Genomic DNA, 118,101 nt, shown 5'->3' with positions numbered 1-118,101 from the left:
CTTATCATCACACTGTACCATTAAAGAGCCTTCTTATCATCACACTGTACCATTAAAGAGCCTTCTTATCATCACGCTGTACCATTAAAGAGCCTTCTTATCATCACGCTGTACCATTAAAGAGCCTTCTTATCATCACGCTGTACCATTAAAGAGCCTTCTTATCATCATCACACTGTACCATTAAAGAGCCTTCTTAGCATCATCACGCTGTACCATTAAAGAGCCTTCTTAGCATCACACTGTACCATTAAAGAGCCTTCTTATCATCACACTGTACCATTAAAGAGCCTTCTTATCATCACACTGTACCATTAAAGAGCCTTCTTATCATCACACTGTACCATTAAAGAGCCTTCTTATCATCACACTGTACCATTAAAGAGCCTTCTTAGCATCATCACACTGTACCATTAAAGAGCCTTCTTATCATCATCACGCTGTACCATTAAAGAGCCTTCTTATCATCACACTGTACCATTAAAGAGCCTTCTTATCATCACACTGTACCATTAAAGAGCCTTCTTATCATCATCACGCTGTACCATTAAAGAGCCTTCTTATCATCACACTGTACCATTAAAGAGCCTTCTTATCATCACACTGTACCATTAAAGAGCCTTCTTATCATCACACTGTACCATTAAAGAGCCTTCTTAGCATCACGCTGTACCATTAAAGAGCCTTCTTATCATCACACTGTACCATTAAAGAGCCTTCTTATCATCACGCTGTACCATTAAAGAGCCTTCTTATCATCACACTGTACCATTAAAGAGCCTTCTTATCATCATCACGCTGTACCATTAAAGAGCCTTCTTATCATCACACTGTACCATTAAAGAGCCTTCTTATCATCACGCTGTACCATTAAAGAGCCTTCTTATCATCACACTGTACCATTAAAGAGCCTTCTTATCATCACACTGTACCATTAAAGAGCCTTCTTATCATCACACTGTACCATTAAAGAGCCTTCTTATCATCATCACGCTGTACCATTAAAGAGCCTTCTTATCATCACACTGTACCATTAAAGAGCCTTCTTATCATCACACTGTACCATTAAAGAGCCTTCTTATCATCACACTGTACCATTAAAGAGCCTTCTTATCATCACACTGTACCATTAAAGAGCCTTCTTATCATCATCACGCTGTACCATTAAAGAGCCTTCTTATCATCACACTGTACCATTAAAGAGCCTTCTTATCATCACACTGTACCATTAAAGAGCCTTCTTATCATCACACTGTACCATTAAAGAGCCTTCTTATCATCACACTGTACCATTAAAGAGCCTTCTTATCATCACACTGTACCATTAAAGAGCCTTCTTATCATCACACTGTACCATTAAAGAGCCTTCTTATCATCATCACGCTGTACCATTAAAGAGCCTTCTTATCATCACACTGTACCATTAAAGAGCCTTCTTATCATCACACTGTACCATTAAAGAGCCTTCTTATCATCATCACGCTGTACCATTAAAGAGCCTTCTTATCATCACACTGTACCATTAAAGAGCCTTCTTAGCATCACGCTGTACCATTAAAGAGCCTTCTTATCATCACACTGTACCATTAAAGAGCCTTCTTATCATCACACTGTACCATTAAAGAGCCTTCTTATCATCACACTGTACCATTAAAGAGCCTTCTTATCATCATCACGCTGTACCATTAAAGAGCCTTCTTATCATCATCACGCTGTACCATTAAAGAGCCTTCTTATCATCATCACGCTGTACCATTAAAGAGCCTTCTTATCATCATCACGCTGTACCATTAAAGAGCCTTCTTATCATCACACTGTACCATTAAAGAGCCTTCTTATCATCACACTGTACCATTAAAGAGCCTTCTTATCATCACACTGTACCATTAAAGAGCCTTCTTATCATCACACTGTACCATTAAAGAGCCTTCTTATCATCACACTGTACCATTAAAGAGCCTTCTTATCATCACTGTACCATTAAAGAGCCTTCTTATCATCACGCTGTACCATTAAAGAGCCTTCTTATCATCACACTGTACCATTAAAGAGCCTTCTTATCATCACGCTGTACCATTAAAGAGCCTTCTTATCATCACGCTGTACCATTAAAGAGCCTTCTTAGCATCATCACGCTGTACCATTAAAGAGCCTTCTTATCATCACGCTGTACCATTAAAGAGCCTTCTTATCATCACACTGTACCATTAAAGAGCCTTCTTATCATCACTGTACCATTAAAGAGCCTTCTTATCATCACGCTGTACCATTAAAGAGCCTTCTTATCATCATCACACTGTACCATTAAAGAGCCTTCTTATCATCACGCTGTACCATTAAAGAGCCTTCTTATCATCACGCTGTACCATTAAAGAGCCTTCTTAGCATCATCACACTGTACCATTAAAGAGCCTTCTTATCATCATCACGCTGTACCATTAAAGAGCCTTCTTATCATCATCACACTGTACCATTAAAGAGCCTTCTTATCATCATCACACTGTACCATTAAAGAGCCTTCTTATCATCACACTGTACCATTAAAGAGCCTTCTTATCATCACACTGTACCATTAAAGAGCCTTCTTATCATCACGCTGTACCATTAAAGAGCCTTCTTATCATCACGCTGTACCATTAAAGAGCCTTCTTATCATCACACTGTACCATTAAAGAGCCTTCTTATCATCACGCTGTACCATTAAAGAGCCTTCTTATCATCACGCTGTACCATTAAAGAGCCTTCTTATCATCACGCTGTACCATTAAAGAGCCTTCTTATCATCATCACGCTGTACCATTAAAGAGCCTTCTTATCATCACACTGTACCATTAAAGAGCCTTCTTATCATCATCACACTGTACCATTAAAGAGCCTTCTTAGCATCATCACTCTGTACCATTAAAGAGCCTTCTTAGCATCATCACACTGTACCATTAAAGAGCCTTCTTAGCATCATCACACTGTACCATTAAAGAGCCTTCTTAGCATCATCACACTGTGCCATTAAAGAGCCTTCTTATCATCACACTGTACCATTAAAGAGCCTTCTTATCATCACACTGTACCATTAAAGAGCCTTCTTATCATCACACTGTACCATTAAAGAGCCTTCTTATCATCACACTGTACCATTAAAGAGCCTTCTTATCATCACACTGTACCATTAAAGAGCCTTCTTATCATCATCACACTGTACCATTAAAGAGCCTTCTTATCATCACACTGTACCATTAAAGAGCCTTCTTATCATCACACTGTACCATTAAAGAGCCTTCTTATCATCACGCTGTACCATTAAAGAGCCTTCTTAGCATCATCACACTGTACCATTAAAGAGCCTTCTTAGCATCACACTGTACCATTAAAGAGCCTTCTTAGCATCATCACACTGTACCATTAAAGAGCCTTCTTAGCATCATCACACTGTACCATTAAAGAGCCTTCTTATCATCATCACGCTGTACCATTAAAGAGCCTTCTTAGCATCATCACTCTGTACCATTAAAGAGCCTTCTTAGCATCATCACACTGTACCATTAAAGAGCCTTCTTATCATCATCACACTGTACCATTAAAGAGCCTTCTTAGCATCATCACACTGTACCATTAAAGAGCCTTCTTAGCATCACACTGTACCATTAAAGAGCCTTCTTATCATCACGCTGTACCATTAAAGAGCCTTCTTATCATCACGCTGTACCATTAAAGAGCCTTCTTAGCATCATCACACTGTACCATTAAAGAGCCTTCTTATCATCACGCTGTACCATTAAAGAGCCTTCTTATCATCACGCTGTACCATTAAAGAGCCTTCTTATCATCACGCTGTACCATTAAAGAGCCTTCTTATCATCACACTGTACCATTAAAGAGCCTTCTTATCATCACGCTGTACCATTAAAGAGCCTTCTTATCATCACGCTGTACCATTAAAGAGCCTTCTTATCATCACACTGTACCATTAAAGAGCCTTCTTAGCATCACGCTGTACCATTAAAGAGCCTTCTTATCATCACGCTGTACCATTAAAGAGCCTTCTTATCATCACACTGTACCATTAAAGAGCCTTCTTATCATCACGCTGTACCATTAAAGAGCCTTCTTATCATCACGCTGTACCATTAAAGAGCCTTCTTATCATCACACTGTACCATTAAAGAGCCTTCTTAGCATCACGCTGTACCATTAAAGAGCCTTCTTATCATCACGCTGTACCATTAAAGAGCCTTCTTATCATCACGCTGTACCATTAAAGAGCCTTCTTATCATCACACTGTACCATTAAAGAGCCTTCTTATCATCACGCTGTACCATTAAAGAGCCTTCTTATCATCATCACGCTGTACCATTAAAGAGCCTTCTTAGCATCATCACACTGTACCATTAAAGAGCCTTCTTATCATCACACTGTACCATTAAAGAGCCTTCTTAGCATCACACTGTACCATTAAAGAGCCTTCTTATCATCATCACTCTGTACCATTAAAGAGCCTTCTTATCATCATCACGCTGTACCATTAAAGAGCCTTCTTATCATCATCACACTGTACCATTAAAGAGCCTTCTTATCATCATCACACTGTACCATTAAAGAGCCTTCTTATCATCATCACGCTGTACCATTAAAGAGCCTTCTTAGCATCATCACTCTGTACCATTAAAGAGCCTTCTTAGCATCATCACACTGTACCATTAAAGAGCCTTCTTAGCATCATCACACTGTACCATTAAAGAGCCTTCTTAGCATCATCACACTGTGCCATTAAAGAGCCTTCTTATCATCACACTGTACCATTAAAGAGCCTTCTTATCATCACGCTGTACCATTAAAGAGCCTTCTTAGCATCATCACACTGTACCATTAAAGAGCCTTCTTAGCATCACACTGTACCATTAAAGAGCCTTCTTAGCATCATCACACTGTACCATTAAAGAGCCTTCTTAGCATCATCACACTGTACCATTAAAGAGCCTTCTTATCATCATCACGCTGTACCATTAAAGAGCCTTCTTAGCATCATCACTCTGTACCATTAAAGAGCCTTCTTAGCATCATCACACTGTACCATTAAAGAGCCTTCTTATCATCATCACACTGTACCATTAAAGAGCCTTCTTAGCATCATCACACTGTACCATTAAAGAGCCTTCTTAGCATCACACTGTACCATTAAAGAGCCTTCTTATCATCACGCTGTACCATTAAAGAGCCTTCTTATCATCACGCTGTACCATTAAAGAGCCTTCTTAGCATCATCACACTGTACCATTAAAGAGCCTTCTTATCATCACGCTGTACCATTAAAGAGCCTTCTTATCATCATCACGCTGTACCATTAAAGAGCCTTCTTATCATCACGCTGTACCATTAAAGAGCCTTCTTATCATCACGCTGTACCATTAAAGAGCCTTCTTATCATCACGCTGTACCATTAAAGAGCCTTCTTATCATCACACTGTACCATTAAAGAGCCTTCTTATCATCACGCTGTACCATTAAAGAGCCTTCTTATCATCACGCTGTACCATTAAAGAGCCTTCTTAGCATCACGCTGTACCATTAAAGAGCCTTCTTATCATCACGCTGTACCATTAAAGAGCCTTCTTATCATCACGCTGTACCATTAAAGAGCCTTCTTATCATCACGCTGTACCATTAAAGAGCCTTCTTAGCATCATCACGCTGTACCATTAAAGAGCCTTCTTATCATCACGCTGTACCATTAAAGAGCCTTCTTAGCATCATCACGCTGTACCATTAAAGAGCCTTCTTATCATCACGCTGTACCATTAAAGTGCCTTCTTATCATCACACTGTACCATTAAAGAGCCTTCTTATCATCACACTGTACCATTAAAGAGCCTTCTTATCATCACGCTGTACCATTAAAGAGCCTTCTTATCATCACGCTGTACCATTAAAGAGCCTTCTTATCATCACGCTGTACCATTAAAGAGCCTTCTTATCATCACGCTGTACCATTAAAGAGCCTTCTTATCATCACACTGTACCATTAAAGAGCCTTCTTATCATCACGCTGTACCATTAAAGAGCCTTCTTATCATCACGCTGTACCATTAAAGAGCCTTCTTATCATCACACTGTACCATTAAAGAGCCTTCTTATCATCACGCTGTACCATTAAAGAGCCTTCTTATCATCACGCTGTACCATTAAAGAGCCTTCTTAGCATCATCACACTGTACCATTAAAGAGCCTTCTTATCATCACGCTGTACCATTAAAGAGCCTTCTTATCATCATCACACTGTACCATTAAAGAGCCTTCTTATCATCACGCTGTACCATTAAAGAGCCTTCTTATCATCACACTGTACCATTAAAGAGCCTTCTTATCATCACACTGTACCATTAAAGAGCCTTCTTATCATCATCACACTGTACCATTAAAGAGCCTTCTTATCATCACGCTGTACCATTAAAGAGCCTTCTTATCATCACGCTGTACCATTAAAGAGCCTTCTTATCATCATCACACTGTACCATTAAAGAGCCTTCTTATCATCACACTGTACCATTAAAGAGCCTTCTTATCATCATCACACTGTACCATTAAAGAGCCTTCTTATCATCACGCTGTACCATTAAAGAGCCTTCTTATCATCACACTGTACCATTAAAGAGCCTTCTTAGCATCATCACACTGTACCATTAAAGAGCCTTCTTAGCATCACTCTGTACCATTAAAGAGCCTTCTTATCATCACGCTGTACCATTAAAGAGCCTTCTTAGCATCACTCTGTACCATTAAAGAGCCTTCTTATCATCACACTGTACCATTAAAGAGCCTTCTTAGCATCACTCTGTACCATTAAAGAGCCTTCTTATCATCACGCTGTACCATTAAAGAGCCTTCTTATCATCATCACGCTGTACCATTAAAGAGCCTTCTTAGCATCATCACGCTGTACCATTAAAGAGCCTTCTTAGCATCATCACACTGTACCATTAAAGAGCCTTCTTAGCATCACGCTGTACCATTAAAGAGCCTTCTTAGCATCACACTGTACCATTAAAGAGCCTTCTTATCATCATCACACTGTACCATTAAAGAGCCTTCTTATCATCATCACTCTGTACCATTAAAGAGCCTTCTTAGCATCATGCTGTACCATTAAAGAGCCTTCTTATCATCACACTGTACCATTAAAGAGCCTTCTTATCATCATCACACTGTACCATTAAAGAGCCTTCTTATCATCATCACTCTGTACCATTAAAGAGCCTTCTTAGCATCATCACTCTGTACCATTAAAGAGCCTTCTTATCATCATCACTCTGTACCATTAAAGAGCCTTCTTATCATCACTCTGTGCCATTAAAGAGCCTTCTTATCATCACTCTGTACCATTAAAGAGCCTTCTTATCATCACTCTGTACCATTAAAGAGCCTTCTTATCATCACTCTGTACCATTAAAGAGCCTTCTTATCATCACTCTGTGCCATTAAAGAGCCTTCTTATCATCACTCTGTACCATTAAAGAGCCTTCTTATCATCACTCTGTACCATTAAAGAGCCTTCTTATCATCACTCTGTGCCATTAAAGAGCCTTCTTATCATCACTCTGTACCATTAAAGAGCCTTCTTATCATCACTCTGTGCCATTAAAGAGCCTTCTTATCATCACTCTGTACCATTAAAGAGCCTTCTTATCATCACTCTGTGCCATTAAAGAGCCTTCTTATCATCATCACACTGTACCATTAAAGAGCCTTCTTATCATCACTCTGTACCATTAAAGAGCCTTCTTATCATCACGCTGTACCATTAAAGAGCCTTCTTATCATCATCACACTGTACCATTAAAGAGCCTTCTTATCATCATCACACTGTACCATTAAAGAGCCTTCTTATCATCACTCTGTACCATTAAAGAGCCTTCTTATCATCACTCTGTACCATTAAAGAGCCTTCTTATCATCACGCTGTACCATTAAAGAGCCTTCTTAGCATCACTCTGTACCATTAAAGAGCCTTCTTATCATCACACTGTACCATTAAAGAGCCTTCTTATCATCACACTGTACCATTAAAGAGCCTTCTTATCATCATCACGCTGTACCATTAAAGAGCCTTCTTATCATCATCACGCTGTACCATTAAAGAGCCTTCTTATCATCATCACGCTGTACCATTAAAGAGCCTTCTTATCATCACTGTACCATTACAGAGCCTTCTTATCATCACACTGTACCATTAAAGAGCCTTCTTATCATCACTGTACCATTAAAGAGCCTTCTTATCATCACGCTGTACCATTAAAGAGCCTTCTTATCATCATCACGCTGTACCATTAAAGAGCCTTCTTATCATCACTGTACCATTAAAGAGCCTTCTTATCATCACACTGTACCATTAAAGAGCCTTCTTATCATCATCACGCTGTACCATTAAAGAGCCTTCTTATCATCACACTGTACCATTAAAGAGCCTTCTTATCATCACGCTGTACCATTAAAGAGCCTTCTTAGCATCATCACACTGTACCATTAAAGAGCCTTCTTATCATCACGCTGTACCATTAAAGAGCCTTCTTATCATCACACTGTACCATTAAAGAGCCTTCTTATCATCACACTGTACCATTAAAGAGCCTTCTCATCATCACGCTGTACCATTAAAGAGCCTTCTTATCATCACACTGTACCATTAAAGAGCCTTCTTAGCATCATCACACTGTACCATTAAAGAGCCTTCTTATCATCACACTGTACCATTAAAGAGCCTTCTTATCATCACACTGTACCATTAAAGAGCCTTCTTATCATCACGCTGTACCATTAAAGAGCCTTCTTATCATCACGCTGTACCATTAAAGAGCCTTCTTATCATCACACTGTACCATTAAAGAGCCTTCTTATCATCACGCTGTACCATTAAAGAGCCTTCTTATCATCACACTGTACCATTAAAGAGCCTTCTTATCATCACACTGTACCATTAAAGAGCCTTCTTATCATCACGCTGTACCATTAAAGAGCCTTCTTATCATCATCACACTGTACCATTAAAGAGCCTTCTTATCATCACGCTGTACCATTAAAGAGCCTTCTTATCATCACACTGTACCATTAAAGAGCCTTCTTATCATCACACTGTACCATTAAAGAGCCTTCTTATCATCACACTGTACCATTAAAGAGCCTTCTTATCATCACGCTGTACCATTAAAGAGCCTTCTTATCATCATCACACTGTACCATTAAAGAGCCTTCTTATCATCACTCTGTACCATTAAAGAGCCTTCTTATCATCATCACACTGTACCATTAAAGAGCCTTCTTATCATCATCACACTGTACCATTAAAGAGCCTTCTTATCATCATCACGCTGTACCATTAAAGAGCCTTCTTATCATCACACTGTACCATTAAAGAGCCTTCTTATCATCATCACACTGTACCATTAAAGAGCCTTCTTATCATCACACTGTACCATTAAAGAGCCTTCTTATCATCATCACGCTGTACCATTAAAGAGCCTTCTTATCATCACGCTGTACCATTAAAGAGCCTTCTTATCATCACACTGTACCATTAAAGAGCCTTCTTATCATCATCACGCTGTACCATTAAAGAGCCTTCTTATCATCACGCTGTACCATTAAAGAGCCTTCTTATCATCACGCTGTACCATTAAAGAGCCTTCTTATCATCACACTGTACCATTAAAGAGCCTTCTTATCATCACGCTGTACCATTAAAGAGCCTTCTTATCATCATCACGCTGTACCATTAAAGAGCCTTCTTATCATCACTCTGTACCATTAAAGAGCCTTCTTATCATCACACTGTACCATTAAAGAGCCTTCTTATCATCACACTGTACCATTAAAGAGCCTTCTTATCATCACACTGTACCATTAAAGAGCCTTCTTATCATCATCACACTGTACCATTAAAGAGCCTTCTTATCATCATCACTCTGTACCATTAAAGAGCCTTCTTATCATCACTCTGTGCCATTAAAGAGCCTTCTTATCATCACACTGTACCATTAAAGAGCCTTCTTATCATCACACTGTACCATTAAAGAGCCTTCTTAGCATCACACTGTACCATTAAAGAGCCTTCTTATCATCACACTGTACCATTAAAGAGCCTTCTTATCATCATCACACTGTACCATTAAAGAGCCTTCTTATCATCATCACACTGTACCATTAAAGAGCCTTCTTAGCATCATCACGCTGTACCATTAAAGAGCCTTCTTATCATCATCACGCTGTACCATTAAAGAGCCTTCTTATCATCACTCTGTGCCATTAAAGAGCCTTCTTATCATCATCACACTGTACCATTAAAGAGCCTTATCATCATCACACTGTACCATTAAAGAGCCTTCTTATCATCACACTGTACCATTAAAGAGCCTTCTTATCATCATCACACTGTACCATTAAAGAGCCTTCTTATCATCACACTGTACCATTAAAGAGCCTTCTTATCATCATCACACTGTACCATTAAAGAGCCTTCTTATCATCATCACTCTGTACCATTAAAGAGCCTTCTTAGCATCATCACTCTGTACCATTAAAGAGCCTTCTTATCATCACTCTGTGCCATTAAAGAGCCTTCTTATCATCATCACACTGTACCATTAAAGAGCCTTCTTATCATCATCACACTGTACCATTAAAGAGCCTTCTTATCATCATCACACTGTACCATTAAAGAGCCTTCTTATCATCACTCTGTACCATTAAAGAGCCTTCTTATCATCACTCTGTACCATTAAAGAGCCTTCTTATCATCACTCTGTACCATTAAAGAGCCTTCTTATCATCACGCTGTACCATTAAAGAGCCTTCTTATCATCATCACACTGTACCATTAAAGAGCCTTCTTATCATCATCACACTGTACCATTAAAGAGCCTTCTTATCATCACTCTGTACCATTAAAGAGCCTTCTTATCATCACGCTGTACCATTAAAGAGCCTTCTTATCATCATCACACTGTACCATTAAAGAGCCTTCTTATCATCACGCTGTACCATTAAAGAGCCTTCTTATCATCACGCTGTACCATTAAAGAGCCTTCTTATCATCACGCTGTACCATTAAAGAGCCTTCTTATCATCATCACGCTGTACCATTAAAGAGCCTTCTTATCATCATCACGCTGTACCATTAAAGAGCCTTCTTATCATCATCACGCTGTACCATTAAAGAGCCTTCTTATCATCACTGTACCATTAAAGAGCCTTCTTATCATCACACTGTACCATTAAAGAGCCTTCTTATCATCACTGTACCATTAAAGAGCCTTCTTATCATCACACTGTACCATTAAAGAGCCTTCTTAGCATCACACTGTACCATTAAAGAGCCTTCTTATCATCACACTGTACCATTAAAGAGCCTTCTTAGCATCACACTGTACCATTAAAGAGCCTTCTTATCATCACACTGTACCATTAAAGAGCCTTCTTATCATCACACTGTACCATTAAAGAGCCTTCTTAGCATCACGCTGTACCATTAAAGAGCCTTCTTATCATCACACTGTACCATTAAAGAGCCTTCTTATCATCACACTGTACCATTAAAGAGCCTTCTTAGCATCACGCTGTACCATTAAAGAGCCTTCTTATCATCACACTGTACCATTAAAGAGCCTTCTTATCATCATCACACTGTACCATTAAAGAGCCTTCTTAGCATCATCACACTGTACCATTAAAGAGCCTTCTTATCATCATCACACTGTACCATTAAAGAGCCTTCTTATCATCACACTGTACCATTAAAGAGCCTTCTTAGCATCATCACACTGTACCATTAAAGAGCCTTCTTAGCATCATCACGCTGTACCATTAAAGAGCCTTCTTATCATCACGCTGTACCATTAAAGAGCCTTCTTATCATCATCACACTGTACCATTAAAGAGCCTTCTTATCATCATCACACTGTACCATTAAAGAGCCTTCTTATCATCACGCTGTACCATTAAAGAGCCTTCTTATCATCATCACACTGTACCATTAAAGAGCCTTCTTATCATCATCACGCTGTACCATTAAAGAGCCTTCTTATCATCATCACGCTGTACCATTAAAGAGCCTTCTTATCATCATCACACTGTACCATTAAAGAGCCTTCTTATCATCACGCTGTACCATTAAAGAGCCTTCTTATCATCACGCTGTACCATTAAAGGGCCTTCTTATCATCACGCTGTACCATTAAAGAGCCTTCTTATCATCACACTGTACCATTAAAGAGCCTTCTTATCATCATCACACTGTACCATTAAAGAGCCTTCTTATCATCATCACACTGTACCATTAAAGAGCCTTCTTATCATCATCACACTGTACCATTAAAGAGCCTTCTTATCATCACGCTGTACCATTAAAGAGCCTTCTTATCATCATCACACTGTACCATTAAAGAGCCTTCTTAGCATCATCACACTGTACCATTAAAGAGCCTTCTTATCATCACACTGTACCATTAAAGAGCCTTCTTAGCATCATCACACTGTACCATTAAAGAGCCTTCTTATCATCACACTGTACCATTAAAGAGCCTTCTTAGCATCATCACACTGTACCATTAAAGAGCCTTCTTAGCATCATCACGCTGTACCATTAAAGAGCCTTCTTAGCATCACACTGTACCATTAAAGAGCCTTCTTATCATCACGCTGTACCATTAAAGAGCCTTCTTATCATCATCACACTGTACCATTAAAGAGCCTTCTTATCATCATCACACTGTACCATTAAAGAGCCTTCTTATCATCACACTGTACCATTAAAGAGCCTTCTTATCATCACGCTGTACCATTAAAGAGCCTTCTTATCATCACGCTGTACCATTAAAGAGCCTTCTTATCATCATCACACTGTACCATTAAAGAGCCTTCTTATCATCATCACACTGTACCATTAAAGAGCCTTCTTATCATCACGCTGTACCATTAAAGAGCCTTCTTATCATCACGCTGTACCATTAAAGAGCCTTCTTATCATCATCACACTGTACCATTAAAGAGCCTTCTTATCATCACGCTGTACCATTAAAGAGCCTTCTTATCATCACGCTGTACCATTAAAGAGCCTTCTTATCATCACGCTGTACCATTAAAGAGCCTTCTTATCATCATCACACTGTACCATTAAAGAGCCTTCTTATCATCACGCTGTACCATTAAAGAGCCTTCTTATCATCATCACACTGTACCATTAAAGAGCCTTCTTAGCATCATCACACTGTACCATTAAAGAGCCTTCTTATCATCACACTGTACCATTAAAGAGCCTTCTTATCATCACACTGTACCATTAAAGAGCCTTCTTATCATCATCACACTGTACCATTAAAGAGCCTTCTTAGCATCATCACACTGTACCATTAAAGAGCCTTCTTAGCATCATCACGCTGTACCATTAAAGAGCCTTCTTATCATCACACTGTACCATTAAAGAGCCTTCTTATCATCATCACACTGTACCATTAAAGAGCCTTCTTAGCATCATCACACTGTACCATTAAAGAGCCTTCTTAGCATCATCACACTGTACCATTAAAGAGCCTTCTTATCATCACACTGTACCATTAAAGAGCCTTCTTATCATCACACTGTACCATTAAAGAGCCTTCTTATCATCACACTGTACCATTAAAGAGCCTTCTTATCATCACACTGTACCATTAAAGAGCCTTCTTAGCATCATCACGCTGTACCATTAAAGAGCCTTCTTAGCATCACACTGTACCATTAAAGAGCCTTCTTAGCATCATCACACTGTACCATTAAAGAGCCTTCTTAGCATCATCACGCTGTACCATTAAAGAGCCTTCTTAGCATCACACTGTACCATTAAAGAGCCTTCTTATCATCATCACACTGTACCATTAAAGAGCCTTCTTAGCATCATCACACTGTACCATTAAAGAGCCTTCTTAGCATCATCACGCTGTACCATTAAAGAGCCTTCTTAGCATCACACTGTACCATTAAAGAGCCTTCTTATCATCATCACACTGTACCATTAAAGAGCCTTCTTATCATCATCACACTGTACCATTAAAGAGCCTTCTTAGCATCATCACACTGTACCATTAAAGAGCCTTCTTAGCATCATCACGCTGTACCATTAAAGAGCCTTCTTATCATCACACTGTACCATTAAAGAGCCTTCTTAGCATCATCACACTGTACCATTAAAGAGCCTTCTTAGCATCATCACGCTGTACCATTAAAGAGCCTTCTTAGCATCACACTGTACCATTAAAGAGCCTTCTTATCATCATCACACTGTACCATTAAAGAGCCTTCTTATCATCATCACACTGTACCATTAAAGAGCCTTCTTAGCATCATCACACTGTACCATTAAAGAGCCTTCTTAGCATCATCACGCTGTACCATTAAAGAGCCTTCTTATCATCACACTGTACCATTAAAGAGCCTTCTTATCATCACGCTGTACCATTAAAGAGCCTTCTTAGCATCATCATGCTGTACCATTAAAGTACCATAAAGAGCCTTCTTAGCATCATCACGCTGTACCATTAAAGCCTTCAACTCGTCATTTAACCATGGAGCACTGTTGTGCTTTACACTACGTTTCCTCAAGGGGGCATGCTTATCAACCAGTCTGTTTAGTTTAGACATATTTAGAGCCATTTCAGGGTCTTGTAGTGTGCTGTTTACTTTCTATGTAGTTTACCTTTAAGCCTTATGTGTAATGGAGACCAATGTTCCTTTGCCTAATTAGTAATTCTCCTCACCTGGTCAGAGTCAGTTCAGTTCAAGCCAGCACACTAGTACAGGAAATCTATGGAAAATACAGGATCAACCTCTAACTAATTGCAAAAAAAAACGAACTCAGCTGATTTTGCATCTTCAATATATCCTGAATAACAGAAAAAAAGTTGCCTGGAATTGTCTGAGGGGAAAGTGTTGAAAATAGCCTGTACAGTGTGGCCACCATTGACATCCTATTATAAGGTAATATTTTCTAAATGTCCTTATGCTTTAAGTAGCATGTGACATATCAAACTAGGGGGTTTTCATGATGCTGAATCCATTCCAAGCATTAGTTTTGCATAAAAACTTTAGCTATGGCTAAATTTGGCCATAGCAACTTGCCCAAATGTGCTGACCTCATTACATTTTGGCAAGTTGCTATGGCCAAATTTAGACCAATGAGTGTTTTTATGCAAAACTAATGCTTGGAATGGCTTCAGCATCATGACAACAACCTAGTTTGATATGTCACATGCTACTTAAAGCACAAGGAAATTTAGAAAATATTGCCTTATAATATGATGTCAATGGTGGCCATACTGTACAGGCCATTTTCAACACTTTCCCCTCAGACAATTCCAGGCAACTTTCTTTCTGTTATTCAGGATATATTGAAGATGCAAAATCAGTTGAGTTTGTTTTTTTTGCAATTAGTTAGAGGTCAAATCACATTATTACTGGACTACACTGTCAAGAGCTCACTCACTGCATGTTGAGTTAACCCTTTCTCTCAGGCCTTGGACAGGATAAGTCTGTACGTTTGTGTTAATTGTTAAACTTTATGGCTCTTAAAGCATATCTTAGCTCTTAAAACAAAATGCTTGTAAGTTGGTTTGATCATTTCTAAAAGTGATGCATAAAAAGGACTAATGTTTTGGTTTATGATTGTACTGTATTTGACACAAATGTCTGTGTTTTCTGTTTTTCTGTATTGCAGTTTTACAAATTTAAGTTATCACCAGTAAAGAAGTTAAACCAAGTCACTGCTTTTTGGAGCTTTATTGGGAACTTTGTTAGCTGTCTGCCAAGCCATACAGACTGTACACCAAACGTATAGTAAGGGCAGAACATGTAGTGTATGTAGTCATAGCACTTCATAGTATATAATGTACAGCATAGCATAGCATATATGTATAGTTTATATGTATAGTGTCATTATATAGATATGTTCTAGTTACGTTATTAGCTTACGCATGTTTCTTGATAAATGCATTTTACATATGTGATGTATTCCCATGTTTTTGTTCTTGCTTAATGTAAGTCGCTCTGGATTAAGAGCGTCTGCTAAATGCCTAAATTGTAAATTGTCTTTTTCTAAGCATACTTCTGACCATTGCTCATTACCAAAATCCATCACAAATAGATCTTGATTAAACCTCTTAAAGGACTTCCGGCATACAACCTTATTTCCCGCCTTGGGTATATTAATTTGCCTTGTGATAGCAACCAAATTGTGGTCGCTACAACCTATCGTTAAAGATTTTGATTTTGAACAGTACTCAGGAACATTGGTAAATATGTGGTCTATGCAAGTTGATGACTTGCCACCATCTTTATTAACAAACACTCTAGTTGGTAGGTTGATCATTTGTGATAGATTGCAAGCATTTGTAACTGAGAGGAGCTTTTCTTAAATGTATCTATCATGTTGCACATACCTTCCAAATAGTTCATATCAGCACCTGGTGGCCTGTAACAGCAAGCAATTAGTATTGGCCTTGAGTAGTGTAATTATTTATTCTCACCACTTCATCCTCAAATGAGGAATCCAGATGAGTCACACAAAGCAAAATATTGTTTGATTGTACAATTTGATTAACCTCCTGAATTGTATTTCTAAGGCTGCTTACAGTATGTTCAAAAGGGCTATAGTCAAACCTACTGTATATAAAAAAACATGTACAAAATGCAAATACAAAAGCTAAAACCAAATGAAACGCCGAATGACCATTCAGCTATTCACCATCTGACTTCTTGGGCTTAGTCACCAGTTTGTCATATCTTAAACTAGCATATTCGCTAACTATCTGGGGGGGGCCCTAGGACAAATCTCCCGTTATGGGGGGGCCCGCTGGCCAAGTGGTCCAGGCGCATGCCACATATAGCCCTCCCCCATTGCTATGTTATTTTTAACTAATGCAATAGTTAATGCTTTAACTAAAACTTTTAGCATCAATAATAATCGTATAGTGTTCAACATTTGTAAACGGCAATGCTGCCAACTCTCACGCTTTGAGAGTGACAGTCACGCAATGTGGCCACGCCACACCTCCCATTTCTCACGCACGCACAATACGCACGGAGAGGGGGGGCATATAATGTGCCAAAAAAGCCAAGTCGGCTCTCAATGTTCTCCGCGGCTCCGCCGCGTAATAAAGCGCGCGCATATGTGCGTCCTCCCCAACGGCAAAGTAGCCGATCTGCATGAGATAATGCAGCGCTGTTATATGCAGGCAGCAGACTGCAGTAGTAGGGTAACTATAGTGAACCACCAAATCGTCAGCAGGTCCCTGACTGTGACGCATGGAAATGTTTATGGAAAACAATAGCCTCCACAACAAGTGAGTAGCCTAAGTGACTATCTCTCTGGCGTCTCTTGCGCGAGATGAGGAACGGTGCCAGTGCGCACACAAGTCCTCGTGTGTGTGTGTGTGTGTGTGTGTGTGTGTGTGTGTGTGTGTGTGTGTGTGTGTGTGTGTGTGTGTGTGTGTGTGTGTGTGTGTGTGTGTGTGTGTGTGTGTGTGTGTGTGTGTGTGTGTGTGTGTGTGTGTGGGGAGAGGGGCCGCATCGCGACTCGTCGTTAGTTCTGTTCAGAGAGAGAGAGAGAGAGAGAGAGAGAGAGAGAGGGAGGGAGAGAGAGATAGGGGGACTCTCTCTCTCTCTGGGGAGGCAGAGAGAGAGGCAGAGAGAGAGAGATAGGGGGACTCTCTCTCTCTGGGGAGGCAGAGAGAGAGAGAGAGAGTGCCCACAGGTGTGTGGGCATGGGGAAATCATGAAATAAGAAAATGTAAAAATAAGGCATTTTCCCAAATTTAGAATTTTTATTTCACAACATATTCCCCAATTTCCACTGAGGTTATGGGGTGAATGAATGTGGCAACACAGTGACATTGTCCTGCATCAGATCACATCAGAATACGTTTTTAAAAGTCTGACTTTTATATAAACCAATATGGATATTTAATAGGAGACATGCTGCAGGGCACACATGGACACATGGACAAAATGTGGGTTATTATTTAGCATCATATGCAGATATCATTTTCTTTTGCAGTTTATAATTAAGCAAAAAAAAGGAAAAAATATCCACAAATATGTATGATTTTTTGAGTGGTCCAACCACTCCCTTATGGAGCTATGTGTGTGGCTGGCATGGCTGGCTGGCTGGGTCTGAGCACATCATGGTTGTTTTTCACCACCTGTGCGCAACCTAACACACACACAAACACACATGCACATATTAACTGCATGTATTTATGATGATTTTGGGTGTGCCAGTACAGTACAGTGACAGTACAGAAGTGGGACCCCGACACGGTAGCTCTGTCATTTCTCAACCGTTTCTGACTCTGGGTGGCACACCGGAACTGCCCCGGTCCCCCGGGCACGTTCCTGGGGGTCTGGATGTTCCGGGGACCCCGGGGCCCCTAACATGCATGGTAACTCTGTCATTTCTCTCCCGGGGCGTCCGAAACTTCACATGGGTGTGATTTTATTTTCTAGGGTGGGATGTCTGTATTCCTCTAAATCAATGTTAAAAAAGGCCAAATCGACATTAAAAAAGGCATTTCTTTTTATAAATGTTTATAAATGCTTTATAACAGGTCGTTATTGTAAAGTGCTACCTTAAAATCTTATTCAGCTGTGAGCGGATAGATAGATAGATAGTGATGCTTCGTTATCGTGCGAGAATTATCTGATAGTCCAATAAACAGGCTGTAAACATAAGTCATGGAATTATAAGAACTGGCATATTTTAATGATTGCCCGGGATACTTTATTCACACATCACAAATTAGATTGGATCATATCAGTCCGTTGGTCCCCTTGAAGCAGGCCAGAGGGGTCGTCTGACCTGGAGAATTAGATTGGATCATATCAGTCCGTTGGTCGGGGCGCCCCTTGAAGCAGGCCAGAGAGGTCGTCTGACCTGGAGAACTCTGACGTGTCTCTACTTTTTCAGACACTATATAGAAATATTTCTGTCTCTCTGTGACCTTGCTAAGCACAGGGGTGCACACTCTTATAAGTAATGGTAACTGCTTAAAAGGTCTACTTTATCCCACCAACAGACAGACAGACAGACAGACAGACAGACAGACAGACTAATGCTAATATTAGCATTAGCATTAATAGTTAATGCTTTAACTTGTCACACACACACACACACACACACACACACACACACACACACACACACACACACACACACACACACACACACACACACACACACACTCTCTCTCTCTCTCTCTCTCTCTCTCTCTCTCTCTCTCTCTCTGCCTCCCCAGAGAGAGAGAGTCCCCCTATCTCTCTCTCTCTCTGCCTCTCTCTCTCTCTCTCTGCCTCCCCAGAGAGAGAGAGTCCCCCTATCTCTCTCTGCCTCCCTCCCTCCCTCTCTCTCTCTCTCTCTCTCTCTCTCTCTCTCTCTCTCTCTCTCTCTCTCTCTGAACAGAACTAACGACGAGTCGCGATGCGGCCCCTCTCCCCACACACACACACACACACACACACACACACACACACACACACACACACACACACACACACACACACACACACACACACACACACACACACTTCAATTTCTTGATTTGAGTCCACATTTATAATTATAAAAAACATTATCAAGGGCACAGATATTTTTCAGTTATACTACAGTTGCTTCTGATGTCCCACACTGATGAATGATGAATTGAAAAGGGTGGACCCTGTTGTAAACAAGTGTAACTAGAAAAAGTGCCCTTCCGGGCACAGGTCTCCACCAGTGTGTGTGATGTTTGGCAAAATGTGTAGGAGTAATATATAAACGTGTGTGTGTGTGTGTGTGTGTGTGTGTGTGTGTGTGTGTGTGTGTGTGTGTGTGTGTGTGTGTGTGTGTGTGTGTGTGTGTGTGTGTGTGTGTGTGTGTGTGTGTGTGTGTGAGACGCGGCTTGGCCTGTTGTAGCGCCACCATGAGGCTGATTCGAAAACTGTCAAGTGGCATTTCTTCCTCAGCCTAGTGGGAATATGCATGCACAGTTTCACCGCAATCGGACGCTGCGTTGAGTAGTTGTGGCGATTTGTACAAAACGGGTACAAAGCAGGCTACTCCTGAAAAGTTTAGAAGCCAATCGTAGCCAATGAGGGTGGATTATGATAAATCAAACAAACCCGTCTTGATCACATGACTATGGAGAACATGTGTACTGATTTGCGTGAAGTTTGGATAAAATCTGAAGGAGTAATATTAGAAAATGTGTTTTACATATGTCGGCCTCCTGGTGGCGCTATAAAGAGCAGATGTGAAAAATTCCAGGCAAAGGTTTTTCCTTGGCCTCTAGGGAGTTGGCATACAAAGTTATCCACAGATCCATGCAGTTAGAGGTAAAAACACTTTTCGGCCAGTTATAGCGCCACCATGAGGCTGAGTTGAAAATGTTCATGTGGCATTTCTTCCTCGGCCTAGTGGGAATGTGCGTGCACAATTTCACGGAAATCACATGATGTGTTCATGATTTGCAGCATTTTGTTTGAAACTGAGCACTCCTGCGAACTTTGGAAGGCAATCTTAGCCAATCAGGATGGAGTCTGAGAAATCTGAAAGACCTGTTTCGTTGAATGGTTCTAGAGAGACTGTGTACCAATTTGTGTGATGTTTGGACAAAATCTGTAGGTGTACTGTCCAAAAACTTGTTTTGCACAAAGCGGCCTCCTGGTGGCGCTATAACAGGCCGTTCTGGAAAATGTGGGGCAGAGGTTCATCGTTGGCATCCAGGGAGTGTGTGTGCAAAGTTTGGCATCGACCGGGTTAACGGTGCCGGAGATTAGCTGGTAACAGACGGACGGAAGGACACACACACGGACACACGCACACACACACGGACGGAGTGCAAAACATACTCTCTCCCCATGCCTTCGGCCTGGTGGAGACAATTATCAGTGTGTCGTCCTAACAGTCTTTGTATTGAGTTGTGCTTTCAGTGAAATGTACCCATTCTGCTAACTCTTAATACATACTTCATGTGCCTCTGTGCTTGAATGTTTATCCAAAAAAGTCCAGAATGTTTAGACTGTAAACAACGCATGCACAAATAAACTTAATCAGTCAAGGTCATACACTTGAGTCTGACATGTTGTTTTTTTATTTAGTGCCATTAATGTTGATATTACAGGCCTAATATGACTATCAAGTAAATAAAAACACATGCACTTCATCTCAAAATGGTTGCCTGTCCTATAGTCTAGGGCAGGCCTATGCATGGCTTTGTAGGCCCTGGTTGGAAAGCTTCCTCCAAACTTGAATAAAAAGCACACAAACTTTATAGGAAAACAAACCTCTGCTGTTCTGCTGATTTGTCAAATCACAATGACATCCTGTTTTGCCATTATATTTGCAAGCACATATACACAGTCAGTCACCTATTGCATTGAAACATTTCTGGTTTCACACATTTTTGTAAAACACAAGAGAGTAATCAAACGTGGGTGACACATCTTTGGTATAAGCCTAGCAGTTGAGACAAATAACAGTCTAAGAAGTAGATCATTTATTCTGACACCTCCCCGAAAAGGCATAGCTGTCCTGACCCCTAATCCATCATTTATTTATATATTATGGATAATTAGTGTGGGCTTAGACTAGTGTTATTCAGCTCAAGTAACTGCTTGTCATCTGTCATGCCTGGCTATATGCCTACAGTCTTTGTAAACATTAGGCCTACATCCTGATCTGATGCTGCTGCTGAACACAAGGTAGGCCTAGGCCTACACAGTGCGGCACTGCGCCTGATGTTCTGTCACCGCGGTACAGGAATATTGGCTATACGGCTATTTGCACACGCCTTGATTGACAGGTCAATGATAACTCGTCGTCCGATCCTTTCCACTTTTATTTTATAGATGTTTACAGATAAATAGCTTTAACAGATACATTGTTTTAAACACCGTCACCAGTCCTGGCAGTCCATTACATTACACAGACCGGTCAGAGTTCACGCCAATGGTTAGACCACTCAAAAAATCATACATATTTGTGGATATTTTTTCCTTTTTTTTGCTTAATTATAAACTGCAAAAGAAAATTACATCTGCATATGATGCTAAATAATAACCCACATTTTGTCCATGTGTCCATGTGTGCCCAGCATGTCTCCTATTAAATATCCATATCGGTTTATATAAAAGTCAGACTTTTAAAAACGTATTCTGATGTGATCTGATGCAGGACAATGTCACTGTGATGCCACATTCATTCACCCCATAACCTCAGTGGAAATTGGGGAATATGTTGTGAAATAAAAATTCTAAATTTGGGAAAATGCCTTATTTTTACATTTTCTTATTTCATGATTTCCCCATGCCCACACACCTGTGGGCACTCTCTCTCTCTCTCTCTCTCTCTCTCTCTCTGCCTCCCCAGAGAGAGAGAGTCCCCCTATCTCTCTCTCTCTCTGCCTCTCTCTCTCTCTCTCTGCCTCCCCAGAGAGAGAGAGAGTCCCCCTATCTCTCTCTCTCTCTCTCTCTGCCTCCCTCCCTCCCTCTCTCTCTCTCTCTCTCTCTCTCTCTCTCTCTCTCTCTCTGAACAGAACTAACGACGAGTCGCGATGCGGCCCCTCTCCCCAAACACACACACACACACACACACACACACACACACACACACACACACACACACACACACACACACACACACACACACACACACACACACACACACACACACACACACACACAAGGACTTGTGTGCGCACTGGCACCGTTCCTCATCTCGCGCAAGAGACGCCAGAGAGATAGTCACTTAGGCTACTCACTTGTTGTGGAGGCTATTGTTTTCCATAAACATTTCCATGCGTCACAGTCAGGGACCTGCTGACGATTTGGTGGTTCACTATAGTTACCCTACTACTGCAGTCTGCTGCCTGCATATAACAGCGCTGCATTATCTCATGCAGACTGGCTACTTTGCCGTTGGGGAGGACGCACATATGCGCGCGCGTTATTACGCGGCGGAGCCGCGGAGAACATTGAGAGCCGACTTGGCTTTTTTGGCACATTATATGCCCCCCCTCTCCGTGCGTATTGTGCGTGCGTGAGAAATGGGAGGTGTGGCGTGGCCACATTGCGTGACTGTCACTCTCAAAGCGTGAGAGTTGGCAGCATTGCCGTTTACAAATGTTGAACACTATACGATTATTATTGATGCTAAAAGTTGTAGTTAAAGCATTAACTATTGCATTAGTTAAAAATAGCATTTAATTGAACTGCAGTGACATGATTGACGTCTGTCTGTCTGTCTGTCTGTCTGTCTGTCTGTCTGTCTGTCTGTCTCTATCTATCTATCTATCTATCTATCTATCTATCTATCTATCTATCTATCTATCTATCTATCTATCTATCTATCTAACTATCTCTATCCACTCACAGCTGAATAAGATTTTAACAGGTGCAATCAAAAGTGTGCAAGGAAGCACATTTGGCTATCTATTATTATCATCATATAGGTTCATTACATATTCATATAGGCTATGAGGTTGTAGATCGGCTATCTGCACCCACACAGTGCGTAGCCATAACGCATCATTGAATAATGCGTTATTTTATCGATTAATTTAATTCTAAATTAATGATCTATTATCTTAGTGCTGAATCCGATTGCAATGTATGCAATGGCTATCATTGCATCACACCCACACACCCAGCACTATATAAAGATATCGCTTAGAAATGTATTGTAAATAAATAAATTAAAACAATAAATGAATGTATTGTCTCCTCCGGTGACATGCACACACAGGACTGAAAAAAGATAGGCGATATGGAAACAAGGATAAGAACAGATATGATCAGGCACAAAGCATTAATTGTCTTGATTGTGTTTTTGTTTCTGTATAATAAAGTAGGCCTAGGCTATTAAAAAAAGGGCGATCATCATAATCAATAATCATAAATGGGGCGCCCGGGGTGCACCGGGAGATCCACGGCCGCGTCCGAGGGACCCGTCCTGTTCCGACGGTCCGTCCCGCACGCAAGATTGCTGTAGGCTACTGTACAGTACAGTACTGTGCTAATCTGTTAGCCCTACAGTCGGCTAGCTAAAAACATATTGGAAGCTTCCGGATCGGTTCCGGGTGTGTTTCTACAAGCGGAAAGAGGACTTCATTTTCCATTCATGTAGACGAAAGACAGATATTGGAAATTGAAAAAGGGCATTTTTGGATTTTCGATTTTCGATTTCAGAATACTTGTTATCTTGGCAAGAAGTTGTGTTTAACAAAAAAGAAAAACGCGATTTTAGTCAATTTTCGTTTTCCATCCTTGTAGTTAAAAAGCTGATATTGAAAAACAATTTCAATTTTGGGACACCAGACAGAATATTGATTGAACACAAGATACACAGATTAAATTCCTATCCCACGGTTACCCTTATTCCATTCTCTGACTTTATCCAACCTTCCATTAAACTCAGGTTATCTGATATACTGTTAGAGCAGACAGATGATGACATGATTATTATGGGCACATTTCCTAATAATGATGACTCAACCAGGCAAGCTGGTACTATACACTTTTTCTGTGGAATTTTTAATCTCAGACTTCCTAGTAACTGATAACATTGACGCATTTCCACGGAACAGTGCACAAACCTTTAGTGCACTGTTCCGTGGAAAAAAGTACTGCCGAAGCAGACAACCCGCAGCACTCCAGGTTAGAACAAAATCCTTCTAGGTGCAAGGCCTGAAGATGCAAGTTGAATTGAAGAAAATGCCAGCACTCATTAAATGTCCTTGTGCACATGATTTTATTTACTTCTGACGAGAGTGATAAAATCATGTGAAAAGGACATATTTTCTTCAATTTAATGTACTTTAATGACAAGTTGCAGCAATAGTGTTGGCACTATAGCTATGCAAGGTGCAGCACTAGAAAGTGGGGTACAGGCCTTAATTGCAAGAAGTCTTACGTGCTTGTGAAATAGTCTAGTCGGACTAAGGATGTCTGTGATTGATGCAATTATTCTGCAACAGTCACGTGGAATGGTTTGCATGCAGACATCATGTCAAACATCATGTCATCACTGTTGTTTGAGTTTAATTACTCAGTGTAACTTCGAGAATGAATAAAACTTGAATAAAATGACACTCAGGTCGATGGTACGATAGTTAGATAGCCCCCGAGCACAGGGATCATAGTTATACTAACTGCTACAAGGACAAGCTCAACCATAACCGACAGGCTGTACCAAAAACAATATCTATCAGGCCTATAGCGGAGGCCAAATAGTATGTCATATCATAATGTATTTAACAGTAAGTATAAGTAAGTGGCCAGTTGTTATTGGGTGACCAGATATCTGGAAGATGCTGAATAAATATCCTGGCTCAGCTAAAGAAGTCTGTGTCATTCATACTTAATGTTCATAGTGTTACCATTCATACTTATTAATGTTCATAGTGCTACTATGGTGTCAGAAACGGTATGTATCACGGTAGCAAAGAGTCGGATGTATGACCCGTTCATGGTAACAGGAGAGAATTCACGTCAAATGATTTACTAGCAGTACGGGCGGGAGACCGTGCTAACAAGCGGATGTAGCACTTTAGCGGTTTCCTGTTTCCCCGCCGCCTACAAAGCCCATAGAGTATATAAAAGGATAGAGACTGAACTGGCGCGAAGCTCCGCCCCCCCAGCTATTCATGTCAGTGGAAGTTGCTCAGTGGCGTTTTGAAGCACCCGGAAGACTGCCGGAAGTACCGTCTCAGAACGTCTACTTCCGCATTTGACCACCAAATTTTGCAGAGTACTGTGAGTACGGAGCACTGCACAGTGAAATGATAAGGAACAGACTGGTCGTTGGACTCACAGACCAGATACTCTCTGGTCCAGAGACTAGTCCACAGACCAGATACTCTCTGGTCCAGAGACTGGTCCACAGACCAGATACTCTCTGGTCCAGAGACTGGTCCACAGACCAGATACTCTCTGGTCCAGAGACTGGTCCACAGACCAGATACTCTCTGGTCCAGAGACTGGTCCACAGACCAGATACTCTCTGGTCCAGAGACTGGTCCACAGACCAGATACTCTCTGGTCCAGAGACTGGTCCACAGACCAGATACTCTCTGGTCCAGAGACTAGTCCACAGACCAGTGACTCTCTGGTCTGTTGTTCATTGCAGATGGACCCAGAGTTGACTTTGGAGAAGGCAGTCACACATATCCGCCAGAGTGAGCTTGTAAAGAAGCAACAAGAACAACTCAATAATACATTTAAGTCAGATAGCCACCATTACAATGTTGATGCTGTTAATGATTGCTGTGATAGGAGAAGGATATCAAACGGAACACAACCACCCTAAAGACTAATCATTGTGTATATCCCTGCACTATACCTGCATCCAGTGATCTTGGTACAATATAGACATTGATCTATTGAAGATTCTGACGTTCAAATGTACATCTTTTTTGTTTTGATTGTATTGCTGTATTGTTGTATTGTGCTTTCTGCTTTGGCAATGTAAACGTATGTTTTCTCATGCCAATAAAGCCCTTTGAATTGAATTAATGCACAGGCTTTACCATTTAGACCCTCAAGGCAGATGCAGCAGGACCACAGAGAGGATACAATGAGAGAGATGACACCCCAACTCCCAAGCAAGCAACAGTGCCCAGCCAGAGAGGCCACTTGCAATCAATGCAGAAAGAAGTGGCATTTTGCGAGGGTGTGCAGGTCAGGGACCATAGGGGAATCTTGGCTTGGCTGAGGAAGAGGAGGAAGTTGCATTTTTATTTGAGATGACACCTTAATGCTTTGTTTGCCACAGTGAAAGTAAATGACCTTGACTGCCAGTTCAAAAATAGACACATGAGCAGATGTTACTGTCTTACCAGAAAGCCCACAGACTGGTGTGCTCCCATGGTCTCAGTATACCAAAACAGGACAAAGAGGTCTATGTGCGGCTGTGGCTCAGGAGGTAGAGCAGGTCATCCAATGATCCCTGGGTCGGCGGTTCGAATCCCGGCTCCTCCTGTCCACATGTCGAAGTGTCCTTGGGCAAGACACTGAACCCTACATTGCCTCCAATGAGTTGGTCGGTGTAAGCTTGCCACCATTGGTGTGTGAATGTGGGAAGTGAGGACGATGAATAGCGCTTTGAGCACTTGGAAAAGCGCTATAAAAAAGCAATTCATTATTATTATTATTATTATTATTATGTGTGGACCTGACTAAAGATGAACACAAAAGATAGGGACACATACTCCCTGCAATGGAGCACACCCTGGACCCATGGTGCAGTCCACCCATTATTCAGACCTCTCAATATTCAGACCTCCCATAATTCCCAAAAATACCTATAGTTCCTACATCCCAGAGGTCAGACATGCTGTTTTTACGACTATATTAAACCCATAAACCGGAAATGCCATTGTTCCGACCATTTGAAACCCATAATTCCGACCTACCAATATTCCGACCATGAAGCGCCTTGCGCACGGCAGCCAAGAGTCTCACGCACTGGGCGGCCGTGCACAAAGGTGCCGGGCATGAATGGAAACCGGAACGCAAGGACTTTTTGCTATCCCTTTTCGGCAAATACAAAACTGTACTCTGCTGCTGTTTTTACATTTCTGTCCAATAATAAACTATTCATTCAATCAATAAATCAATCAATCAATCAATCAATCAAAAGCACTTTGTGCACAATGCACTCTGTAGTGGCACTCCGTCTAAATGTTCTTAAAATGTACCCCTTGGTGGAGTAGACGGGAGGTTAGACATAGCATTGGTTAGACATAGCATTGGTCCGACTGGATTAAGGTTGGTGATGACAAGACAAAAATAACTTTTCTTAAAAAGGTTTTACTGAGAAAAAAGTAAAATCACAAAAAGTTACAGACTGGTCAGACTCAGGTCAGGTCAGCTAGACCTTTTTAGACACACATCACTCATGAAAAGCAATTAAATCACCAGCATAGCTTTTTAACCTTTTTTAGCCAAACTAAATCTTAATCTTTATCATGAATTTACTTAAACATAAAACATTGACAATTGGCTCCTACACACTCGATTTTTCATGGGGATATATGGGCTAATTATAGCCACCGAGTGGCGCGCTACGAGCTTGTAGGTCTGCTATTTTTGAAAAATCGAAGAACGACATAGAAATAGAAACAGAAAGACATAGAAACATAGCTTTTTCAGAAAACTGTCAGGATGTAGAAGACATTTTTAGAATCTGATCTCAGGTCAAAATGCGTTAAAATGTCTTCTTGTTGCCTGGGTCAACTAATGTCCCATGGCCCATGGGGTTCCTTTTTAACCCTTTCTTACACCTATCCCCAATCCCAACAATGGAGATAATCGAAAATACCACAATTTTCTATATAATTCGGACCAAGGAAACAGAACAGAAACAGCAAAAAATTACATCTATATTTTTTCTTTCCAAATTCCACTACATACTCAAAATTAATGTTTTAGCCACATGTTTTTAGGGCCCTAATGGTCTAGTTAAGATGTTCACTAATTCATTGTACGATACTACGTAAAAAAAATCAAGCCCAGACATTAGTTGACGGAAATATATGAAACTTTTTTTCTTTTCTTTTCTTTTCTTTTCTTTTCTTTTCTTTTCTTTTCTTTCAAATTCTATTGTAGTAATTAAAAGACATTTTAACGTTTGAGTATTATTAAGTGCAGGGGCTGTGCAGCATATAATTTATAGCATGCAGGGTGGGGCCACCCCCACAGAACTGGCATGCCTGCAGGCGAAATAAGGAAACCCTGTTTGCTTTGACCTACTGATCAGTTGACAGTGGGTATAAATTCAATTTCATCACACACGCTGCAGAAGGGCCTGCTTGTGCCTGCTATGCCTAGACCTGTTGCTGAATCATCGCCTGACGCCAATAAAAACATATTTGGGGAGATAAACACTTCCACAGAACCGTGCAGTAAACTGCACTGTTCCGTGGAAGGAAATACAATATCTTCAGTTTCCTACGTCCTACTAAACAGGTACTTTACTCACCTGTCACTGTCTTCAGGTCAAAGGGAGAGAAGGTGATTGACACCCCCCCCCCCCCCCCCCCCTTTATGTTTTATTAATGTATTTCTATTCCAACCTGTACATGTAGATTTAATGTGTTTGAGAAACTTATTGTTTTTGTCTCCACCAGGCCGAAGGCATGGGGAGAGAGTATGTTTTGCACTCCGTCCGTGTGTGTGTGTGTGTGTCCGTCCGTCCGTCCGTCCTTCCTTCCTTCCTTCCTTCCTTCCGTCCGTCCGTTACCAGCTAATCTCCGGCACCGTTAACCCGATATTCCATCCTAATTGGCTATAATTGGCTTTCACAGTTTGCAAGATTGCCCCGTTTTGAACAAAAGCCTCAAATCACAAACACAGTGTACAATTTCCGTGAAATTATACACGCACATTTCCACTAGGCCGAGGACGACATGCCACTATTTTTTTCCGCAAATCAGCCTCACGGTGGCGCTATAACAGGCCAATTCCTGTTTTTAGCTATAACTGCATCGATCTGTATACAACTTATGTATGCGCACTCCCTAGAGGCCATGGAAAAACATTGTCCCTGCATCCCTCCACATCTGCCGGTTATAGCGCCACCATGAGGCCGATTTCTGCAAAACATATTGCTTATGTTAGTCGCACAGATTTCATCCAAATGTCACGCAAATCGGTACACATCTCTGTAGTCATGTGATCAAGACGAGTCTGTTGGATTTCTCAGATTCTACACTGATTGGCTAACATTGCCAGTTTTCAGGAGTGGCCCGTTTTGTACAAAATGCTGCACATGTCCTGCTCATCCAGAATTCTATCCTCATGCTATGAGTGATCTGGCTCTGCATTTCCTCAACAAAATGAAGACAATTGTTGCAAAAAACAAAAAAACATGTTTATATTACTCCTAAACATTTGCCTAACATCTCACACAGTCCTATCCTCCTGGTGGAGACCTGTGCCCAGAAGGGCACTTTTTCTAGTTGTCACTGTTGTCATTGTGAATGAATGCATGGGACCCGAATGGAAACAAGACCGCAAGGTCTTTCTTCGGTGCTGTCCTTTTGGACCAATGCTGTGCTTGACTGTACCCTGTACTGTTTGCATCTTATTGTCTAATAAAATGATCAATCAATCAATCAATGGTAGGGAACCACATGCAATACCGTCACGGACCACCAGTTGTCTACGGAACACCTGTTGAAAACCCAGATTGATTATGTGAGGTATAATAAACAGGTAAAAATAAGAAAAGGCCGCACACACGTAGCCACGATGCTGTATATTTATTGAGAAGAAACCAACGTTTCAACCTTTCGGCCTTCTTCAGGGAATAAACAAGCCAGAGGACAAACACACACTTATATAGGAGCAAAAACAGGTGGACTCCATAGGGGGTGTGGTCGTCATCAGGAAAAACCAATCAGGATGATTGGGAAGCCATTTTGAGGCGAATAACAATGCATAAAAGACAGATATAACCAGAATAAATAAACATTCAATGCACAAGATGCGTTTACTGTTTGGCTGTGTGCAATAATAAATAAATTTTCAGTAATTGGTTAAATATTTGCAATAGCATTTTTATATTAATTTAAGAGATTTAAATATATTTGATAAATATTATAAATCATCTAGAAAAAGCTGGGGAGACAGAATATATTAGTTATACAAAGAAAACACTCAGAACACTATGAAAGGTAAATAAATTAAAGGGAACAGGGCAGTTCTTTGGTCAAACTCCTGAAAGAGAGAAGGCCGAATAGGTAGGGCACCTGAGGGTCTGTTATATTATAGACCATACTTATTACAATTCAAGTGGCAAAAAGATACATTTCAATATCATAAATATCATAAATATCATAAATAGAACCAATATTTTGTATAGAGTCGACAATAATTATATTTGCAGTGAACACTGGAGGACACAGGTAGAGGGGAATGGGTTTGAAAAGGGTTGCAAACATTAAGCTCTACCAACTGTCACAGGAAAACTCAATGTTAAGGCCATTAGGGGCAAGGGTGTTGAGGGTTGATATCCAGTAGGATTCTCTCTTCAGCAGTGCTTTGTCATGATCACCCCCTCTTCTGTTGGCAGGGACCTTTCCGATGCCTATATAACGGAGAGCAGAGATATGATGGCTAGCCTCTAAAAAGTGTGTAGCAATAGGAGAAGTAAGATTTTTACATCTAATGGCACTGCGGTGCTCACTAATACGGGTCTTAAGGGCACGTGTGGTTTTACCCACATAGTATTTGCCACAAGGACAATAGATTATGTATATCACCCCTTGAGTAGTACATGTGATAATACTTTTGATGGGAATGCTTTTACCTGACTGTGGGTGCTTGAAACTTGTGCATTTTACAGTGCTGTTGCACTGGGCACAGGCACCACATTTGTAGTTTCCCTGTGGGATGGGGGTCAAAGTGCGCTGAGACACTACTTTAGGAGGGGGGAGATCTGAGTGGACAAGTGAGTCCCTCAGATTTCTGCCTCGTTTGAACACAACTCGAGGGGGGTCAGTGAAAACATTACACAACTGTGGATCCGTTTGTAGAATGTGCCAATGCCTATAAAGGATAGGCTTAATTGATTCGGCAGTTCTGGAGTACTTAGTAATGAAAAGGGGGATCGAATTATTATTTGTATTTTTAGGGGCAGTTGTGAAGAGGTCAGCTCTAGATCTATTACTGATCTTGTCAATAGCCCAATTCAGTTTCCGTTCAGTATACCCACGCTCTTTGAACTTGTGGGTCATAGTTTTCACATGTTGCTTGAAATTAGTCTCATTTTTGCAAATGCGTTTCAGTCTGCAGAACTGGCTGTAAGGAAGACTGTTTTTAAGAGGAAGGGGGTGGTGGCTATCGGCTCTCAACAGACTGTTACGGTCTGTGGGTTTTGTATATAGATCTGTGTATAATATGTCATCCTGACGGATCTGTGTCTAGAAAGCTGACTCTATGGAGATCATAGTGCATGGTGAACTTCAAATGTTGGGAAGAAGAATTTAAGAACTGGCAAAAATAATTTAACAGGTCAACAGAACCCCTAAACAGGCAGAAAATATCATCGACATAACGTTTGTAAACCAATAAATTGGAAAAGAAAGGATTAACTGCATCATTAAGAATTTTCATTTTCTCTAAAAAGCCAACATATAGGCTTGCAAAATTGCACGACATATTGGAGCCCATGGCAACACCCTTGCATATTGGAGCCCATGGCAACACCCTTGCATATTGGAGCCCATGGCAACACCCTTGCATTGTACAAAGAAAGCATCCTGGAACATAAAATAATTATGGCTCAGTACCAGTTCAGCCAAAGTTGTGATACAATTGTTAGATAAACTTGAGTTTGTATTGCACAACTGTACAAAATGTTCTAGGGCTTGAATGCCCTCACCGTGGGGAACATTGGTATATAATGATTCAACATCAAAAGTGACTAAAATGCAATCGGGTGGGATTGGATCCAGGGACTCCAAAATGGTGATCATATGACCTGTATCTTTTACAAAAGACGGTAATCTTTCAGCTATAGGTCTAATAAAGAAATCAACAAAAGTGGAGATATTGGAGGTTAAAGAGCCTATGCCTGAGACAATGGGGCGTCCTGGTGGGTGAGAAGGGTTTTTGTGAACCTTTGGAATGGTGTAGAACACAGTTCTAAACAGGTCATTATCGAGAAATAAAATCCTGACAGGATGATTAAACACAGAGACGACATGTTTATCCCGCTCATCACACGGCTACTTAATATATAAATTAATACATTGACCCAAAAGTAACATCAAAATGAAGTATTTCCTTGCTTACGGTACTGAAAGTATTCCATAAGTGTTGTGCCCAGCGCAACACGGTTGATCAAATAAATTTTTGATTACTGCATCGTCTATTTCTCGCTTCAAAAAACATTCTTGAGAGCAACGTTTAGTTGTAAATGACAGTATGTGTTTGTTTACATCAGGGGTTTTCAACAGGTGGTCCGTGGACCACTGGTGGTCCGTCAAGAAGGTGTTGCATGTGGTCCCTGACCATGCATTTAGTATTGTAGCAAAGTGAAGATTTTGTATTTTCTTCCACGGAACAATGCACTACTTTTGGCAGACGTGGAAGTGCATAAATGTTATCAGTTATTGGGAAGTCTGAGGTTAAGAAATTCCACAGAAAAGGGAGTTCTCAAGAAGGGTGCAGTCTTCCAGCTTACCTGATTGAGTCATCATTATTATGAAAATGTGCCCATATGTCTGCTCTATCATTACTGTATCAGTGAACCTGAGTTTAATGGGAGGATGGATAAAGTAACCGTGGGATAGGAATAGATCAGTGGTCTTTTTGGCTCCGGACCACACTATATTTCAGTTAAATAATGACGTGGCTTGATATAATTTGTTGCACGTAGTATCGTGCAATGAATTAAATCAATCCCTTAACAGTCATGATTCTTTTTATTAGCTATCAATTCAAATATTTTCTTACATTTGATGGACTTTTGAAATACTGTATTATTTAAACATTATTTTAATACATAGATCTAACATTTTATTTATATTTTAAAACATTTTCTCATGGACCACCTGCAGGCCTATTATGCCATGGACCACTGTGTGGCAGCGGTGGCCGAACGGATAGCTGAGCGGTCTTGATACCGGAAGGTCGCCAGTTCGAATCAGCGGTCCGACACGTTAAAATTACCACCGCTGAAGTGCCCTTGAACAAGGCATTGAACCACTACGATGAAATGTGTTCTATGAGCAGGGCCTGGCTGGAAACAAGTTCTTGAGCTTAGCCCAGATACCCTGGGTAAATATAGTAATCATTTCATCATTTCAATCAGTCCGTGGACCACTAGTAGTCCGTGGACCACTAGTAGTCCGTGGACCACTAGTAGTCCGTGGACCACTAGTAGTCCATGGACCACTAGTAGTCCGTGGACCATCGGTTGAGAAACAGTGGTACAGTATGTAGGCCTATGTTATGTATATATTGCATAGCATTAGCAAGTGTTATGAAAGCGCTAAGCTTAGCCCATATACCCTCCCAACACAACAGTGGTCCCTAGCTTGATTCTTAGACAGGGTGGTGGTCCCTGGTTCACAATCAGTTGAAAACCCCTGGTTTACATGGCTGTCATGTTGAATCCAACAGCGCAGCAGGTGCTCTGGGCCTTTGATTAGGCAGCGGTCTATTATAGAGCTGATCGGTCACTATATAATTCACCGACAGGGTGATTAACCACCGACGCGACGCGAAGCGGAGGTGGTTAATCACCCTGTCTGTGAATTAACTCCCGACAATATCCCGTTTATTACACAGGTAACATGGCTACTTAAAGGACCACTTCACCACTTTTCAACCTATCTTCATATAATAGGTCCTCACTAATAATCATGATAAAATGGCACGATTTTTTTCTACTCAGTCTGTGTCTGTGTCTCATAGGAGGGCTGTGGGCAATTTAGAAACCGTCTTCCAGTGACATCATTAGGCAGATTTTTTTTTAAACAAGATTATTTTTACAAAAATGTTTAGATTTTCATTATCGTGAGAACGATGGCTTCCATTTTCGCATTGCAACTTTTCAGGACTAGAAAGCCTGCAGTTTCTATTAGCTTGTATTGCCCATCGATGATGTCACTGGAAGACGGTTTCTGAACTGCCCACAGCCCTCCTATGAGACACAGACTGAGTAGAACAAATCTGCGCCATTTTTTCATGATTATTAGTGAGGACCTATTATATGAAGATAGGTTGAAAAGTGGTGAAGTGGTCCTTTAATACATAAATTAATAAATGGACCCAAATCACAACAAAACGAGGTGTTTCCTTGCTTGCGGTAATGAAAGTATTCACGCTGCCCAGCGTCTGCCCAGCGTCTGCCCAGCTGCACCACAGTCGGAAAACAAGGAAGTGAGTTAATCAAATAGAATCCATTTTCGTCTATTTCTCGCTCAAATGTTTTCAATAACATTTTTGAGAGCAATGTTTAGCGGCAAATTACATTGTGTGTGTGACTGTGTGTTTACATGGCTGCCTGTCATGTTGGAAACAGCAGTAAATCAAGCGGGGCGCAGGCGCAGCAGGTGCTCCGACTCCGAGGCATTGATTTAATTGCCATATGTCTGTTATAGAGCGGACCAGGCTTTTATCGAGAAATAACAGACCGCTGAGTTCAGCGATTGACCAATCAGAATAAAGCATTCAACCAAGCCGTGTAAAACAATCCATTAGTTCTCTTTTGTTTGTTGTGTTTATTCGCCATCGAAGTTATCACCAATCTATCCTTTTTGAAATCCATATTGTTACTTATTCTAGTCATATAGTCATGTGATCAACACGGATCTGTCCGCTTCCCCATATTCCATCCCCATTGGCTAAAGTTTGCAGGATTGGTCTGTTTTTAACAAAATGCCTCAAATCTTAACACAGCGTGCGATTTCCGTGCAATTATGCATGCACATTCCCACTAGGCAGAGGAAGAACATTTTAAACATTTTCAAATCAGCCTAATGGTGGCGCTATAACAGGCCAATTCCTGTTTTACCTATAACTGCACCAATCTGTGTACAAGTTATGCGCACTCCCTAGAGGCCATAGGAAAAACCTTTGCTCTACATTTTGGCCAATTCTTGCAAAACACATATCTTTATATTAGCCTACTTGCACAGATTTTATCCATACATCACGCACATCGGTATACAGTATATTCACGTGTTCAACACAGATCTGTTAGATTTTTCATATATTTTTTCTTTTGTTTTTAGTAATTTATTGAAACATAATTTCTATCATTGTGGAAGACGTGCCCCTAGACTGGGGCATAACACCGTAGCCCAAGCTGGTATTGGCTAACAGGTAAACAATAGTGAAATAATGTTGCAAACATTCTGAGGGCTGGACTTGGCTACCGGCCTAGGGGGGCAGATTGGTCCCGACCACAAGTTACGCCCATGGTTGGCATCTATATAAAGACTAAAGAGCATCACTAAACAGCACAATCTCACCTCTTTGACATTCTTCAATCTTCACACTCAGCACCTGGGTAAGATTTTCAAACTTTACACATTGTGTGTTATTTTTGTGATGTATTAATATTTAACATGCTTTTAAATAGCTCCAGCCCAATTTCTGAAATTTAAGAGAGACGGAAATTGACACCTGCTAAATGGGCCTTTCTTTATTTTTATTTGTATTTTTTGTATGTATTAGCAGACACAGAAAGATGATCTCACTCGCAACGTTGCGCACATTTGGTAAGTGCAAACTAAAAATGTACTTGTAACAAAGTGGATTATCTTATTTTGCTCACGTTTGTTTCTGTTTTCATGTAATTACTTTTTTTTTTATAGCTCCCAGTAAAGCTCCCAGTAAAACGAAACATGAGCTACTGAGAGACAAGGACTATAAGGAGCTTCTAGACATCTTGAAAAACGGTCTAGACAAGACAAAGGAGAATCCTAAGAAGATTATTATAGTGGGAGCTGGAATGGCCGGCCTCACTGCAGCCAAGTTACTGGGTGATGCTGGACATACGGTAGGAGAATCTTGTGATATTATTGTATCATTGTCTTACATTGCGTTGCACAGTGGTGGAAAGTACATTTTCTTAAGTACAATTTTGAGGTATTTGTACTTATTTGTATGTATTTCTAATTTCCAATACTACTCACTACATCTAATGATCCAAATTTGTACTTTTACTCTATTACTCCATTTATTTGAATACTTTAGTTAATGGTTGCGTTGCGTGTAGATCCTGATTAGTATTACAAAACACACATTAACGGTAACCACTTCAACCCTATACACATTTTGGCCATTTGAAAATAGCCGATCCACAAGCTCACAATGCGCCACGATACAAAGCATTGTGAGCTTGTAGATCTGCTATTTTCAAAAGATTTTCATACATTTGAATACTTGAAATGGGACATACTGTATAATGAGTACTTTTACTTTAGGTAGGCTATTTTAAGTACATGTTGATGCCAATACGTTTGTACATTTAGAATTCTACTTGTAAAAGAGTATTTCTACATTGCAACATTTACTTTTATTTAAGTAAAAAAATGTGAGTAATTCTTTCACCATTGGAGTTGCATTGCGTAGGCCTACCATTGCGTTGGTAAAAGACCACTTCAGGTCCTCAATAATGCACATTATCCAAAGCGCTTCTTTACATTCACCCATTCACACACACACACTCATACTCCGATGGAGGAGGAAACCATGCAAGATCGAACTGGGAACCTTATGGTTTCCATCCGGCCACTCTACCCCTGATCCACTGTCGCCCCTTAAAGGGATAGTTCAGATTTTTTTAACTTAAGTTGTATGAAATACTTGCCATTAATATAGTGGTTGCAACTGTATTCATTGATTGCCCGAGTCCCATGGTGGGAGTTCTGCTCTGGTTTTGGTCAATATTAAGTAGTTCCGGTCATTTTGTGGGGGGCACTGGGGCCACGCAGTAAAAGTAAATTAATCCACAAAACGAACGTAATTTGTATTGTTGACCTATTTCTAAAATATTAGCGCGACTTTCATTCAACTTTGACCCCTCTATCACATGGAACTATTTTTTGGGCGTAGTGATATGGACACAAAAAACATAGTTCTGTGTGATAGAGGGGTAAAAAAAGAACGGAAGTTGCACTAATATTTTAGAAATAGGTCAACAATACAAATGACGTTAGTTTTGTGGATTAATTTACTTTTACTGCGTGGCCCCCAGTGCCCCCCACAAAATGACCGGAACTACTTGATATTTCACCAAAACCAGAGCAGAACTCCCACCACAGGACTGGGGCAATCAATTAATACAGTTGCAACCACTATATTAATGGCAAGTATTTCATACAACTTAAGTTAAAAAAATCTGAACTATCCCTTTAACAGACAACAATGATAACGTCTGTAAAGAGATATTAAAGATACATTGGAAATGGGTGAAGTTCTCCTTTAGTCGTGTTGCGCTGTGTTGTGTGCTTTGGAAGGGGTTGGTCACTGGTAAATGTAGACCCTGTAAACCTCATGTTCAGCTGTCCTCACTATCAATTGAAAGATGGGAGAGAATAATGGGAGAGAATATTATTATTATTATTATTATTATTATTATTATTATTATTATTATTATTATTATTATTATTATTATTATTATTATTATTATTATGGGAGAGAATGAAACGACAGAAGCAAAAAACAAATGAAAACAATGACAAATATGTTTTGTTTGTCTTCAAGGTAACAGTACTGGAGGCTAGTGATCGTGTTGGAGGACGTGTGCGCACTCACAGAAGTGAAGACGGCTGGTATGCAGATCTAGGACCAATGAGAATCCCCAGTTCCCAGGAGTAAGTTTCTTGGATAGCTAGAAGACTAGTCATGAAATGTGTAGTGTTCCAAAGTACCTACACAAATTCCATACAAATAATATTTGTATGGAATTTGTTTCCATATTATATTTCCATATTATGAGAAGCATAGTTGAAGCACACAACTCAATCATGACTCTCTCTCTCTCTCTCTCTCTCTCTCTCTCATATATATATATATATATATATATATATATATATATATATATATATATATATATATATAGTGCTTAACCTCATAGTCAGAATTATTTTATTGCCAGCTGTTTCACACAAGGAATAAGTCTTGGTAAAGTTGGTGTGCCGTGTGTGCGTTCATGAGAGAGTGAGAGAAAGAGAGAGCAGTCACTTACTTTGACACAGCCTTGACAGGCTGTGTCATTCTCAGTGGGTGGCAGTAACGTATAATTAAGCAATTAGCCACGAGAGGTCTCAGGTTACCGGGTATTTTACAATGGCTGGGAGGCGTAGGCATACCCCCCAGCCATTGTAAAATACCCGGTAAGCTGGGGCCTCGAGTGGCTTATTGCTTTTCTGAAACGGTTACAAACATATAGCAATATTAACCTAATACAACTATTAAATTCACAAAAGTAGCTGCGCTTTGCGCCACCAGAGCGAGCCACATCACTTCCTTGTTTTGCTCGGCAAGTAGGCTATGTGACGGGAGAATAGCGCTTGATGTCTTTACGGGGCTGCCTGGAGCCACACATTCACAGTCATATGAGTCGGCCGGTGGTTAGACACCCGCACGGCATGGGTTTGTAAGGTAATCAAGCGCTCCCCTTCCCCAGTACAGCTACAGAGATGCGGAATCAGGTGCGAATGATATAAAGTGATTGAAGGTGTGGGTTATCGGTGAAATTTACACCGGTCACGTGACGGTAACCAGCCAATCAGAATCAAGTATTGGGACTAACCGTTTTAGAATGTAAAGTAATGTTGTCCATACAAAGCCGCTTAGCTCAACCTTTAATGTTTGGCACTGGTTTTCGCCTAATTTATGAATAACAATGTTGTACACTCCCACATTTATCCAATACAGCAGTTGGCCCCTTGCATTTAGGGAGAATTAGTTTAATTAAAATAAAATAAAATAGATACAGTATATAACATTCATTGTTATAATAATCTTCTTCACCAGAATTCTCTGGGAGCTTATCAAGCAACTGGATGTGAAAACGAACACCTTTGACGAAACGGATGAAAACACATTCTACCTGGTTAATGGAGAGAAACACAAAACTTCCGATGTCAATAAAGACCCAAACATCCTGAAATACAATCTTGGGCCTGATGAGGGTGCAATGTCAGCTGAACAACTCCTTCAAAGGGCTCTGAAGAAGGTATGTAGAGACCTACTGTATAAAGAATCACATTATCAGCTAGTGCCACAAAATAAAGTAATTTCCACTACTTAAAATTGTTTGGGTTGTTGCAGGTTTGGGACGTAGTGTATAGTCATGGTGTCCAAGCCATGGTGAACAAGTATGGCCATTACTCTGTAAAGGTAAATATATATTCATGTATCCACAGTTTTCCACACCAGCTAATGATTACTAAGCTATCAACTAATCTAACAAATATTTAATTCATCAAAACATCTAATTGAATTCATCGTCAAAAGTGGTGTTAACCCTTTCTGAAGCGTTAACATCCTCTGTTAACATCCTGTGTTCCGCACCTATACGCTCTACGCTCTTTGCGCAGCGAAATCCTTACAAACAAATTGTAAGGATTGTAAGAATCAGAGTGAATGTGTGTGTGTGGATGGATGAAGTGCTTTGCATAAAGGCACTAATAAATGCAGCATTTACTATTTATCTCTTGAACAGCAATATCTTGTGACTGAAGGAGGGCTGAGTCCAGGTGCCATAAAGATGATTGGGGACATCCTGGATGAGGCTTCGCTCTTCTACGCATCGCTGACGGACATGATATATGAGCAAGCAAATATCAGTGACACGACTATGTAAGAATCTAGTTCAAAGTGTGTGCAGACAACAACTTTAACTGAACTTGACAAGTCACAAGATTACATAAGAGAAGACGAAGAGTAATAATTATTGGAACTTAGAACCAACTTAACAATGATTATCAATGACAATTTCATATTGTGGTACAGTTCTTTAAGTGCATATTGACAAGATTTTGTTAGGGATGGGGGGCACGGTGGCGCCCATACCCTAGTTGGGGTTGGCGAAAAGAAAGGCCTTTCTGTGTAGAGTTTGCATGTTCTCCCTGTGTCCCCTAGGGTAGGTACAGTAAGTAAAGTAAGTAGCCTTGCCGAGCCATGAGGCCCATAGGGAAGGAGCCTATCTCCTGTTTCTGTAGCGTGAGGCAGCTTGATGTACAAGTACACCCCCTGGACATGGCGCTAGTATGTCGCAGGGACTTACCCCCAATCCAACCCTTGATGCTGAGTGTCAAGCAGGGAGGCACTGGGTCCCATTTTTTAGAGTCTTTGGTATGACCCGGCACTACTCTCACCCGGAGAGTAGTGCCAAGGATTGCAGCTTAGGCAATTAGCTCCGGGTTGAAAAAGGCCAATAATAGTTATTTAAAGCTGCAGTATGTAACTATCCTGTTCTACCATATACTCGTTCTCCTAGGGCTGAAATACTGTATTAACCACTAAGTCTGAGCTATTAGAGCCTGCCTGCATGCAAAGGAACTGAATTTTGACTGTCAGTTCAAAATTCTTGGCAAACCATGCAGAAACAGGATTTGGTTGTGTCTAACCTAGACACACAAGATCTAGATGTTTCCAGTAGAAGTATAATTGAATTGTATAAGTTATATTGTATTAACATACATATTGGACAAAATAACATTTTATTCACAAAATAAATGACATAATAGAGTGGCTCATAGACAAACAATATATATATATCTGTCAGGGTGTTCATATACAGTAGGCCTGAGTAGATGCTGAAATGACCAAAAGATTTTATCTGTTTTGTTTTCCCTTTTACTAGTTACTCTGAAGTGACGGGAGGGTTCGACAAACTTCCAAAGGCCCTCTACGACGAAGTCATAAGAGGCGGAGCTAATGTTGTCTTCGACGCCATGGTCACGTGCATTGATCATTCGAAACCGTGCACAGTCACCGTAAAATACAATAAAAAAAATGAGAAACAGGAAAGTCTGCAGGCAGACTTTGTCCTGGTGACTGCCACTGCCAAGGCCACCCTCTTCATTGACTTCCAGCCTCCTTTGCCTCTCAAGAAGACGTACGCCATGCGTCAGGTTCACTATGACAGTGGCACCAAGATTTTCCTCACCTTCAGGGAGAAGTTCTGGGAGAAGGATGGAATCCACGGTGGAAGAAGCATCACTGACCTGCCTATTCGCTTCATCTACTACCCCAGTCATAGTTTTGAGAACAAGGAGATCGGTGTCCTCCTGGCTTCTTACACCTGGTCCGATGACTCCTACCTCTTCCTGGGGAAGAGTGACGACGAGCTGAAAGAAATGGCTCTGAGTTGTTTGATGAAGATCCATGGAGATGAAATCAAAGAGTTGTGCACAAGCGTGGTGGTGCAGAAGTGGAGTCAAGACAAACACAGCCTGGGTGCTTACGCTATCTTCACCCCCTTCCAGCACGACGAGTTTGCTGATGAGCTGTTCCGCACTGTGGGCAGGGTGCACTTTGCTGGAGAACACACAGCGCTGCCTCACGGCTGGATAGAAACAGCCATGAAATCAGCCATAAGAGCCGCCAGGAACATCCATATTCATATTCATCCTGAATAATGGGCTTAATGGTATATCGCAGGGGTCTTCAACAGTGGCCCCTGGGGTCCTCAGAGTTACTACAGGGGGTTTGATAGGATTGTTTATTAATGTTGTACTACTTTAACCCTAGCATCCCAATTATGATAAGAAAAAGTAGCAGATTTCAGCTATTTTCGGGAAAGTACAGAGCCAAATGTACTATTATTTAAAATGTTGATGGCTAGGTTAAATGTCAAAATAGAAATTAACATGAATCCAACTTTTACAGCCCGCCATATTATTATTTTTGTATTTGGTTATAATTTGGGATACTGGTTTTATAAGGAGTTGGAATGTATTATGATTTATGGCTTGTATCTTATTGTTTCCTTTTGTGTTCCTAATAAGGTAAAGGTAAATGATGCTGAATGCTGAGAGAATGACAGAGAGTTGGGTGTGTTGCTGATTGCTGTGTGAGAGTAAAGTCACTGATTGAACCCAGTCCGTGGTCCAGATTGACAGGTCCAGCCTCTGGACGTGCCCTTAACTCCTCATTCGATGTCGACGTCCATGCCCTAGCCGTGATTGGCCGTGCTCAGACTCCTCATCTACAAAACCTCATTCTGCCCTCAGAGCATCAGGGACAAACTGTTAAACTGCAGAGAATCACACCGTCTTGTCCTCCAGCCTTTGTAGCCCTCTTTTGTTTGCTACTTTGCTTAGTTTGGTAGTTTGTTATCTTCAGTTACTCAGCGCTTTACCCTTTTGATCTACAGTTTGAATTGTTCCTTATTACTTCTGTTACAGTTATTCAGAATCCTCATTATTTTGCCTATTAATTCTATATTGTTAACACTTTCTTTTTCACCATGTAGGAGTGTTTGGTATATTTTTGTTTGGTCCTTATTCTTGTATTTTTCTAGTTAGTTATAGTTAGGTTGGTATTTGTAATACTGTTTTCTTTTGGTTAGGGGTTTAGGTTATAGGGATAAACATTTTCTTTCTGAAAATTTTGAGACTGTAAACCAACACCCTAAAATCAATGGTTCTGCAAAGAAGAAGACAAAAATGAGAATTGAATCTCTGCTTAAAAAAATGAAAATAAAACAACCATCTTTTTGGAAAGCTGTTGTCCTTATTATGTTATCCACAATACCTAGAAGGAGGTTGTAACACCAACAAACAAGTCTATGAAGCCATGATAGCCATCTCAGCTAAGTGGTCCTTGGCCTGAAAAATGCTGAACACCCCTTGTGTATCATACATGTGCAACTACTTGTCTTGTCCCAATGTAATATTTTTGACTGCTTGGTAAACATGTTACAGAAAACTTGATGTGTTCATAAAACTTGATTTACTGAATAATCCGCTAACAGTAATTGAAAGATTCATATCTTGTGAATCCTCGCTAGTCGCACAACTCAAGCCTGATCTGCAGTTTCTCTAACACTAACCAGTGATCAAATAAACTGTAGCCTACACATACTGTCCTCAGTATTTAAAATGAAAACTAATTGCTTTTCAAGAATAATTTTTTTTTTTTAGAAGAAACAGTTCTATTGTTTCTAAATGGTTCTATTTGTTGATTCATACAACACCCCAAACGTAATAAATGGATCCAGTTTTGGGGTACCACATACTTTATATGTACAGTACTAGAATTTCGCGGGCCTTCGGCCCGCTCATCCCAGAGTTGCGTTGCCCCGCGTTGCGATACAGAAGTCCACAGATACAGAAGTCCACAGTGACACGCGTTTTATGCAGCTGTTTTGTGTTGCAGCGCGTGCGCGCGCGCGCGTGTAGTGTTGTTGTTGTTATCCATATATGCGCCTGGGTTGGTCCCGTTTGTTCCACGCCAGGTGTCGATGCAGTCGTTTGCGCAATTTGCGTGTTTGCATTATGTTAAGTGTGTAGGCATACCATATTCTGAATGAGCAAAAAGAGGACACATGCGCGCGTGCATGTGGATGTGGACATGCGCGTGCACGTCGTGCATGTGCATGTGTCGTGCGTGGGCGGTTCTGTTAAATTCAGATGTCAAAATAATCTGTAGCCTAACATTAAATTGATCAAATATGCTCTATATTAGTTATGTATTTTTTGAAAGCAGTGGCTCTCAAAGGTGTGATCCAGGGACCCTCATGGTTCCTTGAGGGGGTTCCAAATGGACCCATTATAGGTCTGTAACTCTGAGAGTGTACAAATGGATCCAAGTGGACCCTACAGGTGTGTAACTGTGAGAGTGTACAAATGGAACCAAATGGACTGTTTTATAACTTTTAACTCTGATACTGTACAAATGGAATCAAATGGGACTCTTATGGGTCCATTTGGTTTTACTGTCAGAGTTATGGGGGTCCTTGAAATTAAAAAGGTTGAGAACCTGTATGCAATGGCGTATGTCTTGTAAAAAGAGAGAGCAGCCTATTCTCCATCATATGTTATGCTTTGCTAGGTTGTACAAAATAATATTGGGTCAGTGTAATTTGCAGGAGTCACCGCGCGCACAGCTGCCTTGTCTGTGTTGACATGACATGGGCTTGCAGGACAGAACTTTTATTTGTGACAGACACATAGTTGCTTTGCAGACAATACAATCTGCTTGTCATTGGTCAGTCACAAAGCTAAGAAAACAATGTGAGAGAAAAGGTAAGGACTGGAAAGCGCTGTGTTTGTCTCTGTGTTCCTACGTGAAGACGTGTGTGCTCTGTCTCTCTCTCGCTCTGTTCTCTCTCCTCCCTCTCTGGGGTGTGTGTGTGTGTGTGTGTGTGGGGGGGGGGGGGGGGGGGAGTAGTTGCGCTGCCTTCGACAGTGCTATACTTGTCCAGCAGCGGTGCAGAACCGAGAGAGTGACACATTGTTGTGGATGTAAACGGCGCAACGTGTAGCTCTAAAGTAGTTTGGATTGTGTAGTCGCAGCGGTGCTACAAAGTGAATGTTACAATTCGCACGGTGATATTGTAAGTCGCAAATGCGAGTACGTAGTGGCACTGGCGAGCCCTGTGTAGTGTAGTGCCATTGTCGCGGCATCGCGAGGCGATCCAAATTCCCCCCCCCCCGCGCACGCACGCACGCACGCACACACACACTGTACGTAGCTGTTTGTTGTTGCAGCGCGCGCGTGTGCGTGTAGTGTTGTTGTTGGTATCCATATATGCGCCTGGGTTTGTCCCGCTTGTACCAGGCCAGGTGTCGACGCGGTCGTGTTAGCATTATGGTAAGTGTCCAAGTTAGAATCAGAGTGTGCGCTGTGTAGTTCTTCTTCTTCTAGTAAACAGAAGCCGTGTGTGTGTCACACCAAAAGTGGTGACCTATAGAATCCTGTACATAGAAGCATCACGCAATCGTCTCCCTCCCTGTGTGGGTCACGTGGTGGGCTGTGAGCCAATGGGAGAGGGAATGTAGTGTTGCCAGGTCCGCGTATTGTAAGCGAGTGGTAGTGTGTGTAAGTAGCGTGTTGAATGGCATTTTTTCTGTGCTTGTTTTCATAGACGTGGCAACAAATTAGGCGGGGGTGTCGGTGCTTGTGGCGTGTTTGTGTTTATTATTGATATTGATATTGTTTGCGAGTGTGGACGGGAGCCGGCTTTAGTGGCAGTGCGATGACAATTTTTACGCGGCTGGTGTCGAGTGTGGCCGTGCGGCGCGACATGAGGAGATAGCCGTGGATCGACGCGGAGGGTAAGGCTGTGTCGTGTTAGTGTGTTGTTGCAGTGTGTGTTGCAGCGTGTTGCAGCGTGTCAGTGACGTAGTAGCTGGTGCCTTTTGTTCCTGTGCGTGCTTTTGGGCACATGTTTTCAATTGTAATATAGGATATAAAGGGAAATATTGTCTGGGCTAAGTAGAAATGCGTACACTCACATCCAGGACATACCTGTATAGTTAAGAACAGGCATTCAGCTTTCTTGGATACCCTGCATGGAGTCCTGCTTGGGGCGCCGGTGGGGGATTCCATAGGGGGGACATCAATGCACACGTGGGCAATGACAGAGATACTTATGGGCTGGCGTGATTGGGAGGAACGGTCTCCTGGAGTGGTGGCTTGTTATTGGACTTCTCTGCTAGTCATGGACTGAGCATAACAAACACCATGGTCAAACATAAGGATGCTCACAAGTATACTTCTTGGTACCTGAACCAGAGTACCCTAGGCCAATGATCAATGATCGATTTTGCAATCGTATCAGTTGACGTGCGGCTGTATGTTCTGTACAGCTGCTGAACTGTCAACTGATCACCATCTGGTGGTGAGTTGGTTCAGATGGCGGGGGAAAACCCAAGCGCGTAGTGCGGGTGAACTGGGAACATTTGGAGGAGACCTCTGTCTGGAAGGAATTCAACTCCCATCTCCAGTGGGACTTCTCTGGCATCCCTGTGGAGGTTGGAGACATTGAACAGGAATGGGCAATGTTCAAATAGCCTATATAACTGAAGATGTGAGCTGTGGTCAGATGGTCTTAGGTGCCTCAATGGGCAGTAACCCTCGAACACCCTGGTTAGGTGGACAACTGTGGTCATGGAAGCCAATCATAAAATGTATATTGATATTTATGATATCAGTCATCTACATATTTGACAAATACATTTGAGTATATACACTCTACACAGAAGACGGATGCAAAAGTTATTTCTGGGTTTTTCAGCTACAAACTGTAAAATTAAATGTCCAAAATGTTCCAGCACAGCTGCTCATAAAACACAATAAAACTGGTAAAAGGTGCGAGTTTGTTTAAAGTGCCAGAGTGTGATGCAGAGGGTGTCTGTTAAATTTACATTGCACCCATAACATTGCAACATGTAACACCCTGGTATAAATAAATACAAATGAAATATCCACTACCTGATCATTTCAGATAACTTGTAATGTGAAGTACTTTCCAGCAGGTAGCAGTATGACTTTATAATGCATCTCATTGTTGACATGTATGCCACTGTTCCCATTTACCCTGCAGAGGGAGTAGGCCTACTCATCCTTAATATACTGTATTAGAAAATGTACATCAAACAGGCAATTGACTTGAAAAGTTATTCTTCTACAGGATAAAATGGGAAGGTAAAATACTGAACTTGAAATTAAAGAAAGAAAGAAAGAAAGAAAGACTTTGGCCCACCATGAGCCACCAGAACAGCTTCAAAATCTCTGGAATCCTACTGTAGGCATGGAACACCATTCTAACAAGAGATAGTGTTGTTTGGGAGCACTGTCTAACACCTAAAACTGTGTTCAATTGGGCTGAGATCTGGTGACTGTGAATGCCATAGCCTAGTGTACATATGATTCACTTTATTGTCGCCACCAGGCCGAAGGCATGGGATGAGTGTATGTTTTGCACTCCGTCCGTCCGTCCGTCCGTCTGTGGACAGCTAATCTCTGGCACCGTTGGCTTGCTCACAGCCAAACTCTGCACACACACTCCCTGGATGCCAGAGCTGAACCTCTGCCCCACATTTTCCACATGGGCCTATTATAGCGCCACCAGGAGGCCGCCTATTGCAAAACAATTTTTTTGACAGTACACCTACAGCAGAGCTGCCAAGTTTCAAGACAAGGCAAGAGTGAGACTTCAGTGTCCTGATGCGTTTTATATGATTAACATATTTGTGGATATATATATAGGCTATATAATATAATATTTTTCCTTAAACTGTAAAAGAAAATTATAGCTATAGCATATGATGCTGAATGATAACCCACCTTTTGAATATATAGCATTTAACAAAATGAGTAAAAGAGTTGCACCAGGTGAATAAGAGATGGCCAATCAGGATGGAGTCTGAAAATTCTGAAAGACCCGTTTCGTTTAATGGTTATAGAGAGACTGTGTACCAATTTGCGTGATGTTTGGACAAATCTGACTCATGGCCAATGACAGGCCAAGTTGCGTCACACACACACACACACACACACACACACACACACACACACACACACACACACACACACACACACACACACACACACACACACACACACACGTATACTATATTCCCACACGGAAAGGAAATATATTAAATATATTGAAGCTATGATTCCCTGCTTTCATATGACATGAAAAAACGAAAATTCAAAAAAATCCAATGGCAGTCCCTCAGTCAAATTTAGTCACATATATGCCAATATATGGCAAGTATATGCAGAATATATGCCGCATATATGCCATATTCAGGTTCATATATGTGCATATATGTGAATGTGTATCATATATAGCTTATATATGACCACATTGCTCTGACGTCACTCACTTTACCTCTGCGTTTTGAACCCAGCTTTTGATTGGAAAATGAATGGAAAATGCAACAACAATAGTGACAATAGCAAAGGTCTGTTTGCCTATATGCAAATTTTCACTGAGTTGGGTATGTCACCGGTGTATAGGCCTATTGTCCAATCAGATGAGGGCAAAGCACATAAAAGAGTTCCGAATTGCTGGCCAATCAGAGTGGAGAATAGAACGTTTTTTGCACGATTTAAACGTTTTTAAACGTTTTCAACGATTTAGGCAATTGAGGAGTGTAATACATAGTCTGCTTGCCTATCATTTCTCACTAATAAACTCAACTAATTATGTTAAAAACTGCAGCTGAATCTAATTTTAAAATAGCACTACTCAAATATTGTTTTACCTTTCTTTTTCATTGACAGTTGTGTGGCTGTGGTGTTGATCTACCACAGGGTGGCAGGGTTTCTTTGGTTCTGAGACAGCATCAGATCTAGTAAAATAATCAATACCACAATGTGGTAGACAACTCTGTTAGAAGCTAAAGTCTTGTATTCAAACTTTTCTTGAGTAAAAGTACTGGCATCAAAATATACTTTTAAAGTACCAAAAGTAAAAGTAGGCCTAGTCATTATAGCATCATGTGACATGTCCCAGTTCACAAGTTCAATATAAGCTCAGCGTTTGTAGAACTTTACAATAGGGTGTGTGTGTGTTAAGTAACTAAAGTTTTCAAATAATTGTCTTAATGCCCATGAGCATGCCCAACATATGGGTCAGTCGGATTGGTGGTTCACTCCCTCAGTGTCGTCAGCATACTGAGGAGGTAACCCGTCTGTGTCCCTTTTACTGCAATCTCTCTGCTGATCGATTCAGCAGTGTGGGAGTACTTTTTGTTTTAAAAAGGCCATTGACAATGAAGATAAATTAATGTTTGTTTTGTCCCTAACAAACATTTATCCCATTAACAATAAAGACAATTTAATGTTTGTTTTGACACCATTTGTTCTACATCATCATTACATCACCTAATCATAGCAACATGAGTTAGACTTTAATATATTAGAGTTAGATTAATAGAGGTAATTATATTGAAAAGGGCTTCTATCTCTTCATTAGACCACGTGTGTCCACAGGACATCTTTACGTGTATGTTACACACTTCAATGAATTAGTCCATATCAGTGTGGTTTGATTTTATGACCGTTTTACTAATAATAATAATAAAACTTTATTTGTACAGCACCTTTCATGACATGAAATGCAGCTCAAAGTGCTTTACAGAGCAATGAAGAGAGAAAAAAAAAGAAAAGAAAAGCAAGGCATAAACATTAAAAAACAAGAGCAGTAATGCAATACAGTGAGGACATGAATAACAAAAGAAATTAAAAACACAAATCAATTAAAAGCAAGGGTGTAGAAGTGGGTCTTGAGCTGTGCTTTAAAAATGTCTACAGAGGCTGCCTGTCGAAGGTACAGTGGGAGTTTGTTCCACGCCGTCGGCCCGTAGAAGCAAAAAGCTGCTTCCCTGTATTTTTTAGTTGCCATTTTTTTAGGCAAAGCGAGCAGGCCAGCAGTGGAAGACCTGTACTGGCTTCCTCATTGCCTGACTGGCAGAAACATGCTTGACTCACTGGACATAACAAAATACACTAACAGAAATAACATCACATTCAGTTTAAACAAAATAACAAAAATGCATGACACCAAATAGTTCTGTTATCATAATAGCATACCACTATCACAGTGAGTTGGAACGGACGGAAGGAAGGAAGGACACACGGACGGACTGCAAAACATACTCTCTCCCCATGCCTTCGGCCTGGTGGAGACAATAACATCAGACAGTCACACAGTAGCAGCTTGGGGCCTCCTGCAGTCATTATCACCAAGTTAGCATTAGCTGCTAGCTAAGCAGAACATGACTACAGTACACTAAACATTGTGGAGACACAAGGCTACCTTTTTTCATATGCTACTTTATGTGTCTAAATTAACCCACTCTCTTATATCTCACCTGCAACAAGACAGTTAAACACACACAAAATGAGTGAGACACATGTTGTCCAGCTTGTATCACATTCACCATATACAGGATATTGGCTTCCTCATTGCCTGAGTCCTGACTGGCAGAAACATGCTGACTCACTGGAGTATATTGCCCCCTTGTGGCTTAGAGGAGCTATAGCTCTGTTTTGTTCTTGGCAGGGACGAAACACAGTGACTATTTGTATTTGAGTTGAAAAGAGACTAACATTACATAGAACAATGACAAAATGAAATACAATTAGCATGAACTTTTTAACTATTTGACTTGTAATCCCATGAACTACATTATGAACTTGAGTAAGAATGAATTATAATGAAATAAACAACCAACAAATAGGGGGTGGCTTTGGCTTATCCTACATGTACAGTAGCTGCGTAATAATGTCTTCTCCTTCCTTCTTGTGTGCCAAATACCAACTTCTTCATCCCACAATGGTGCATTCACTCCCTATGTAACTGTTTAACTTTAATGGTGCATTCACTCCCTATGTAACTGTTTAACTTTAATGGTACATTCACTCCCTATGTAACTGTTTAACTTTAATGGTACATTCACTCCCTATGTAACTGTTTAACTTTAATGGTACATTCACTCCCTATGTAACTGTTTAACTTTAATGGTACATTCACTCCCTATGTAACTGTTTAACTTTAATGGTACATTCACTCCCTATGTAACTGTTTAACTTTAATGGTACATTCACTCCCTATGTAACTGTTTAACTTTAATGGTACATTCACTCCCTATGTAACTGTTTAACTTTAATGGTACATTCACTCCCTATGTAACTGTTTAACTTTAATGGTACATTCACTCCCTATGTAACTGTTTAACTTGCGATTGCATGCGATTGCATTCACACCTGCAGTGATCCGCACTCTGCTGCGTGTTTTGGCGGAGTAGAATGCGGTTCTTTGGTGCGCATTAGGATTCGATTGAGCCTTCACATCAAGGGGGCAGGCAGACTTTCCAACGTTTAAAGGATTGCTAAAATGACACATCAGGGTTTGAGACGGGATGTTATTAGAAAGTTACAGTTTCCGTGTTATTATATTCATTACTGTACTGGCCAGGGATGTGCTGGGCCCATAATTCAGCCCGGGAAGTGGAGGTGCGGAGGCAGCGAAACGAAACACAGACGAATCAAGGGCATCACTGCGTGAAAAGAGGAGATAACGGGCAATTACGGGACCGGTATTTTGCCTGTAAACCTCAAGTTTAGCAGCATATACAGTTAATATACGGTAATATACAGGTGTGATGGTACAATTCGGGAGTTTACGGGAGTTTGTTGGAAAGTTTAACGGGAGTTTCCTGTAATATACACATCCGTATTCCATGTTTTTTGCGCAGTGCATGTGGGCGCATTTTAGGTAACTTTAGGTCCTACAGTGACCTAAAATCATTGTCCATGGATGTCATGTTTATACCTGCCACAGAAGACAGTGCTGCATTGTTTTACACAAAAGTGATTTTTTTTTTAGTAGCTCAGGACACAAAGTCCAGAAATTCTAGCTTGATCAAACCAAGTGATGAGACAACCATGGGGAAATCACTAAGGCACACTCCATCTTTTTTATGATTTGTACTTTATTAAATTTCTTTTGTATATGAAACTGACATAGACATAGACAAAACACAACAAAATAAATGCATAACAAAACAAACACATAACAAAACAAAACAAAACAAAACAATATAACAGAGATGCACAGAGATATCCCGCAGTCCTCCCCAGCCCCAATTCCAGACATATTCCTTCAGTGTATTTTTCTAAAGTTGCAGCCCGTTCAGAGCTCACTCAGAGCCAGAAACGAATCAGAGTCCTGATACGTGCATATGGTAAAAGCCCCATTTTAAGTCATAGTCGTCCATCCTATTGAGCAGCCTGTATGACAGTCGCTCGTAAGCGGCCAATAGTCCCATCGATGCATCCCAGAGGGATGGAGCAGGTGCAGATGGAGCCTTCCAGTCCTTGACCAACAGCCTCCTACCTGACATAATGGCCGTTTGTATCCATTCAGCTAAAGGAGGAGCAACATGCCTCAATGTGGCAGGATCCCCCAGAATGAACAGACTGGGTGAAAAAGGAATGTGTATGCCCGTTATTCTCTCCAGTCTTTCATGTATAGCAGTCCAATATTCCTGAATTTTGGGACAGCCCCAAAGCATGTGTAAAAGTGTACCGTCTCTATCCTGACACCTCCAGCATTCAGGACCATCAAGGCACACTCCATCTTAAGGTGAAAACAAGTATGATTGGTTCAATCAAATATTGGTTATATTTCACTTTTTGCACAGTTCACACTCGGATACTGTACTGCAAGTAACATTCTAACACAATAACAAAAAGAAAGCAATATAATACAAATGCTGCACCGTTCTCCTCCTCATCCAAGACCACCTCCTCCTCCTCCAAGTCAACCACCTCCTCATAATAATGATAAAATGTATTTATTATAAACACTTACTTAAAACACAAACACACACACACACACACACACACACACACACACACACACACACACACACACACACACACACACACACACACACACACACACACACACACACACACACACACACACACACGTGTAATGTGATCTACTGTAATAACAAAGTCAAGTCATAGAGAAACAAAACACCGACGAATCAAGGGTGTGAGCGCATTTTAGGTAACTTTAGGTCCTACAGTGACCTTTCAAATTATTTTACTTGTTTATAAAGCTCTCAATGGTCTCGCACCTTCCTACCTACATGACTGCCTGCCGAAATATGTCCCAAACCGCCCCCTAAGGTCTTCCACTGCTGGCCTGCTCGCTTTGCCTAAAAAAATGGCAACTAAAAAATACGGGGAAGCAGCTTTTTGCTTCTACGGGCCGACGGCGTGGAACAAACTCCCACTGTACCTTCGACAGGCAGCCTCTGTAGACATTTTTAAAGCTCAGCTCAAGACCCACTTCTACACCCTTGCTTTTAATTGATTTATTTGTCTTTTAAAAAAAAATATATTCATGTCCTCACTGTATTGTTTATGCCCTGCCTTTCTTTTCTTTTTTGTGTAAAGCACTTTGAGCTGCATTTCATGTCATGAAAGGTGCTATACAAATAAAGTTTTATTATTATTATTATTATTAAAATCATTGTCCATGGATGTCATGTAATACCTGCCACAGAAGACAGTGCTGCATTTTTTTTTACACAAAAGAGATTTCTTTTGATCAAACCTAGTGATGAGACAACCATGAAAATCACTAGGGCAAACTTTATTTCTCCTGCTGCTGCCCCCCACCCCCCAGGCAGGCCAGCCCAGGTCATTGTGAGGTCAGCAAGCGCGCTGTCTCTCTGCATGTTCAAAGCTCAGCTGGACAACCTAAAAACCCAACGAAAATATTGTTACTGCCATGACCAAATCCGCCAAAAGAAACTTTATTAATGATAAAGCTGAGGAAAACAAAAACAATCCTCGAGAGCTCATGGAAGCTACTCAACAACCAGAAACTGAAAACCAGGTTTTCAAACATAAACATTAAAGCGAACGACACTCTCATCACTGACAAGCTTGATGTGGCCAACCACTTGAACATCTTCTTTACAAACATAGCAACAACGCTGGTTAACAATCTGCCCTCCCACTCTGGGCTCTTTGGTGTAGAGCACATTAAAACCTTCTACAGAAACCTAGGTGTTTGTAAAGACGATTTTAAACTAGTTATGGTAACAACTGATGAGGTACTTAAGAAACTGAGTGCCCTCCAACCCCACAAGGCCACTGGCAGTTCCAATCTGGTTTCAGAACATCCCACTCCACTGACACATGCTTTCTCTATTTGAGCGACCACATCAAACAAGAGGTGGATACTGGCAAATACTGCGGCATGGTCATGCTGGACCTCCAAAAGGCTTTTGACACCGTGAACCACTCCATACTGGTTAACAAGCTAAAAGCAATTGGTTTCGATAGCACATCAGTGAGCTGGATGCAATCCTACCTGGAGGGGAGAGAACAGATGGTGGAAGTGAACGGAACACTGTCCCCCTGTCCCCCCGTCCCAGTGAGCTGTGGCGTTCCACAAGGAAGCATACTAGGGCCTTTACTGTTCCTAATATATGTAAACGACATGACTTCAGCTTGTGACTGCAACTTGTTCCTGTTCGCAGATGACTCGGCACTGCTGGTCTCGGACAGGAACAAACTGCAGGTTGAAAAGGCCCTCAGCTCTGAACTCGGTAGAATCTACACCTGGCTCGCTGAAAAACTGAATCAATTTTCTTTGGATCTAATTAATGCTGTCAAAAATAACGCGTTAACGATGTTAATTAATTGCGTTAATTAATTGCGTTAAAATATTTAACGCAATTAACGCATGCGCAGTGTTCCCCCTAACCTTAGAGTATAAGCCCCTAACGCGAGGCTCAGGAACGTCCAGTGCATAACAAATCTGTCACTGTGTAGCGCACAATCATGATTGAACAACACCAGAGAGATACACTGTAGCTTGTGTATTGTAGTTGGGTTCAATGGGTTGCCAAGTGGTTTGATTCTGTAACTCTGTTGCGTTACTTTGTCTGCCTACAGTGCCTAGCAAAGCCCCTTTGGATCATCATTCATTAGGCTACACACAGTCACACACACACACACGCACACACACGCCTCCTCCAGTCTTCTTCCTCCGCACGCATGCACACACGCACACTACTAGTGCTGTGTAGCTATCGGGATCAGACGCAGCGCTCTGCAAGAATCCCTCACAACACTTTATAGTACCGTCGGGTCCGTCGCAACTTGTGGACAGTTTGAAAATGCGGGTCCTACGTGCATTAAGCCATTAACGTTGGTCCGCCTGGTTTCGTTTTGTCCAACGCGATTACGTGAATCAGCATGGCTGCGCCTGCAGTAGGCTATTACCAAAACAAACACATGGTACTTTTGTGTCGCACATGGAAAGCAACTGAAAACGACCATGGATATAAAGACAGTTCTCCTGTGCTGCTGTGCACAGCGCAGATAATGCACAACTCCAGGTACGAACCAAAACACTGACTGAAGCTGATCATTCACGACTAACTATCTCCAGAGTCCTGCAGTCCCGCAATGAAGGAGAGACAATCTCGTCTCTCACTATAGTCCACTTCTCTACAATGCCATTCTAGCCTTAACACCTACATTTATATGTTATTCAATATATTACTTTAGCTCAAAATATAGGCTTTTCTAAACCAAGCCCTGTTTCAAAAATGGTTATGTGCCATGTTATTGTATTTTGTGAATTAACTATAGTCTACAGTTTAACCCATTGATTCTCAGTCATTTTAATTTCAAGGACCCCCAAATGAAATTGATAGAAAGTAGCCTAGGCCATTTCATTATGATTTTTATCTCTGGACTGGGACCCCAGTCTCCATCCATCTATCCATCTTCAACCGCTTATCCGTGGTCGGGTCGCGGGGCAACAGCTCCACCAGTGTTCCAGACTTCCCTCTCCAGAGCAACATTAGTGACTTCCTCATGGGGGACCCCAGTCTACATGGCCAAAAGCCAGTGTTAATTTAACTCAAAGTGTAGGCTAGGCCTACAAATGCTCACATCATATATAAATGCATTAGAAAACAAAAAACGAATTTATATCCGCTTTCTGTCATTTATATTAACATTTCCACAACAATATACAGGAAAATATGGCATATTTTGGACATAGTTCGAATGGTGATTAATCATGATTAAATTAATTTTAAAGCTGTGATTAATCTGATTAAAATTTTTAATCATTTGACAGCCCTAGATCTAATAGTAATCTCAGCAAGGCAAATGGCTTCTTGGTTAGAGTGGGTGACAATGTTATCACACGTAAAGATGAAATGACCTACCTAGGTTCCATCCTGGAGGCTAATCTTTCCGGTGATAAAATGGCCACCAACGTAATCAAAAAAGTCAACCAAAGAACAAGATTCCTTTACAGGATCTCCTCACTGGTCAACAAAAACACCTTGAAGACCTTAACATGAGCCCTCGTACAAGGTTTCTTTGACTATGCATGCACCTCCTGGTACCACAGCACCTCAAAGGCCCTTAAAACTAGGCTCCAGACTTCCCAAAACAAACTGGTCAGGCTCCTACTTGGCCTCACCCCCCGAACCCACCTCACCCCTGCCCACTTTGACAGACTGGGATGGCTTAGGGTCAACGACAGAGTACAGCATCTTGCAATGGGTCTGGTCCACAAGATTCGATACTCCACCAAGATACCCATGTACTGTCTAGATACTTCCTTAATGTTAACGAAGTCCACACCCACAACACCAGAGGGAGTGCAACGAACCATGTACAACCCAGATTCGGCACAAACAAGGGACTAAATTATTTTCGCTCCTATGCCACCAAAATGTGGAACGCTCTACCAACAGTCATTAAGACATGCGAATCCCTTGACTCCTTCAAAACCGCTCTCAAAGGGCACCTACGGACGGCTGCAATTCGAAACTGGCCCCCGTAAAAATCTGAATCCCCCCCCCCCCTTTTTTTCCCCTCACTGTATATGTTTCTTTTCCCTTTTTACCTCTATGATGAATTCCTGTTCTGTTCTTTGACTATATAGAAGTGTCTATTTGTACGTCTCTAAATGTTTTGATGAATTGAACATGGTGGACCCTCTTGTAAACATTTAATAATAAAAATCCAAAAAATCAAAACAATGATTTTTCTTTTATACGTGGTGCCAAAGTTTGTGTTTTCGCCATTGAGAATGCATTTGGTGTTTAAATTAAATAACTCAGAAACTATAAAACATTTCAAAGTAAAAAGTTCCAGCATGTGTCTCCACAGTCAGCTGAATTTTAAAAAAAATTATGGATTTTCTAGGTGAAAGTGATTTTCACCCATTTTTGTGTGGGTGCACAAAGTGTTTGGGTCGTCCACTCACAGTTAACAGTCTTTGTATTGAGTTTGTGCTTGAAATGTACTGTAATTCTGCAAACTGTTAATAAATATTTCAATCAATCAATGTTGCGCGACACGTGACGTCACACGGCCAACACCACAGTACTATGAAGCCTTAACACGTGCATCTACCATACTCTAAGGCATCTACCCACAGCTGTAGGCCATAGCCTATAGTTAATTAGTCTGCCTCTTCCAGTGTGGAGTGTGTACAAAAGGACTGGTTTACACCTTGGACGTCATGTTGAAAAGTGGGCTGTTCCTCTTAAAGGTGGGTGAGTATAAAACGTCTGCACGCTGTGTGTAGTATTAGTATCACTAGTTACTGCCTGTCAGGATGAAGACCTGCAGCGGAGCTTTGCTGCTCTTCCTCTTCTGTGTGTGTGAGGCTGGGACCAACTTTGAGCTGAGCATTGACCACCATGAGAACCCAGAAGAACATGAGAACCCAGGACCAGTGAGGATCACCACTCCAGATCCACACGGTAGGGATGATCCAGGCACTTTAATATGCTTGTGCAAAACTCCATGTACCCACGTAACCCGCCCCATTGCTGTCTAACTGACCTACACGCTCACGAGAAGTTATTTTGGCAGAAACCATAAATCAAATGTGCGATGCATCAAATATAGCTCCCTTGCGTTCTTTGTAGAACAGGTCCTGCAGCTGGCTCCCCTTGGCTTGAACACAAAGGTGTACTGTATATTTGCATGTCTATGGGAGGGTCGCACCACGGAATGGACACGTCCGTGAATGGGCGAGGGGCCAATGGACGAGCAATATGCTCGTTTTTGTCAGTCTGTTTTCAAGGAGAGGTGAGATCGTCTTATTGTGAATACGCCTCTGGCTATAAGATGACTTGTTTTAAACACTGATGACAAGTGATACATACAAATATCAGCCTGTACAATTTCTGAGATGACTGCAAAAAAACTAACTTTTTTGGACAAGTAATTAATAAAAATCACGTCCATGTGAAGTGAGGGGCGCTCTTATCATACGTCATCATACATCATCTCATTTCGGCCAAACAATTTGCGTCCTCACCTTCGTCTTCGATGTTTGTGTTTACACAATGTTTGTGTTTACTGCCAAACTGTTAAAACGCCGGAATTGTTAATAATAATAATAATAACAAAGTGGATTATCTTATTTTGCTCATGTTTGTGTTTTGTAATTACTCTTTATTGACTGTCTTACTAGTCATTAAGGAGTCTGACAAAAAACTGCTCCTGAGAAACAAGGACTATGAGGAGCTTCTACAGATCTTGATAAATGGTCTTCCAAAGACAAAGGATCCTAAGAAGATTATTATAGTGGGAGCTGGAATGGCCGGCCTCACTGCAGCCAAGTTACTGGGTGATGCTGGGTATTCGGTAGGTGAACCTTGTTATGTTATTGTATCATTGTGTTACATTGCGTTGCACAGTGGTGGAAAGTAACTAAGTACATTTTCTTAAGTACAATTTTGAGGTATTTGTACTTTAATTGAATGTTAATTTCCAATATATTCCAATACAATACAATACAATTTCCCACTACATCTAATGATCCAAATTTGGACTTTTATTCTATTGCTTATTTGAATACTTTAGTTACTAGTTCCTTGTAGTTTTTGATTATTATTACAAAACATACATTAACCACTTAAACCCTATACACATTCGGCCATTTGAAAATAGCTGATCCACAAGCTCACAATGTGCCGCGATGTGACCTTGTAGATCTGCTATTTTCAAAAAGATTTTCATACATTTGAATACTTGAAATGGGACATTCTGCATAATGAGTACTTTTACTTTTGGTAGCCTACTTTTGAAGTATACATTTAGATGCAAATACTTTTGTACATTTTGAATTCCAAACTTTTACTTGTAAAAGAGTATTTCTATATTGCAGTATTGATACTTTTATAAATAAATATTAAGTAAAACATGTGATCAAGTTATTCACCACTTGCGTTGCATTGCGTACCGTTGCGTTGCTAAAAGACCACTTTAACACAGGTCCTCAATAATATATAATAATAATAATAATAATAACTAGAAAAGGATCGGATATTCAGTTCAGGGAAAGCAGTCTCTTTCTCCAATTTGGAGAACCAGATTACCACATTTGTGGGTGAAGGGGGGTTCAGAGTTCCGGGTCGGCTCGCCAGGTCTGGGTACCATCCGGTACCAGAACCATCCATGCAAGGGAATCCTTTCAGGACACAAAAAACCTGAACTGAAAGGCCAGGTGTCCAAATCAGTCTTTGTTTCAAAATCACTGTTGTACAACATAAAATAAATCTATCAATTCATGAGTAAATAACCTGATTTGATCAGGATCAAGTTCTTTATACATGTTTCCCACTAAACAAATCAGTTTCTAGCATTGTTACGGCCCTTTAAACTTGGCTCAACCAAGGGCTAACATAAAAGGACACAAAGTCAGATCAAAAGTTTACAAAAATATTACACATTTATTTAAAATCCTACATTGCAAAACAGGGACTGATGGACAAGAATACTTACGACCAGCCCATATGAAACTTAACTAATAACAGCAACAAAAAGGGAACACAACTGTTCAGTTTGGGTGTTTGGGAGACAATGAGCTGCTGGCCACAAGTCCTCTTATATAGCCTGCAACTAATCAAGAACAGCTGACACAAGGTGTGGCAGCCAGAACTATCAGGTGATTGACAGGTGAGGCACTTTAGACCAACAGAGATCAGCAAAGCCAAAGGCACTACAACAGAACAAAGTAAAGACAAAATTTCACAAAACGGCAATTTTCATTGGCTCATAAAACCTTCATTCTTTCACTTAAAAAAACGTACTATACTTTCCCATGTCCGTATAGGTCCAAAGTTCATGTGTAGAAGTTTTTGTGCATTCTGATCAAAGATCCTGGGAGGAGATGCATTTTAATTGATTTTCATATAATTCAAAATGGCGGGTGATCGAGAGGTCAGAGGTCAAAAGTAAGAGCACCGTTCTTGTTCGGCATGAGGAGACGCATATGTGTGTCGAGGTTGACGGTTGCTGACGGTCAAACGGTTCATGAGCTATGTGTGGTCAAAGTTTGCATTTTCAATATAGCGCCACCCTTTGGCCAATGGTTGTGGGCTTCGCATCCTCACCGTTTGGCATGGCCCTCTACCATATCTCCAAATTTCGCGAAAACCGACTGCACGGTCCAGCCAGAACTGCTATTTTTGGCGGAAGAAAAATAACTACAAATCCAATAAAGGACCAAGTCCTTTCAGGACTGCTTGGTCCTTTAATAATAATAATAATAATACGGTAATTTAATTGTATTATATTATCCAAAGCCCTTTACATAGATTGTGCTTTACATTCACCCATTCACACACACACACACACACACACACACACACACACACACACACACACACACACACATTCATACACAGATGGAAGATGAAACCATGCAAGTCACCAACCTGCACATCGGGAGCAATTAGGCGGGGTACAGAGTCTTGCTCAATAACCCTTCAACACTAACTCTGGGGGAGCCAGGATCGAACTGGAAACCTTGCGGTTTCCGTCCAGCCACTCTACCCCTGGTCCACTGCCACCTCATAATAGACAACAATGATAATGCCTGTGAAGAGATATTAAAGTGCTCCTTTAATTGCGTTGTGGCAGTCCTTTGGCAGGGGTTGGTCACTGGTAAATGTAGACCCTGTAAACCTCAAGGTCAGCTGTCCTCACTGTCAATTGAAAAGATGAAAGAGAACGAAACGACAGAAAAAAGAAAAAAAAATGAAAAATATGTTTTGCTGTGTTGTTTGGTCTTCAAGGTAACGGTACTGGAGGCTAGTGATCGTGTTGGAGGACGTGTGCTCACTCACAGAAGTGAAGACGGCTGGTATGCAGATCTAGGACCAATGAGAATCCCCAGTTTCCAGAAGTGAGTTTCTTGGATAGCTAGAAGACTAGTCATGAAATACAGTGTTCCAAAGTACCGTCCACAAATCCCATACAAATACTGTATGACAAACATATAGTTGAAGCACATTGACTCGCTCAATCATGAATCTCTCTCTCTGTCTCTCTCTCTCTCTCTCTCTCTAGAGATGAGCGAGCCTGTCATTCTCAGTGGTGGCAGTAATGTGGTGTTTATGTTCATGGCCTTTCTTATGCAGGCACAAAGCGTCTTAGCTCAACCTTTGATGTTTGGCAGTGTTAACCTTAATTTCACCAAATTTATGAACAACAATGTACACTCCTAATGTGTCCAAGACAAATACAGCAGTTGGCCCCTTGAATTAATGTATTTAAAATGAAATAATAATAATATAATAATATCTCAAACTTATATAGCGCTTTTCTGAGTACCCAAAGGCAAGGCAACTTTATTAGAAAAAAGGAAAAACACTAAAAGCTAAAAAAAACATTAAAAAGACAGTGAAAAGGGTTAGCTAGGGAAGGCAATATTGAAGAGGTGGGTCTTGCGGGCGGTTTTGAAGGTTTGGAGGGTGGGGACATCTCTGAGTGCCTTAGGGAGGGCATTCCACAGGTTTGAGGCAGCAAAGGCAAAAGCTCTGTCACCCCACGTACGGAGTTTGGTCTTGGGGACGTCGAGGAGGTTTGCATCACCAGACCTGAGGGAGCGGGAGTGTTTTGAAGTGGATTCTTTGTTTGACCAGTAGACGGTGAAGGTCACGGAGGACTGATGTAATATGATCTCTGGAACGGGTATTGGTAAGTAGACGGGCAGCTGAGTTCTGGACATATTGCAGTTTATTGAGCACTTTGGAGGTGGTGCCGTAGAGGATACTGTTGCAGTAATCAAGGCGGGATGTGATGAAGGCGTGGATGAGTGTTTCAGCTGCGGAAAATGACAGGGAGGGTCGGAGACGGGCAATGTTCTTGAGGTGGAAGAAGGCGGTTTTGGTGACTTGGTTAACATGGGGGAGGAATGAAAGGGTGGGGTCAAAAATGATGCCAATTAGGTTGCGGATGCGGGTGGAGGGTGTAACAGTGGATCCGTCAAAGTTTAATGAAAAATCTTAAATATAATAATCTTAAATACACAGATATAGGCTAATATTGTTATAATAATCTTCTTCACCAGAATTATGTTGGAGATTAACAACCAAATGGATGTGAAATTGAACACCTTTCATGAAACGAATAACAACACATTCTACCTGGTTAATGGAGAGAAACACAGAACTTCTGATGTCATTAAAGACCCAAACATCCTGAATTACACTCTTCTGCCTGATGAGAGAGGAAAGTCAGCTGATCAACTCCTTAAAAACGCTCTGAAGAAGGTCTGTAGAGAACTACTGTATAAAGAATCACATTATCAGCTAGTGCCACAAAATATAGTAATTTCCACTACTTAAAATGATTTGGGTTGTTGCAGGTTTGGGAAGAAGTGGAACTTTATGGTGTCCAAGCCATGCTGAAGAAGTATGACCAGTACTCTGTAAAGGTAAGGTAAATATAACTGTACTCAAGTATGCACACCAGCTAATGATTGATTACTAAGCTACAGTATCAACTAATCTAAAAATAATTTCATTAATCAAAATATCTAATATCTAATCCATTTAAGTTTATTGAGTAAAATAGTTTAGACAACCACTTTTGTACTTTTGCACTAAGTAATACTGATGAGTACTGTGCAGCCACTTCGATTAAGTTGAGAGATACAAGAAAGTTGATCTTTCTGTTTAAGTGTTAAAATTCAAATTCAAATACGAAAAGTCAATTGAAATGAGACAAAAGTAAATGTATTATGCAATAGCATTTGCCTTTAATCTATAGATGTGCTCATTCTATGACAATTAAAACAATAAATAAAATGTATTTTTCAGTACAGTCCCCATCTCCACCCTTGTTTAGTCGTTTGTCAATGTATTCTTGATAGCTGGGGGCGCACTTGTAAAGATTTGGCTTTTGGTTTTTTAATTTTGGCGTGGTGTTAGTAATGGGTATATGGTTTTCAAACGTGTTGGGTGCGCCCCAAAAAAACTAGTCTCCAAAAGCCAAATCTTGGTGTGTGTGTGTGTGTGTGTGTGTGTGTGTGTGTGTGTGTGTGTGTGTGTGTGTGTGTGTGTGTGTGTGTGTGTGTGTGTGTGTGTGTGTGTGTGTGTGTGGATGGAGTGATTTGCATAAAGGCACTAATAAATGCAGCATTTACTATTTATACCTTGAACAGGACTATCTTGTGACTGAAGGAGGGCTGAGTCCAGGTGCCATAAAGATGATTGGGGACATCCTGGATGTGGCTTCTCTCTTCTACACAGCGCTGACGGAAATTCTATATGATCAAAGCGATATCAATGACAAGACTACGTAAGAATCTAGTTCCAAATCCTAATCAGTCAGTCAACAACTGTAACTGAACTTGACAAGTCACAAGATTACATAAGAGAAGACGAAGATAGTATTGGTACTTGGAACCAACTTAACAATGATTCCAAGTCAAACTACCGGTACACTATATTAGCATTCTCATATTGTGGTATAGCTGCATGCAGTCGTCTGTATAGGGTCTGTAAGGTCCTAGGTTTTAATCCAGCTGGGGGCGCTGTGGGCGCTGGAGGCGTGTCTGTTCTCTCCTCCGCTTCATCAGCGCCCATATCCTAGGTGGAGTTAGCAAAACGGCATTACTGTGTGGAGTTTGCATGTTCTCCTCGTGTCCCCTATAGGGTAGGTACCCTACAATAAACATGAAATACGTCCTACTGGGGAAACTCCCCCCTGTCGGGTGATAAGAAGCAGCCTGCTCACTCCTCAATCATGCATTGAAGGAAGCATGAGCTCAGTTCGGGGCTCTCTCCAGGTTGGCAGAGATTAGGCAATTAGCCCTTGGCTAAACCCCACCCCAAAAGCGATTGTCCAATGCCAATCCAAATAGTTTAGCAACTGACACTGTTGCTAGGGTGGGCAAGCTTTTGTCACCTTAGCCACCATAGCTGTCAATGCAATTTTGGATGGCTGTGTTATTGAACACATACACAGCTTAATGTCGGGAAAGTTACACGACAATAATACACAATAATACTAATCAGTGAATCACCATAGTCTTACCGTACATTAGATGAAAACTCCTGTTGGACAGTCATTAAAGTTGAATGAGTTGGACTGGGCCCATAATTCAGCCCGGGAAGTGGGGAGGTCCTCTAGGCGTGCGGCCAAAGGCTGACCTAAAATCATTGTCCATGGATGTCACAGAAGACAGTGCTGCATTGTTTTACACAAAAGGGATTTTTTTTAGTAGCTCAGGACACAAAGTCCAGAAATTCTAGCTTGATCAAACCAAGTGATGAGACGACCATGGGAAAATCACTAAGGCACACTCCATCTTAAAGGACAACTTTAGTTTTTTTCAACCAAGGTTCATCTTTTAGGTTGTTGTTAGAGAAAGTAAAAGATGAGTGTTAATTTTCTTTCGTTTTAGCGATTTTAGCTATATTTGACAGGGGGGTGGGGGCATTCGAACATGGGGCTAAATATGTATTTCTTTACACAATTTTAAAGCAATTTATTTTTGAATTATTTATTATAGTCCTTACTAGACCCCAAGAAATTACATCTGACCACAAAAGATCTACTGAATGTGAAGGGGGTGACAAACTGACCTGTTGAGCCATACAACACAGTATGACAGCCCCTAGTACCCCCCTTCACATTCAGTAGATCCTGTGATCTTTTAGTGGTCAGATGAAATAGTTTTTTAAAGCTGCATTATGTGACGTTCCTGTTCTACCATACTCAATCTCCTAGGGCTGACATTTTAACCAATAAGTCTGTGCTATTACCCTGCCTAAATACGGAGGAACTGAATTTTGACCTTCAGTTAAAAATGATTGGCAAACCAGAGACAGGATTGTGCCAACAGCAATGCAGTATTACTTGTGACATTACCATGACTGGTGAAAGTAATAATATTACACAGACCTACAGGAGAGTTGAAGGAGAAGGAGGATGTCTAATCAAATTTATCTGAAAATCTTCGTAGTTAAACACAGATTTAGTATTCAAGTGCTTATCTTATTTAGCAAATAATGCCAAGAAATATAGTAAGGTTTAGTCATCCTTTACTAGCCTGTTTAACCAAATTAAAATAAGTTAACCATTACGTCATTATGATTCCCACAAAAATATTTGAATAACCATCTGTACGTTAGTTCATCATCATTATCATCACCTTTATTTATACTCTTATACAGTTGAGGGCAAGCCCTCATTTTCAAAAAAACAATACATCAAACTATTATAAATCAGGAAAAATTACAAAGGAACTTTATACAGAACAACCATCAGTAAAATAAATCAATTGAAGCAGGAGCAATCACGGTGAAAAATGTTCTGGAGCATTCCTTTGAACTGAACGAAGGATTGCAGGGAGCTCAGTTTTAAAGAATTTTGGAGTTCATTCCACGAAGTTGGGCCATTGACAGAAAAAGCTGTCTTTCCCAACTCTGTCTGGGTCAGAGGAACCTTGAGCCTTAAGAAATCACTAGAGCGGGTCTGATAGGTGCTATAGTTGATGCGTTCTGTCAACTATCACAGTTTTAAGTGTATTTTTGTACAAGATTGAAGAGGTTCACTAAGTGACTTTTTATCTGTTTTGTTTTCCTTTTTAACTAGATACTATGAAGTGACAGGAGGGTTCCACCTCCTTCCAAAGGCCCTACACGAAAAAGTCAACGCTTCTGTTCATCTCAACACCAAGGTCAAGTGCATTGATTATTCGAACGATGGCGTCCATGTGCACGCTGACAATGGCACGTGGCAAGCACACTTTGTCCTGGTAACTGCCACTGCCAAGGCCACCCGCTTCATTGACTTCCAGCCTCCTTTGCCTCTCAAGAAGACGTACGCCATGCGTCAGGTTCACTATGGCAGCTCCACCAAGATTATCCTCACCTTCAGTAAGAAGTTCTGGGAGAAGGATGGAATCCACGGTGGAAAGAGCATCACTGACCTGCCTATTCGCTTCATCTACTACCCCAGTCATAGTTTTGAGAACAAGAAGATCGGTGTCCTCCTGGCTTCTTACACCTGGTCCGATGACTCGACCCTCTTCCTGGGGATGAGTGACGAAGAGCTGAAAGAAATGGCTCTGAGTTCTTTGATGAAGATCCATGGAAATGAAATCAAAGATCTGTGTACAGGCGTGGTGGTGAAGAAGTGGAGTCAAGACCAATACAGCCTGGGTGCTTACGCTTTCTTCACCCCCTTCCAGCATGAAGAGTTTGCTGCTGAGCTGTTCGCCAACGTGGGCAGGGTGCACTTTGCTGGAGAACATACAGCGCTGCCTCACGCCTGGATAGAAACAGCCGTGAAATCAGCCATAAGAGCCGCCAGGAACATCAATAATGCAGTGGTAGGTTTAATGGTGTATTACAGGGGTCTTAAAAAGGGGTTCGGGTCTTCAGAGTTACTGCGGGCAAATCTTTGTTTGATAGGATTATACATAAAAATGTATAACTCAAAACAATGCAATTACTGAAGAAAATGCCAGTAGGCCTACTATATTCAGTCTCTGTTTGTTACAGGATACGTCAACTTATTATTATTATTATTATTATTATTATTATTATTATTATTATTATTATTATTATTATTATTATTATTATTATCCTGCCACCCTAATAGACAGCGCAACACCCTGTCCTTTGTCCGCCTTCTCCTACCAAACCACACCGTTTGCACACATCTCACCAACTGTACAAATATTACTTTTGTCAGACACACTGTTATTGCGCAACATTTCGCTGTGATGCAAATTACATCACAAAGGGGAGGTGCCGGGGAATGATGCCCGGCACCTACCCTTTTCACTGCACACACACACACATACACACACGCACGTGCGCGCACACACATACACAGGCCACAGCAGCACGGTACAGTACAGTACAGTACAGTACAGTACAGTACAGTACAGTACAGTACAGTACAGTACAGTAGAGTAGAGTGGAGTACAGTGGAGTACAGTACAGTGGAGTATAGTACAGCGGAGTACAGTACAGTACAGTAGAGTAGAGTGGAGTACAGTGGAGTACAGTACAGTACAGTACAGTACAGTACAGTACAGTACAGTACAGTACAGTACAGACGAGAGCAGTACAGTACAGTACAGTACAGTACAGAGCACAACAGAGGAGTACAGCACAGTACAGTACAGTACAGTACAGTACAGTACAGTACAGTAAAGTGGAATACAGTACAGTACAGTACAGTACAGTACAGTACAGTACAGTACAGTACAGTACAGTACAGTACAGTGGAGTACAGTACAGTACAGTACAGTACAGTACAGTACAGTACAGTACAGTACAGTACAGTACAGTACAGATGAGTACAACACAGTGGAGTACAGTACAGCGGAGTACAGTACAGTACAGCGGAGTACAGTACAGTAAAGTGGAGTACAGTACAGTAAAGTGGAGTACAGCACAGTAAAGTACAGTACAGTACAGTACAGTACAGTACAGTACAGTACAGTACAGTACAGTACAGTAAAGTGGAATACAGTACAGCACAGTGGAGTACAGTACAGTACAGTACAGTGGAGTAGAGTGGAGTAGAGTAGAGTGGAGTAGAGTGGAGTACAGTACAGTACAGTACAGTACAGTACAGTACAGTACAGTACAGTACAGTACAGTAGAGTAGAGTAGAGTAGAGTAGAGTAGAGTACAGTACAGTACAGTACAGACGAGAGCAGACCAGAGGAGCACAGCACAGTACAGTACAGTACAGTACAGTACAGTACAGTACAGTACAGTACAGTACAGTACAGTACAGTACAGTACAGTACAGTACAGTACAGTACAGTGGAGTACAGTACAGTAAAGTGGAGTACAGTACAGTACAGTACAGTACAGTACAGTACAGTACAGTACAGTACAGTACAGTACAGATGAGTACAACACAGTGGAGTACAGTACAGTGGAGTACAGTACAGCGGAGTACAGTACAGTACAGTGGAGTACAGTACAGTAAAGTGGAGTACAGCACAGTAAAGTGGAGTACAGCACAGTACAGTACAGTACAGTGGAGTACAGTACAGTACAGTGGAGTACAGTACAGTACAGTACAGCGGAGTACAGTACAGTACAGTGGCATACAGTCGAGTATAGTGGAGTACAGTACAGTACAGTACAGTACAGTACAGTACAGTACAGTCAGGGACGAAATGTTCTTATAATCGTCAAGCAAAACAAATTTGCCCTTTCCAACCAACTGGATATATGAAAACATCATGGGTTGCCATGTTTTCTTTTCCAAGTAAAAAAAAACCCAGTATCGACTATCGCCCTCTCGCTATTGTCTTCTTCCCATTTGCGACGCGTGGCGCTAGGATGAGCGGGCCGAAGGCCCGCAAAATGCTAGTTATTATTATTATTAAGGAGTGGACCAGAGCTATAGGTATAGCTATGAGTTTACTGTCAAACACAATCCACTGGCTGAGTCTGAGACGGTTTTTATGTTTTTTGTTGTCTGCTGTTGCATTAATCATCGCAATGGAGATTTGGCCTGGACCCCCTGGAGGCTGGTCGCAACCGTGGAATGCAGATCTAGCTGTTCAGAACATTTGCGACGTTGTGAGTATAGATATAATATGACAGGATCAACTGTTATTTCATTGTTAGAATGACATGATCGCCAAATGAGGCTAGGCTACAAAACAGTTTTTGACCAGGTGTATTGTTTAATCGCATAATGTACAGATGGAGTCGGATGTAGAGCGGAAAACGGGGAACAACTACATAGTTTTCCAAGCCATTTTCTACAGGACCCAGATTGTAGCTGGAACAAACTACCTCATCAAGGTAATGGACAATAGCCTCTTAAACTCAATACATTGGGGGGAAACTCAGAATCAGAGTAAATTCCAGTGGTGGAAAAAGTACTTACTAGTACTTACTATAGTTACTTAAAAGTATCAGTACTGCAATGTAAAAGTAACTTAAGTCAAAAGTAAACATTTTAGTAAACAACAGTATTGGCATTAAAATATACTTAAAGTACCAAAAGTAAAAGTATGCAGAATGTCCCATTTGGCATTTCACAAGGTATCATACAGTAGCCTATATATAAAATAAAATAGCAGATCTACAAGCTCACAATTCATTGATGCCTTGTGACTTGTAGATCATGCTATTTGTTTTTAAATCATTATTAAAGTAAAGCTAAACTAAATATTTGCCTCTGATAGTAGTAGTGGAGTAGAAGTAAACGTATTACATTGGAAACACTCAAGTACAATATTTAGATTTACTGAAGTAAAGTAATGGAGTAAATGTATGAAGAATATAATCTACAAAGGAGAGAGTGCTTTTCCTCTCCCCATAGAGCATAATCAGACCTTAAATACTTAGACTAGAAAATACTCAGGCAAAAATACGGAGAAGTTCTGCAGACAGATAGATAGATGAAGAAGCACAGGCAAGCAGATGAAGGTTCCGGAGTTCCATTTTATTTGCAGAGTTCAGTACAGCATCAAACAGCCATGGGGCCGGAGCCCCATGGATCCTTCCCTCAGCCCCTCGGCCTCCGGACTAACACACACTAAGATAGGCATTTACAGTAGACCTTTATACAACTGAAAGACAGAGACAAAGGTGGTCTCAGGTTACCCCACCCCCCTGTACAAATGGTCAAACATGCCTAAATAAGGTGATTGTCACCAGGAAGGACAGAGCTAGGAGGCACAGTAGGTGTCCTGGCCTACTATCAGCAAACCCCCCATTTGTTTGGTCAAGCCCTGTTCTGAAATTCCTAGCCTCTGTGTCCTGACTTGTTTTGCCCTGCTGAAAGACAATGTAATGTCACACTACACTAAACAGTTGTTTAAGCTATATTAGTGTTAATTGTGATTTCCATATACATCATAACCTCCCTTTGAGACAATCATGTCTCATAAAAACGAATATGGAACCACAATTATTGACCCTCGTCCTCCCTTTGGCACTGACTGGAACATCAAGATGACACAAAGAAATCAAACAATTACAGTAGAATTAAAAATGGCTTACAAACTTCCAGGCATTCAAATCACATAACTCGTTACCAGTGTTCTCATTCCATTACAGTATTATCATCGGTGTGCTTATAGAACTCCCTTCTGTGTTCTCTCTTACACACTAACAACTTCTCTGTACTGTAATCAACTTCACTTTTAACCTTTACATAACTCAAAACATGATCATTGACATAAATGATAACCCGTAAACATATATCTGACATTTAAACACAATACACCGTCGCTGAATCCAACCCTTTTTGCTTCACTCCAAAGCACCCAATTATTGAATACAAAGTGTGTTACGGTTCTTCAAACTTTACATCTGATGCTCTTAGCATCAGTTAATGTTAAGGATAAATTTTACCATAGTCATCCATAAAATGATTCATTTTTGTTTAGTTAACTCATTTTTTTAGGACATGCAGAAATCATCTATAATTATTTCAACACTCTAGATTCCCCAAGGCTCGTACAAATAACAGCACTGCGGCGACCATAAACCCTACCCCCTTCCCATTTAAAAGAGCTGTATGTTTTTCCAGATCTCGTGCATGCTACTATTACCTACTAACGTTAAAATCCTAGAGTAATTTATATAACTTCAGAATTTTCCCACATGTCATAGCAGAAATACCTTCGTTGACTTTTCCCATTCACAAATTTATTCGAACAAAAATAGGAACTTTATGCACAATTAGGACGATTAACACTTATGCGTACGACAGGAGCGCTGTCTTTCGCCTGACAAAGAAACATCTAACTAATTTTACTCCGGTCAATATTTCTATTCAGATCCAAATCTCCCTTAGGCATATTCATCCCCATTAAGTCAAATTATCTAATTAAATACCTGACACATAAGATCAACATACATGCCCATTATATGTTGAACTAGACAAACGTAGACATACATTTGGAATCAAATGGAACGATATCCATCTGATATAATAAAATCTTCTGTAACGTTTCTTCTCCTTTTGTCTCACCTTCGTCATCAGTCAGCGCACACGGGCCAAACGAGGTTTGTGATGCAGTACACTTATGCACCGCATGGCGTAGGCCGCTCTGTTGTCGAGAGTTGCCCTTTGTCCCGTCCGGAAACTTTCATTCTGAATTCTGATCTGAATTCACTTTATCACCTCCTCCCTTTCAGTCATGACAATACAACATGACTAAAAAAAAACGAGAAAGTGAACCAGTGTCATCACAGGAGCCTGTAGGCCTCTGCGAGGCGGAAACTTGTGATGTGCCGCGTTGCAAGCTTGTAGATCAGCTCTGTCGACGGAGCCGCTGAATGGAACGAAGCCACGACGCCTCGCCGCCTGTCGAGTCGAGACGCGCCGAGAAGAGCCAATGTGTAGAGTAGACTGTATGCCGCCTCCCTTCGATCGCCGCTCGACGCCGACTGTAGTCAGAGGTGACGCTGGAGACGCCGACTGTAGTCCCTCCGTCCTCCGTCCATCGCCGGGCAGGAACCGCAGCTGTGCATCGTCGCTCCTCAGTGCAGGCCATCCCTGTTGCGGCGGCGATCGCCGTGTTGAACCCCGTCGGTTCGACTGCAGCGCCGTCGTCGTTCTCCTCTGTTCAAAAAATTGCCGACCGAAATATCTATTAGACTGAATTGTCAATTGTCCACTGGTTCTCTCGCCTGACGCAAAAATGCATCAATACGACCGAGCTCGGCACCACTTTGAAGAATATAATCTACAAAGGAGAGAGTGCTTTTCCTCTCCCCATAGAGCATAATCAGACCTTAAATACTTAGACTAGAAAATACTCAGGCAAAAATACGGAGAAGTTCTGCAGACAGATAGATGGATGAAGAAGCACAGGCAAGCAGATGAAGGTTCCGGAGTTCCATTTTATTTGCAGAGTTCAGTACAGCATCAAACAGCCATGGGGCCGGAGCCCCATGGATCCTTCCCTCAGCCCCTCGGCCTCCGGACTAACACACACTAAGATAGGCATTTACAGTAGACCTTTATACAACTGAAAGACAGAGACAAAGGTGGTCTCAGGTTACCCCACCCCCCTGTACAAATGGTCAAACATGCCTAAATAAGGTGATTGTCACCAGGAAGGACAGAGCTAGGAGGCACAGTAGGTGTCCTGGCCTACTATCAGCAAACCCCCCATTTGTTTGGTCAAGCCCTGTTCTGAAATTCCTAGCCTCTGTGTCCTGACTTGTTTTGCCCTGCTGAAAGACAATGTAATGTCACACTACACTAAACAGTTGTTTAAGCTATATTAGTGTTAATTGTGATTTCCATATACATCATGTACTTACTTACTTACTTTTGCCATTTTGGGCGGGAACCCCTTTTGGTGTTTTAAAGCATTATGTTATACTTTAGCTATTGAAAAATAGCAGATCTACAAGCTCATAGCGTGCCACCGAGTGGCGCGCTACGAGCTTGTAGGTCTGCTATTTTTGAAAAATCGTGAAAATATTTATTTCAGAAAACTGGAGGATTTAGAAGATTTTTTTTTAAATTTCGAGGTCAAGCCTAAATGGGTTAAAATGATGGAGAATACACAAGTCAAAGAGCTGGAGCCCAACAGCATAATATTGATTGATTGATTGATTGATTGATTGATTGATTGATTGAATAATTTATTGACTTGGTCCAAAAGGTTATTACCGAAATAAGTCCTTGCGGTCTTGTTTGCATTCAGGTCCTGGGTATTCATTTCATAATCATGACATGAAAAATAACTAAAATAATCCAATCATAATAAAAAGTAATACAAATTGAAATATGTACAGGTTGGGGGGGAAAAGAAGGGGTTATAAAGAGGTGGGGCCGTGGTGGGGTAGTCACTTGACTAAGGGGAGGAGCAATCATTTCCTCTCCCTTTGTTCTATACAGGGACACATTGTTAATACAAATTGTATTCTTTCCTGTATCTCTCCTGTAGGTTCATGTTGGTGGAGCAGATTACGTTCACATCCTTGTGTTTGTTGCGCTCCCGTGTAACGGCGGAAAACTGAGCCTGGAAGGTGTCCAGACGGGCAAGACCCGCGACGACCCCTTGGTACCTTTTCCCCCAAATTGAGTTGAAAGTTTCAACTCCAGTGCTTATATGAATCACTTCTCATATTCCTCTATATCTGGATATGAATCACTTCTCATATTCCTCTATATCTGGATATGAACCACTTCTCATATTCCTCTATATCTGGATCTTTCTGCTACATTATTCAGCCATGTTAACTTTGAATCTCTTTCCATACAAGGTTTTACTGTCACTGATGAAAATATGTCTATATCATATAATAGTAGGATAAACTGTTTTGTTATAAAGCATCCTATAAGAACAATGTGTCATTGATGGTTCTAATTTAACCATTTTGATGGGAGTACTTTTGATCAATAACTAAATAATTATATTATATTATATTCTCAACTAGAGAATTACACAGTGGTGGAAAGTAAGTACATTTACTCCATTACTTTACTTCAGTAAATCTAAGAATTGTACTTGAGTGTTTCCAATGTAATACGTTTACTTCTACTCCACTACTACTATCAGAGGCAAATATTTAGTTTAGCTTTACTTTAATAATGATTTAAAAACAAATAGCATGTTCTACAAGTCACAAGGCATCAATGAATTGTGAGCTTGTAGATCTGCTATTTTATTTTATATATAGGCTACTGTATGATACCTTGTGAAATGCCAAATGGGACATTCTGCATACTTTTACTTTTGGTACTTTAAGTATATTTTAATGCCAATACTGTTGTTTACTAAAATGTTTACTTTTGACTTAAGTTACTTTTACATTGCAGTACTGATACTTTTAAGTAACTATAGTAAGTACTAGTAAGTACTTTTTCCACCACTGGAATTTACTCTGATTCTGAGTTTCCCCCCAATGTATTGAGTTTAAGAGGCTATTGTCCATTACCTTGATGAGGTAGTTTGTTCCAGCTACAATCTGGGTCCTGTAGAAAATGGCTTGGAAAACTATGTAGTTGTTCCCCGTTTTCCGCTCTACATCCGACTCCATCTGTACATTATGCGATTAAACAATACACCTGGTCAAAAACTGTTTTGTAGCCTAGCCTCATTTGGCGATCATGTCATTCTAACAATGAAATAACAGTTGATCCTGTCATATTATATCTATACTCACAACGACACAAATGTTCTGAACAGCTAGATCTGCATTCCACGGTTGCGACCAGCCTCCAAGGATCACAGGCACAATCTCCATTGCGATGATTAATGCAACAGCAGACAACAAAAAACATAAAAAATGAAATGTTGCGCAATAACAGTGTGTCTGACAAAAGTAATATTTGTACAGTAAATATGACAGTTGCGTGGATGCAAAGTAGTGGTTGATGTCTGGACAGGCATGCTGTTGGTGTTGTGCATGGTGAGATGTGTGCAAACGGTGTGGTTTGGTAGGAGAAGGCGGACAAAGGACGGGGTGTTGCGCTGGCTATTAGGGTGGCAGGATAATAATAATAATAATAATAAGTTGACGTATCCTGTAACAATTTTTTTTATGTATAATCCTATCAAACAAAGATTTGCCCCCAGTAACTCTGAAGACCTGAACCCCTTTTGAAGACCCCTGTAATACACCATTAAACCTACCACTGCATTATGGATGTTCCTGGCGGCTCTTATGGCTGATTTCACGGCTGTTTCTATCCAGGCGTGAGGCAGCGCTGTATGTTCTCCAGCAAAGTGCACCCTGCCCACGTTGGCGAACAGCTCAGCAGAAAACTCTTCGTGCTGGAAGGGGGTGAAGAGAGCGAAAGCACCCAGGCTGTATTGGTCTTGACTCCACTTCTTCACCACCACGCCTGTGCACAAATCTTTGATTTCATTTCCATGGATCTTCATCAAAGAACTCAGAGCCATTTCTCTCAGCTCTTCGTCACTCATCCCCAGGAAGAGGTAGGAGTCATCGGACCAAGTGTAAGAAGCCAGGAGGACACCGATCTTCTTGTTCTCAAAACTATGACTGGGGTAATACATGAAGCGAATAGGCAGGTCAGTGATGCTCTTTCCACCGTGGATTCCATCCTTCTCCCAGAACTTCTTACTGAAGGTGAGGATAATCTTGGTGGAGCTGTCATAGTGAACCTGACGCATGGCGTACGTCTTCTTGAGAGGCAAAGGAGGCTGGAAGTCAATGAAGCGGGTGGCCTTGGCAGTGGCAGTTACCAGGACAAAGTGTGCTTGCCAAGTGCCATTGTCAGTGTGCACATGGACGCCATCGTTCGAATAATCAATGCACTTGACGTTGGTGTTGAGATGAACAGAAGCGTTGACTTTTTCGTGTAGGGCCTTTGGAAGGAGGTGGAACCCTCCTGTCACTTCATAGTATCTAGTTAAAAAGGAAAACAAAACAGATAAAAAGTCACTTAGTGAACCTCTTCAATCTTGTACAAAAATACACTTAAAACTGTGATAGTTGACAGAACGCATCAACTATAGCACCTATCAGACCCGCTCTAGTGATTTCTTAAGGCTCAAGGTTCCTCTGACCCAGACAGAGTTGGGAAAGACAGCTTTTTCTGTCAATGGCCCAACTTCGTGGAATGAACTCCAAAATTCTTTAAAACTGAGCTCCCTGCAATCCTTCGTTCAGTTCAAAGGAATGCTCCAGAACATTTTTCACCGTGATTGCTCCTGCTTCAATTGATTTATTTTACTGATGGTTGTTCTGTATAAAGTTCCTTTGTAATTTTTCCTGATTTATAATAGTTTGATGTATTGTTTTTTTGAAAATGAGGGCTTGCCCTCAACTGTATAAGAGTATAAATAAAGGTGATGATAATGATGATGAACTAACGTACAGATGGTTATTCAAATATTTTTGTGGGAATCATAATGACGTAATGGTTAACTTATTTTAATTTGGTTAAACAGGCTAAAGGATGACTAAACCTTACTATATTTCTTGGCATTATTTGCTAAATAAGATAAGCACTTGAATACTAAATCTGTGTTTAACTACGAAGATTTTCAGATAAATTTGATTAGACATCCTCCTTCTCCTTCAACTCTCCTGTAGGTCTGTGTAATATTATTACTTTCACCAGTCATGGTAATGTCACAAGTAATACTGCATTGCTGTTGGCACAATCCTGTCTCTGGTTTGCCAATCATTTTTAACTGAAGGTCAAAATTCAGTTCCTCCGTATTTAGGCAGGGTAATAGCACAGACTTATTGGTTAAAATGTCAGCCCTAGGAGATTGAGTATGGTAGAACAGGAACGTCACATAATGCAGCTTTAAAAAACTATTTTATCTGACCACAAAAGATCACAGGATCTACTGAATGTGAAGGGGGGTACTAGGGGCTGCCATACTGTGTTGTATGGCTCAACAGGTCAGTTTGTCCCCCCCCCTTCACATTCAGTAGATCTTTTGTGGTCAGATGTAATTTCTTGGGGTCTAGTAAGGACTATAATAAATAATTCAAAAATAAATTGCTTTAAAATTGTGTAAAGAAAAACATATTTAGCCCCATGTTCGAATGCCCCCACCCCCCTGTCAAATATAGCTAAAATCGCTAAAATGAAAGAAAATGAACACTCATCTTTTACTTTCTCTAACAACAACCTAAAACATGAACCTTGGTTGAAAAAAACTAAAGTTGTCCTTTAAGATGGAGTGTGCCTTAGTGATTTTCCCATGGTTGTCTCATCAGTGGTTTGATCAAGCTAGAATTTCTGGACTTTGTGTCCTGAGCTACTAAAAAAAATCCCTTTTGTGTAAAACAATGCAGCACTGTCTTCTGTGACATCCATGGACAATGATTTTAGGTCAGCCTTTGGCCGCACGCCTAGAGGGCCTCCCCACTTCCCGGGCTGAATTATGGGCCCAGCACATCCCTGTCCAACTCATTCAACTGAATTATGGCCCCAGCACATCCCTGTCCAACTCATTCAACTTTAATGACTGTCCAACAGGAGTTTTCATCTAATGTACGGTAAGACTATGGTGATTCACTGATTAGTATTATTGTGTATTTTTGTCGTGTAACTTTCCCGACATTAAGCTGTGTATGTGTTCAATAACACAGCCATCCAAAATTGCATTGACAGCTATGGTGGCTAAGGTGACAAAAGCGTGCCCACCCTAGCAACAGTGTCAGTTGCTAAACTATTTTGGGGTGGGGGTTTAGCCAAGGGCTAATTGCCTAATCTCTGCCAACCTGGAGAGAGCCCCGAACTTAGCTCATGCTTCCTTCAATGCATGATTGAGGAGTGAGCAGGCTGCTTCTTATCACCCGACAGGGGGGAGTTTCCCCAGTAGGACGTATTTCATGTTTATTGTAGGGTACCTACCCTATAGGGGACACGAGGAGAACATGCAAACTCCACACAGTAATGCCGTTTTGCCAACTCCACCTAGGATATGGGCGCTGATGAAGCGGAGGAGAGAACAGACACGCCTCCAGCGCCCACAGCGCCCCCAGCTGGATTAAAACCTAGGACCTTACAGACCCTATACAGACGACTGCATGCAGCTATACCACAATATGAGAATGCTAATATAGTGTACCGGTAGTTTGACTTGGAATCATTGTTAAGTTGGTTCCAAGTACCAATACTATCTTCGTCTTCTCTTATGTAATCTTGTGACTTGTCAAGTTCAGTTACAGTTGTTGACTGACTGATTAGGATTTGGAACTAGATTCTTACGTAGTCTTGTCATTGATATTGCTTTGATCATATAGCATTTCCGTCAGCGCTGTGTAGAAGAGAGAAGCCACATCCAGGATGTCCCCAATCATCTTTATGGCACCTAGACTCAGACCTCCTTCAGTCACAAGATAGTCCTGTTCAAGGTATAAATAGTAAATGCTGCATTTATTAGTGCCTTTATGCAAATCACTCCATCCACACACACACACACACACACACACACACTCACACACACACACACACACACACACACACACACACCTTTCTTTACAAGTGCGCCCCCAGCTATCAAGAATACATTGACAAACGACTAAACAAGGGTGGAGATGGGGACTGTACTGAAAAATACATTTTATTTATTGTTTTAATTGTCATAGAATGAGCACATCTATAGATTAAAGGCAAATGCTATTGCATAATACATTTACTTTTGTCTTATTTCAATTGACTTTTCGTATTTGAATTAGAATTTTAACACTTAAACAGAAAGATCAACTTTCTTGTATCTCTCAACTTAATCGAAGTGGCTGCACAGTACTCATCAGTATTACTTAGTGCAAAAGTACAAAAGTGGTTGTCTAAACTATTTTACTCAATAAACTTAAATGGATTAGATATTAGATATTTTGATTAATGAAATTATTTTTAGATTAGTTGATACTGTAGCTTAGTAATCAATCATTAGCTGGTGTGCATACTTGAGTACAGTTATATTTACCTTACCTTTACAGAGTACTGGTCATACTTCTTCAGCATGGCTTGGACACCATAATATTTGTTAGATTAGTTGATAGCTTAGTAATCATTAGCTGGTGTGGAAAACTGTGGATACATGAATATATATTTACCTTTACAGAGTAATGGCCATACTTGTTCACCATGGCTTGGACACCATGACTATGCACTTCGTCCCAAACCTGCAACAACCCAAATAATTTTAAGTAGTGGAAATTACTATATTTTGTGGCACTAGCTGATAATGTGATTCTTTATACAGTAGGTCTCTACAGACCTTCTTCAGAGCCTTTTCAAGGAGTTGATCAGCTGACTTTCCTCTCTCATCAGGCAGAAGAGTGTAATTCAGGATGTTTGGGTCTTTAATGACATCGGAAGTTCTGTGTTTCTCTCCATTAACCAGGTAGAATGTGTTGTTATTCGTTTCATGAAAGGTGTTCAATTTCACATCCATTTGGTTGTTAATCTCCAACATAATTCTGGTGAAGAAGATTATTATAACAATATTAGCCTATATCTGTGTATTTAAGATTATTATATTTAAGATTTTTCATTAAACTTTGACGGATCCACTGTTACACCCTCCACCCGCATCCGCAACCTAATTGGCATCATTTTTGACCCCACCCTTTCATTCCTCCCCCATGTTAACCAAGTCACCAAAACCGCCTTCTTCCACCTCAAGAACATTGCCCGTCTCCGACCCTCCCTGTCATTTTCCGCAGCTGAAACACTCATCCACGCCTTCATCACATCCCGCCTTGATTACTGCAACAGTATCCTCTACGGCACCACCTCCAAAGTGCTCAATAAACTGCAATATGTCCAGAACTCAGCTGCCCGGCTACTTACCAATACCCGTTCCAGAGATCATATTACATCAGTCCTCCGTGACCTTCACTGTCTACTGGTCAAACAAAGAATCCACTTCAAAACACTCCCGCTCCCTCAGGTCTGGTGATGCAAACCTCCTCGACGTCCCCAAGACCAAACTCCGTACGTGGGGTGACTTGCCTTTGCTGTCTCAACCCTGTGGAATGCCCTCCCTAAGGCACTCAGAGATGTCCCCACCCTCCAAACCTTCAAAACCGCCCTCAAGACCCACCTCTTCAATATTGCCTTCCCTAGCTAACCCTTTTCACTGTCTTTTTAATGTTTTTTTTAGCTTTTAGTGTTTTTCCTTTTTTCTAATAAAGTTGCCTTGCCTTTGGGTACTCAGAAAAGCGCTATATAAGTTTGAGATATTATTATATTATTATTATTTCATTTTAAATACATTAATTCAAGGGGCCAACTGCTGTATTTGTCTTGGACACATTAGGAGTGTACATTGTTGTTCATAAATTTGGTGAAATTAAGGTTAACACTGCCAAACATCAAAGGTTGAGCTAAGACGCTTTGTGCCTGCATAAGAAAGGCCATGAACATAAACAACACATTACTGCCACCACTGAGAATGACAGGCTCGCTCATCTCTAGAGAGAGAGAGAGAGAGACAGAGAGACAGAGAGAGAGAGAGAGAGATTCATGATTGAGCGAGTCAATGTGCTTCAACTATATGTTTGTCATACAGTATTTGTATGGGATTTGTGGACGGTATACTTTGGAACACTGTATTTCATGACTAGTCTTCTAGCTATCCAAGAAACTCACTTCTGGAAACTGGGGATTCTCATTGGTCCTAGATCTGCATACCAGCCGTCTTCACTTCTGTGAGTGAGCACACGTCCTCCAACACGATCACTAGCCTCCAGTACCGTTACCTTGAAGACCAAACAACACAGCAAAACATATTTTTCATTGTTGTTTTTTTCCGTTTCTGTCGTTTCGTTCTCTTTCATCTTTTCAATTATTGACAATGAGGACAGCTGAACATGACGTTTACAGGGTCTACATTTACCAGTGACCAACCCCTGCCAAAGGACTGCCACAACGCAATTAAAGGAGCACTTCACCCATTTCCAATGTATCTTTAATATCTCTTCACAGGCGTTATCATTGTTGTCTATTATGAGGTGGCAGTGGACCAGCGGTAGAGTGGCTGGACGGAAACCGCAAGGTTCCCAGTTCGATCCTGGCTCCCCCAGAGTTAGTGTTGAGGGGTTATTGAGCAAGACTCTGTACCCCGCCTAATTGCTCCCGATGTGCAGGTTGGTGACTTGCATGGTTTCATCTTCCATCTGTGTATGAATGTGTGTGTGTGTGTGAATGGGTGAATGTAAAGCACAATCTATGTAAAGGGCTTTGGATAATATAATACAATTAAATTACCGTATTATTATTATTAAAGGACCAAGCAGTCCTGAAAGGACTTGGTCCTTTATTGGATTTGTAGTTATTTTTCTTCCGCCAAAAATAGCAGTTCTGGCTGGACCGTGCAGTCGGTTTTCGCGAAATTTGGAGATATGGTAGAGGATGCGAAGGTGAGGATGCGAAGCCCACAGCCATTGGCCAAAGGATGGAGCTATATTGAAAATGCAAACTTTGACCACGCATAGCTCATGAACCGTTTGACCGTCAGCAATGAAACCTCGACACACATATGCGTCTCCTCATGCCGAACAAGAACGGTGCTCTTACTTTTGACCTCTGACCTCTAGATCACCCGCCATTTTGAATTATATGAAAATCAATTAAAATGCATCTCCTCCCAGGATCTTTGATCAAAATGCACAAAAACTTCTACACATGAACTTTGGACCTATACAGACATGGGAACATAGTACGTTTTTTAAGTGAAAGAATTAAGGTTTTATGAGCCAATGAAAATTGCCGTTTTGTGAAATTTTGTCTTTACTTTGTTCTGTTGTAGTGCCTTTGGCTTTGCTGATCTCTGTTGGTCTAAAGTGCCTCACCTGTCAATCACCTGATAGTTCTGGCTGCCACACCTTGTGTCAGCTGTTTTTGATTAGTTGCAGGCTATATAAGAGGACTTGTGGCCAGCAGCTCATTGTCTCCCAAACACCCAAACTGAACAGTTGTGTTCCCTTTTTGTTGCTGTTATTAGTTAAGTTTCATATGGGCTGGTCGTAAGTATTCTTGTCCCTCAGTCCCTGTTTTGCAATGCAGGATTTTAAATAAATGTGTAATATTTTTGTAAACTTTTGATCTGACTTTGTGTCCTTTTATGTTAGCCCTTGGTTGAGCCAAGTTTAAAGGGCCGTAACAATGCTAGAAACTGATTTGTTTAGTGGGAAACATGTATAAAGAACTTGATCCTGATCAAATCAGGTTATTTACTCATGAATTGATAGATTTATTTGATGTTGTACAACAGTGATTTTGAAACAAACACTGATTTGGACACCTGGCCTTTCAGTTCAGGTTTTTTGTGTCCTGAAAGGATTCCCTTGCATGGATGGTTCTGGTACCGGATGGTACCCAGACCTGGCGAGCCGACCCGGAACTCTGAACCCCCCTTCACCCACAAATGTGGTAATCTGGTTCTCCAAATTGGAGAAAGAGACTGCTTTCCCTGAACTGAATAGGAACTTTTCAAGTCAACAACTTAAAGTGGGCCCCATTTGTTTGTTTTTCATGAATGTTCAAAGCTGTTTATTTTCTCTGAAGTTTAATCATATTTTTTCAGTTAACCTTTAATCCCTGTTTCAGACTCATTTCATTGGTTTTCACTCATTGAGCTCCTCATCGGAATCTGGTATATTTTCTGGTTTATACGCAGTCAATTCATAAATCTTTATACCCACCTTATCATTAGTTATCCTTGTGCAACTTGCTACAAAAACACTGAATGATTTTGCTTGTTAGCTCGGTAGGTAGAGCTCTTGCCTTTGCAACACAAAGTCATGGGTTCAAATCTGGGCACCGCCAACTCTGTGTATGAGTCTTCAAGAACCTCTACCTGCCCCCCACTATAAAAAACCGACCCTGTCACAATTCCATGGTCTTTTTCTCAAGTTTAGTCTTCCATGTTTCTTGTGCATATTATTCTTATTGCCTTCCTGCTTGGTCCGGCCTTATCGCTGCTTGCAGCGATCCTTTTCTAGTTATTATTATTATTATTATTATTATATATTATTGAGGACCTGTGTTAAAGTGGTCTTTTAGCAACGCAACGTTACGCAATGCAACGCAAGTGGTGAAAAACATTCTCACATGTTTTACTTAATATTTATTTATAAAAGTATCAATACTGCAATATAGAAATACTCTTTTAAAAGTAAAAGTTTGGAATTCAAAATGTACAAAAGTATTTGCATGTATACTTCAAAAGTAGGCTACCAAAAGTAAAAGTATTTATTATGCAGAATGTCCCATTTCAAGTATTCAAATGTATGAAAATCTTTTTGAAAATAGCAGATCTACAAGGTTACATCGCGGCACATTGTGAGCTTGTGGATCAGCTATTTTCAAATGGCCGAATGTGTATAGGGTTTAAGTGGTTAATGTATGTTTTGTAATAATAATCAAAAACTACAAGGAACTAGTAACTAAAGTATTCAAATAAGCAATAGAATAAAAGTCCAAATTTGGATCATTAGATGTAGTGGGAAATTGTATTGTATTGTATTGGAATATATTGGAAATAGGAAACATTCAATTAAAGTACAAATACCTCAAAATTGTACTTAAGAAAATGTACTTAGTTACTTTCCACCACTGCGCAACGCAATGTAACATAATTATACAATAACATAACAAGGTTCACCTACCGAATACCCAGCATCACCCAGTAACTTGGCTGCAGTGAGGCCGGCCATTCCAGCTCCCACTATAATAATCTTCTTAGGATCCTTTGTCTTTGGAAGACCATTTATCAAGATCTGTAGAAGCTCCTCATAGTCCTTGTTTCTCAGGGGCAGTTTTTTGTCAGACTCCTTAATGACTAGTAAGACAGTCAATAAAGAGTAATTACAAAACACAAACATGAGCAAAATAAGATAATCCACTTTGTTATTATTATTATTATTAACAATTCCGGCGTTTTAACAGTTTGGCAGTAAACACAAACATTGTGTAAACACAAACATTGTGTAAACACAAACATCGAAGACGAAGGTGAGGACGCAAATTGTTTGGCCGAAATGAGATGATGTATGATGACGTATGATAAGAGCGCCCCTCACTTCACATGGATGTGATTTTTTTTAATTACTTGTCCAAAAAAGTACGTTTTTTTGCAGTCATCTCAGAAATTGTACATGCTGATATTTGTATGTATCACTTGTCGTCAGTGTTTAAAACAAGTCATCTTATAGCCAGAGGCGTATTCACAATAAGACGATCTCACCTCTCCTTGAAAACAGACTGACAAAAACGAGCATATTGCTCGTCCATTGGCCCCTCGCCCATTCACGGACGTGTCCATTCCGTGGTGCGACCCTCCCATAGACATGCAAATATACAGTACACCTTTGTGTTCAAGCCAAGGGGAGCCAGCTGCAGGACCTGTTCTACAAAGAACGCAAGGGAGCTATATTTGATGCATCGCACATTTGATTCATGGTTTCTGCCAAAATAACTTCTCGTGAGCGTGTAGGTCAGTTAGACAGCAATGGGGCGGGTTACGTGGGTACATGGAGTTTTGCACAAGCATATTAAAGTGCCTGGATCATCCCTACCGTGTGGATCTGGAGTGGTGATCCTCACTGGTCCTGGGTTCTCATGTTCTTCTGGGTTCTCATGGTGGTCAATGCTCAGCTCAAAGTTGGTCCCAGCCTCACACACACAGAAGAGGAAGAGCAGCAAAGCTCCGCTGCAGGTCTTCATCCTGACAGGCAGTAACTAGTGATACTAATACTACACACAGCGTGCAGACGTTTTATACTCACCCACCTTTAAGAGGAACAGCCCACTTTTCAACATGACGTCCAAGGTGTAAACCAGTCCTTTTGTACACACTCCACACGGCCGGCCGAGGCAGACTAATTAACTATAGGCTATGGCCTACAGCTGTGGGTAGATGCCTTAGAGTATGGTAGATGCACGTGTTAAGGCTTCGTAGTACTGTGGCCGTGTGACGTCACGTGTCGCGCAACATTGATTGATTGAAATATTTATTAACAGTTTGCAGAATTACAGTACATTTCAAGCACAAACTCAATACAAAGACTGTTAACTGTGAGTGGACGACCCAAACACTTTGTGCGCCCACGCAAAAATGGGTGAAAATCACTTTCACCTAGAAAATCCATTCATTTTTTTTTAATTCAGCTGACTGTGGAGACACATGCTGGAACTTTTTACTTTGAAATGTTTTATAGTTTCTGAGTTATTTAATTTAAACGCCAAATGCATTCTCAATGGCGAAAACACAAACTTTGGCACCACGTATAAAAAAGAAATCATTGTTTTGATTTTTTTGATTTTTATTATTAAATGTTTACAAGAGGGTCCACCATGTTCAATTCATCAAAACATTTAGAGACGTACAAATAGACACTTCTATATAGTCAAAGAACAGAACAGGAATTCATCAAAGAGGTAAAAAGGGAAAAGAAACATATACAGTGAGGGGAAAAAGGGGAGGGGGGGGGGGATTCAGATTTTTACGGGGGCCAGTTTCGAATTGCAGCCGTCCGTAGGTGCCCTTTGAGAGCGGTTTTGAAGGAGTCAAGGGATTCGCATGTCTTAATGACTGTTGGTAGGGCGTTCCACATTTTGGTGGCATAGGAGCGAAAATAATTTAGTCCCTTGTTTGTGCCGAATCTGGGTTGTACATGGTTCGTTGCACTCCCTCTGGTGTTGTGGGTGTGGACTTCGTTAACATTAAGGAAGTATCTAGACAGTACATGGGTATCTTGGTGGAGTATCGAATCTTGTGTACCAGACCCATTGCAAGATGCTGTACTCTGTCGTTGACCCTAAGCCATCCCAGTCTGTCAAAGTGGGCAGGGGTGAGGTGGGTTCGGGGGGTGAGGCCAAGTAGGAGCATGACCAGTTTGTTTTGGGAAGTCTGGAGCCTAGTTTTAAGGGCCTTTGAGGTGCTGTGGTACCAGGAGGTGCATGCATAGTCAAAGAAACCTTGTATGAGGGCTCATGTTAAGGTCTTCAAGGTGTTTTTGTTGACCAGTGAGGAGATCCTGTAAAGGAATCTTGTTCTTTGGTTGACTTTTTTGATTACGTTGGTGGCCATTTTATCACCGGAAAGATTAGCCTCCAGGATGGAACCTAGGTAGGTCATTTCATCTTTACATGTGATAACATTGTCACCCACTCTAACCAAGAAGCCATTTGCCTTGCTGAGATTACTATTAGATCCAAAGAAAATTGATTCAGTTTTTCCCAGGTGTAAAGATAGTTTGTTATCAGCGAGCCAGGTGTAGATTCTACCGAGTTCAGAGCTGAGGGCCTTTTCAACCTGCAGTTTGTTCATGTCCGAGACCAGCAGTGCCGAGTCATCTGCGAACAGGAACAAGTTGCAGTCACAAGCTGAAGTCATGTCGTTTACATATATTAGGAACAGTAAAGGCCCTAGTATGCTTCCTTGTGGAACGCTACAGCTCACTGGGAGGGGGGGGGGGGGGGGGGGACAGTGTTCCGTTCACTTCCACCATCTGTTCTCTCCCCTCCAGGTAGGATTGCATCCAGCTCACTGATGTGCTATCGAAACCAATTGCTTTTAGCTTGTTAACCAGTATGGAGTGGTTCACGGTGTCAAAAGCCTTTTGGAGGTCCAGCATGACCATGCCGCAGTATTTGCCAGCATCCACCTCTTGTTTGATGTGGTCGCTCAAATAGAGAACGCATGTGTCAGTGGAGTGGGATGTTCTGAAACCAGATTGGAACTCGTACATTAATTTATTAGTGGCAAGATACTTTTCAACCTGTTCATAGACTATTTTTTCCATCACTTTCGAGATGGAGCTTAGAATAGAAATAGGGCGGTAGTTGCCGGGGTCTAATTGACTCCCTTTCTTGTGCAGGGGGGTTACTTTGGCCAGTTTGAAATCTTGGGGGACCTGTCCCTGTTTGATGGAGAGGTTTACTATGTGGGTGATGATTGGAGCTATATAGATGGCTGAGTCTCTGAGAAATTTGGAGGGAATATTGTCATGGCCAGTGGCCTTGTGGGGTTGGAGGGCACTCAGTTTCTTAAGTACCTCATCAGTTGTTACCATAACTAGTTTAAAATCGTCTTTACAAACACCTAGGTTTCTGTAGAAGGTTTTAATGTGCTCTACACCAAAGAGCCCACAGTGGGAGGGCAGATTGTTAACCAGCGTTGTTGCTATGTTTGTAAAGAAGATGTTCAAGTAGTTGGCCACATCAAGCTTGTCAGTGATGAGAGTGTCGTTCGCTTTAATGTTTATGTTTGAAAACCTGGTTTTCAGTTTCTGGTTGTTGAGTAGCTTCCATGAGCTCTCGAGGATTGTTTTTGTTTTCCTCAGCTTTATCATTAATAAAGTTTCTTTTGGCGGATTTGGTCATGGCAGTAACAACATTTTCGTTGGGTTTTTAGGTTGTCCAGCTGAGCTTTGAACATGCAGAGAGACAGCGCGCTTGCTGACCTCACAATGACCTGGGCTGGCCTGCCTGGGGGGTGGGGGGCAGCAGCAGGAGAAATAAAGTTTGCCCTAGTGATTTTCATGGTTGTCTCATCACTAGGTTTGATCAAAAAAAATCTCTTTTGTGTAAAACAATGCAGCACTGTCTTCTGTGGCAGGTATTACATGACATCCATGGACAATGATTTTAATAATAATAATAATAATAAAACTTTATTTGTATAGCACCTTTCATGACATGAAATGCAGCTCAAAGTGCTTTACACAAAAAAGAAAAGAAAGGCAGGGCATAAACAATACAGTGAGGACATGAATAACATTTTTTTTTAAAAGACAAATAAATCAATTAAAAGCAAGGGTGTAGAAGTGGGTCTTGAGCTGAGCTTTAAAAATGTCTACAGAGGCTGCCTGTCGAAGGTACAGTGGGAGTTTGTTCCACGCCGTCGGCCCGTAGAAGCAAAAAGCTGCTTCCCCGTATTTTTTAGTTGCCATTTTTTTAGGCAAAGCGAGCAGGCCAGCAGTGGAAGACCTTAGGGGGCGGTTTGGGACATATTTCGGCAGGCAGTCATGTAGGTAGGAAGGTGCGAGACCATTGAGAGCTTTATAAACAAGTAAAAGAATTTTAAAGGTCACTGTAGGACCTAAAGTTACCTAAAATGCGCTCACACGCCCTTGATTCGTCGGTGTTTTGTTTCTCTATGACTTGACTTTGTTATTACAGTAGATCACATTACGTGTGTGTGTGTGTGTGTGTGTGTGTGTGTGTGTGTGTGTGTGTGTGTGTGTGTGTGTGTGTGTGTGTGTGTGTGTGTGTGTGTGTGTGTGTGTGTGTGTGTGTGTGTGTGTGTGTTTGTGTTTTAAGTAAGTGTTTATAATAAATACATTTTATCATTATTATGAGGAGGTGGTTGACTTGGAGGAGGAGGAGGTGGTCTTGGATGAGGAGGAGAACGGTGCAGCATTTGTATTATATTGCTTTCTTTTTGTTATTGTGTTAGAATGTTACTTGCAGTACAGTATCCGAGTGTGAACTGTGCAAAAAGTGAAATATAACCAATATTTGATTGAACCAATCATACTTGTTTTCACCTTAAGTTGGAGTGTGCCTTAGTGATTTTCCCATGGTTGTCTCATCACTTGGTTTGATCAAGCTAGAATTTCTGGACTTTGTGTCCTGAGCTACTAAAAAGAAATCACTTTTGTGTAAAACTTCTGTGGCAGGTATAAACATGACATCCATGGACAATGATTTTAGGTCACTGTAGGACCTAAAGTTACCTAAAATGCGCCCACATGCCCTTGATTCGTCTGTGTTTCGTTTCGCTGCCTCCGCACCTCCACTTCCCGGGCTGAATTATGGGCCCAGCACATCCCTGGCCAGTACAGTAATGAATATAATAACACGGAAACTGTAACTTTCTAATAACATCCCGTCTCAAACCCTGATGTGTCATTTTAGCAATCCTTTAAACCATCTTTTTATACACACCGATTTGTAATGCCTTCCAAAATAATATATTGGTTGTTTTTGTTTTCGTCACTTTTCTCGTTGAAGAAATCCTTTTGGGAGTTTGTCATGTTTACAGTGGTGTAATTTTAATGATGTCACTCACACATGCCTATGTACAGAACAGCCGTGGTATCCTGTGCAACGATCATGACACCACTGGTTGTTTACTATACATTACGTAGCTTTTTGCTCTTAAACAAGTCCCTGGGACTTCTTTGTGTTATCCTTTTTTAGCCCGTACGTGTTTTACTGACCTGGTTCCTGTCAAATTACATAGAAACACATTGGTCTTGTACATTCAAGCACATGCAGCAACTGTGGCATGGAATGGGTTTAATACCTGCAGCCTTTAAGAGTAACAGTAGGCCTACCTATGATTACCGTATTTGAATTCTCCCCCCCTCCCCCCTCCCACACATTTTCCTGCACCTATGGGTGCTTCATGGATTGGACTGACGTGCACAAGGACCCTTTTGGTTGTGTGCAATAATAATATAATATAACATGACATTATCAGGGGTCATCACCATGCCAGCCTGTCAATATTTCATTTTTGCCACAGACATTATATAAAGTAACTAATGAATAATTTTACCAGAAATATGTGCTGCACATTTTAAAATGATAGTTATTGAAAAAATGAAAAAAGTCAATTTACTTATCCTATAATGACATGCCCAAAATATGGGGTTAAAGAACACCTCAAGACCACCAGGTTAGGTCGCATTCAGATTAAAACGAATCCTGCTGCGCATTGTCGGAAAGTGCACTTTGTTTGTCAGGTGCATGTGAAGGCTCAATCGAATCCTAATGCGCACCAAAGAACCGCATTCTACTCCGCCAAAAAACGCAGCAGAGTGCGGATCACTGCAGGTGTGAATGCAATCGCATTAAAGTTAAACAGTTACATAGGGAGTGAATGTACCATTAAAGTTAAACAGTTACATAGGGAGTGAATGTACCATTAAAGTTAAACAGTTACATAGGGAGTGAATGTACCATTAAAGTTAAACAGTTACATAGGGAGTGAATGTACCATTAAAGTTAAACAGTTACATAGGGAGTGAATGTACCATTAAAGGTAAACAGTTACATAGGGAGTGAATGTACCATTAAAGTTAAACAGTTACATAGGGAGTGAATGTACCATTAAAGTTAAACAGTTACATAGGGAGTGAATGCACCATTAAAGTTAAACAGTTACATAGGGAGTGAATGCACCATTAAAGTTAAACAGTTATGTGGAATCTGGAAACAATAATTCTTACAATATCTCATGTTCTTGGGCATAGCATATGGGTGATCCTGTTTATTCAGTAGGTATAGTTAATTGCACTAGTCAGTTCGTCTCCAAAGTCTGTGACTGTCTTTCCCACACACCCGATCCCATGTGGTGAGGGCCTTGCCATTTGCTATGTGCCTTCCTGTGGCTATTTGTATGCCAAAAGGAGTTTGTTGACATGAAGGAACAGACTGATTGATCAAAGGACTTGTCACTAGAATATATGCATATTTCTGTCGACACCCTACACTCTGTAAACTGCTTAAAAGGTGAATCAAAATGTGACTCTTTGTCAGTTCGGGGCGTCAGCCCATGCGAGCACCAGCCATTCTGGCTGGCGTGAGCATTCAACCTGTATATGCTGCGCTGTGTACTTCGAAATAAACCAACATCTCTGAGGAACATCAATCTGTCTGCCGTGTCTCACAATTCTCTCAATGCTCTCCCAGTATTTTGGTTAAGTTTGTATGGTCTCGTGTCTATCAGATACGACAGTTACATAGGGAGTGAATGTACCATTAAAGTTAAACAGTTACATAGGGAGTGAATGTACCATTAAAGTTAAACAGTTACATAGGGAGTGAATGTACCATTAAAGTTGAACAGTTACATAGGGAGTGAATGCACCATTAAAGTTAAACAGTTACATAGGGAGTGAATGCACCATTAAAGTTAAACAGTTACATAGGGAGTGAATGTACCATTAAAGTTAAACAGTTACATAGGGAGTGAATGTACCATTAAAGTTAAACAGTTACATAGGGAGTGAATGTACCATTAAAGTTAAACAGTTACATAGGGAGTGAATGCACCATTAAAGTTAAACAGTTACATAGGGAGTGAATGCACCATTAAAGTTAAACAGTTACATAGGGAGTGAATGTACCATTACAGTTAAACAGTTACATAGGGAGTGAATGTACCATTAAAGTTAAACAGTTACATAGGGAGTGAATGTACCATTAAAGTTAAACAGTTACATAGGGAGTGAATGTACCATTAAAGTTAAACAGTTACATAGGGAGTGAATGCACCATTAAAGTTAAACAGTTACATAGGGAGTGAATGTACCATTAAAGTTAAACAGTTACATAGGGAGTGAATGTACCATTAAAGTTAAACAGTTACATAGGGAGTGAATGCACCATTAAAGTTAAACAGTTACATAGGGAGTGAATGCACCATTAAAGTTAAACAGTTACATAGGGAGTGAATGCACCATTAAAGTTAAACAGTTACATAGGGAGTGAATGTACCATTAAAGTTAAACAGTTACATAGGGAGTGAATGCACCATTAAAGTTAAACAGTTACATAGGGAGTGAATGTACCATTAAAGTTAAACAGTTACATAGGGAGTGAATGTACCATTAAAGTTAAACAGTTACATAGGGAGTGAATGCACCATTAAAGTTAAACAGTTACATAGGGAGTGAATGCACCATTAAAGTTAAACAGTTACATAGGTAGTGAATGCACCATTAAAGTTAAACAGTTACATAGGGAGTGAATGTACCATTAAAGTTAAACAGTTACATAGGGAGTGAATGCACCATTAAAGTTAAACAGTTACATAGGGAGTGAATGCACCATTAAAGTTAAACAGTTACATAGGGAGTGAATGCACCATTAAAGTTAAACAGTTACATAGGGAGTGAATGCACCATTAAAGTTAAACAGTTACATAGGTAGTGAATGCACCATTGTGGGATGAAGAAGTTGGTATTTGGCACACAAGAAGGAAGGAGAAGACATTATTACGCAGCTACTGTCTAATGTCTAATGCACACAGGACACAATACAGAAGCCCTTTTCAATATAATTACCTCTATTAATCTAAATATATTAAAGTCTAACTCATGTTGCTATGATTAGGTGATGTAATGATGATGTAGAATAAACGGTGTCAAAACAAACATTAAATTATCTTTATTGTTAATGGGATAAATGTTTGTGTTAGGGACAAAACAAACATTAATTTCTCTTCATTGTCAATGGCCTTTTTAAAACAAACAAACTAAAAACAATATATAGGAGGGGCCCCTCAAAAACAACAAAGCAATCCCCCTTTTTATTACAAAGTACTCCCACACTGCTGAATCGATCAAGCCTATATCCTACATTTTACAAACGGATCCACAGTTGTGTAATTTTTTCACTGACCCCCCTCGAGTTGTGTTCAGTGTTAATGTAGTGCCTCAGCGTACTCTGACTCCCATCCCACATACCCAGGGGGCAAAGGGGGTTGACCTGCATTTGTCATAACATACAAAGTTGTCCACCAGAAATAATATCTATGACCCCATAGGATCACAACCTATATGGACAACTCGGTCAATTTTGTTGCGAAAGTCCAATATGGCCGCCCCCAATATTAGCCCCTATTAGTTATAATGGGGGGTGAATAGGGCAAAATTTTAAACTGAGAGATATTTCCACGAAACTTCTCAGGTTGATCAATGATATGAATACGAAAATTTGTTGTATTTCAAGTTTCCATGAAATCCAATATGGCCGCCACAATATGGCCGCCACAATATTAGCACCAAGAAAATAGGTTTTGGCTCTAACTTCTGAACCAGATGAGCTAGAAATGCAAACTTGGTGTCTATTTCATGGTTTCTGACCATGAGAGACTCAATGGAATACCTATTTTTATTATTGAGTGTGTCTGGACCCTTATTGTGCATATTTACAAGATGGTGGCTACCCGAAATAGTGCTTTACCATGATTTCTACCATGATTGTTGACTGTTTTGGCAAACACAAGCAATATTAATCCATTGGCTAAGATTCATGGCACAGAAGGAACATATTTTCTTGAGCTTGCATATTGTCAAAATGGCTGCAAACATGAAAAAGAAAAGAGACATTACATTTCCTGTCAGATCCTATTACCCAGGGGGGCAAACCACCCCTTTTTGGATACCTGCATATGCCATAACATCAAAGGTTGTCCACCAGAAATATCTATGACCCAATAGAATCACAACCTATATGGACACACCGGTCAATTTCTTTGCTGGAAATCCAATATGGCCACCACAATATTAGCCCCCATTTGCCTATAATGCAGGTGAATAGGGCAACATTTTTAACTGAGGGATATTTCCACGAAACTTCACAGGTTGATCAATGATATGAATACCATAATGGTTTGTATTGGAAGTTTGCATGATATCCAATATGGCCACCACAATACTAGCACCCAGAAAATAGGTTTGGCTCTAAATTCTGAACCAGATGACCTATACATACAAACTCATGGTTTCTAACCACGAGAGATATAAATATTTTAGCCATAATTTCCCTCTATTAAGTATTATTGTTATGGGGTGTTTCTTTGCAGAAAGACATCCCTCTGGCTGTATTTTGGTTTTGTTCTACTGTTTCTGTTGGCATTTCCTCTGTTTATGTTGACAATCATCCCTGGCAGGGACGTGCATCACCAAGCCGGACATCCCTTCACTGAGTATGTATGGTCTCTCAGTGATGGTCCCCTGTCCATCTAGAGCCAGCCTGGAAATCTGTTCATGTGCCAGGGACGGGAGACAAGATGCAGCAGGAGCTTCACTCCATTCCTGACTGGGGATGCATCACCATTATCTTGGACTCTGGCTGGCATCCTGTCATGAAAGGACGCGATGAGAGAGATCAATGTCCCTGGACAGCCAAACTTGCCAGGGATCTGCCACAGGCCCTCACGATTGACTGTGTGAAAGGCCTTGGTGAGGTCGACAAACACCATATAGAGACCTTTCTGCTCTCTGCACTTTTCTTGCAGCTGGCAAATGGAAAAGATCATGTTACAGGTACCTCTGCCTCCGTGGAAACCACATTGGGATCCAAGGACAACATTCTCAGCATGGCTGATTAGCCGGTTGAGGATGATTCTTGCTAAGATCTTTCCTGTGATGTGCAGGACTCAGGAGGGCTATACCATGATGGTTATCGCAGTATGCCCTGTCCCCTTTCCTCTTGTAAACATGTACCTCCTGGTGCCTTTCCAGAAGTGGTTTGTTGGAGTGCTTTCACTGTCTCTGCACTGGTGGGGGGGGGGGGGGGGGGGGGGCTTTGATTGGCAGATGGGGAATCGTGGCAATATCCTCTTCGGAAATTGAGGACTCTCTGTTTAAGACCTCACTGAAGTGCTCTTCCCAGTGTGCTAGGATGTCACTCTTGTCAATGAGCAGGACACTTGTCAGAGGAGCGGACTGGAGTTGAGCCAGTGGTTTTGGGCCCATAAAGAGCACACAGAATGATGCATGCATCTGAGACATTCCCAGTCAGGAATGGAGTGAAGCTCCTGCTGCATCTTGTCTCCAGTCCCTGGCACATGAACAGATTTTCTGGCAGCCTTTGATACAGCTACATGATATTGTCTTGTTCATTGACATAGGCCAGGCTGGCTCTGTAGATGGACAGGGGACTGCATTCCAGTCACTGTGGCAGCGGTGGCCGAACGGATAGCGGCGCGGTCTAGATACCGGAAGGTTCCCAGTTCGAATCAGCCGTCCGACACGTTAAAATTACCACCGCTGAAATGCCCTTGAACAAGGCATCAACCACTACGATGAAATGTGTTCTATGAGCAGGGCCTGGCTGGAAACAAGTTCTTGAGCTTAGCCCAGATACCCTGGGTAAATATAGATTTCATTTCATTTCATTTCACTGAGAGACCATCCAGACTCAGTGAAGGAAGGGATGTCCGGCTTGGCGATGCACGTCCCTGCCAGGGATGATTGTCAACATAAACAGAGGAAATGCCAACAAACAGTAGAACAAAACCAAAATACAGCCAGAGTGATGTCTTTCTGCAAAGAAACACCCCAGAACAATAATATCTTTCGTGGTTAGAAACCATGAGTTTGTATTTCTAGCTCATCTGGTTCAGAATTTAGAGCCAAACCTATTTTCTGGGTGCTAGTATTGTGGTGGCCATATTGGATATCATGGAAACTTCCAATACAAAAACATATGGTATTCATATCATTGATCAACCTGTGAAGTTTTGTGGAAATATCCCTCAGTTAAAAATGTTGCCCTATTCACCCGCATTATAGGCTAATGGGGCTAATATTGTGGTGGCCATATTGGATTTCCAGCAAAGAAATTGACCGGTGTGTCCACAGGTTGTGATTCTATTGGGTCATAGAACCTTTGATGTTATGGCAAATGCAGGTATCCAAAAAAGGAGTGGTTTGCCCCCCTGGGTAATAGGATCTGACAGGAAATGTAATGTCTTTTCTTGTTCATGTTTGCAGCCATTTTGACAATATGCAAGCTCAAGAAAATATGTTCCTTCTGTGCCATGAATCTTAGCTAATGGATTAATATTGCTTGTGTTTGCCAAAACAGTCAATAATCATGGTAGAAATCATGGTAAAGCACTATTTCGGGTAGCCACCATCTTGTAAATATGCACAATAAGGGTCCAGACACACCCAATAATGAAAATAGGTATTCCATTGAGTCTCTCATGGTCAGAAACCATGAAATAGACACCAAGTTTGCATTTCTAGCTTATCTGGTTCAGAAGTTAGAGCCAAAACCTATTTTTTGGTGCTAATAATGTGGCGGCCATATTGTGGCGGCCATATTAGATTTCATGGAAACTTGCAATACAAAAAATGTTCGTATTCATATCATTGATCAACCTGAAAAGTTTCGTGGAAATATCTCTCAGTTTAAAATTGTGCCCTATTCACCCCCCATTATAACTAATAGGGGCTAATATTCGGGGCGGCCATATTGGACTTTCGCAACAAAATTGACCGAGTTGTCCATATAGGTTGTGATCCTATGGGGTCATAGATATTATTTCTGGTGGACAACTTTGTATGTTATGACAAATGCAGGTTTCCTAAAAAAAGGGTGCTTTGCCCCCTGGGTAACAGGGAAATTACAAATGTGGTGCTTGTGCACAGTGCAACAGCACTGTAAAATGCACACGTTTCAAGCACCCACATTCAGTTAAAACCTCCCATTAAAAGTATTATTACATGTACCACAAAAGGGGTGATATACATAATCTACTGTCCTTGTGGCAAATATTATGTGGGTAAAACCATACGTGCCCTAAAGACTTGCATTAGTGAGCAGCGTAGTGCTCACTAATGCACTCATAGATGAATCACTAATGAATCATAGATTACATAAATGTAATCTTTACAGGTCGAAACGGCAAAATATTTCACATTAGACAGTGACAATTCCTTGTGGAGGCACACCAAAGCTTTTCTGTAGGACACTTTGGAACCACAAGAGAAACACTGAAAAGTAATGATCATCAAGTAAGGAAACCATGTGTTAAAAAGCTGCCATCTGAATCCTCAATCATTATAGAGGCCGGCCATCACTTTTCTGCTCTCCGTTATAGGCAAGACAAAGCACTGCTGAAGAGAGAATCCTACTGGATATCAACCCTCAACACCCTTGCCCCCAACGGCCTTATTTTGTTTTTCTGTGACAGTTGGTAGAGCTTAAAGTTTGCAACCCCTCTTTCAAACCTATTTCCCTCTACCTCTGCCCTTCAAATGTTATTTTCTAGAAGAAGAAGACCTTACAGGTCGAAACATTGGTTTCTGTTATTAAACTTCCAGCATCGTGGCTATGAGTGCGCAGCCTTTTTCTTCTTTTTCATTGTTCATCGCCTTAGGCCTTTAGCACCTCGTTAATATTGGTGTGCGCCCTTCTCCTGCCTATTTATCCGTCCACACACACATACACACGCACACACAGGCATTCTGTAGACCAGTAGAAGGAGGTGCCAAGGGGACACACTTATTATGATCTGTTTGATGTATGAGCTTTAAAGGATGATGCTTAAAAATGTCTGGGTAAAACTAAGAAAGAGAGAGAGTACTGGAAGAGGAATGGGGAGCCAGGCGCTCTTCCTTGGATGAAGGCCTTCTAAGGAATCATGAGTGTCATGCCTGTAACCTGATGTAACTATGGAAGCTGCTATAATATAATAAATGATGGATATGGACATTGCCTGGATTTCAACTTAATTTTAACAATGCGGCTACAACAAGGAATTGGTAATAATATCCACAGACCCTCAGTTGTAAGATACGACAATGGAATATGTGGTACAGGGAATTGGAAAGCAATCATGGATCATCTTCCCTGCCCAGTAGGCTGACCACCAAAGAGTATAGGGAGATCAATGTGTAGTGTATGGCCACTCCCATCTTTACTGAATATAGGCCACACGGAAGAGATCCCAGGGTGGAAAGCCCCAATTACTTACCATGCAGCAGATGACACACTATTTGGGAATGTTTCAGCAAAACTATTTTCTCTTTTGTCTTGCAAGCCAATGGTATCATCAGCTATGCAAGTGTAGCACCCAGCCAAGACCTCAGGCCTATTTTGTTGTGCCATCACTACACAAGCACACCTACGTACTTCATCATCATAGATTATCAGTAGTGCAGTAATGTGTCACCCAACAATAACATTTTAGTTTTTTCCAGTGGTATGGCATTTTAATAATGTCACATGCACCAGAAAACCTGTTATGCAAGTAACCGCTGGATTTATTTTGGTACTTAAGTGTGTTTTGAATGTTCGGGGCCACATTCTATAGCGTGCACATGCGTGCACCGCAGCGTTCCATATCTGTGAATGCACGTCAAATGTAGTTTTTTGTACCACCGCTCGTATTGTCTCTTTTCCAGCAAGATGTTTTTTTTTAAGTCTGTTATAACAAGTCGGCCATACCACCCATGACCAAAATTAGCATTTTAAAACAAAATGTGAGACTCCAGAGGGGTTTAATAACAAAATGATATATTAGGCTTATGGTCGAATATGACATCAAGGCATTTAATAGCAACTTAAGTAATACGTTTTGGCTAATGTTCCCCTCAGAATAGGTTTGGTTTGGTTTGGTTTGGTTTGGTTTGGTTTGGTTTGGTTTGTTTTGTTTTGTTTTGGTCTGGTCGAATGAACCCAGATTCAGGACAACCGATTAACTGTTGCACCTTCAAACAGTTCAATGTTGTTATGTTTATTTGTCCTTCTCTCTAAAGGACCCGGGTGTGATGATGACATCTGACTGTTCCACTTCCATGTCCCGAGAGATTGCAGTAAAAGGGACACAGACGGGTTACCTCCTCAGCATGCTGACGACACTGAGGGAGTGAACCACCAATCCGACTGACCCATATGTTGGGCATGCTCATGGGCATTAAGACAATGATTTGAAAACTTTAGTTACTAGTTACTTAACACACACACGCGCACACGCACACGCACACGCACACGCACACACACACACACACACCTTTAACACACGCATAGCACACACCTTACCCCTATTGTAAAGTTCTACAAACTCTGAGCTTATATTGAACTTGTGAACTGGGACATGATGCTATAATGACTAGGCCTACTTTTAATTTTGGTACTTTAAGTATATTTTGATGCCAGTACTTTTACTCAAGAAAAGTTTGAATACAAGACTTTAGCTTCTAACAGAGTTGTCTACCACACTGTGGTATTGATTATTTTACTAGATCTGATGCTGTCTCAGAACCAAAGAAACTCTGCCACCCTGTGGTAGATCAACACCACAGAGACACAACTGTCAATGAAAAAGAAAGGTAAAACAATATTTGAGTAGTGCTATTTTAAAATTAGATTCAGCTGCAGTTTTTAACATAATTAGTTGAGTTTATCAGTGAGAAATGATAAATGATGTCATTAGTGTGGTTGCCTATAGGCAAGCAGACATTTTTCATTCATTTTCCAATCAAATTGGTAACCACACGCTGGTAGTTTCTGATGTTATGCGGTGTCAAAGTAACAATATTTGTGTGTGTGTGTGTGTGTGTGTGTGTGTGTGTGTGTGTGACGCAACTTGGCCTGTCATTGGCCATGACGCTTATTTGAAAACTGTCAAGTGGCATTATGGATGTTCCTGGCGGCTCTTATGGCTGATTTCACGGCTGTTTCTATCCAGGCGTGAGGTATTGCAATAGGCGGCCTCCTGGTGGCGCTATAATAGGCCCATGTGGAAAATGTGGGGCAGAGGTTCAGCTCTGGCATCCAGGGAGTGTGTGTGCAGAGTTTGGCTGTGAGCAAGCCAACGGTGCCAGAGATTAGCTGTCCACAGACGGACGGACGGACACGCGGACGGACGGACGGACGGAGTGCAAAACATACACTCATCCCATGCCTTCGGCCTGGTGGCGACAATAAAGTGAATCATATGTACACTAGGCTATGGCATTCACAGTCACCAGATCTCAGCCCAATTGAACACATAGGGGAGTTTTAGGTGTTAGACAGTGCTCCCAAACAACACTATCTCTTGTTAGAATGGTGTTCCATGCCTACAGTAGGATTCCAGAGATTTTGAAGCTGTTCTGGTGGCTCATGGTGGGCCAAATTCTTTCTTTCTTTCTTTCTTTCTTTCTTTCTTTCTTTCTAATATCACTTTTAATTTCAAGTTCAGTATTTTACCTTCCCATTTTATCCTATAGAAGAATAACTTTTCAAGTCAATTGCCTGTTTGATGTACATTTTCTAATACAGTATATTAAGGATGAGTAGGCCTACTCCCTCTGCAGGGTAAACATGGGAACAGTGGCATACACGTCAACAATGAGATGCATTATAAAGTCATACTGCTACCTGCTGGAAAGTACTTCACATTACAAGTTATCTGAAATGATCAGGTAGTGGATATTTCATTTGTATTTATTTATACCAGGGTGTTACATGTTGCAATGTTATGGGTGCAATGTAAATTTAACAGACACCCTCTGCATCACTTCACACTCTGGCACTTTAAACAAACTCGCACCTTTTACCAGTTTTATTGTGTTTTATGAGCAGCTGTGCTGGAACAGTTTGGACATTTAATTTTACAGTTTGTAGCTGAAAAACCCAGAAATAACTTTTGCATCTGTCTTCTGTGTAGAGTGTATATACTCAAATGTATTTGTCAAATATGTAGATGACTGATATCATAAATATCAATATACATTTTATGATTGGCTTCCATGACCACAGTTGTCCACCTAACCAGGGTGTTCGAGGGTTACTGCCCATTGAGGCACCTAAGACCATCTGACCACAGCTCACATCTTCAGTAATATAGGCTATTTGAACATTGCCCATTCCTGTTCAATGTCTCCAACCTCCACAGGGATGCCAGAGAAGTCCCGCCAGAGAGGGAGTTGAATTCCTTCTGGACAGAGGTCTCCTTCTGGACAGAGGTCTCCTCCAAACGTTCTCAGTTCACCCGCACTACCTGCTTGTTTGCGAGATGTTTCCCTGCCATCTGAACCAACTCACCACCAGAAGGTGATCAGTTGACAGTTCAGCCCCTCTCTTCACCCGAGTGTCCAGAACATCCAGCCTCACATCAGCTGATAGATTTCAAAATCGATCATTGATCGACCTACTGTAGGGTGCTCTGGTTCTGGTACAAAGAAGAATACTTATGAGCATCTTATGTTTGAACACTAACCTAACTTATCTAACTAGAAAAATATAAGAATAAGGACCGAACAAAAATGTACCAAACTGTCCCGGTTTAGAGGTGTTGTAGGACCTATTGCAGGAACTCAGACAAACAAAGGAGATGAGAATCAAAAACTACATTTACTAATACAAAGTAACAATGACACAATTTAAAACACTCTAGTAAAAATGCAAACTGAACTCATAACAAATCACTGGAAAACGTAACAGAGAACCTGACATACACTTGTGAACCAGCACGAACACAGAGAAACACACAGTCTCGTCTCAGGAGCTCATCACCCAACCAGGCTCAGCTGGTCCTCACAGGTCTTGGACTCAGAGGTAGAAGGGAGAGTATAGGAGACTGGCTGAGGGGGATTGGGGAATAAGAGCTGCAAGGCAAGTGGTAGGGGCAGAAGCTCACTCAGACAGACCCCTTTTCCACCATACCTATATTACATTGTTTATAGGATCAAATTGATATATGATAACCCTTCCACAATAGCAGCTTTCATATTTTCTATGTTTTGGATATTTTCCTATATAATACCTAATTTGCATATTTAAAGAAAATACATTTAAAATCCAATAAATCATTGCCCTCATGTAAGTAATCAATGGTTTTACCCACTCAATTAATAATTAACGTTCCAATTTTGGAGCTCTGGCTCATGGACTAAGAACCAAAAAGAACTGAACTAGTTCCCATTGGGAACCAACTGGTGGAAAATGGGTCTCAGTGGCAGAGCAGTAACAGTAACATTTGTCCACTGTAGAGGCTGTGGTCATGACACCAAATACTGACACCAAACACCCCACACAGGAGGGTATATATATATATATATATATATATATATATATATATATATATATATATATATATATATATACTGTATATATACTGATTCATTTGATCATTTGGTTCCCTTCTAAGGTTCTTACTGTCTTAAACTGACAGTCCTATATTTCTATAGTACTAAACTATTAAGATTATTTCTTTGGGGTTATATAACTATAGTATACATTTTTCTGGTTGTCTGGATACATTATAGTTTTAAGGGTTTTGGTCCGGACTTACATTATTTAGTTATTGATCAAAAGTACTCCCATCAAAATGGTTAAATTAGAACCATCAATGACACATTGTTCTTATAGGATGCTTTATAACAAAACAGTTTATCCTACTATTATATGATATAGACATATTTTCATCAGTGACAGTAAAACCTTGTATGGAAAGAGATTCAAAGTTAACATGGCTGAATAATGTAGCAGAAAGATCCAGATATAGAGGAATATGAGAAGTGGTTCATATCCAGATATAGAGGAATATGAGAAGTGATTCATATAAGCACTGGAGTTGAAACTTTCAACTCAATTTGGGGGAAAAGGTACCAAGGGGTCGTCGCGGGTCTTGCCCGTCTGGACACCTTCCAGGCTCAGTTTTCCGCCGTTACACGGGAGCGCAACAAACACAAGGATGTGAACGTAATCTGCTCCACCAACATGAACCTACAGGAGAGATACAGGAAAGAATACAATTTGTATTAACAATGTGTCCCTGTATAGAACAAAGGGAGAGGAAATGATTGCTCCTCCCCTTAGTCAAGTGACTACCCCACCACGGCCCCACCTCTTTATAACCCCTTCTTTTCCCCCCCAACCTGTACATATTTCAATTTGTATTACTTTTTATTATGATTGGATTATTTTAGTTATTTTTCATGTCATGATTATGAAATGAATACCCAGGACCTGAATGAAAACAAGACCGCAAGGACTTATTTCGGTAATAACCAAGTCAATAAATTATTCAATCAATCAATCAATCAATCAATCAATCAATCAATCAATCAATCAATCAACCAATCAATCAATCAATATTATGCTGTTGGGCTCCAGCTCTTTGACTTGTGTATTCTCCATCATTTTAACCCATTTAGGCCTGACCTCGAAATTTAAAAAAAATCTTCTAAATCCTCCAGTTTTCTGAAATAAATATTTTCACGATTTTTCAAAAATAGCAGACCTACAAGCTCGTAGCGCGCCACTCGGTGGCACGCTATGAGCTTGTAGATCTGCTATTTTTCAATAGCTAAAGTATAACATAATGCTTTAAAACACCAAAAGGGGTTCCCGCCCAAAATGGCAAAAGTAAGTAAGTAAGTACATTTACTCCATTACTTTACTTCAGTAAATCTAAATATTGTACTTGAGTGTTTCCAATGTAATACGTTTACTTCTACTCCACTACTACTATCAGAGGCAAATATTTAGTTTAGCTTTACTTTAATAATGATTTAAAAACAAATAGCATGATCTACAAGTCACAAGGCATCAATGAATTGTGAGCTTGTAGATCTGCTATTTTATTTTATATATAGGCTACTGTATGATACCTTGTGAAATGCCAAATGGGACATTCTGCATACTTTTACTTTTGGTACTTTAAGTATATTTTAATGCCAATACTGTTGTTTACTAAAATGTTTACTTTTGACTTAAGTTACTTTTACATTGCAGTACTGATACTTTTATTTAAGTAACTATAGTAAGTACTAGTAAGTACTTTTTCCACCACTGGAATTTACTCTGATTCTGAGTTTCCCCCCAATGTATTGAGTTTAAGAGGCTATTGTCCATTACCTTGATGAGGTAGTTTGTTCCAGCTACAATCTGGGTCCTGTAGAAAATGGCTTGGAAAACGTTGTAGTTCTTCCACGTTTTCCGCTCTACATCCGACTCCATCTGTACATTATGCGATTAAACAATACACCTGGTCAAAAACTGTTTTGTAGCCTAGCCTCATTTGGCGATCATGTCATTCTAACAATGAAATAACAGTTGATCCTGTCATATTATATCTATACTCACAACGTCACAAATGTTCTGAACAGCTAGATCTGCATTCCACGGTTGCGACCAGCCTCCAAGGATCACAGGCACAATCTCCATTGCGATGATTAATGCAACAGCAGACAACAAAAAACATAAAAAAATGAAATGTTGCGCAATAACAGTGTGTCTGACAAAAGTAATATTTGTACAGTAAATATGACAGTTGCGTGGATGCAAAGTAGTGGTTGATGTCTGGACAGACATGCTGTTGGTGTTGTGCATGGTGAGATGTGTGCAAATGGTGTGGTTTGGTAGGAGAAGGCGGACAAAGGACGGGGTGTTGCGCTGTCTATTAGGGTGGCAGGATAATAATAATAATAATAATAAGTTGACGTATCCTGTAACAATTTTTTTTATGTATAATCCTATCAAACAAAGATTTGCCCCCAGTAACTCTGAAGACCTGAACCCCTTTTGAAGACCCCTGTAATACACCATTAAACCTACCACTGCATTATTGATGTTCCTGGCGGCTCTTATGGCTGATTTCACGGCTGTTTCTATCCAGGCGTGAGGCAGCGCTGTATGTTCTCCAGCAAAGTGCACCCTGCCCACGTTGGCGAACAGCTCAGCAGAAAACTCTTCGTGCTGGAAGGGGGTGAAGAGAGCGAAAGCACCCAGGCTGTATTGGTCTTGACTCCACTTCTTCACCACCACGCCTGTGCACAAATCTTTGATTTCATTTCCATGGATCTTCATCAAAGAACTCAGAGCCATTTCTTTCAGCTCTTCGTCACTCATCCCCAGGAAGAGGTAGGAGTCATCGGACCAAGTGTAAGAAGCCAGGAGGACACCGATCTCCTTGTTGTCGAAACTTTGACTGGGGTAGTAGATGAAGCGAATAGGCAGGTCAGTGATGCTCTTTCCACCGTGGATTCCATCCTTCTCCCAGAACTTCTTACTGAAGGTGAGGATAATCTTGGTGGAGCTGTCATAGTGAACCTGACGCATGGCGTACGTCTTCTTGAGAGGCAAAGGAGGCTGGAAGTCAATGAAGCGGGTGGCCTTGGCAGTGGCAGTTACCAGGACAAAGTCTGCCTGTAATATCTGTTGCCATGTGCCATTGTCAGCGAGCACTCTGACGCCACCGTTTGAATAATCAATGCGCTTGACTGTGGTGTTGAGATGAACAGAAGCGTTGACTTTTTCGTGTAGTGCCTTTGGAAGGAGGTCGAACCCTCCTGTCACTTCATAGTATCTAGTTAAAAAGGAAAACAAAATTGAACCTCTTCAATCTTCAATCATTGCATTACGTACATAACTTTTTTAAATAAAACCACTGTGATAGTTGACAGAACGCATCAACTATAGCACCTATCAGACCCGCTCTAGTGATTTCTTAAGGCTCAAGGTTCCTCAGGCCCAGACAGAGTTGGGAAAGACAGCTTTTTCTGTCAATTGCCCAACTTCGTGGAATGAAATAAAACTGAGCTCCCTGCAATCCTTCGTTCAGTTCAAAGGAATGCTCCAGAACATTTTTCACCGTGATTGCTCCTGCTTCAATTGATTTATTTTACTGATGGTTGTTGTTGATCTGATCTTGCTTGCCTCTTGAAGAGGGCGGTCGCATTCTTTTTCTCTCTCCCTCTACTCCTGTCCTGCCCAGAGCGTCTCTTCTACACTGTCTCTTCGAAACCCCTGAAACTATCAAAACATGGAACTATTCATGGAATTAGTGTGCTGGTCTCTGTACGTGATAGACAACATTTGTTCATGTAAATTGGGTTCTGGAGAGCCCGCTCAATACCCTGATGGATCTTCCCCCACAAGTTATACCCAAGACTACAAGACTTGGCGTGTAATGTGCTTGGAGATTATCAGCGTAGAAGAGGTATATCTATTTGGATTTACGGTGACAGGATTTCTGTTGATCGGGCTGTGCACTGGTCTTGTGTACCGAAGAATCGGAAAAGTGGCAGCGCTGAACGGAGCCCCTATGCTGCCTGCCCTGGCCGAGCTGGGCAGGGCATTTGGGGAGATACATCAGAAGATGGACACGATCTTGGAACAGGTCAGCGCCCTGCAGAGAGACATGATGGACAGAGAGCCATAACGGACAGAGAGGAGAAATAGCCATATTGCTATATCCCTCGCTCTAAAAATGAATCTGGATCCCCCCCCCCCCCCCCCCCATTGACAATCTCCACACGAAGAGACAGCGTGAGAAAATAATCCTCTGCCTCCCCCCCCCACCTCAACCCCCCTGTACATTAGGATTTGGAACTAGATTCTTACGTAGTCTGGTCATTGATATCGCTTTGATCATATAGCATTTCCGTCAGCGCTGTGTAGAAGAGAGAAGCCTCATCCAGGATGTCCCCAATCATCTTTATGGCACCTGGACTCAGCCCTCCTTCAGTCACAAGATAGTCCTGTTCAAGGTATAAATAGTAAATGCTGCATTTATTAGTGCCTTTATGCAAATCACTCCATCCATCCATCCATCCATCCACACACACACACACACACACACACACACACACACACACACACACGCACACACACACACACACACACACACACACACACACACACACACACACACACACACACACACACACTGACGGCAGAGGCAACCACGCAAGGCAACCTGCTCATCGTGCTCATAGGGGCGAACTTGTAATAAATCACCGAGATTTGGCTTTTGGAGACTAGTTCTTTTGGGGCGCACCCAACACGTTTGCACAGCTTTTTGAAAACCTTATACCCATTACTAACGAGAGATAACGCAGCCTGCACTAGCGGACATCTCCATGCAGGCGTGCGGTGCCCCGTGCGCGCCGCTCTTTACCAAACTAATTTGGCATACGGTTTACGGGTGCTTTTAAAATCCACTATGCTCCTTCCCAAATGTGTGTGACCAAAATAGCAATTTAGGGGAAAGCGTGCCAACACGCCCATGACCACACCTCTAGGCGCAAATACCGGTGTCGGCAAAAAGGATAGGGAGTGACTGGACCAAAATACCGTTAAGGGACAGACGAAGCTCCTATATTTGTAATTTTCGGGCAGCGGCTGAATTGCGGGTCGCGCCGCGGGTAAAGGTGGCGACGAAATTGGAGCCCTATATCTTCCGCCACCCCTTACCCCTTATCCCTAAACTTATTTTACTATTTTGAAAAACCTTTTAAAATACTTAAAAAAAACATGACGAGAAAGCTGCCAAAATTAAAATGAAATGGCAAAGATGAAAAGAAATTGCTTTTTAATCTTCAGGTCAGAAAAATGCAATAGCATTTACATTGAATCTACAGATGTGCTCATTCTAAATGATACATAAAATGTCATTTGATTTTCAATTTTCAAAAAATGCCTGCTAAGACAATATTAAAATGAAAATGTCTCCATATGTGCTCATTCTATGACCAATTGAAAAAGCAATAGCAAATCACATTGCATTTTCATTCTAAATTGCATTTTCATTTTAATATTGTCCACAAATTAGCGGGATTTAAAAAAAAAAATCAAATTACATTTTATTTATTGTTTTAATTGTCATAGAATGAGCACATCTATAGATTAAAGGTAAATGCTAATGTATTTGCTATTTAATTTGAATTTTGGCAGCTTTATGCATCCATACTGAAACACTTAAACAGAAAGATCAACTTTCTTGTATCTCTCAACTTAATCGAAGTGGCTGCACACTCATCAGTACTACTCAGTGCAAAAGTACAAAAGTGGTTGTCTAAACTATTTTACTCAACAAACTTAAATGGATGAAAATGATCAATTCAATTAAATATTTTGATTAATGAAATTATTTTTAGATTAGTTGATACTGTAGCTTAGTAATCAATCATTAGCTGGTGTGCATACTTGAGTACAGTTATATTTACCTTACCTTTACAGAGTACTGGTCATACTTCTTCATCGTGGCTTGGACACCATGATGGTCCACTTCGTCCCAAACCTGCAACAACCCAAATAATTTTAAGTAGTGGAAATTACTATATTTTGTGGCACTAGCTGATAATGTGATTCTTTATACAGTAGGTCTCTACAGACCTTCTTCAGAGCCTTTTCAAGGAGTTGATCAGCTGACTTTCCTCTCTCATCAGGGAGAAGAGTGTAATTCAGGATGTTTGGGTTTTGAATGACATCGGAAGTTCTGTGTTTCTCTCCATTAACCAGGTAGAATGTGTTGTTATTCGTTTCATGAAATGTGTTCAATTTCACATTTTTGGTTTGGTTGATAAGCTCCAACATAATTCTGGTGAAGAAGATTATTATAACAATATTAGCCTATATCTGTGTATTTAAGATTATTATATTTAAGATTTTTCATTAAACTTTGACGGATCCACTGTTACACCCTCCACCCGCATACGCAACCTTGGCATCATTTTTGACCCCACCCTTTCATTCCTCCCCCATGTTAACCAAGTCACCAAAACCGCCTTCTTCCACCTCAAGAACATTGCCCGTCTCCGACCCTCCCTGTCATTTTCCGCAGCTGAAACACTCATCCACGCCTTCATCACATCCCGCCTTGATTACTGCAACAGTATCCTCTACGGCACCACCTACAAAGTGCTCAATAAACTGCAATATGTCCAGAACTCAGCTGCCCGTCTACTTACCAATACCCGTTCCAGAGATCATATTACATCAGTCCTCCGTGACCTTCACTGTCTACTGGTCAAACAAAGAATCCACTTCAAAACACTCCCGCTCCCTCAGGTCTGGTGATGCAAACCTCCTCGACGTCCCCAAGACCAAACTCCGTACGTGGGGTGACAGAGCTTTTGCCTTTGCTGCCTCAAACCTGTGGAATGCCCTCCCTAAGGCACTCAGAGATGTCCCCACCCTCCAAACCTTCAAAACCGCCCTCAAGACCCACCTCTTCAATATTGCCTTCCCTAGCTAACCCTTTTCACTGTCTTTTTAATGTTTTTTTTAGCTTTTAGTGTTTTTCCTTTTTTCTAATAAAGTTGCCTTGCCTTTGGGTACTCAGAAAAGCGCTATATAAGTTTGAGATATTATTATATTATTATTATTTCATTTTAAATACATTAATTCAAGGGGCCAACTGCTGTATTTGTCTTGGACACATTAGGAGTGTACATTGTTGTTCATACATTTGGTGAAATTAAGGTTAACACTGCCAAACATCAAAGGTTGAGCTAAGACGCTTTGTGCCTGCATAAGAAAGGCCATGAACATAAACACCACATTACTGCCACCACTGAGAATGACAGGCTCGCTCATCTCTAGAGAGAGAGAGAGAGAGAGAGACAGAGAGAGAGATTCATGATTGAGCGAGTCAATGTGCTTCAACTATATGTTTGTCATACAGTATTTGTATGGGATTTGTGGACGGTACTTTGGAACACTGTATTTCATGACTAGTCTTCTAGCTATCCAAGAAACTCACTTCTGGAAACTGGGGATTCTCATTGGTCCTAGATCTGCATACCAGCCGTCTTCACTTCTGTGAGTGAGCACACGTCCTCCAACACGATCACTAGCCTCCAGTACCGTTACCTTGAAGACCAAACAACACAGCAAAACATATTTTTCATTGTTTTTTTGTTTTGTTTCTGTCGTTTCGTTCTCTTTCATCTTTTCAATTGACAGTGAGGACAGCTGACCTTGAGGTTTACAGGGTCTACATTTACCAGTGACCAACCCCTGCCAAAGGACTGCCACAACGCAATTAAAGGAGCACTTTAATATCTCTTCACAGGCGTTATAATTGTTGTCTAATATGAGGTGGCAGTGGACCAGGGGTATAGAGTGGCCGGACGGAAACCGCGAGGTTCCCAGTTCGATCCTGGCTCCCCCAGAGTTAGTGTTGAGGGGTTCTTGAGCAAGACTCTGTACCCCGCCTAATTGCTCCCGATGTGCAGGTTGGTGACTTGCATGGTTTCATCTTCCATCTGTGTATGAATGTGTGTGTGTGTGTGTGTGTGTGTGTGTGTGTGTGTGTGTGTGTGTGTGTGTGTGAATGGGTGAATGTAAAGCACAATCTATGTAAAGGGCTTTGGATAATATAATACAATTACATTATTATTATTATTATTATTATTATATATTATTGAGGACTTGTGTTAAAGTGGTCTTTTAGCAACGCAACGGTACGCAATGCAACACAAGTGGTGAATAACTTGATCACATGTTTTACTTAATATTAATTTATAAAATACTGCAATATAGAAATACAAGTACAAGTTTGGAATTCAAAATGTACAAAAGTATTTGAATCTAAATGTACTTCAAGTAGGCTACCAAAAGTAAAAGTACTCATTATGCAGAATGTCCCATTTCAAGTATTCAAATGTATGAAAATCTTTTGAAAATAGCAGATCTAAAAGGTCACATCGCGGCACATTATGAGCTTGTGGATCAGCTATTTTCAAATGGCCGAATGTGTATAGGGTTTAAGTGGTTAATGTATGTTTTGTAATAATAATCAAAAACTGCAAGGAACTAGTAACTAAAGTATTCAAATAAATGGAGCAATAGAATAAAAGTCCAAATTTGGATCATTAGATGTAGTGGAAATTTGTATTGTATTGTATTTTATTGGAATATATTGGAAATTGGAAACATTCCATTTAAGTACAAATACCTCAAAATTGTACTTAAGAAAATGTACTTAGTTACTTTCCACCACTGTGCAACGCATTGTAACACAATGATACAATAACATAACAAGGTTCACCTACCGAATACCCAGCATCACCCAGTAACTTGGCTGCAGTGAGGCCGGCCATTCCAGCTCCCACTATAATAATCTTCTTAGGATCCTTTGTCTTTGGAAAACCATTTATCAAGATCTGTAGAAGCTCCTCATAGTCCTTGTTTCTCAGGGGCAGTTTTTTGTCAGACTCCTTAATGACTAGTAAGACAGTCAATAAAGAGTAATTACAAAACACAAACATGAGCAAAATAAGATAATCCACTTTGTTATTATTATTACAATTATTATTATTATTATTATTAGAGGTCAAGCCCCCCTTATTTTTATTGTAAAACAATTCCACCGTTTTAACAGTTTGGCAGTTCTGAGCTATCGTTTTTCACCAAATGCGGCAATATTGTAGAGCTCACGCTCATTCGTCAAAAGACCTCCGACCTTTAGATCTCTAGTCTAGATGAATTTTTTTTAATGATTTGCTCGATCCATTTTTTGGATATCATATTTCATACATCATCCACGGAATGTGATGACATAATTATGACACATTATGATGATAAGAGTGCCCCTCACTTCACACGGATGTGATTTAAACACAAACATGGAATGCCGTTGACAATGAATGGCCAGCTTTGAGTGTTTGTGTAAACACAAACATTGTGTAAACACAAACATCGAAGACGAAGGTGAGGACGCAAATTGTTTGGCCGAAATGAGATGATGTATGATGACGTATGATAAGAGCGCCCCTCACTTCACATGGATGGGATTTTTATTAATTACTAGTAAGTTTTTTTGCAGTCATCTCAGAAATTGCACATGCTGATATTTTTATGTATCACTTGTCATCAGTGTTTAAAACAAGTCATCTTATAGCCAGAGGCGTATTCACAATAAGACGAGGCCAGGCCGCCACCTGGCCAAGTCTCGATCTCACCTCTCCTTGAAAACAGACTGACAAAAACGAGCATATTGCTCGTCCATTGGCCCCTCGCCCATTCACGGACGTGTCCATTCCGTGGTGCGACCCTCCCATAGACATGCAAATATACAGTACACCTTTGTGTTCAAGCCAAGGGGAGCCAGCTGCAGGACCTGTTCTACAAAGAACGCAAGGGAGCTACATTTGATGCATCGCACATTTGATTTATGGTTTCTGCCAAAATAACTTCTCGTGAGCGTGTAGGTCAGTTAGACAGCAATGGGGCGGGTTACGTGGGTACATGGAGTTTTGCACAAGCATATTAAAGTGCCTGGATCATCCCTACCGTGTGGATCTGGAGTGGTGATCCTCACTGGTCCTGGGTTCTCATGTTCTTCTGGGTTCTCATGGTGGTCAATGCTCAGCTCAAAGTGAATGTCGGTCCCACTACCTATTCGACATTAAGCAGAATAACTATCTTGGAAATAAAGAGAAACTTTGAGAATAGAACTGACCTACTAAACGAATACAAAATTATACCAGCATAGGAAAAACAAAAAAGTTGAAAGAGACAGGCAGACCTATACGCAAAAAACCTGAAAACATACAGTCTAATACGAGTAACAAGTGCAACCTACAACTTATGGGTGAAACTAGAAACACAATAGCAGAAAGACTAAACCAACATTATATATAATATAAATAATGCAAAATAAAGAAACATTATTAATTGCACAGCATTAGTGCCATGGAAGTTTGTGGTTTGGAACACAACAATCACACCTGTGTGAAGTGAGGGGCGCTTTACCAACATCACATATGACATTATGACTATTAAAAGGACCACTTCACGGTTCACCACTTTTCAACCCATCTTCATATAATTGGTCGTCACTAATAATCATTCTTTTTAATAATCTTTTTATTCAGAGTGCCATACAGTCATGAAAAACATGCTTTACATTTCAGTTTACAATATGCACCTTTTTTTTTTGCTGCCAAACAGACAATATAGAGTCTATAACTTATATAGATGGGAAATAAACAAATAATTCATAATGATAATAATTATACATCAAAAAGGAGGAAGAAAATAAATAAATAATTAAACACTAAATCACAGGTCAAGTACAAGTTCAGATTTGCTACCAAACTACACCAGTATGGGTATAGTTGCAAAGTAATCCATGTGGGGCTGCCAGACATTCCAAAAGTCCTGTTGCATATTCTTAATATTATAATGAATTTTGTCTAGAGGAGTGTAACTGGATAGTTCATTTAGCCAGTGTGAAACTGTAGGAGGGGTAGAGGACTTCCAATGTAAGGTAATACATTTCTTTGCTGCTAGAAAAGTTCAGTGGTGCGACCCTCCCATAGACATGCAAATATACAGTACACCTTTGTGTTCAAGTCAAGGGGAGCCAGCTGCAGGACCTGTTCTAAAAGAACGCAAGGGAGCTACATTTGATGCATCGCACATTTGATTTATGGTTTCTGCCAAAATAACTTCTCGTGAGCGTGTAGGTCAGTTAGACAGCAATGGGGCGGGTTACGTGGGTACATGGAGTTTTGCACAAGCATATTAAAGTGCCTGGATCAACCCTACCGTGTGGATCTGGAGTGGTGATCCTCACTGGTCCTGGGTTCTCATGTTCTTCTGGGTTCTCATGTTCTTCTTGGTTCTCATGGTGGTCAATGCTCAGCTCAAAGTGAATGTCGGTCCCAGCCTCACACACACAGAAGAGGAAGAGCAGCAAAGCTCCGCTGCAGGTCTTCATCCTGACAGGCAGTAACTAGTGATACTAATACTACACACAGCGTGCAGAGGTTTTATACTCACCCACCTTTAAGAGGAACAGCCCACTTTTCAACATGACGTCCAAGGTGTAAACCAGTCCTTTTGGAAGGAATGAATGAATGAATGAATGAATGAATGAATGAATGAATGAATGAATAGCAGGCAAGCAGGCCGGCAGGCCGGCAGGCAGGCAGGCAGGCAGGCAGACAGACAGACAGACAGACAGACAGACAGACAGACAGACAGACAGACAGACAGACAGACAGACAAGAACACAAGGAAATCTTTGTATACAATGTGAAATACTGTGCTTGTGTGCGTGCGTGCGTGAAGGAGGGTGGGTGCAGGGACTGCCTTTCTCGCAGAGCTTTCACCCAGGTTATATCTATAAATAAACCCTAACCCTAACCTCACAAACACTTGGGTTTAATACCTGCAGCCAGTGCCGGTTCTAGGAGTCCGGTGGCCCTATGCAGGCACGGATTGGACGGTCTGGCAATTCTGGCATTTTTTTAATTATACTAGAATAAGTTATTAACGAGAAAAGAGAAAAGTCAATTTACAGGTCTATAATGACATGCCCAAACAAAATGAGGATGCCATTGCCAGGGTTAAAGATTCCATATTTGTGGTTTCAATAATTGGGTCTTATCAGTACAGTTAGTGCTTCCATCGCACGTTACATAACATGAGAAAAGGGCCATTTAGGTGGAGAGGTGAGTGGGTGCGTGTCATATGGTTATTATAGAGGTTGCTTGCTTTTCAGAGGACAGGGTTATTTGAGGTCAGGAGGAGATCAAGTTCTACCAGTTCTACCTTATCAAACCGAAACTATTTGGTTTGTTACTGTAGCTTCGATAGTTGGTGACATCTTGATGAGACATCCTAGAAGACAATCAATGAAACAATGAAAACAGAAAGATAAGAGTCAAAACCATAATTTACGTACATGATGAGTGATTAGATAACGATAAAAAGAGCATGCCAGGATTTAAAGGAATGCACTGTCACAACTAGTTCCATGCAAGGGCTACTAACTTTGATCAGAGGTGAACAAGCTTCTAAGTGGAGATTGTGGACGCCCAGGCTGAGTATCAAGGGTCTCCACGGATTAGGATTGTGGATTTGTGGAGAGTTATTATAGTTATATATTGTTACACCACCAAGATCAAGCACAGTGAGCAGATGGAGGTTCTGGGTCTTTGTTGTTTTTCTCAAAGCCTGTATCTGCCTAAGCTTAAAAAACAAAAGAAAGACTTTCTCTCAATGGTGAAATCGTTTTTTTAGCAAGTTTATTTGCTCAGTACTGCCCTTCTTTTCTTTTGTAGCAAATAGATCCTTCTAAACAGAACTGTTTAGAAGGATCTATTATATGTACTGTAAATAATACTGTACATATAATAGGCCACAGACATAAACAAGTCTTGCCACAGACACATGTGGCTGTGTACGGACATGTTGATGACCCCTGGTCAGGAGACTGAGACACATGTGGCTGTGTACGGACATGTTGATGACCCCTGGTCAGGAGACTGAGACACATGTGGCTGTGTACGGACATGTTGATGACCCCTGGTCAGGAGACTGAGACACATGTGGCTGTGTATGGACATGTTGATGACCCCTGGTCAGGAGACTGAGACACATGTGGCTGTGTACGGATATGTTGATGATCCCTGGTCAGGAGACAGACACATGTGGCTGTGTACGGATATGTTGATGATCCCTGGTCAGGAGACTGAGACACATGTGGCTGTGTACGGATATGTTGATGATCCCTGGTCAGGAGACAGACACATGTGGCTGTGTACGGATATGTTGATGATCCCTGGTCAGGAGACTGAGACACATGTGGCTGTGTACGGACATGTTGATGACCCCTGGTCAGGAGACTGAGACACATGTGGCTGTGTACGGACATGTTGATGACCCCTGGTCAGGAGACAGACACATGTGGCTGTGTACGGATATGTTGATGATCCCTGGTCAGGAGACTGATTATAATAATAATGTTGCGGCTGAGGTTGTGATTGGTGGAGCTAGAACAGCCCAATAAGAAGCAGGTAGGCCTAATGAAGTTGTTGTAATAGTTATTTCGAAAGGAAAATGCATGTGGTCTCCGAGGTCTAACTAATCATGATGCAGAAGCAGCAACCATGCAGAGCCATTTACCAATCAGATTAAGGCTAGTTAAAAGGCTAGTTAGGCTAGTTAAAAGGCTAGTTAAAAGGCTAGTTAGGCTAGTTAAAAGGCTAGTTAGGCTAGTTAAAAGGCTAGTTAGGCTAGTTAAAAGGCTAGTTAGGCTAGTTAAAAGGCTAGTTAAAAGGCTAGTTAGGCTAGTTAAAAGGCTAGTTAGGCTAGTTAAAAGGCTAGTTAGGCTAGTTAAAAGGCTAGTTAGGCTAGTTAAAAGGTTTGACAAGCAATAATCAAAATACAACTAACACAATGATATTGTTTAATTTGATATGTATTTAGAACACACTATTTGCACTGTTATTTAAACTACAAACCTATACAGTATGTCCAAAAGTAATGGGAAATGTCTACATTTAGTGGCCGTGGTTTTGACATAATGATGTCATAGGGCCGGTGAAGACCACAAATGCCAGGGCCGATTTTCTGAGCCAATCCGTGCATGGCCCTATGCAAGATGATGTTATGTGCCCCCCCCCCACACACACACACACACCTTTATATTAAGAGACTAAATCTATAAAGAACATCATATTGTTATTATCATTTTTACGGTGCTAGCATATTGCCAACAATTCAATCAACCAACTGCAATCAATGGCAAACCTGCAATTTGCAACTTATGTGGGCAACTTTGAGAGGTCCACAATGCATATAGGGCGCGTTCGGAAATAGCGCACTGAGCCCACTGTGCAATGCAAACTAATACGCGCCCATAGTAAAACATAGCTGATCTATTGGTCATGTTTGCATGTTTGGAATTGCAACAGCTGAAATCAATAATATATCAGTATTCCGATTTTAACCTGCGGGATGCATTAAGTGAAGGTGGGGGCCTCCCGCCAATCGCCCATGTAGGGGATACATAAAAAAAGAGAGAAAGAAGAGAAAAAATAAAAACTCCCTGTGATGTGGCCACCTTTGTGGTTGTGGCCCCAAGCGACCGCTTATATTGCTTATGCCTGAACCGGCCCTGCCTGCAGCCTTTAAGAGTAACAGTAGGCCTACCTATGATTACCGTATTCAATTCTCGCCCCCTCCCCCCCTCCCACAAGGACATTTTCCTGCACCTATGGGCCTGAAGTGCAATAATACAAGTAATGAATAATTTTACCAGAAATATATAGTAAACTCATAGTGTGCCAGTGTCCATGCCTATGTGCTGCACATTTTAAAATGATAGTTATTGAAAAAAAGAAAAAAGTAAATTTACTTATCCTATAATGACATGCCCAAAATATGGGGTTAAAGAAAACCTCAAGACCACCAGGTTAGGTCGCATTCAGATTAAAACGAATCCTGCAGCGCATTGTCGGAAAGTGCACTTTGTTTGTCAGGTGCATGTGAAGGCTCAATCGAATCCTAATGCGCACCAAAGAACCGCATTCTACTCCGCCAAAAAACGCAGCAGAGTGCGGATCACTGCAGGTGTGAATGCAATCGCATTAAAGTTAAACAGTTACATAGGGAGTGAATGTACCATTAAAGTTAAACAGTTACATAGGGAGTGAATGCACCATTAAAGTTAAACAGTTACATAGGGAGTGAATGTACCATTAAAGTTAAACAGTTACATAGGGAGTGAATGCACCATTAAAGTTAAACAGTTACATAGGGAGTGAATGTACCATTAAAGTTAAACAGTTACATAGGGAGTGAATGTACCATTAAAGTTAAACAGTTACATAGGGAGTGAATGTACCATTAAAGTTAAACAGTTACATAGGGAGTGAATGTACCATTAAAGTTAAACAGTTACATAGGGAGTGAATGTACCATTAAAGTTAAACACTTACATAGGGAGTGAATGTACCATTAAAGTTAAACACTTACATAGGGAGTGAATGTACCATTAAAGTTAAACACTTACATAGGGAGTGAATGTACCATTAAAGTTAAACACTTACATAGGGAGTGAATGTACCATTAAAGTTAAACAGTTACATAGGGAGTGAATGTACCATTACAGTTAAACACTTACATAGGGAGTGAATGTACCATTAAAGTTAAACAGTTACATAGGGAGTGAATGTACCATTAAAGTTAAACAGTTACATAGGGAGTGAATGCACCATTAAAGTTAAACAGTTACATAGGGAGTGAATGTACCATTAAAGTTAAACAGTTACATAGGGAGTGAATGCACCATTAAAGTTAAACAGTTACATAGGGAGTGAATGCACCATTAAAGTTAAACAGTTACATAGGGAGTGAATGTACCATTAAAGTTAAACAGTTACATAGGGAGTGAATGTACCATTAAAGTTAAACAGTTACATAGGGAGTGAATGTACCATTAAAGTTAAACAGTTACATAGGGAGTGAATGCACCATTAAAGTTAAACAGTTACATAGGGAGTGAATGTACCATTAAAGTTAAACAGTTACATAGGGAGTGAATGTACCATTAAAGTTAAACAGTTACATAGGGAGTGAATGCACCATTAAAGTTAAACAGTTACATAGGGAGTGAATGTACCATTAAAGTTAAACAGTTACATAGGGAGTGAATGTACCATTAAAGTTAAACAGTTACATAGGGAGTGAATGCACCATTAAAGTTAAACAGTTACATAGGGAGTGAATGCACCATTAAAGTTAAACAGTTACATAGGGAGTGAATGCACCATTAAAGTTAAACAGTTACATAGGGAGTGAATGTACCATTAAAGTTAAACAGTTACATAGGGAGTGAATGTACCATTAAAGTTAAACAGTTACATAGGGAGTGAATGTACCATTAAAGTTAAACAGTTACATAGGGAGTGAATGTACCATTAAAGTTAAACAGTTACATAGGGAGTGAATGTACCATTAAAGTTAAACAGTTACATAGGGAGTGAATGTACCATTAAAGTTAAACACTTACATAGGGAGTGAATGTACCATTAAAGTTAAACACTTACATAGGGAGTGAATGTACCATTAAAGTTAAACACTTACATAGGGAGTGAATGCACCATTAAAGTTAAACAGTTACATAGGGAGTGAATGTACCATTAAAGTTAAACAGTTACATAGGGAGTGAATGCACCATTAAAGTTAAACAGTTACATAGGGAGTGAATGTACCATTAAAGTTAAACAGTTACATAGGGAGTGAATGCACCATTAAAGTTAAACAGTTACATAGGGAGTGAATGTACCATTAAAGTTAAACAG

General features: G+C 40.8%; 4 protein-coding genes and 2 long non-coding RNA genes across 6 annotated transcripts; 2 read left to right on the top strand and 4 right to left on the bottom strand.

Moving 5' to 3' along the window:
* Positions 1–25,824: 25,824 nt before the first annotated feature.
* Positions 25,825–42,156, top strand: LOC306915410 (L-amino-acid oxidase-like; the record flags this gene model as incomplete). Its single annotated transcript, XM_079492735.1, has 10 exons — positions 25,825–26,142; positions 26,579–26,722; positions 31,834–31,911; positions 36,062–36,068; positions 36,376–36,560; positions 38,270–38,379; positions 39,545–39,746; positions 39,842–39,910; positions 40,236–40,372; positions 41,379–42,156. The coding sequence occupies 10 exons, from the start codon at positions 25,825–25,827 to the stop codon at positions 42,154–42,156; spliced, it is 2,028 nt and encodes a 675-aa protein (XP_079348861.1).
* Positions 42,157–57,659: 15,503 nt separating this feature from the next.
* Positions 57,660–73,582, top strand: LOC306914937 (L-amino-acid oxidase-like; the record flags this gene model as incomplete). The annotated part of the gene is made up of 11 exons (XM_079492174.1): positions 57,660–57,807; positions 58,527–58,699; positions 61,135–61,244; positions 62,412–62,613; positions 62,709–62,777; positions 63,507–63,643; positions 65,945–66,683; positions 68,833–68,907; positions 69,034–69,135; positions 73,251–73,449; positions 73,518–73,582. 10 exons carry the CDS (start codon positions 57,660–57,662, stop codon positions 73,386–73,388), a joined length of 1,893 nt encoding a protein of 630 aa, XP_079348300.1. The 3' UTR covers positions 73,389–73,449; positions 73,518–73,582.
* Positions 73,583–74,403: 821 nt separating this feature from the next.
* On the bottom strand, positions 74,404–75,449 carry LOC306914898 (L-amino-acid oxidase-like; the record flags this gene model as incomplete). Its single annotated transcript, XM_079492131.1, has 2 exons — positions 74,943–75,449; positions 74,404–74,424 (listed from the first exon to the last, which is right to left on the bottom strand). Exons 1-2 carry the CDS (start codon positions 75,444–75,446, stop codon positions 74,404–74,406), a joined length of 525 nt encoding a protein of 174 aa, XP_079348257.1. The 5' UTR covers positions 75,447–75,449.
* Positions 75,450–75,545: 96 nt separating this feature from the next.
* On the bottom strand, positions 75,546–79,177 carry LOC306937942. Its single transcript, XR_013791674.1, has 4 exons — positions 79,023–79,177; positions 78,859–78,927; positions 78,008–78,144; positions 75,546–75,681 (listed from the first exon to the last, which is right to left on the bottom strand). It is a non-coding gene; the product is annotated as an uncharacterized lncRNA (long non-coding RNA).
* A 1,221-nt stretch (positions 79,178–80,398) lies between these two features.
* Positions 80,399–84,380, bottom strand: LOC306937950. The gene is made up of 3 exons (XR_013791675.1): positions 84,328–84,380; positions 83,419–83,591; positions 80,399–80,508 (listed from the first exon to the last, which is right to left on the bottom strand). It is a non-coding gene; the product is annotated as an uncharacterized lncRNA (long non-coding RNA).
* Positions 84,381–101,458: 17,078 nt separating this feature from the next.
* On the bottom strand, positions 101,459–112,727 carry LOC306914890 (L-amino-acid oxidase-like; the record flags this gene model as incomplete). The annotated part of the gene is made up of 11 exons (XM_079492119.1): positions 101,459–101,793; positions 101,828–101,998; positions 103,133–103,234; positions 103,361–103,435; positions 103,832–104,582; positions 105,620–105,756; positions 107,229–107,297; positions 107,393–107,597; positions 108,762–108,871; positions 110,056–110,228; positions 112,556–112,727. The coding sequence occupies 10 exons, from the start codon at positions 112,725–112,727 to the stop codon at positions 101,861–101,863; spliced, it is 1,932 nt and encodes a 643-aa protein (XP_079348245.1). The 3' UTR covers positions 101,459–101,793; positions 101,828–101,860.
* Positions 112,728–118,101: the final 5,374 nt, after the last annotated feature.

Source organism: Electrona antarctica, assembly GCF_951216825.1.
Source record: "Electrona antarctica genome assembly, chromosome: 2".
Taxonomy (NCBI): Eukaryota; Metazoa; Chordata; class Actinopteri; order Myctophiformes; family Myctophidae; genus Electrona; species Electrona antarctica.
Note: the sequence above shows the minus strand (reverse complement) of the source record. Positions and strands in the feature narration are given on the sequence as shown.